This window comes from Stenella coeruleoalba, assembly GCF_951394435.1.
Source record: "Stenella coeruleoalba genome assembly, chromosome: 3".
Classification (NCBI taxonomy): domain Eukaryota; kingdom Metazoa; phylum Chordata; class Mammalia; order Artiodactyla; family Delphinidae; genus Stenella; species Stenella coeruleoalba.
The window spans coordinates 99,978,953-100,123,131 of NC_137148.1; the positions used below are offsets into that span (position 1 = coordinate 99,978,953).

General features: G+C 36.1%; 2 protein-coding genes and 1 long non-coding RNA gene across 4 annotated transcripts; 2 read left to right on the forward strand and 1 right to left on the reverse strand.

Annotated features, from left to right (window-relative positions):
• Window positions 1–8,728: 8,728 nt before the first annotated feature.
• On the forward strand, window positions 8,729–61,297 carry SRFBP1 (serum response factor binding protein 1). The gene is made up of 8 exons (XM_079917257.1): window positions 8,729–8,882; window positions 19,153–19,241; window positions 20,322–20,394; window positions 44,949–45,020; window positions 54,533–54,614; window positions 55,632–56,343; window positions 57,601–57,638; window positions 60,823–61,297. The coding sequence occupies exons 1-8, from the start codon at window positions 8,847–8,849 to the stop codon at window positions 61,005–61,007; spliced, it is 1,287 nt and encodes a 428-aa protein (XP_079773383.1). The 5' UTR covers window positions 8,729–8,846; the 3' UTR covers window positions 61,008–61,297.
• A 227-nt stretch (window positions 61,298–61,524) lies between these two features.
• Window positions 61,525–102,943, forward strand: LOC307183644. Its single transcript, XR_013827545.1, has 6 exons — window positions 61,525–62,876; window positions 71,717–71,867; window positions 86,467–86,560; window positions 88,940–89,054; window positions 101,599–101,714; window positions 102,856–102,943. It is a non-coding gene; the product is annotated as an uncharacterized lncRNA (long non-coding RNA).
• Window positions 89,048–104,409, reverse strand: LOX (lysyl oxidase). 2 transcript variants are annotated; one of them, XM_079916453.1, is made up of 7 exons: window positions 103,452–104,409; window positions 102,991–103,099; window positions 101,672–101,809; window positions 100,276–100,432; window positions 96,776–96,871; window positions 96,303–96,418; window positions 89,048–93,171 (listed from the first exon to the last, which is right to left on the reverse strand). In XM_079916453.1, exons 1-7 carry the CDS (start codon window positions 104,071–104,073, stop codon window positions 93,165–93,167), a joined length of 1,245 nt encoding a protein of 414 aa, XP_079772579.1. In that variant the 5' UTR covers window positions 104,074–104,409; the 3' UTR covers window positions 89,048–93,164. The 2 variants fall into 2 exon arrangements, with proteins under 2 accessions (XP_079772579.1, XP_079772580.1); XM_079916454.1 differs by lacking the exon at window positions 89,048–93,171 and having other exon boundaries at window positions 94,513–96,418.
• Between the last annotated feature and the right edge of the window lie 39,770 nt (window positions 104,410–144,179).

Consider the following 144,179-nt stretch of genomic DNA (forward strand, 5'->3'; position numbering starts at 1 on the left):
AAATTCAGTAAAGACTTTAAAAATGGTCCACATCAAAAAAAATTCTAGGGCTTCCCTGGTGGTGCAGTGGTTGAGAGTCCGGCTGCCGATGCAGGGGACACGGGTTCGAGCCCGTGTCCGGGAAGATCCCACATGCCGCGGAGCGGCTGGGCCTGTGAGCCATGGCCGCTGAGCCTGCGCGTCCGGAGCCTGTGCTCCGCAACGGGAGAGGCCACAACAGTGAGAGGTCCGCGTACCGGAAAAAAAAAAAAAAAAAATTCTACACAGACCAATCCCTGCACCCTCCCTCATTTCTTATACCCAGATCTGACCTCTCCCACAGCCTGGCCCTTGGTACTTCACTGCACTATAAAATGGATTGTTACAGACATGAACATAGATTAGCAGCTCTCAATCTCAGCACTAGTGACATTTGGGTTGGGTAATTCTTTGTTGAATCATTAGTGTTCATATGGCTAGGGTCAGGCATAAAAAGGTCTGGTATGAAATGCCACTACATAGGTAAACCTATCTGGCAAGATTTCTAGCTTGGACAATGATACATGTGGGGAGATGAAAGAGGAAAGGAGTCACTGGCTCAGCCAACACATTCAGGTGAGTCAATGCTGGCAAAGAAAAGAGGTGATATCTTGTACCCAAGGTCAGTTGAGTACCTGGGAGGTTACTGGTGACTCTGACCAGCAGATCTTCAGTGGGGTTTTAAAAGGGGATTCCAAAACTATGCAACAGCTAAAAACTGAAGAAGCAGAGACAGCACTTTCAAGAACCTTGAGTAAGAGTTGGGGAAAATAATGGAATTTCTTTTTTTAACCTTAATCCTTGCCAGAGAAAAGGCATTGAATTCCTTCAAGGAGAAGCTATACGACCTGCTAAATTTAACTCCCAAGCTACGTATTTTCTCTCTGTCTTGGTCTTGATGGACATGCAACCAGAAATATTTGCTATAAATTCCTTGCTCTTGATGGTATGTTCAATTAAAAATGTTTTCTCTGAACTGGCTTTTACACCATTCACTTCATTCTATCTCGAATTTCCATCTTTATGTTTAAATATAACTGCAGCAAAATTCCCTTTAAATATTACTCATTTACAAATCTGAAAATTCCCAGGTATTTTAAAACCCACCTCTTCCAGTCTATTATGATTCATGAAGTTTGGTTTTTGCCTCAAAAGATTTTGCTTCACTTTTCAAAAATTTCAGTAACTTAAGAGAGCATCCTTTTTCAGAGGTATGTGCAGGGGAGATATATTTAAGAAATTTAAAAGGTTTTAATTTCTACGTCTTTCTAACAATGTTTTTGGAAACTTTAAATAAGAGTATATAAAAAAACTTTTAGATGCTTTACTTTATTTATGAAATAGAGTGCCTTTTATTACCTTGCTTTTATTTAACTAATTTCTTCTGCTGAGGAATTTTCTCCCTATTCTACAGCTGCCTATTGAAGTACCACCCTTCTTTCAAAATAGAACTCAAAACCCACCTCCTCTAGGAAGCCTTCTAATCAAATTGCTCTCACTTCCCTGTAATATTCTTTCTCTGGCACTTAATATATTGAGTTGGCCTTGGTGTTAGAATTATTAAAGTTATTACTCTGTGAGTCTATGGTGAACGTGGACAAGGACAATGTCTTAATCATTTTTCAAAATCTCCTACTGAAGCTAGCACCATGCTTTGCAAAACAGATGGTCAAAAATGTTGATTTAAGTGAATCAAAGCCAATCACTTTATTGAAAATGAATCCGAATTGGGCTTTAATAATGTTTTCTGAACTTAGCTTTAAAATATTATAGGCTTTGTTGCATAATCTTGAGTCTATCTTGGGATAATTGGAAAATAATTTAAAAAAATAAATCATATATATGTTAAGATTTATAGTTTATAAAGTGCCTTAGCTCATTAATTGCTGAAAAAATCAATAAATAATTAGGTGAATGGGAAAGAATAGTGGTCTTAAATTATTAATGTAATTTACACATTCATATCATAGAGTTGTTGTAAAACTGCCACCAGTGATTTTATGTCAAGATACTTGGATTGCCCTCTTATTACCTCTGTGACCTCAGGCATATTTGTTATTCGTAAGACATGCATCCTTCATATGTACCATGCCTATCTCCCAAAGTTACTGTCAAGATAAAATTAGACAATGGAAAATAATAGCAGATTAAATTATTGAGAGGTAAATATTCAAGAACTCTACATTGTGTTTTCATTTTACCATTCCCATTTTTATAAAAAAAAAAGAAGTCTTGTCACAGAGAGTTAATATAATTTGCCCAAGGGCACATAGTTATTAAAAGATAGAATTAGAATTTGATATCCATCTGATTCCAGAGCCAAAGCTCTAGGCCAAAATGCTAAATTGCTAAGTGTCGGCTCCATTCCTTCAGATTTTATAAAACTTGACTATGTAATATTAACTAGCTATTTCAAAATTTTTAAGATCTAAAATTCCTACAGTAGAAACTTTTCTTTAAATTTCCTAGAGATATAAAGTAACAAATCTAACCAAAACACTCCATAAACATTGACATGAAATTTAGGCAAAAAATAATCTGTTAGAAGATTGATTTAGGAAACATATTAGCCTAGTAAGTTGCCAACTACTTGTCTCCTATACAGTAACTAGTTACACCCTTCGGTACGTTTTATATATATAAAACTTTGAATCTTACATAAATCCATTAGTAGCTCAATTAGAGGGTTTATTATTGTTTAGGAATTCACTTCAAGTCAAAAATTGAAACCTGAGAAGTTAATCTTAGACATTAAAAATATAAAGTCTGTACACTGATGTGTATAAAATTGATGACTAATAAGAACCTGCTGTATAAAAAAATAAAAAGATAAAATTCAAAAAAAAAAACTAATACTAAACTTTCTTTGGGTTATTTGTATGGAAATATGTTAATATAAATGTTTCAGACATTACATGAAATTCCTAAAAATCTTATATGTTCTGGTGTAATAAGTCATAATTCTAGTTATTACTTTAAAATGTATATCTCAGAAATAACTAAATTTCCTTGTCAATTGCATTATTATGAACTTTCATCAAATCTTTAACCGTGGTCATTTTCAAGTCTTTTGTCATTTACAGAGAGTTCTGGGTGTACTCTGATGCTTTTGCAAAAATGTTCCTATAAAAGGGCTTCATTTTCAAGGAATTCATGGAAAAGACTCTGACAAGTACTGGTTTCTGGTTTCTGACTATACTGCTGAACTGAATGAATAAGCATTTTCAGAACTCTAATGGAAAACTGATGAATTCATAAAGTGCTAACAAAAGATCAAGATGAAAAAAAAATTAATTACATGGGACTGAGTGAACTGATGAGGATGATTATAATTTTTGTGACTTTCTGTTTGAATAAAAAATATATATATAAAGTCTGATAGATCCATCTATTTTCCTTCTAATTCAAAAACGCTATCGTAAGCCATTCATTCAGATTGATTTCTTTAAGATGCCAAGTTTCAACTGTAATGTGAAATGTGGAGAAGACTGCCATCCAGGGGATAGAGGATTGAAAATGCAGAGCCAATGTATGGACACCAAGTAGGGAAAGGGGTGGGGTGGGGGGTGGGGGGCAGGCGGGGAGTGATGAATTGGGAGATTGGGACTGACATATATACAATAATATGTATAAAATGGATAACTAATAAGAACCTGCTGTATAAAAATATAAAATTCAAAAAAGTATATATATAATTTAAAAAAAAATGCAGAGCCAGAATAACGGAGAAACTTAATGCAGTGGTTGTAAGCTGGGATTGAAACAGTTGTGTTGGAATCTGTTGTGAGGTGAATTACTAATAATAGCTCAAGTACTAAAGATTGTAAATGATATGCTGAAAAAATGATAGGTTTGCCAATAATAATTTCTCTTTACCACTTATTCAAGTAAGAGAAAGGTGTAACATTTGTGTTTTTAAACCCCATAGCTTTTTTTTAAAAAGAAAAGAACATTTTATTGTGGTAAAATTGACATACAAAAAGGTGTAAATAATTAATATTTTTAACTTGATGACTTTGGAGATAAGCATACACCATGAAACCATCACCACAATCTGTGCCATTAGCATATCCATCACCTCCAAAAGTTTCTTCCTGCCCCCTCTATCATTATTTGTGTGATGATAAAAACACTTAAATGCTTTTAAGATTTGTCCTCTCAGCAAAATTTTAAGTATACAATAAAGTATGGTTAACTGAGAACTATGCTGTACAGTAAATCCACAGCACTTACTTACTTTGTATAACTAAAACTTTGTGCCTTTTGACTAATAACTTTCCCATTTTCCCCTCCCTCGGGCCTCTGACAACCACCATTCTATTCTTTGCTTCTATGAGTTTGACAGCTTTTGATTCCTGATATAGGTGGTATCATGTAGCATTTGTCTGTCTGTGTCTGGCTTATTTCACTTAACATAATGTCCTTCAGGTTCATTCATGTAGTTACAAATGGCAGAATTTCCTTCTTTTTAAAAGTTGAATAACAATCTATTGTTTGTGTATAACACATTTTCTTTATCCAGTCATCCACAGATGAACATTTAGATTGCTTCCATGTCTTGGATACTGTGAATGCTGCTGCAGTGGGCTCAGTTACCAGGTGATCCTATCATTCCATATTCCCACAAATGATGCTTGAGAGTTCCAGTTGTTCCACATCGTCACTAGCACTTGTTATGATCACTTTTTAACTATTCTATTAGGTGTGTAATTGTATCATATTGTGGTTTTAACTTGCTTTTCCCTGATGATGTTGAACATACTTTCATGTGCTTATTTGCTATCTACATATCTTTTTTTTAATATACCATTTTAGCCATTTTAAACTATTTATTTATTTATTTATATTTGGCTGCATTGGGTCTTCATTGCTGCATGCAGGCTATCTCTAGTTGCGGTGAGCAGGGGCTACTCTTTGTTGTGGTACACGGGCTTCTCATTGCAGTGGCTCCTCTTGTTGTGGAGCACAGGCTCTAGGTGTGCGGGTTTCAGTAGTTGTGGCATGCAGGCTCCGTAGTTGTGGCTCACAGGCTCTAGAGTGCAGGCTCAGTAGTTGTGGTGCACGGACTTAGTTGCTCCACGGTATGTGGGATCTTCCTGGACCAGAGCTCGAACCCTTGTCCCCTGCATTGGCAGGCAGATTCTTAACCATTGCACCACCAGGGAAGTCCCACATATCTTTTAAAGTGTATTTTCTGTCTGGATCTTTTGGCCACTTATTTTATTGGGTTCTTTTTATCCTTATTGAGTTTGGAGAGTTCTTTACATATTCTAGATAAAAGTCCTTTATAAAATATGTTAGTTGCAAAATTTTCTTCTACATGTAGAGCTTATCTTTTTACTATCTTAACAGTGCATTTTGAAGAGAAGTTTTAATGTTGATTCAGTCCAGTTTATCAGTGCATTTTTATATGGATTCTGCATTTGTTCTGATATCCAAGAAATCTTTGCCTAACCCTAGGTCACAACGTCTTTGTCCTATCTTTTATTCTAGAAGTTTTACAGTTTTGTGCTTTACATTTAGGTGTATAATACATTTTAAGCTTTTTGTTTTGTATTTGGTGTGAGATGTGGGTCAAAGTTAGTTAATTTTTTATATGAGTATCCAATTGTTTCAGTACAATTTTTGAAGAGGCTACCTTTCCTCCACTGAATTATCTTTACAACTTTGTTGAAAATCAGTTGTCCATATATGCATGGGTCTATTCCTCAATTCTATTCTGAATGCTAACCATCCATGAGTTTAGTTGTAATCTAGAAATGTGTGATTATAATTTTTGAAAGTGCAAAATGATAGAAATGTCAGTCATCAGGCATGTTAGTCAGTCATCAGGCATGTTAGAATATTACTTTTGAGGTAATTTCCTTTTTTCAAAGAACGTGGGTGTTATAGACTGAATTGTGTCTCCATATATTGAAACTCTAATCCCCAATATAATGAGGTTTGGAGATAAAGTCTTTAGGGAGTCAATTAAGGTGAAACAAGGTCATAAGGGTGGAGCCCTAATACAATAGGATTGGCATCCTTATAAGAAGAGGGAAAGACATCAGAGAAGGCTCTTCCGGCTATGCACATTGGAAAGGCCATGTGAGGACACAGCAAGAAGGCTGTTTCTGCAAGCCAGGAAGAGAACTCTCAGGAGAAACAACCATGATAGCACCTTGATCTTGGACTTCTGGCCTCCAGAACTGTATGAAAATAAATTTCTGTTGTTTAAGCCACCCATTCTGTGGTATTTTGTTGTAGCCTGAGTAGACAAGTACAGTGGGATTTGAGAAAGTCTTAAGAAGTTTGAATTTGGAAAACTTGAGTCCCTATTGTATATGCTTGCGAATCCTTACTTCCACTAAATGTAACACTGCAATAAAGAGGAAAAAGATCTTATACCAGTTGCTTTTAATGATAGTAGTTTTGTTGTTTCATATCTCTGACAGCATTTAAATGATCCAGGACCAGCCCTTCAGGAATAAAAGGGGCAGGTGTTGCTTTCTAGAGAAACTTGTAGCCTGATGAACACAAATGCATTATTATTCCTAGAGGACATGTGTATAGCTTAATGAAAGCAGATTAGTTAGTAGAATCATCCCTGTAAAGAATCAAAATGATTTTTGAGGTTGTAACATCAAAAGACAGAGATGGATTGATATTTAAGTGATATATCAGGTACAATGAAAAACTACGAGTCACTTTAAAAATGAATATCTAAAGTTGCTGAGAGCTTATCATGTAAAAGAGTAGACAGTACATAAGAAATTTCAAATTAAAGCAGAATATTGTAAATAATATAAGAATGAACTGCTGATGAGAAAAATTAACTTCTGTTGGGGGCTATGAAGACCATTCTTAAAAAAGGATGTATAGAATGTGAACCTGTCTTGAAAAGTAGCACTTGAGAAAGCCGATCTGGCAGAGGGAGCATCATAAGCAAAGGAGAGAGCTTCTGCTAAGAAAAGGTAGAAAACAAATGCTGAGCCTGAAGAGACTGTGCTGGCTAGAGAAAGGAGATGTTGGAGAACAAGAGGAGTGGTGAAGAGAAAACATTACAGAGACTTTAAGAGCTATAGACAAACTTCATATTAATACATTTTTGAAGCATTATGGAATCATACTAACACCTTTCTCCTAAATTAGAAGACACATTTTCCATAAAGCTCTACATTTATCTTTAAAACAATCTTTCCTGAGTATTTATGTATGAAGTGCCTACTAGCCACCTGGGGTGAAAAACCCCTGCACTCCAGGAGATCCGTTTTAATGAGGAGAAGTAGCTGAATAAGGAGACAATTAAAATTCAGCGTATGATTTATGAATGCAAAAACTACCTTTATGCAACGCTAGTCAAACAGGAAGTCACGCATTAATCCAATTCTGCCCAAATCACACACTGAAGAATACCAATCCAAACACAAGACTGAGTTATTGTAAATTGAGTACAGAATCAGGAGTCAAGAGCATTGGCCCTGCACAGGACTGTCTTCCTGGACAGAAGCTCAGAAGTGGGCCTGGCTTAAATTTACTTTCCACACAGTCTTGAAATACTTAATAAGTTTATCTGTGAATTTGAGTTTTGTAAGTGAAATCCAGTGGGACAATGAAACATATGTCAACGGTTTAGTCTCAGGTCAAGTGTGGTCTTACCTGCTACATACTTCCATTTGGGTTCTCTGGCTTCCTACTTCCCTGTCTCTGCCCAGCAACTACTGCCATCTTGGTCCAGTACAGGCACTCCTCCCTGAGTCCTCAAGCATGGGTCCCAGGCACCTGTGAAGATGTGCACTAGCCCCATGGCATCCCTGTGCTTGAGGGAGCATCACACTAAATACCAAATAGAAAGCACATGACAGGTCAAAAGACACCACGGAAGAAAAGAAGAAACTTTTTCCTACTTTTTGAATGGGGGGGGTCCTGCATTTTCATTTTGCACTGGGCCCCTTAGATTATGTAACCAGCCCTGGAATCCTGTAGCAGTGGTCGGCTCCAGCTGGGCAACTCTTGACAAGACACTTGGCCCCTCGAAAGTTAGTTTCCAAACCTGTAAAATAAGAATAATATTTCCTATCTCATTGGATTTGACTATTTTGGAGATAATTCACGCAAAGTGTTTGTCCCAGCACTTGACCCATTTTAAAGCTCTATACTACCAGGTGTTAACTATTAATATGTTATTTAACTCTGACTCAGTCCCTCATGTGTCCTCTACACGCAGCCTAATACTTCAAAACAGCCAATCTCACAGGCAGCATGAAATGTGCATCCTGGTTCTGTTTTATAAGCTCATTATATCTTCTTACAGTGTGCAGAAAAATATGTCCATGCTTGAGCTATAAAGTGAGGCCGGTAAAAAAGCTGAATCTAACAGATGTGTTTGTTAGAAGCGCAAAAATCTTCACAAACGCTAGGTAAAAATTCGGAGCAAAACTGGTCGCTCAAGTGATCATTTCATAAAGGCTTTCACTCCCATTGAGACACGAAAAACAAGGTCCTTACACAGCTGGACCCACTCTGCGAACGAATATAAGAAAATTAGCATCTTGAAAAACTTCTAAACAAGGCAACGGCTTCTGGAGCGCCCTCTTTGCCACCGGCCCCTACCTAGTTTCCATAGGAACGCGCAAATCAGACGGGGAGCACCCCACGCAGGAAGTTGTTATTCGTCACTTCCGTCCTTCGCCTCAGAGTCGGTGTACCTTTTACTCGCGCTTCGGCTGAAGCAGTCGGCGGATGAATTTTGGGCCAACGAGGCCGCCGTTGGAGGGGCGTGGCAACGCACCCGCTTTCCGGCCGATGCAGTTCACGTGCGGGCAGCCGGGGAACTTCTTAGAGCTACCATGGACCAGCCGGGGACTTTGAACCTCAATAATGAGGTGAGCACCGGGGTCTAGAAACCTGTGGGACTGACCTTTAGGGCCCTCAGAACAGCTTTGCTGCGTCATTTTGAGGGGCCTGGGCGAGGCGGGAGTCAGGTGAGTTTTCCGGAACTCAGAGACTGACAACCGTAACTCCCCACCCCCACCCTCCTACCCCCTGGTTTCTAGGTGAAGTGTCTCTGGCCCTCAGTCCTCATGAGTTTTTATTTGTGGTACTTTGGGAAGATCATTTAATCTCTTTATTCAGTGTCCATCTGTAAAACGAAGCTCATGATAGTACCTTTCCCAACAAGGCTGGAGTGAGAATTAAATTAACTGGAGTATGTAGTGTTTGCACAGTGCCTGACAGTAAACTCTCAGTATATATTTCCTGCCTTTTGTTGACTGCAGAAAATGAAAGGGAGAGATTGAGAGCTGTAGCTTTTCCTAAGAAATTGTTCATCTTGAATGAGACCATATCATTTATAAGGATGTACGCTCGCTCAGTACCTCATTTCTTCTTTCCGCTACTGTCCTATTTCTGTGCTTCCATTTACAGCAAAACACTTGCTGTCCACAAGTTTTCATCTCTCCTTTTCTCTTAAATCCAGTCTCATCAGACGTTTGCCCTCATCACCTCCACCATTACATGTCACCAGGTTACCATTTCTGTCATTTTCTCCTTTCTAGTTTCTGCTTCTATTCAAGGAAGTCATAGTCATCAAAGACTTAAAGTAAGCTGGAAAAGCGGGAATCAAATGAGGACCTCACAACTACAGCAAAGGAAATTATTCGCCATTTTTATTCAGTGGATATATGAGTTTGCTGTGAGCAAGCCACTGTTCATATTACACAGTTCTGTAAGCAACCTGTTCTGAGGTAGGAAAGGTTAAGCACCGTTCATCAATGATACAGGATGCTCACAGAAAAAAGTTACGTAGTGCAGAAAAGTTTCCAAAGAGGGCAAGATGAAATGAGTATACTTGTTCTTGGTCTTTAAGGGTCCTACACAGGATTGCATTCAGGAATTCAATGATGGAGAAAGAAGGTGTTCTAACCAGAGGGACCAGTATAAGTGAGGAAAGAATGGGAGTGGGAATCCCCTTGGATTGTATAGTAGTAGATAACTCTCTACTGATGAGAACTTTTGGGATAAAGTAGGAAATAAAGCTGAAATGTATTATTGCCTTATTACCAGGTTAGTAAGTCTGGGTTTCGCTTGACAGTGGAGAACAGGGTATACCGAAGAGGAGAACTCTTGAAGGTGTTTATATTGATAAACATATGTTAAGCTTGTGCTAGTTACAGAAAGCATTTGGTGGTTTATTTTTCCATTAGATTCCCTAGGAGGTATAAAAGATCTTAATCGGAGTGATGTCCTTGGAAATTCACTGGAAATACTAGTGAACTTCCTGTTCAATTTCGAAATTACTGTGAAAGGAGTGGTGACAGTCATTTACCCCACTCTTCACTTAAGGCTCTTTCTTTTTCCACTTAGTTTCCAGGCCTCTTCAAAACAGTTAAAATTTGGCCTTTAGGAAGTCTTCACTAATTCACCGCAGTCTGGGCTAGGTGTCTATTCTTTATACAACCAGGATGCTTTCTACTCTGAAAACACTTGTTTACCTGTTTCTCTCTTTTGGTGTGTATGTCTGTCACCTGCAACATATGTGGTCTGTAACTGTTTGCTGGATGATTGAATGAACTTATCCAATTAGGAAGTTTGTACATCCCACACTGAAGTAAACCTTACATGTTCTAATATGAAGGTAGAAAAAAAAGGATAGAAGAAAGTGGAGATGGTGGAAGAAAAGTGTTATAATTTAAAATTAATGGGAGAAACACTACTAAGGGAAAAACAGTTGTTTACATAAAAATTGAAAAACAAAGGGGGAAAAACGGGACAACCAATTAGAAAAAAAATCCAGCAAATATGACAGATAAATGGCTAATGTATTACTGTAAAATAGCTCATGGAACTTAAGAAAAGTCATCTCATAGAAAATTGGTAAAAGAAATGAATTAAAACTTCTTCATGGAAGAAATATATATGAAAAAGAGTTTAAATTCACTGTTATCTTTCTATCTTTCCATTACTTTTCCATCATCACCCCATCTTAGTCCAAGTTATATCTCCCAGCAGAACTACTTTCCTAGCCTCCCAGCTACTTTGACTTGTTTTCTCATCTCATCTTTCTAGTATAGCTGGAGTGCTCTCTTCAAAACAAATCTAATCATGTGTTTCCTTGCTTAGAACTGATTTGGTGGCTTCCTGTTGCTTTTTGGTCAAGACCAATCTACACAAAGCCAGTCTCCACTGTTATACCACTACCCTCACCGCCCTCAGGCTGTGTACTTCAGCCACACTGGCTTTCCTCCACTATCTAGCATAGCCTTCTCCAGATCTTTTGCACTTGCTGTTCCTTTTACCCACAGCTCCTTTTCCTCTCAGTACATTTTATACTTCTACTTAGTCACTTTCTCAGGGAAATGCTTCTTGACTTTCATTTACTCCTTTTGTAAGCTTTTGTAGCACTATTTATTTCTTTTTAGCATGTGTAAGAATTGCTTAATGTGTGGGGCATGTGAATGTGAGAGAGATTTCTTATGCCCTCAACCTGACTAAATTTTCGCTCACCATCATATCCTCAGTGCCTGTCTGTTAAATGAGAAACTTGAGGCATCATTTTTATGATCCTTAATAACTTAAATTAGGTCTCCTTAACTGAGATTCAGGAATGAATTTCAGGGATCGTATAACTGCCTGAAATTATGTGTAATTTGTTGTATTTAGCCTGTCTCTGGGGGAGGGCGAAATATTTCATAGGTTTTATCACATTTGCAAAAATTTGTAAATCTCTGGTATTATCTTTGGAATATTGGTACTCATATCTGTGATTAATTTGATTGGAATCCTTTGTCCATAATTTTTAATTATAGTCTTTTCTTTTAAAAAGTTATGTGGCCAGCTAATTTACAGTATATTTAATTTCCCAAAATGTCTTTTGTGAAGATAAAAGCCAGCTTGCAGACACAACTATTATATTATGCTAACTTTCAATGTCTTCAGCTCTAATTCTGTTTTTTTAAATAATTTTCCAGGGCTAAAGGCTGACATTTATAACACACTTCCTGGCTCTAGGTTCTTAAAATACATGTATTCTTCTGAAATAATGTAAAATTCTACCTTTACTTTTTTTTAAAAATAAAGTATTACTTTTTACTTTATCTTATGATTATTTATTGCATATTTTATCTTCATAAGCACTCATGTGGACTTTGAAGAGAGAATATTTAATTGATTTATTATAGCAGCTTCCCTAATGTTTAACATAGTACCTTGTGTATAATAAGTACCATATACTTGCTGGGCAGGTAAAAGTATGGCTAACTCAACTTGAATCACCTAATGTTAAGATGAGGGGGAGAAATCTGCTAAATGAAGACTTTTTTCTCCCTTTCCATTAGAACCAGAGAAGGGATGCACAATTGAAAACAACAGTAAGCATTTAATGAGTAAAGAATTTGGAAAACTAGAGCTGGGTTTCCTTCAGTCATTTGTTTCTTTAGGCAGCAGTGATATATAAAATCAGAATTAGGAGGTGAAACATTCTAATCTGGTACTCTAATTCCACAGTAGGGCCAAAGGCTTCTGTATGAAACTGACATTATTTTATTCTTGATAGCAAATTATTAAGAAGCTCATTAGAAAATCGCTTTCCATGTCCTGCAAGATAGTAAAGGTAGAAACTAAAATGCCAGAGAACAAAATGATTTGCCTTTACTTATTTGTAAAAGATAAGAATGTCAAGAATTGTGTTTGTACGTGCTTCTGAAGTTGCAAAACTCCAGTTTCATAATTAAATATGTGGTACTTTTTAATAATTCTTTACTGAAGTAGTAAACTAGGGTCCATCCTTCAGAAGAGAACCATTTTCTGTTTGGTTGTTAAACAATTCTGGGAAGTTTTGCTAGGTGGCAGCATATGCTCAAGTTGTAGATAATCACCAAGCACTCTAGAATTTTAAAATTGTTGCTCATCAGAAATAAAAAGTATAATTCAGTAGTAAATTATCATCCAAATGGCCAAATTAGAAGTCCTCTGTATAAACCTGTAATTAATATTGTTAACTATGAAATAGTTCAAACATATGGAAAATGATAAAACAAATGTCCTTATAATCTGTTTTCTGTATTTAGCAAGTGTCAATATTTTGCCATATTGTAAGGCTTAATTCCACCCAGCTTCTTTTCCACCTTAGAAGTATTACTCATTCAGTGTGTTTTCTCATATGTATTTTTTATAATTTTCATATTCATACCCAGTGTATAGTATTGTGTTGTATATTTTTACACTTTGCATGTGTGGTATCATACTGGATAAATGCAGTATCATATGTATAATTCAAAAAGTTATTTTTTTCACCCAACAGTGTTTATCCATAATACATGCAGATTTCCTGCATTGATCTAAAATGGTACATTGCTTATGCTTTATTTATATGCAATATTTTATCTCTTATGCAACATTTTGTAAAAATGCTGCATTGAATAGTCTTGTGCATAGCCTTTTGCTATAGCTGGAGGTATGTCTTCTGGACAGATTTCTAGAAGTAGAATTTTTGTTAGGTGTTGCCAGAGTTTCCTCCAGAAGGAGTATACCAATTTGCATTCCTACCAGCAATGTATGAGAGTGCCTGTTTCCTCACAGTCTCACAAACAGAATGTGTTGTCATATTGTTTTGTATTTGCCAGTCTGACAGGTGGGTAATGAATAAGCAGAAGTTTTAATATATTCTAAGAAACAGAGATACACTCCGATTTTTCTTAGCACTGCAGGCTTCTCTAGAGCAACTAGCTCTTAGAATAATTGTTTTCTAATAACCATGGGTTTTTGTTATAAGTTAATTCATATGTGTAGCAAAGTTAGTACATTACCAAAAGAGGTTGGCTAATTGACTGGCTAGCAGATAGCCAACTACGACTCATTTCAAGGTAACATTTACGTTTACTTTTGTCTGTGAACCAAAGTTTGCTCTGAGCTTTGTAGATCAGAAACTTGCTATTGTTGTCACTCCAAAAGTATTCTCAAAAAAGTATTCTCTCAAAAGCAAATTCATATCAACCATAAACTTTTAAGAGACCATATACATAACAAAACTAGTTTATTGAGAAATATATCTAATGTGGCTACTAATGCTCACATTGTAAAACACATTCTTTTCCTGTCTACTGATCCACAGGAGCTACTTGAAGTACAGAGCCACAAAAAGGGTTTCAGGTGCATGATTCAGTGTTGGGCTGTGATACATCTGTCCCCATAATTGAGTTATTCCAGTACAAATTGGAGTTCCCAGGTCTTTGAGCTGGGGAACCTTTCTTTGGAATCTTCTTGATTCAGACACTGCCAGCTTTTGCTCTTTGTGGTTCCCTTTCCTGTGTTTTAAGTTGATTCTTGCCCATATGTTCACATGTTCTTTTCCCAGTCAGGTATATTAGCTTTTTATTTATTTATGATTGTATTTTTGTATTGTCTACCTAAGAGTTGATCCAGGTTGCATTACTGTGTTCAGATTTCGCCAGGTTAACTGAGGGCATCTCTATGCCTAGGTTTTAGGCGACACCTCATTTTCAGTGCATGTATTTTGTGTGGGTGTGGATGTGTGTGTCTTACCTCTTTTTCTTGTCCTCTTATAGATTATTAAATGCATTCTTTTGCAGCTTGGAAGCACTCAGCTTGGACTTATCAGTCTTGCTAATGATGACCTACAGAGTTTTGTCCTTCTATTTTTGACTTCAAACTCTTCCCTTCCACTTCTTTTTCATTTTGTCTCTTCTCTTTCAGCACATTTCATTATTCTGCCTGTTTTGTCCTTGCTTACTTTATTTCTCTTTCCTTCTTTTCCTCCTGAACAATATTATACTCTTTTCACATTTCTAACAATGACAGTTCTATTTGCTTTTGGTTGAAGAATTCACCAAAGCATGTTGCCCTTAAGCAGTACATTGGCCTTCTGGCAATACTGAGTGTTTTAGGCCTATTTGTTGACATCTGGGTTATCTGTCAACCAGCTTCATAATTCCTGGGTAACAAATGAATTGGCAACCTTTTAAATCCTAACTAAAAGGCTACTGGTAGCTGTTTGTCAGTTTTACAAAAATAAATTTAAATGCTTGGAGAAAGCTAGGTGTTTGGGGCAGGCAGTGTGAGGAAATAATAGTTTCATTTTTACATGAAGTGAGTATACTTATTTTTTTAGTATATTAAGCTTAACAAATACTGGAAAAGTTAATAAGCTAGAAAAGCATTTTTTGGCATTGGCATGAAACTAAATACATGAAGCATTCCCTTTGCTTTTCAGAATTCCCTTATGCAGTAATGACAAACATAGTACTTCTTAAATTGGAATTTTAAAATTGGAGTCTAGCTTTCCCAAGATTGAAATGTAACTGAGGACCAGTTCTGCCCACTGCAATTTATTAATCAAGTTTGGTTAAGAGCAGTTAGCAAATAGTATATAATCATGTCATGCACCTACAGGTTACAGCAATTAGAAATATTTGTTACTATATTTTAATGCATAATTTATTACTTGCTATTTATTTTATGAATGACTTAACTTTCAAAAAATGTATCATAACCCCCTATTATGCCGCTTATGAAATGTAGCAATTCATTTTTCCACTTAAACCTTGTCTAAATGGCTTTTGTTTATGCAAGTATGGTTTTTTTCCTAAGTAGATCTAACTTTGAAACAAATTTCAAAGAGGTTAACATATCTAGTGGAAATCTGATTACTCTACATTCTGTTATTATATTACTCTTTTGAAACAGTGAATGAACAAGTGAGTATTGCTCCCTTTCTGGTCATTTGCTTAACAAATATTTATTGAACACACTTATTGTATGCCATCTACTATGCTGGGTGTTAAGATGCAATGTTGAATAAAACCAGATATTTGACCTTCGTGGAGTTTATAACCTAGTGGGAGAAAGACACATTAAGCATAATCAGATTAAAAGTAAAATATTAAACTTAAAATAAGTGTCATGATAATTCTAGAAGCACTTTTTGACCCCTGAGGGAGGCCAGGAGACACTTTATTGAGAAATGACAGTTGGGCCAAAATCAGAAAGATAAGATGTTAAGCTAACATGGAGAGAAAGCAGTCCTATCAGAGAAAACAGCAGGTGTAAAGATTTGGTGGTAGTTATAAGCATGGTGAGGATGGAGTAAAAGATGGCCCATGTGGCCATTCTAAGAGCAATTGGATCTAAGTGTTAAAAAATGTATTCTGATTGAGTTGTGGGTACCTGATTGGAGAAGGGCAGGAATGGATATTGAGAAAACAGTTGCCAGTAACTCAGCCAAGAGAGCCAAGAAGTCAAGATAGAAGAAAAATGGTACAATTTGAGAGGTAATTAGGAAATAAAATTATCAGGACTTGATAATAGATTCATTGTGAGGGATATAGAAAAGAAAGCTACCTATAATGAGCCTAGGTTTATAACTGAAAGGATTGTTCTATTCCCTTAAATATGAAACACCAAAAAAGGGATCCAGTTTGGAGTGAAGAACGTGGGTTCAGGTGTGAGTTGGAGGTGATTTTTTAAGCATACTTGAAATGTCAAGTAGGTAGTTACACATTTAGGTCTGGAGCTAAAGTGGAGATCTCATGTAAAGGTAGGAATTTTCAAGTCATCTTTGTTTAGGTGGCAAATTAAAACTGTATACACACATAAGATCACTTAGGGCTAAAAAGTATATCTTGAAAAGAAGAGCTGGCCTAATCAGTTCAAGACTGATTAGAGGTGGATGTGCCTTCATAGAAGACCAAAGTGAAGTAGCTAGAGAAAAAGCAGGAAAACCAGGATAGTATTCTGTTACGGAAACCAAAAGGAGAGTATTTCAAGAAGGAGAAAGTGTTCAACAGTATCAAATGCTGCTGAGACTTCAAGCAAAATGAAGTCTGAAAAATTCTTGTTGGATTCAGGGACTTGTAGACATCATTGGTGACTTCTAGAAATCATTTTGACAACTTTTAGTAGACTGATGGGAATTTTTATGTGGCATGCAGATAAGGAGATGGTGAGTTTGAACATCTCCAAAAGCTTGACTCTGGGGCAGTTGAGAGAGGGTGCTTCTAGTGAACTTTGTACTGAGATGTTTTGTTTGTCTTTTCTTTAATGAAAATGACTCAAACATGATTAAAGATTAGTGGAAAACATCCATTTAAGAGATTGACAATGCTAGAGTAAATGGATAGTTTGTAGTAAGGGTTATAGGAAGGCAGAAGAGGATGGGATCCAAAATACAGTTAAAAGATTAACCTCAGAAAAGTTCAGGGATATTTCTTATATTGTAACTTTATTAATAGAGGAGGATGGGTGATGCAAGTAAATTTACATTCATAGTAGTAGAAAGACGATGTTTCCCATCTGATGTTTATTTTCTCCATGAAATTGAAAAAGAGAGAAGAGAAAGGTTAGATGTTTTAGGAAAGCAGACACAGATTTAAAATAGTCATTATAAAGTGAATTGACCAAAATATATATGTATAATAGGATTGCTAGGAAGTGTAAGGACCCATTTGAGGTTAGTTATGATGAATATCTAGTAGATAGAATGCCTCAGATATTTCCTGGCTCTTGGGGTACTGTGATAAAAGAACTCAGAATGTTGTTTTTATCCAGGGTTCACTAGAGGGATTGCTAACCAGAGGGATGAGTTTAAGGTATTGGCAAGTGTTGATTATGTACCTAAACTGGATAAGAGAAGGAAAATTAAAAAGAAAAGGACTAATCATTTGAGAGAATGTATAGGGGTCAGTGAACTAGTGGTTCCAGTAAACTCGAAGACCATTATGGTGGGTGGGGTTGAACAAGCAAGCTGAAAGAAGTTGTGATCTCAGTGCAGAGTATTTGAATTGATGGTTTTAGAAATGGAATAGTTATGAGCAATGACTAGAACTACGTGTGACCATGGAAGTGGGTGGCTATGATAGAATAGATTAGGTCATTAGAAAGGAGGAAGTCAAGAAGTGAGGATATAATATTGGGGTGGGTTATTCAAGTAGACACCTACATCACCCAGAATAATGGCAAAACTTAGGGTGGAGAGAAATTGTAAGTTGGTTGCCAATATTGTCAATGATAAGGGGGTGAAAGATATTAATGAAGGGTAAGAGGTAACAGCTAAATACAAGAGCCTTGTAAAAACAGAATGATGGTGATACTGTTATTTTGGCAAGAGGAATTTGAGGATTATGTGTGCTAAGCACTCTTGCCAGGCACAGAAAGCATGTAAATATTGCAAGGCCCCTACCCTTCAGGAGATTTTAGACAGTAGAAAAAGACAGCCTCATGAGCAGTTAGTGACAGTACAGTGGTAGGTGCTACCTACAGGTATAGTGGGAACTCCAAGGATGGAATGGTTATCTAACTGAAGAAGTCATTGAAGGTTTCACCGGAGCGGTTATCTCTGAACTGAATTTCATGTAGTTCCTGAAGTGGAGGAGGGGTGAAGGATATTACAGGAGGAATTATAAGATGTATGCCTCGTAACAGTGATAGATAAAAGGTAAACTCAATAGCATCCCATTGCACTAAGTACTATTATAACATGTGGTTCTTTATCATTGGAATATTTGTATCTCTTGGCCAGTAATTCTGTTTTTTTGTTCTTAGACCTCAGCATTGTTCTGTAATGGGGCGATTTAAAGTGTGTGTGTGTGTGTGTGTGTGCGCGCGCACCTGCGTGTGTGCCCTTGTGTTTTTTGAGTTATGCTTGAAATAATTTGTTACTGAATATAAATAAAAGGGGTGTGCTAAAAACAAGTAAAATAAAGTCACTTTCATGCATTTGCTTTTGTTAATACAAATGCCTATTCAGTAAATTAAATTCCTACAATTACGGGTGAAGCTTTGTTTTAAACCACAAGGATTCAAAGATAAATGTGGTGGTCTCTGATGTCAGGGAGCTCACAATTTATTATGTTCCAAGCCCAACAAGATATAAGTGTAATTTAAAATACTAGCCACTGGGAATGCTGTGATTTTTTTTTTTTTAATAAGTTGTTTCTCCTAAATCCTCAGACGCATATTTAGAATGTTGATTTCTTATTCCTTCACTGTTTATGGAAGAAGTTTGATTTCATCAAACTATGAGTATAGTTAAATAAAGCTTTGATTAAAGTGGTAGACTTATTCTATAATATTGATACTCAAAATAAGGTATGTTTCTTCTTGAATTAAGAATCTCTCTAATTTTGGCTTTATTCCTTGAAGGTTGTGAAGATGAGAAAAGAAGTGAAGAGAATCCGAGTTTTGGTTATCCGAAAACTTGTCAGGAGTGTTGGCAGACTGAAGTCAAAAAAGTTAGTCATTTAAAGTCATGTTCCTATGACTAATAAAATGTCAAAAGTTGTCTTTATTCAGTATTTACAAACTTTGAGGGTAGGACCTAGAGGAGTAATTAAATGTCTTACTCATACAGCACTTTGTTTTATATGTAGATGGGATCTGAGTGAGAGAAAATGTGCTCTGTCAGCATGTCCTTACATAGTTTGGACCATATTCAATTAAAATATATGATAAATTCTGTTTTCTCAAAACTCTTCTTGTGGCTTTTTCAGAGTGAAAATCCTTTGGGGTTATTCATGTATTTTATGTTATTAGTAGTTATTTTTTTAAGATGTTGATATAGTTTAACAAATCAAGTGATACCTTTAATCAGTTATAAAGATTTCATATCAGCTTATTCCTTGAATTGATAATTAATTTGAAATCTTTAGGACCTTTTGGAAGTGTTTATCAAAACATTGTGTTCCATTTAATTTTTTTGAAAAAATAATGTTTTGTATTTTTGGTATCACTAGTATTAGAGAAAAAGTATGTTATTTATAGTTCTTATGCTTTAAGCATGAGTACTTACAAAGTCTTCAAATGTGTTTTGTTTCTGATTAATTTCTTGTTTTTTCTTTTGTAAATGTTTCATAAGATAGCCGTTCTCTCTGATATAATCGTGTATTTAACATCTTTATGTATTTATTTAATTCCAGAGAACAGTTTTCATTTAATAAAATTATATCCAACCTTGTAGCTTATGAAACTTAACTGTAGCTTATAAAACTTACATGAAATACAATGTGCTATTAATCAATTGATTAGAAAGTATTATTTGGCTTTCCCATTAAGGAATTAGAAGGCAAACTGTCTATCAGTGGTAATAGTCATAATATAATACCTGGACAGTGCTTATTTTTGCCAAAAGCTTGGGTTTGTTGATGGAATTGGGGTATGTGTCGGATGCGGGAGAGGGCAGTGCAGGATAACAGAATGTTTGTTACTTAGAGAGTTATTAAGCTCTTCTAAAAGAAATGGAGAGACTTTTCATTATGATACTAGTCTAAAATAAATGGTTTTTCTGGCCACATATTATAATGTGTCTTTTGCAGGGGTACCGAAGATGCACTGTTGAAAAACCAAAGACGAGCACAACGATTGCTCGAAGAAATTCATGCCATGAAGGTAAGAAATTGTGTGGATGTGTATATATGTGTGTTTCCATGTCTCCTGTCAGCCTGCATTCTGTGTGTGTTTGGTGTTACTTATTTGAATATAATTGTGAGTTGACGGAGACTTATTTGTGTGGGTCTGTTTGGTGAAGAATGTAGCATGTTTAGAAAATTGTAATATGTTTGTTTGCATTATTCTATGTTTTTTACTGAAGTTCTTAAAGTACTAGACTAATTTGAGTCAAAACTATGCCAAACTAAACTCATCTATGTTTAATAATGCTTCATACCTAAGATTTTTATTTTTACTGTAACTTTAGGCATGAAGTCTAAGTTAAGATCAAATCTAAGTTAAGTTCATGCTGTTTGGTAATGTGGATGGTGATATTGGTGGCTGACATCATGCTTTGCCTATTGCCAACTCAATAAATTTTTGTGTGGTGGTGTCAGCATTTTATTCAGCTCTGTAGTAACTTGAAATAAAATTAGTATTGGACCAAAATGATCCATATTTTTGTTTTATTTCAGCCAAACTCTTCACTAGCATAATTTTTAGGTCTTCTCTCTGTTCTTACTTTGTGGAAACTTTCATTTACCAAATGACATACTATTAAATGTCTGGGAGACTGTTTTATTGCAGTACTGAAAAACAACATTTGGTACCAGCAATTACCTTAATTGCAGGGTCATTTTGCATGTATGTTTGACTATTACATTTTGGTAGAACTTCTAAGTTTTGAGATAGATAAAAGAGCAAGAGAAATCTCTAACAATATTTTAATTGAGTTAGATTATCAAAGCTTCTCACAATTTTTTCCTTTTGAAGGATGATAAAGTGTCCTATAAGACAGAGTTATCATAGTTAATCTGAATAGAAACCGATGTAGGACATGATTCTTTGGTGTGAGGTATGGTTTTTGTGGGGGATTTTAAAGTTTATTTTCACAGGACTGTAAAATTCATGGAATCCATTTGATATCTCATAAGTTTTAATACCCTTGTTGTCCAGTCATTCATTCAAAATACTCTGTATTTGACTCTTAATTATTATTTGTATCACTTTGTATTACACATCATTTAGACTTTTTCTTTTTTTTCCATAAAATTCCTGTGAGAAATAAAATATTTAGAGATTTTTGTTTTTGAGGATAACACTAAGGTAGGAAGTTATGGTTTATGCCGTTGTTTTTCACTTTCTCTTAACCAAGCTCCTTACTAAATTACATTCCTTACCTAAATTTTTCCCTGTAATTTCTTCTGAATAGTCATTTTTGTAGTCCTAAATTATTCAGAGGCTTTGAGCTACCATATAATTGCTGATTTTATTTTACCATGGAAAGGATGGCTTATAATATAATAAGCCTATGTACAGTATATCAGGAGTTTGGGAAGAAAAGGTATTCATTAATCTTTAAAATACTTCCCTTCCATAACTCTCAATAATGAATTTAATTTAGTTAATTAGAAAGAAAAGTTGTCCTATTTTATCTATATGTGAAACTTATTTTCTGTAATTCTTAAACCTAATCAGCAGTAGAAAATCAGACTCAGTGATAATTAAAGTTCATAGGTTTACAAGATTACTATGTCATGATCATTGTTTTTGTTTGTTTTGTTTCTGTTTTTCCTTGTGTTTATAAAAGACCACTATGGAACTGTTGCCTCATATAAAGCTAAAATTCCTAGCCTGGTATAGTCCTTGAATTCATAAAATTAATAGTATATATATTCCTTGAGTTATTGTCAGTGGTTAGCGTGGTTTATTTGGATACTCTGCCTTCAACTCCTTTTGTAATGGTATTTAAAAACTGGATTAAATCTAAGTATAAAAACCAGAAAAAGAGTAAGTCTATATGTTTGCTTTCCTTACATGTCAAATTTCATTCTTCATCCATGGTTCTTTTACAAAATTGGTCTACTTTTCTAAAAGAAGCAAGTACATAAAGCACTTTTTTAAATTGAAAGGTCATTTGTAATTTCTTAAGGGAGTGTTTATTGTGTACATGGGAGTATCAAAGAAATAGTCACAAAACAGAAAGCTCACAGTCTCAATTAAATTTGGAGAAAAACCTCTTCTTACTCATTTTTCCAAATGAATTTTTTCCTTGGCTTATATACCATTACATTTTTAGTCTTGTTCATGACATACTGTCCTATACTTGCTTTATATGATAATAGGGTATTTTGTTGCAAGAAGACTTCCTTAAGAAGAAAACCTGATATATTTTTAGAAATGGGAGTTTGTTTTTTCTGGCCAAGGGAAAAAAAATGGCCCGATCTTTATGATACTATAAAATGAAAGATTCCAGTTTTATAGACTGTAATGTATAAATACGAAAGAAATCTTTGCTACCTTTTCTAATAGTATTCACACTTTTAACTTTGATACTAGTATATACCCTGCCTTTTGAAACAGTTCCTTTTTCTTTGGATATTAAAGTAGCTTATTGACTTTTACAGATCCCTAAGTTATTTAGCTAGAGAAAGAGATGGTAAAATTAAAGCATACAGTGAAATTAATCAAAATGTCCAAGAAATCTTTTTCTCAACAATAAAGGTAATATAACTAGCTTTTATTATTTACTACGTGCCAGGCACTATATTGTATGTTTTATATTCACTATCTCATGAAATAGATATTATTATCCCTATCTTACAGAATAGGAAACTGAGGCTTAGAGAAGTTCAGCAGCTTGTTCAAAGTCAAATGGTTGTTAGGTGGTGAACTAACTGTAACTAATTATAAAGCTGATACTGTTAGCTATTTCACGGTGCTGCTTCATTAAGATGAGAACTTCTGAAATATATCTAGTCTCTACTTTCTTAAAGATTGGATTAAGTAATATAATAAGCGTGAAACTTGCCCACTAGGAAAAAAAGGCCCAAAGATGTGTAACAAGTTTTCAGATTCTTTAATTCCTTACAGCTAAATATACCCAGTTACCTCTTTTTTGTTTTTTTTTACTTTGTCCTCTCTGAGGCCATTAATTTTCCTTATGCTGAATATTCCTATGCAGTGATAAGTTGTATATCATGTGAGATCTTGCTCTGCCTGCTACCTTTTACTTCTCTATTTTAAACCTCTTTCACCTTTTGTTGCATTTTTTTTTTCTATTTTTACATCTTCTACTCTCTATTATTAAAAGCATCCTTTGAGCTTTATCAGCTGTTAGGATTGCGTTATCTCATGCTCCATCATGGCCTGTTTCTAAATGGTTGTCATTAGTGGATCACAGATAGGAAAATGGTGTAGATTATGATCTTTAGAAGCATTATATAAAATAAAGTAAAGTAATACATTATCAAAATAATATAACTACAGTTGACCCTTGAACACATGGGGTTTGGGGCTCTGACCCTCTGTACAGTTGAAAATCTGGGTAATAGTTGGGTATAAATTAGTGTGGGACCTCAGTATCTGTGGTTCTGCATCTGCAGATTCAACCAACCTTGGATTGTGTAGTACTATTGTATTTACTCTTGAAAAAAATCCTCGTGTATGTGGACTCATGCAGTTCAAACCCATTTTGTTCAAGGGTCGACTCTATATCATATCATTTGAACTTCACAACTCTAAAGTAGGCAAAGTCTTAACTTAAAGGACATATTTAGACGTGTTCTAGACTGCACACACCCCTTGGTTGCATGTTTGTCATATATAGTCATATATTAATTAGAATTTTATGGTATTTCAGGTTATATATGCTTTTCAAAAATTTATTGAGATTTTTCTCTGTAATTTCACATACTATGATTTTGTTAAGTTTTTTCCATTATGAATGCTTAAAAAGAAATTTGCCACAGGGTAAAAGATGCCTTATTTGTCCTGAAAGTATACTGTGTTAATTATTTGTGTCAAATTAACATTTAATTCACTTATTCTACTAAAGTAATAGTATTAATACTATTGTTATTCTAAGATTGTAATTATTTTTGATAGTTTCATCTTTTATTTGTAAGCCAATCCAAAGAATCATATCATCAACTCAGACTCATATATTAGAGATCTTACCTAGAATCCAGCTTTACTAATAGTTTCAAAGATAGATGCAATCAGAAGGCATAGGTGAACATAGGAGAGATTTAGGACTCTCCATGATTCCATAGGTCCTTCCTTTCTGCATCAGACATGTATTTTCTGGCACAGAGTAGATGAGATCTTTAAATGAGGAAGTTTAGGTATTACCTAATAGCAGTGAGCATTTAGATTTTGAAACTTATGCATTCTGTACCCCAAGGTTGTGTAGCTTACATGATATTCTCCAATGTGCTATCCCTCATAAATTCATAGATTCCGGGTTAGTTTACTGTAAGCATCCTTAACAACAGGACATCCCACTGAGAGCATTCATTAGCTAAGGACTTTCCTCCTAACAAAAATCATTAGCATAATTACCAGGAGAACCAGTTATCAGCATATTAACAAGTAGATTAAACTCCATCACCTACTTCTCCCTCAGTTTCTTCCTGGTAAGGGACATGAATAGATCCCAAGACAGCTGTTTTAGTTCTTCCCCTCTCTGATTTATAATAGTATGCCTTTTGGCATTTTTTCCTTTTGTTTGTATTTCCCTCTAACTTTTTGGAATATATTTCAAACCTATAGAAAAATTGTAATGTTACAGTACAGTAATAATACATTGTATTACATACATGTTTGTCCCTTTACTGGTAATGGTGAGTTCCAGTTACTTGGTTTAGATGTTGTCTGCCAGATTCCTCCCTTTTAAAGTTACCTTTTTCTGTTTGCATTTGTTAAGTAATCTGTGAGATGATAACTTTGAGACTATGTGAATATCCTGTGGTCTTTTCACCCAGTGACTGATGTTCTTTGCCTCAATCAGTTAACAGTTTTTTATTGTTTCTGTTTCTCTGCTGGGATTTTTTATTTCTCTGATAAGATTTTAATCCATTGAGAGGAATTTTTTTTTTTAATATCATGGAGGATAGTGATAATAGCCATTTGTGCTTGTGGAGAAGAAAAGATATTTCTTTTTCTTGGTTCTTCATCTGCTGGGTAATTTTGTTTGTTTTTTTGTTTGGGGCCATGCCGCGCAGCATGCGGGATCTTAATTATTCCTCAACCAGAGATCAAACCTGTGCCCCCTGCACTGGAAACACTGAATCCTAACCACTGGACTGCCAGGGAATTGCCATATGCTGGGTAATTTTGAATTGTGCTCTGGACATTATGAAGATTAAGCAGAGATTCTGTGTTTGGTTATTTTTCTCCAGTGAGTGGTGGCTTTATCAGTTAACTTTTGGAATAGGCTTTAATTTCAAACAGTGTTTCTTGGACACCACCTCTAGCCTCAGTTCAGATCTTTTGCCTTTTAGTGAGATGCTTTGGATCTGTTCCTTGGATGAGTTATTTAAGTTTAGGGATTCCTTGTGTGGTTCTTTCCCTGCTGGGTTTCCCCTGCTCTCTAAGTGGATAATGTACCCAGGCTTCACTGTTCCATGTGTTCCTCAGCCACTGCTCCTGAACCATGCAGACTGCAGTTAGTCTTAGGTTGCACTCTGAAGAGATGATGTCTTATTTATATAGCTTCCCATCTTTACCCTAGTTTGTTTAGACTCTACATCAGAGCCTGTCTTCTTTCATTTACTCTGCTTTACCTTCAGGTAGGTTTTTTTGTACTGTGTCCAGGTTTCATGTTTTGCTTTATTTTGTTTTTTGGAGGAAGGGTTAATCATATTATCTGTTAGTACCTTAGTCTGTTATACCCAGAAATGGAAGTAGCGAAAGTTAAAAGTAATTGTAAATAGCTGAAAAAGAGGACTGAGCACCCACGACACTGACACTGTAAATTTAGGTCTTAGAGAGATGGAATAAGTAAAAGAGACTGAGAAAGTGTAGGCAGACAAAGAGAACCAAGAGAGTATGGTATCTAGGAAACCAACTGAAGAGACTATTTCAAGAGAACAGAGTGATGAATTAGGTGTTTATGTTGATATTGTTGTTCTTGTTTTCAAAATTAGCAATATTATTTTTAAAGTGTAAGCTCATTTATTAGATCCTAATTATTGATGAATTTTTCAAGTTGTTGTTCTTCTGTGGTCTAGAATACTTTGCAGAACTGTGCTGATAGAATTAGAAAGGGTTTTGTTCTTGCTCATGTGATCCTAAGCATGCCTTCTCTCCTCCTTCCCCTTCCCTGTCCTATTTCTTTCTGTTAAAGTATATTTAAATCTCAAAAGTCTGAAATTGTTTCCACATTCATATTTTCTTCCTTTCGTCTGAAACCTAAAAGCTGCAAACACTGTTCCAAGTATGGAAGAGGCATAATGTTTCTCTTTCTTGTTTGCTTCCCCATACTCATTGAGCATACCCACATTATGGTCTTTTATAGCTTCAAGATCAGCACTATATAACCTATAATTCTCTTTTATATATCTGTACTTTTAATTTAGAGTATTTTTCTCTAATGCATTATAGAAATCAAGTAATAAAGAATTTCTTTAAACCTTTAGGGTAACTTTAAAGACCCTCAATAAAAATTTTCAACTTAGGGTAGTATGTTTTGTTTGTTGGTTTTAATGTTAATTATCAGAAACAGAAGAATGAATAGGCTCTCCATTTTATAGCCAGCTTAGCCGGTGCTCTAAGAGCAGTTAACTTCTAATTCAGTTTTCTTTAAGGGAGAACTTTTATTGCCTCTGAAGGCAAAGCAAGATGCCCTGATTTAATATCCTTCTGTACTCAACTTGTGACATTTGAAATGATAAACAGGAAATCATAGTGGTGTTTGAAAAGGGCAAGGGGTCAGTATATACCGCTCTCTTCACACTCACGCAACAGTGTTTAGAAACAGATCATCACATTGGAATTCTAGTTTGCTTTCCTGGCATGTGGTTTCTGCAGCTTTAAGCCAGTATTTTGAATAGCTCATAATCCTAAAATCCTTAGCAGTGTTGCATTTTTAATGTGTAGGGGTCACAATTTTCATTGTAAGCTGTGTTGATATAAAGATGTTATATCAAGTCTATGGTGACCTTAAAATATTTTTGTCTTTTAAATAAGAGCAGTGGTAGCAAATAAAAGTGGTATCCATTCTCTGCTTTTTAACCTTATTGTTTCTATTTGAAAACAAAGGAAAAGGTACAGGTCCTTGTTGGTAAAAGTGATGAAGTGCTCTTACCATTTACAGAGTCATTATATACATTTAATTTTAAAATAAAAAACTGACTTTGGAATTGCTTCAGTCCAGATAAGCCTAGTTCAAAGGCTACTGAGTGTGTAAACAGGATTTAGGGGTAAGAAGGAAGGAGTATCACATGAGCCTTTTTTCCAAAATTTTTTTTTCTTATTTCTGTTTGTTTTGATTTGATTTTTTAAGTTTTGTAATTTTGGAAATTTGAACTTACAATCTTGGCAGGACATTCCTACTAACTGTGAAAGTATCCAAAGCCCTTTTCAACTTTTAATTTTAAAAAATTTGGACAACTAATACTACTATCCTAATTCCAATATGGAATAATGTGGTGATTAAGAAAAGGGGCAAATATTACAACATATTTTGTTGGAAACACACAGTGGGAGACAAAGGGCCCCAAAGAAAAGCAGCAATAAGAATAGTAAATAACTTTTTTTAAATGGGATTTTCTTTTTATTCAACTGCGATATCACCTGAATTTTGGGTTAAATGGAGATAGATTATTTTTAAACATTTACACTCCTTAATTTGAACATATGTTTTATGTTGTTAGATTTCTGTTGTAATGGAAACTCTGTATTCTTTATGTTTTATGTTATGAACATAAACATTCTATATGTTAGAATAACTCATGTTAGTGTTTTGCTACTCAGTTAGTATTTTGTGACGAGAAAAACTCAGTAAATGTTCTGTTTTTTTTCTTGGCTGTGAAGAATTTTATTTTTTTCTCTACCTGCCACTAAATTATATAAACTATGTAGTCTTCTAAGAAATAAAAATAATCCCAAGGGTAGTGATTGCTCCAATTAAAAGTGCTTTTTTAGCAATTTACATTGAAAATGTGTAGTTCTTTTATTCTCCCCTTCTATAAGAACTAAACCCTTTACAAGGCATATTAATTTTATGTATGGGTGAGGTAGGGAGAGAAATTCTCACTTTTTTAATTCTTGATTTTTGTTGAAACTCAGTATATTAAAGTAGAACTTATGAGTTTTGGTGGTAGTCAATCAGTAACTACAGTTATTCTTCTGTTCATCACAATCTAAGATAGCCTCCTAGTTTATTAATGATCATATATCTTCTAAGACTCATAAAATTTGCAACCAAAAATGAAAAATGTACAAATAAAAAGATGATTAAGAATTTACAGTACAGCTATTATAAATCATATCATATACTCAGGTTAGTTAAATACGTTTTAAATTAGAACCTATTATGTATGTAGATTAATAGGTTTCTGCTGTCAGGGAACATACTGTTCTGTGGGAAACAAGTGTATGAGTCTCTGTATGATATATACCATACCGTGTTACAATCAAAGATTTGTAGGAACCTAGAGAAGGGATCAATTTATTTCATTACTTACAGAATTTAGGGAGGATCTTACAGAATGTGTGGCACTGAGTTGGAACTTGAAGAATAAGTATGATTCTGTTTTAGAAAAGGTAGTCTAGGTAAATAGAGCACAAGAACAGAGCATATAGGTCTGCAAGTACATTGTGTGATTTGGAAGGGCTGCTTAGGACTCTTTGGCTATAATAGTATTCATTTAGCACATTGAACTGTAATTATTTCTTTATATGACTTTTTTACGGATAGAATATTTCTGTCTCCAGTGCTTAGTGCACTAATTGACATAAAACACATTCAGCAAGTATTTCATTAATGAATTAATGTTGTGGCTGGAATATAGATTGAGAGGAAGAACAAATAGCTGAAGATAGTGGCTAGATGGAAGATGTGATTACAACTGAAAGCCTTTTGGGAAATGTGGGTAATCAAAGGTTTTTGAATAATCATATGTGTTTTCTAGAAAGAGAAATTTGGAGGAGAGTGGAAGATTGATTAAAAGGAAACAAGATTGGAGGTGAGATCCCTGATTAGAAAGCAATTACTGGCTTAATTTTTTCATTCATTAAGGAGACATTTATCAAGGTTATCTTTATGGAAGCTAATATGCTATGTGATTCATTGATCCTGCTCTGCAAAAATCATATACTATCAGAGAAAGGAGCTGGTATGCACAGTTTTAAAAACTGGGTAAGTTATGCTAGGGTCTTTGAAAATCTTAAAAGAGCAAAAGGTTGCTTCTAACTAGTAATTAGGGAAGGTTTCTTGGAAAAGTTTAATAAAAAATTTTAATTTTTAAAATTTAAATTTTACTGATTTATCAAATTGATATGATTTCCTTGATAGTATTTAATTGAATCCCAATTATATAGCAAGGATACTGTGTCATGTAACAACTTTACTTCCCAGACTTAAATATTATTTATAGCACTAGGAAGCTCAATTTCAGATATAAGAACACTGCTCATAAATAACTTAATAATAATTTTAGTTTTTATTGAGCACCTACTCTATGTCATGTTCTTTGCTGTAGCCTGCATATATGATCTCTAATCTTCATAGTGGCTCTTCATGGTTCCTAATTAACACCGTTTTACTGAAGTGGAAACTGGGGATTTAAGCGTTAATTGCCTTCCTCAGAGTTGCACTACTAGAGCATGGCAAAGCCAGGATTCAGTCCAAATCTATCTGAATCAATAACCCATGTTCTTAACACTCTACTAACCTAACCTCTCTTAAGAATTAAGTGCAAAGCAATTATACCCCAATAAAGATGTTAAAAAAAAAAAAAAGAATTAAGTGCATAATTTTATCAAGAATAATTAGGTATGATCAGTGTGCTTTTGCATTGTGCTTTTAATGATCACTATTAATTGAAAAGTGAAAACAATAGTGAAATAATATATCATCATTGCCCCTTTTGGAAAAAAATAGGATTTATTATTAATTTGATATAATTGGAATAGTTGGGCCTCCCTAAAGATACAGTGTCTTGTTATCCATAAAGGATTTTGTGTGTGCATTTAACATTTAGAAATAACATCTGGAAGCTAAATACCAAAATAATCAATTCCCTTGGGACTGTGCATTGGTAACTGATTATATTTCAAAACATTTTTTTTCCTTACTCAGTTTGGCACTATATTTTAAAAACATTTGAATGTAACATTCTAGAATTACTTGCTGCAGGTTCTTTAAATTATTAACACACAGAAATATATTTAAGAAATAAATATGTATTTTATTATCATATATGCCCTTGAAAAAGATTACTGAAAACTTGAAGGTTCTAGAGAAAATACTTTGAAGGAATTAGAACTTATAATAACAAATAGTTTGACTTTCTTGAGACTTTGAATGATTGTTCCTTATTCTTTCAGTTAAAGACTGCTCTCTTTTAACACATACCTATACCCTTTAGAGTACCTCCCTATATCTTAGTCATAATTCTAAAATTAAAGGGAAAATCTGCCTCAGTCACCCAATACAATTTTCCTAAGGCCTTTTGATGCACTTCACCATTTCTTCTTCACCATTACACTCTTGGGGGGAAAATGTGCTGTGAGTTTATGTAATTGTTCATTAAATTTGAGATTTTGTTTCTTTTTTTTTGTTTCCTTAACTCTTTGTGGTTCGGTAAGGAAACCTAAACTTGCATTGGGTATGTATATTTAAAAAATTCAGGAGTAAAAAGGTGAATATAATATATTCATACCAAGTTGTAATTTTGTCATTTTTTTGATATACTAAATAATAAAAAATAATACCTATATATATCTCACCTTTTCTAATTATTCTTATTCTTAACATTTTATTCTAAATAAAGTGGTTTTAAGTATTTTATTTACTCCCTATAAATTTGCCACGAAATAATGCCCTTTTAAACAAATGTTTGGATTCCACTTCAAAATGGTTAACTTTTATCCCCAAAGCCAGCCATTTTGTTAGAAGAGAATCTCTAGAATGATGAAAGAATCTGTCCACTCTGACTTATTCCTTAGAGTGCAGAAGTGTTCTATGTAGAATCTTTGGGCTGATATAATTGCTCTGTCTCATTTTCTCTGCCTGCCTCTTTGAACATGACAGAAGTGGGTCATTTTATGTGCCAAGAACAGTTTAGATCAGGGGAGGGGAGGATAAAAATGTTTTGTTCGGGCTTCCCTGGTGGCGCACCGCAAAAAAAAAAAAAAAAATTTTCTGTTTTCTAAAAGTATTTCTGTTGTGAGAGATAGGAGTATATCGTGACAAGGTGGCTTTGGAGCTTCATTTGACCAAATTATTTGACGACATTTATGCTTACTTAATATCTATTTTTAAGTGAAATGCAAATCTTTGGACTATTGAATTATGCAAGTTGTTTTTAGCACACTGAAATGGTAATTATTTTTGTGTCAGTAATTATTTTCATATCTTGATGAAAATAATTTATAGTTAAAAGATGAATTCCGTTTAGTTTTTAGAATATGAAGATTTAACTTTAAACGTGAAAGTCAAGTTGGAAGTAAAATGAGACTGTATAGTAGTCCCTTGTCTGTAGGCATGCCAAGACCCTCAGTGGGTGCATAAAATGGCAGATAGTACTCAATCCTATAAGTACTATGTTTTATCCTAAAAGTAAATACCTGTGATAAAGTTTAATTTATAAATTAGGCACAATAAGAGATTAATAATAAAATGGAACAATTTTAACAATATACTGTAATAAAAGTTATGTGAATGTGGTCTCTCTGTTTAATCAACCCCTTTAACTCTGCCAAAAATGTGGCAGAGGTTTCGTCATTGGCAAATGCAGCTTTTCCAGTAATTTTTATATCTTTCAGTCCAAACCTATTACTGAATCTGTGTAGTCATCCCTTACTTGCAGTAAAGCTAATGTCACTTGTTTCAGTGGATCCCTGGCTGCAGTCTTCCTATAGGCTCAGTGCTTTCTGGTGCAGCACATGGCCGTCAGTTGGAACATGTTTTGTGTTCATGTCTTCCATCCACAGATTTAATGCCTTTTTTAACTGAGCACTTATCCGTGATTTTTGCAGTTTGAGGTGCAGCAGCAAAACTAGCCTGAATTTCTTTTTCTTCTTCACCATTTCATGGATTGAAGATTTGTTCTTACTGTGAATCTTAGCACCCTCAGCTTAGGATTTTTTTCTTACTAAGTCGAGAACTTCCACCTTTTCACTTAAAGAAAGCACTTTATCGCTTCTTTTTGGCATAATCGAATAGCCAGTGTCACTACTCCGAGGCTCTGTGATACCTCAACAGTCAATTTGGTAGGAGATGGCTTCTGAGTGACTAACGGGCAAGAAACCTGGACAAAGGGATGATTGATGTACCAGGCAGGACAGGTCAAAATGGCACAAGATTTCATCGCACTACCCAGAACAGTGGTGCACAATTTAAAACTTATGAATTGTTTATTTCTGGAATTTTTTATTTTCGATCTGCTGTTTACCATGGGTAACTGAAACCACAGAAAGCAAAACTGCAGATAAGGGGAGACTACTGTACTATTTGTTGATATTTAGTAATTCTTTTAACTGGCTGCCAGCAAAAACCTGACACTGGTAAAATTTCCTATTATATCATCCTCATAATCAGCAACCTAAGTTAGCTTTTCCTGTTGTCTACCAGACCAGTTCTGATTCCTTGTGGGTATTAAAAGCTTTTTTTATCAGTTGGCCTCTCTCTTCCTGACCATTTCTGTCTACATGTTTCAATCAATATTATATCCCCTCCACATACTTTGTGCATTCCTGTTGTTAAGTTTCTGTAGCTTTATCTGATAACAAGGCAGAATTCACCGCCTCGTACATGCTCTTAACAAAACCAGAGCGAATCATTTTCACAGCCTTCACCATCCTCTGAAACAGTGATTTTGTTGGGGGAGGCAGAGGATAAATGGTCGAAGATGCATGCCTGGGGACATACATCATAATGAATGGGATGTTTGTGCGATTTGAGAAAGGTCCCGCAGTGATTCTGGGTATCGTTTTATTTTTCCCGCCATTGAGAGCGACAGCACTGAGGAGAAATTGCCTTGCTACTTCATCTTCATATGTATAGTACTTGGGTGATCAGTTTTTAACAGTCTATTGCAGTGCTTGCTCCTTTGTGTTATGTCAGGTCATTTGCATGTTATTTTGAAAATTATACTCTTTCTGGTTATTTGTATTTTTAAACAATGCCTGATATTCTGCACAATAGAAGACTCTCAGTAACATATTTCAAATATTAATGTGCACATCTATTATAAATAGATATTTAAAGAGGTTATAGCAAAGTACCATTAAATTTTTCTAATCAAAATGAAGATAAATCTCTATCAAAGTTGTTTGGTAATTTTTTTGTTTCTTTTTCTTATACTCCATCTAATACTAATGCTAGAGACTTTATTATTAGTTCATTTTTAATTTCAGGTTTAAGAATTTGAGTTTCAAATAGTGAGTTTTTTGAACTAAAATCAACAGTATGTTGATAACTTTTAAGATGAGGAAGGGTATAATTACAACAGCAAAGAAGAATAAAGCCATTTGTGTTATTTCCTGAAATTTTTAACAAGTTGGGTTGATATTGTTTTCGTACCATTAACTAATTGTGTGTCATTGAGTCTGTTTCTTCACTTTAAAACTGGAAATAATTCATGTCTGACTTCTTTGCTGTGGGGATTAAATAAAATATGCAATATCAGTGTTCCTAGTATAGTACTCTTTTAATAAACTTTTAAGATTTTGAATCTCTGTAGTCTTTCACTCCATATAAATAGCATAGATGAAATATTATTCAAGATAGCCATTGCCTTCAATACCATTTTTTTTAAGGTAGGCCAAAACTATTCAATGACAGAGTTCTTGAACAGAGATCTTTTGGAGATGTACTATACCACACAGTCCATCATCATTGTCCGTGTTGCATTGTGAATTTAGACCAGTGTTGAAATCATCCTTATTATTTTAGTTTGTACTGTAGGATACAAAAAATGAAAGTTTTACCTGATATTGTTTAGTTCTGTACTTTGCCGGAAAAGTTTGCACATTTTTATAATGTCATTTCAGAACCATCCTCATGTCCAAAGTACTTTATTTCAGCTCAGCAAAAATATACTAGGTCTGTACTTCGTATGCCAAATACTGTGCTAGTTTATAGATATATAGAAATTAATATGGTGTTTGCCCTTGAGAAGCTTATAGTCTAATGAGAGACATGGACATGTAAACAGTTTCACTACAGTGTACAGAACACTGATAGATGTATTGGAGGAGCACCACTTAGTACTGCTTTGAGGATTCAAGGAAAACTTCCTGTAGCATGAAGCTGAGTCTTAAAAAGTGACTGACTGTAACAAGGTAAGAATGGAGACTTAAATTTATATCGCTTTATCGTGTTTGTTTTATAAAGGAAATACTTGCAGGATCAAGAGATACAAAGTTTTTAGATTATTTTACTAGTTTACCTAAATGAAGTTATGTGTTAGGTGTGATAGCAATTTAGATTCACATATCAACCTGGTCAAATAATAAACTTGGATGAAAGACATAGTTATTAAATGTACTCTCTTGTAGTTCATTCAGCTCCTGAACAGGAGCAGTGTTTACTGGCAGGTCTGATTTATGCTATACCCAATACTGAGATAACTGAGATACTCAGTTTAACAATTTATAATGTCTAACAAGTAAAAATAACTTCAGTATCTATTCTGTTAACAAGTATTTTTGAACATTTACCAAATGACATGTTCTTTTTAGGCACTTATGATACACCTGAGGGGGGAAAAATAGAATTTCCTGGTCTTTTGTAATTTATTTTTCTGGGGGATTGGGGAAGATGACATAATAAATAAGCTACTTATGTATTATGTTAGTGGATGATATACTGTGGAAAAAATAGAGCAGGGTACGAAGGGTTAGGAGAGATGATATGAAGTAGTTTGATATATAAGTCTGGAGTGCAGAAGAGAGGTTTCAGCTGGAAAGAGACTTCTGGGAGTTGTTGACATGTATGTGATCTTTAAAGTCATGAAACTGGATGAAATCACTAAATCTTAGATAATAGTGAAGAGAAGAATACCAAGGACAGAATCTTGGTCTACTGTTAAGGTATTTAGTTAGAGGAAGAGCTAGCAAAGAAAGCTAAGAAAGAACAACCAATACCATGGGTCCTGTAAGTCAAATAAAGAAAGTATATCAAGGAAAAAGGAGCAGTTAACTTACTGAAAGTTGGTAATAGGCCAAGGAAGGTAAGAGTCAGATGCTGCGGATATGTCGAGTAAGAGGAGCACTGAGGTCTGCTCATTAGATTTAGCAACGTGAAGATTGGTCAGTTTAACAGGAATAGCATTGGTGGGGTAAAAGCCTGCTTGAAGTGGCTGTAAGAGAAAATAAAGAGAAATCTGGAGGTAGCAAGAATTGTCAAGTGTTATAATTAGGGTGACCATATGACTAGATTTCCTTGGTGTTCTGGTAATCATCACTTGTCCCAGCATTATTTTTAAAAGAGCCTCATTTCACTCTCAAATGGGTCCTGGTTTGAACAACAAATGATATGGTCAGTGTGGTTATAATTTGCTGTCATTACTCTGTTGGACACCCAAATTTGACCAGTAGTATCCTTTCTAAGCCAGCTTTTATGACTTTTTGAGAGAACTCAATTAGTTCTTCCTTTTCTGGCATAGCAAAATTTTGCAGGGATTATACTTTTTCTGCCTCAGATCCATAATCAGCCATTTCTCTAAGAAGCCTTGTTTCATTTTAGTGACATTCAGAAACCAAGAATTGAATAGATCTTGATTGGGGAGAAAGGGAGTGAGAAAGGTAGGTGACCAGTTAGAGAAAGGCATTTCACGATAAAATTTTTAAAAGCAGATGGCCAACCAAAGATACTGAGGTGGGACAATAGGAAATTTATTCAGGGAATTCTGTGTAAAACTGAATGAATGGCATATGAGACTCCTAGAAAAAGTGTATTATGTAATATTAGAAAGAGGCATTGAGACCAGGTAATGAAAGACCAGACTTAAGTTCTTTGGCTTCATTCTGTATTCAAGACAGTGACAAAATGGGCCTTGGAGTTAACTGGTTCTGGAAGCAGGAAACCCAGTTATGCTATTATAATCCACACAATCGATAATGAAGTTCTGAGCCTGTGGGTAGGATAACGGTAATCCAAAGGAGGGAACAATTTTAAATTCAACAGACACTACAGTAGAGAAAGTGGAAAGGGGGATTGGAGCATAACAGAAGCATGCCGAAGAGGCCCACAGTGTCAGATGACTCTGAGCTGTCTAACCTGAGTAGCAGAGGCTGGAGATGCCATTAATTACCATAGATAACACAGGAATAGGTGAAGGAGGAAGACAAAGATATTTTATTTGGAAAAATCCCTTGGCAATATGATGACAGAGTATAACCTTATTGAAGTTACATCTGGTACTGTATTTAGGAGACAGTAGAACAATATTTAGGAAATAAGGTTTTTGTTGTCACTGAAGGGTAACCATAATGAGATTCCCATCTGTGGAAAAGCATGAATTTGGATGTCAATAGGTCTCTCACGAGTTATTTCAGTTTCTTTATTTCAGAGAAGTGCATTTCTTGCCTCATTTCCAATTAGGCAAGAAAAACCTCCAAGAATCCAGACTTTTCTTGGCACCTTGTAATTCCCTGGTATTGGGATTAACCCCTCATAATCTAAATATCATGTTCCAATTTTAATCACATTTTGGAAACTACAAACATGTTTTATATTTTACTGCGTTAAAAGCCCAATCTTAGAGCCAGTTGGAATTAATGTCAGCTTGATTAGTGCCTCCAAGTTACTTTTTGTCTTTACCCAGTGTCCCTCCCCACTGCCTGATATAGAATAGTTTGGTTGCCAACATACTTTCCCCACTCAGCCAGAGACAACATTACACTGGTTATATAGTCATGAGTCAGTATATTCATTTGTTCAAACGAAAGCCTTTGGAGAGAAGGAGACAGCCAAATATTCAAAATTGGGATTAACTAATTTCAATTAAATTTGCTCTTGAATATAAGCAAAGCAATAGCATCTGGCACAGTGTGAAATAAAGGAACTGAGATATATTCTGATGGATCTGGTTATTAGTGAATGGCTATCTTTAATGCAGGAAACTTGAGCAATGTTAGTTTAACGTGAAGAAGAAGGAATTTCTACTTTATCACCACTGACAGCAGGTTATGGCAAAAAGCAAACTGTGGGGATTCTAGTTTGAGCCCTATTGTAATACCTTGAATGAGTCTCTTAAACTTTATTAGGTTATCATTTTCTCTTCTTTAAAGTTGAGTGGTTGAGGGTCCCCAAGGTTAAGTGATTAAATAGAAGGATTCACAGGGCTCAAGGAAAAAAAAAAAACTTCTATACTCAGAGCAACAGTTTATTTCTGTTCAAGGATACAGATTAAAATCGGCAAAAGGAAAAGGCACATGGGGGGAAGTCCAGGAGAAATCAAGCATAAGCTTGTAGATGCCCTCTCCCAGTATAGTCGCATGGACACACTCCTAGCAGTGATGTGTGACAATACTTGCAGAGTGTTGCCTACCAGGGAAGCTCAGTTGAGCTTTGGTGTCAGGGTTTTTTTCGGGAGCCAGTCACATAGCCATGAATCACCTGCGTGACTCACCATAACTACTTAGACTCCAGCTCCCCAGAGTAGAGACATGATCACCATAAATCACATTGTTAGGGTAAACTGCCTCATCAACTTGGTAAGCCTGTGGCCCAAGGGCTCAGAACTTATTTCCTGGCCAAAGGCCAGTCCTGAAGATAGGCCTTCTCAGGACTGTGCAGAGTTTGAGCAGCCCAGGCCTGCTGAGTTAACCCTTTCCTACACAGGTATAGAATTATGTGAGAGCTGAAGTCCCCTATAATTCTGATCTTTATGAATGGATTAGTAACTCATAGCGTATATATTGTAAAGAAGTTAATGCTTTATTTCATCTTTGAGATGGATTGGATAGTTATAAATTTGAAACCTTAAATAAAAGAAACGAGTTATACTGATGCTAGAAATAAAGCTGGATTAAATGTCTAAAATAAAAGAATGTATGTCTTATGCAAGTCAACACGGAGCCCTGCCTCACTGATGAATAAGCTTGCAAGTGGGAAGATGAAGATTTTCAGACTTGAGTTATTTTAAGGAAATCTAAGGGAAAAAAACTACTTAAGCTCAGTTTCAGAGCATTTGTTAGCATTAGCATTTGATTGGTGGCAAATTAGTTATTTTTAATTCCCCTTTGATGATAAATTTAAACATCTATTTTTATGAAAAATCTTTGCAGCATTTTTGTAAAGTAGCTCAAGTTTTACTTGTCCAGTTTAATGTGTCTCTCTTACACTCATTTTAAAGTTGTTTAGTGCAGTATTCCATATTTAGCATTTGTTACATAACTCAGGTATCTTCATTTTCCCATTGTTTTTTCTTGATCCATGGTTTTCTAATTGAGAATGGTTTTGTGTTTTTACTTTTGTCATTTTACTTTCTGTCAAACTTTAAAAGTGTTTAAAATTTTCTTTTTTAAGTTGAAATCTAGGTAGGTATTTTTTTCCAAAGTCCGTAACGTATGACTTTGGTATAAAATTTGCAAATTACCATATGGAATAATGCATCTTATTCTGCATTTGAAATTGCAGAATTATTTGAAATGGTCAAATTCAATTTAAAGTACAGAAAACTCTAAAATTTAACAGAAATATTTTATCTGAAAAAAGGCACTGGAATTAGTTTCGTATAAAAGAAAGCCAAGTGTTCCTGTCTTAACCCTATATACTAGGAATGGCATAGTGTAAAATTATCATATAATCACTGAACTTGTGTCTTTTCTTTCACATTTTTATTGGTATTTTCTTAACCATGTTTAAGTCTACCTTTCTGCATTGAGTATGTTTAATGTCTTTGGAATAGGAACAGAGCTGCTGTGTAAAAATGTCTTTTGCTGGGTCTAGAAATGGATCTTAGTTTTCCAGTTCGTAATGAAATCTTTTCTCAGAAAGAGCAGTCTTGTCTTTTATGGCACCTGCCTGGCTTGTTAGCTAATGCAGTTTCCCAGCCATTCACAATATAATATCTACGTTTCAGTGAGTTCTTAAGTAGTATTTGGCCGTCTCCCACTATGAATAAAAATTATGGTAATGTAGAATACTTTTGAGCAGTAAGTCTTCTGTTTTGCAACACTCTAGTAGTCCTAGCTATTTTTTCTAGTATTTTATCTCTTCATCTTTGCTTTTCTAAAGAAAAAACCCACATTGGCAACTAAAAATTCTTTGGAAATTCTGAATTTGACTTTCTATTGGTAAGAGACTTTACTGACCTCTCACTAAGAAACAGGCATTTAAAATTTTTTCACTCTGGTCCATTTCTGTTGAACAGATGTATTGATATCATTATACTAGGATCAAATAGTCAAAGGTGGATAAGAGACCATTCTCACCCTTGAAGAACTTACACTCTGGGCTCTTCATTCCATTTTCCCATAAAGAAAGTGAAAGATTAAGCTTAGTATAAGCATAAATTATTCTCTGACTGTTTTATGTAGTTCCTCAGACCTTTTGACCAGATGGCTTACTACCTAACCATGTTCAAGCTAGCTTAAGCAGAAGTGTTCCCAACAAGCTGGTTCCAACTACTTCCTCTTCTGAGTAGTTAGCCAGAAACCTGGCATTGTTGCAACTCTTTCATGTCCAAGCCTCTAAATACCATTTGTCTTTTAGGGTTCTCTACGTTTTACCTAAATGAGGGCTTTTTGGAGTTTTATCCACAAAGCTTGCAATCTTATGTGCTTTTCAAACTCTTGTGGGAAGCCATTCATTTATAACGAAGAGAGTAGATGTATTGTCAGGTAAGGTACCACAGCCGCAAATCCAGTAAAACATCCATCATCCAAGGCATTCTTTGAAAACTGTGAATTACTTCAGATCTTTAAAAAAAAATAAATTCCCACTATCCCCTGCAGTTTATATTACTGATCTATTAGACCCTAGTGAATTTTGCTGTAGCAACCGGCTTTCATAATCAGTTTGAAGGGTAATTTATTCTTAAAATATGAGTAAATGAAATTTTGTGGCTAAATAATAACCTATCATGAGAACTACTAAGTCCAATCCAAGAATAATGAGAATAGTTGTTTAAGACTTCTTCCTTTAAATGTGTATTAGATATTCTGAGTCAGAATGTATATAAATTTAGAATTTGGAGCAATTAAGAGATGATTTGAAAGTCCTGGCAGTTTACCATGAACTTGTCAAGTAGACTGCATAGCAGACTCTTAGAAGGATTGAGAAAGGCTGTGGGTTAAATTTCGTCTTACATGCTGAAGGGAATACTAACATTTGAGGTGCTGTCTATCCATTTGGAATAACACATCAAAGAGTCTTATTCTGAAAGGCAGTTCCTGATCTCTTCTGAATAAAAGTGTAGGGAGGGAAGAATAACTTCATAATATATATTTTATTGCAATTTTTGCATTGTCTGATAAACTGCTTGATTTATTAAATTCCTCAGTGTCTAATTAGGATAGTTCTGAACCAAAATTCTAGTTATGGCACAGCATTCCTGTCCATACAGTTTTGTTATTTAAGCACCATTTAAAAATTTTATATGAACTATGTCATAGGAGATAGCATTCCCTTTTAATGACACATATGTTTATATTTAAAATTAAGGTAAAAATGAATTGACCCAAAATACTGTAGTATGAGTGGGGTGATAAGGAAAGTTTAAGCCATCCAAATGCATCTAGATTTTACTTTTATGGTTTTAAGGTAAGTATCTAATTCTGGGCATTATTTATGGTATATGGTGCTTGTTCAAATAGTATGGTGTAATGAATTATTTTATAATATGAAGATTGGTGGGAGATAAAACATATGTATATTAGTTTTCTAGTGCTGTTGTAACAAGTTAACACAAATTTAGCAGCTAAAAACAACACAGATTTATTATCTTACAGTTCTGGGAGTCAGAAGTTTTAAACCAAGATGTCGACAGAATTGTATCCCTTGTGGAGACTCTTTCAGGTTTTAGAGGTCACCTGTGTTCGTTGACTCATGGCCCCTTCCTCCGTCTTCAAGGCCAACAGCACAGCATCTTTAGTTCTCAGTACCTCAGTATCTCTCCCTTTTTCTCCTCTTGCTCTAACTCATACCCTTCTGCTTCCCTCTTAGGAGGAGCCTTGTGGTTACGTTAGGCCCACTCTGGGTAATCCAGGATCCCCATTTTAGGATCCTTAACTTAAATACATAATAAAGTCTCTTTGGCCATGTAAGGTAACTTATTCACAGGCTCTGAGCATGAGGACAAAGTTTATGTGTTATTCTTTCTCCTGTGCCCCCACATTTCTTTTAATTCTAGCTCTGCAGATACGTACTCACCATCAGTTCTTTTACCAAAATTATCTCTTGCTGGCTGAACTCCTCCTCTAGAAGATTCCTCTGGACAAACACGTGTACTGTATTTCCTGAAGTTTTGCAAGTTCAAAACTAATTTTTCTAGACCTGATTCTTTAGAGCTATTTGACTGTAAAATTCTTGGCTTACACTTGCTTATACTGAAAATGCTGCTCCATACTTATTTTTATTTTGTTCTTGATATCTGACACCAGCTCAGTTTTTTCACCCTTATAACTAAATTGATCTTTTTGGCCACGAGCGCTGAAGATTTTTTTCCTTTGTCTTTAATAGTTTTACCAGAATAGGGTTTCATTATTGATTGTTCCAGGTCTCTTTAAGCTAGGTACATAGTAAACCCTTTTGTTAAATTCTTTGGTTGTTTTTTTCCAGAAAGTTGTTTTAGGACTATAGTTTTAAGTACTGGCTTTTGTCTATTGTTTTTCTCCTTCAGAGACTCCAATTACATGTATGTGGGATTATCCTTTGCCATTTTCTTTCTGTCCTTTTTCTTTATCTTTTTTTCATTTTCTTGTCTTTCTTCAATGTTTTCTTGCCTTTCTTCAGTGTTCCTTATTGAATTTTTCTTTAAATCTGTTCTCTCTTTCTGAGATAGGTTTTCTTTTCTTGCATTTTATTTCCTAAGCTTTATCAACTGTTGATGCACTTCTGTGTTTTACCTGTTTCTCTTCTACAGTGTTTTAATTTCTCATTTTGCAAGTTTTTTTGTTATAGGCCCCAACTACTTGTTTGAGGCTCCCTAATGAAGTTTGCAGGGTTATGTTACAGTTGTCTTTTTGATGTTTAGTTTTTAGAGAATCAGATAAAATATTTTGATTTACGTTTTCTTTTTTCTTCTTAAATTAATTTTATATGAATTTGACTTTTTTTTCTTTTCTGAACTGTAGACGTTTCTTATACAGGGCCCACCTTATGTCAGTATGGCAAAGTGACATTTTTTTAGCGGATAAAGAGAAGGAGGACTTGGTTTACATGTATTTTCTTTTGTCTCTGTAGGGTCCTTAATTTCTCTTTCTTTCCTTTACCTACACTGTTATCCCTAAAGGGAAGTGCACGACCCCTATTTATCTAATTCTCCTCAAAGCAGTGCTTCTTGAGGCTGTCGCCTTCAAAATCACTCACTTTCAAGCCCGCCCTTCTCTGTAGTGCTGTGAATTACCAAGTCTGAGACTTGTGTTCAACGCTTTGACCTTTTGTAGTACTTTTTGCTTTCTTGTGGAGCTTTTTGTCTGTCATTAATGCATGTCCTTCACTCCACTCTCTTCTTTTCCTCCTAGTGTCTTAGTCTTTCATTCTCTGGCTCTGTAAATTCATAAGCTTATAGCAGCAGTGAGAGCTGTTGAATTTGGTGTTAGTTTCTCTGCTTATAGGTATTTATCTACTAATAATGCTGAGGGCACGGTTCATGTTTGGTTTTATTTGTACTCCTTGTTGAATTTATTGTTTTGGAGGGAATATGTGGGTGGGTTGAGATTTAGGTAGTATCATCATTACCATCTGCACTTAAGTTCATTTTAGCAATAAAATTTAACCAATTCACTCTTTAGGCTGATTTTTGTCTTACAGAGTAAAGAAAGGTGCTTATAGCCAGTCATTGACAAACGTGGAGCAAGTCTTAAAATCTGGATTTTTAACTATAATTTAAATAGCTTTATTAACTTGAAACTGCTTAAGGGAGGCCATCTCCTAAATTAACTCATCAAACTTAAAGACATTTTCAGCCAAAATATGTCACATAATGAATTTTTTTATATATACACACATATACAATTTTAAAATGAGTCCATCATTTATGTACTTTTTATATGGATTTGTTTCACGTACACATTTTTCACATTTATATTAGTGTACACAAAATGAAATTGAGTTTTTACTCTCAGAAACAGTGCTTTCTGATCTTTTTGACATTGGATCATCATTATCAATATTTGATATTTTTTTCCCATTCTACTCTTCTTCCAAAACTCCAATATAGCTCTTTAATATAGAATCTGTGGTAATTTTTCAGAAGGAGTTACACAAACCAGTATGTACAAGGATAGTCATCACATTCTTATTTATAAAAAGATCAAAACTCAGAAAATGTATTAATGTCCAGTAACAAGAATTTGATTAAATAAATAAGAGCAAAAAAACCGAAAATAGACATTTGCCCTGTTATTAAATAAAGCTAGTTTACAAAATACTATGGTCCTGTATAATTTAAATATCATTTTCATTTAATGTTTGCAGTTTTGTCACATCACATATCCACCTTACTGTCACTCAGTGTTGTTTTAAAATCAACTGATTTTTCTATTTAGCTTTCTTCTAGACAATAATAAAAAAGTTCATTTTTTATGCGTATTAGAATAACTTGATAACTATTAATGTAGAAAAATTGCATTTTCATATGATCTAAAGTCATCCTTCATTCCCTTAGTGGAATGCATATCAAACTTAAATTCTTTTAAAGAAGCTTGTAGAAGGATGTATAATAAAATTATAACCATGTAAACATTACTGGTAATTTTACTTATTTTTCTTTCTGTTTTTCTGTGTTTTTTAACTTTCTAAAATAAATGTGGATTAATTCCTTCCATAATAGAAAAGTGTTTTGTGGGTTAGATTTTTTTTTTTTTTTTTCGGTACACGGGCCTCTCAGTGTTGTGGCCTCTCCCGGTACGGAGCAGAGGCTCCGGACGTGCAGGCTCAGCGGCCATGGCTCACGGGCCCAGCCACTCCACGGCATGTGGGATCTTCCCAGACCGGGACACGAACCCGTGTCCCCTGCATCGGCAGGCGGACTCTCAACCACCGCGCCACCAGGGAAGCCCAGATTTGCCGTGGAGCAGCTGGGCCCGTGAGCCATGGCCGCTGAGCCTGCGCGTCTGGAGCCTCTGCTCCGCACCGGGAGAGGCCACAACGCTGAGAGGCCCGCGTACCGAAAAATATATATATATATATAAGTGTTTCTCTGTAAATCTCTACATTTCTTTTTAAATTGATAGAATTGCCAATGTCCTGAAATGTCATTAAAATAAGTAGTAGTTTCTTTAAATAATGGATTTCTTAAAAGCACAACATGGGAAGGAATTTCTCATATAATAATGACAGTTTAAAATAAGGCTCATAACTAAAATTAGTTTGTTTTATTCTTTTACAGGAGTTGAAACCTGATATAGTAACTAAATCTGCTCTTGGTGATGATATCAACTTTGAAAAAATCTGCAAAAAGGTACTTCTGCCAGGCGTTGTATTTCTTTTAGGAAAAGTTCCTTATTTGTATTGTTGACCTACTTTTTTCCTTTCACTTTTTTCCTTGAAGAGAAAACTTACCAAAAGCCAGTTACTAAAAAATCAATCAATCAGTCAATCAGTCACCTGCCAGTTACTATTAGTGTACAATGATTTTTCCCCATTTGAGCTCTACTACTGCCACCAAAAATTATTTTTATGGTAACTTATGAATTTTGCTTTGCTGTGATACCACACCCTCAAGGACCTTAAAGGTATGTTGAAGTTAATGTGGCATTTGTGTGTTAGATAGCAGTTAGTCTGTTAATCTTACAAATTAGAATAAAGACTCTTTATTTTTATTCTTTCTAAATAGTTTTTATGAATATTTTATTTAATCCCTGCATTTACCCTATGAAAATTATTTTTACCCCCTTTTTGTAAGTAAGGAAACTGAAGCTCAGAAAGAATAAAGTGAGCTAATTAAGGGTATGCCACTCTTAGGGTGCACAGTTAGGACTTTTACCCAGATCTTCTGCTCCTTGCATTTGCATCACTTGCTTCATCCTTAGTATTTCCTCTTTTTTATTTCTACCCACTTTGCTAAAGGCTATGTGACAGTTCCACCAGAGAACAGATTTTTGGATTAATTAATTTTTATAACTCTATTACATTTCTTTTTTTACTTTTATTTACATTTGCTCTAATCTGTATTATTTCTTCCTCTTGAATTTGTGCTTACTTTGCTCTTTCTCTAGTTTCTTAACGTGGAAGCTTAAATTACTGATTTAGACCTTTCTTTTTTCCTAATATAAGCATTTAATGCTATAAATATCCCTCTAAGCACTGCTTTAGCTACATCTTATAAATATGATATATTTTATTTTCTTTGAGTTTAAAATGTTTTAAATTTCCCTTGAAATTTCACCTTTAACCTATGGTTTAATTAGAAGTACGTTGTTTAATTTCTGAACAATTGGGGGTTTCCAGGTATCTTTTCATTAGTTTTCTTTATGATCCATATGCATACTCTTTATGATTTTTATTCTTTTAACTTTATTATTTGTCTAGAGTATGGCTTATCTTGGTGAATATTTCATGTGCACCTGAAAACAATATTATTATTTTGGGATCAGTGTCCTATAAATGTTATTTAGGTCCAACTGATTGATGGTGTTGTTCAGGTGATTTACATCTTTACTGACTTTCTACCTACTTGTTTTATTGTTGACTAAGAGACGTGTGTTGGAATCTCCAACTGTAAATGTCAATTTTCCTATTCCAGCCTTAAGGAAAAAAATACTCTGATTCTACATTTATGTACACTAGCACTCACCTCTCTGCAATTCACTGATTTTAGCCATGTTAAATTTTAAAGCATTTTATTGTAAGAAGGCCAGAACATGAAAGTTTTTGTATGTTTCAGGGGAGGGAAGATGTGTTGTCACAGTCCTTGTCAGGAAGGCAACACCAAAGTCATGAGCATAATTTTACAAACAGCTTCCTTATTTTACACTAACATGATTTTACAGTAAATATTCTTATTTTATAGCATTCATTCATAGAGAGGAAAAAATTTTAGTTCTGGTATAGTTTTTAACTTGTGTCTTGGTCTGTCTATATTTCTGACAAAATAATGATGTTAAATACAATAGTGGTAGTTGTATAAAAATATGGTAGAACATATTTGTTTTCTCTTGAGAGTTTAAAAAAATAATAATTTAAGGTTTTTATCAGAAAAAATTTTTTGAATTTTCTGGTTGCTGCATTCTAAAATTATTTCAATAATATTTAATTTGTGATGAGAATAAAAAGCAATTTATTTTTAGTTGGCTAATACTATGTTTCCATTTAAATTTCAACACTAAAACTTGACAATATTATTTAATTTTAACTTGAAATATCCAAAATAAAATATCCTTTGTCTTTTTTTTTTTTTTTAACTTTTCAGTCAGATTTTTTTCACTTTGGAAGGTTACTATTAGTTGATGTGTGTGTAATATTTGTAGCATCAGGTTTTTTTAGGGTATCTTCTTTCATTTACAACCCTTTGTTAAACCTTCCATTGTGTAAAATGTCATCCTAAAAATGGGGAAATGTGTCTATATTCGCTTATCCATTTTTATTTTGTAATAGTAAATTCATTTGCATATTACTATATTTGTAGTCATGAGATTTATAATATTCACATAGAAAGTTTAGGATCTAACTGAAATATTGTCAAGCAAAACCTGATTGCATTTCTGCCCTTTTGGTATCTTCCTCCAAACAGAAGGAAGGAAAGGGAGGTGGAGAAGGAGAAAAGGAAAACAGTTCTGTTTCATCAGAGTTCTTGATGGAACCCTTGAGGATTTAGAGCCAAGGGAAATTGCCTTGCTTAAAATGATTTCAGATTCCTCCCAAGCTATTTGATTTCAACTACTTTGCTACTGTTTTATGTCATTTGTGGTATTCTTTGATTGGATTCATGTTCTGTATCAAAATATGTTTATAAATTAAACCTCTGGAATAAAAATGAGGCAAGTAGCAGTGTCATGGGGAGAAGACTGATTAGTTTGCCATAGGAAGGGTGGTTAGTGAAAGATGACCAAAGAGGAAATAAGGCTATTATATAGAGCTCTGTACATTTGAAGCTGTCTGACCATCAGAATAGAGCAGAACAAACTAATTTGTGTAACTTCTTAGAGCTTGCACAGTTCTTCCATATACATTGTTACCTCAATTGATCTTACAACAATGATCTCATATGGAAAACATTCATGTGTGCACATGCATGTGTGTACATGTGTGTGTAGTAATACTAGTAGTGTCTTCATTTTCCAAATTTAGAAAGGGGTTAGAAAGATTAAGTAGCCAGTTAATATTTGTACGAGAGTTTTAAAGCTAGAGAGTTTGGGGACTAGAACTGTGACATTTCCAGACAATTATTGCCAGAATTTCAAGGGCTTCTCAATTCAAAACATCTGTTATATGCAGAGCAATCAGCTAAGCACTATGGAAAAAAGGAAGGAAATAGAACACAGTTATATTAAACAGCTACAGGATGAGAGGAAGCAAATTAATATTTGTTAACATCTACCAGTTGCCTGACTTGTTAGATGCTTTATACACGTTAGCTTTCTCAGGGAAGATGATGATAATCTCATTTAACAGATGAGACAACGGGCCCAGAAAGGTAAAATATACCGATGGTCAGTCAGTAGGAAATGTCAGATCCAAGTTCTAAACCCAGGTCTCTGCCTACAAAATGAAAGTTTAGGACAAAAGGATGGAATAAGTTCCATATGTGTAAGACTGCATTTTGGAAATCATGGTGTTGTAGGGATTTTAAGAGTTCATTGAATACAGAAAAGTCTCCCATTCTCTTATAAATGTGGACTCTAAGCCATATTTTGCTTTGTTTGCCACAGTTCTTCTGATCCAGCTGAATAGACTGTTTCTTATTATATCTCTAAATGTTTTTAATAAATACAAATATGAATGTGTTGGTTTATATCATTAGGTAAAACCTGGAATTGAATTTAAGTCCAGTTAATGATAAAAGTATCTTACTAGCATTCTACCTGTACTAGTTCATTTAGCGTCAGTTTGTTTTAAGGCAACATTTCAAAGGAATGAACATGGTGTGTAAGAGAGCTTTTTCATTTTTAGACCCTTATTTATATTTACATGTACATTCTCAAAATTCTTTTCAAAATTGAACACCAAATACTTTGTGTTCACAGTAAATACCCATATGCCAAAATAAAATGTGTCCATTAAAAAGTGAGGTGTTTTCCTTTTTTAATTTAATTTATTTGAAATGGAAGAAACTGGAGGTGTATGAAAACCACAGTTTCCTGAGAATTTTCCAAGGCAAACACTGTGTCAACTTCAAGTAATGAAAGCTGTGGTTTCCTTCATATCCCCCAGTATTGTGAAGATTGTTTCATGCATGTGTAAAAACTATTTGTTAATAGCGATTACTTAGCCTTTTAAGCTTCAAAATAATTTTATTTAAATTTAAGAAGTATGGCTGTATTTGAATTCTTTTATAAACCTCCACATTTTCAGTCTCTCCTATGAAGTTTATCACATTCTACCTTGGGTTAGTTATTTGTGCCTTTGTTGTAACCTTTTAAATTAGTGCAAGATCATGAACCTCAAAAGATGGTGTTTGTGTCCTTATGTGTAAGACTGTGCCTTCACATAATGCATATTTATGTAAATATAAATATCTGTAAATATAAAGAGGGAGAAACTAAGTGAGGAAGGAAGATGGACAGGAAAGAAGTAAGGAAGGATAAAGAATTTTTTTACGCTGGCCTCTCATTGCTGTGGCCTCTCCCGTTGCGGAGCACAGGCTCCGGACGTGCAGGCTCAGCGGCCATGACTCACGGGCCCAGCCGCTCCATGGCATGAGGGATCTTCCCGGACCGGGGCACGAACCCATGTCCCCTGCATCGGCAGGCGGACTCTCAACCACTGTGCCACCAGGGAAGCCCAAGGATAAAGAATTTGAAGTCCCTCATGATAGGGACTGTTGTACTGACTCTTGTGAGTTCCTACACTTAAGCTCAGTGGCTTAAGCAAAATGTAGACATCTCGCATTGCAGCAGAGACCCAAAACACTGCCAACGGTAAAAACCTGAGCCCTCTTGATTAACAAGCCTCTTTTCTTATGTTTATATTTAATTTCTTTACAAAAAGATTTGAGGGAGGCTTGGAGTTGGGTCACAAAATGAGGGAAAGTTATCTTGAATAGTTTAGAAGAAAACTTGTTGAGAATACTAGACTGAATTCAGAAACCTGACTTTGAATTCTAGCTTGTTCCTAACTGGCTAAGTGGTCTTGAAATCAAGTCAATACTGTTAGTCTAATTGTTAGATAAAATCTTTGGTCTATATTCCCTTTACCTCTAACCTCTTGTTAAAATTTGAACTTAAAAAATTAAATGAATGATTTCTAATTGCTTTCTTAAGAATAAAATTAAAGAAAGGTTTAAAGTGTTAAATTTGACAAATTTTTATTAGAGAAATTTAAACATTTATTTAAATGATTGCTGTAATTTATAAAATTTGGTATTTTTAACTAAAACTTTTTCCAAATCAAACATTTTAAGAACTACAGGCATACCTCAGAGATAACGGGGGCTCAATTTCAGACCACCTCAGTAAATCAAATAACCGCAATAAAGCAAGTGACAAATTTTTGGTTTCTCAGTGCATATAAAAGTTATGTTTACACTGTACTGTAGACTATTAAGTGTGCAATAGCATTATGTCTAAAAAAATATACGTACCTTAATTTAAAAATACTTCATTGCCAAGAAGTGCTAACCATCATGAGTCTTCAGCAAGTTGTATTCTTTTTGCTGCTGGAGGGTTTTGCCTTGAAGTTGATGGCTGCTGACTGATCAGGGTGGTGGTTGCTGAAGTTTGGGTGGCTGTGGTGATTTCTTAAAATAAGACAACAGTGAAGTGTGCTGCATCGATTGCCTCTTCCTTTCAGAAACAATTTCTCTGTAGCAGGCAGTGCTGTTTGATAGCATTTTACCCCCAATAGAACTTCTTTCAAAATTGGTGTCAGTCCTCTCAAACACTGCTGCTGTTTTATCAACTAAGTTTATATAATATTCTAAGTCCTTTGTGGTCATTTCAGCAGTCTTCACAGCATCTGCACCAGGAGTAGATTCCATCTCAGGAACCACTTTCTTTGCTCATCCATAAGAAGCAATCCCCATATATTCAACTTTTATCATGAGATTGCAACAATTCAGTCACATCTTCACTTCCAATTCTAGTTCTCTTGGTGGTTTCACCACATCTGCAGTTACTTCCTTCACTGAAGTCTTGAACCTCTCAAAGTCATTCATGAGGGTTAGAATCAACTTCTTCCAAACTCCTGTTACTGCTGCTATTTTGACCTTTTCCCATGAATCATGAATGTTTTTAATGGCATGTAGAATGGTGAATCCTTTCCAGAAGGTTTTCAACTTACTTTGCCTAGTTCCATAGGAGGAATCGCTAGCTATGGCAACTATAGCCTTATGAAGTGTATTTCTTAAAGAAGACTTGAAAGGTGAAACGACTCTTCGATCCATGGGGCTGCAGAATGTGTGTTGTGATAGGAGGCATGAGAACAACATGAATCTCGTCATACCCCTCCATCAGAGCCCTGATGACCAGGTGCATTGTCAATGAGCAGTAATATTTTGAAAGGAATCTTTTTCTCTGAGCAGTAAGTCTCAACAATGAGCTTAAAATATTCAATTCATTAAGCCCTGTAATAAACAGATGGGCTGTCTCCAGACTTTACTGTTCCATTTAGAGAGCCTGGGCAGAGTAGATTTAGCATAATTCTCAAGGGCCCTAGGATTTTCGGAGTGGTAAATGAACACTGGTTTTAGCTTCAGTCACCAGCTGCGTTGGCTTCTAACAAGAGTTGTCAGCCTGTCCTTTGAAAACAGGCATTAACTTCTCCTTTCTAGCTATAAAAGGCATCTTCTTCCGAAAAAGGCTGTTTCTACGTTGAAAATCTGTTGTTTAGTGTGGCCACCTGCATTGTTTATCTTAGCCAAATCTTCTGGATAATATGCTACAGCTTCTACATCAGCACTTGCTTCTTTACCTTGCACTTTGATGTTGTGGAGACAGCTTCTGTCCTTAAACCTCATGAACCAAACTCTGCTAACTTTCTTTCTGCAGCTTCCTCACCTCTCTCAGCCTTCAAAGAGCTGAAGAGAGTTAGGGTCTTGCTCTGGATTAGGTTTTGGTTTAAGGAAATGTTGTGGCTTGGTTTAATCTTCTATCTAGACCACTAAAGCTTTCTGTGTTATCAGCAGTGAGGCTGTTTTGCTTTCTAATCATTTGTGTGTTCACTGGAGTAGCCCTTTTAGTTTCCTTCAAGAACTTTTCCTTTGCATTTACATCTTGGCTAACTGTCTGGGGCAAAAGGCCTAGCATTCAGCCTGTCTTGGCTTTCAGCATACCTTCCCCACTAAGCTTAGTCCTTTCTAGCTTTTGATTTAAAGTTAGAGACATGTGACTCTTCCATTCACATGAATACTTACAGGCCATTGTAGGGTTATTAACTGGCCTAATTTCAATATTGTTTTGTCTCAGGGAATAGGAAGGCCCAAAGAGAGAGAGAGACAGGGGAACATCTCAGTGTTCAGTGGAGCAGTCAGAACATCAGTTGTTTGTTTTCTTATATTAGCATGGTTTTTGGCATCCCAAACAATTACAGTAGTAACATCAAAGATCAGTGGTCACAGATTGCCATAACAAATATAATAATAATGAAAAAGTTGAAATATTGCAGGAATTACCAAAATGTGATACAGAGACACAAAGTGAGCAAATGCTATTGGAAGAATGGTGCCAATAGACTTGATAGACACAGGGTTGCTACAAACGTTCATTTTGTAAAAAAAACATAATATCTGTGAAGTGCAATAAAACAAAGCACAATAAAACAAGGTATGCATGTACATGTATAACATCTTTTATTCGTCTTAAAGAATGAAAATTTAAACCCTGAGTATTTATAAAGCATATTACTAATGTGTATGTCATTAACAGTTTTTCCATTTGCACTGTTTTTTCCCCATTAGAATATTTTTTCTACTCCCCAAATCATGAGCTACTCAGATTTGCAAGTCAGTAACAGACCATCAAGAACAGATATGAATTAATTAAATACAGCTAGCAAATAATTAATTAATTAATTATATCTGCAATGACCTTGTTTCCAAGTAGGATCACATTCTCAGTTTCTGGTTGGATATAAAATTCGGGGAGGATACCATGTGACCCAGGACAGAAGGTAATTAGGCAGCAAGTCATCCTGGCACAGGATTTGCACCAGGTCTAATTTAAAGGAGTTGTTCTCTGAGGGACTCTACCTAGCTAAGTTCTCCAAACAATAGATTTCAAACTGTTATCATCTTGCTTTTACTTAGGTACTCATAAGTGTTTATTACTGGGAAGGAAAAGGCCTTATTGGGCTGTTAACAATGAAGGGTAAAGATGTTTAAAGCTGATAACTCTACTTTCACACGCTAGTAAAATTTTTACTTGCTTCATGGAATATTTATTGAATGCCAACTATTATCAGTTATTGTCCTAGGCACTAGGTCTACAGGAATGTGGAAGACATAAGTCCCTGCCTCACAGATATGAAAATATCTGCACTGGCGTGCTGTGTTGAGTGATGTGAAGTAAATAGTGATGGAAAGTGTTGTAGTTCAGATAACATTTGAGCAGAGACCTGAATACAATGAGATGATCAGCCCGTGTGTATTTGGGAGTAGAGTATTCCAAGTAGAGAAGAGCTTGCAAAGGAAGAGCCTAAGCATCAGAAGGCAGTAAAGCTTTAAAAAGAACAGATAGGGAAATAGCATGATCTGGTTTTGTTTAAAAGCTTGCTGTGACTGCTATATGGAAATTGACTGTGAGAGAATAAGAGGCAATGGAGAATGACCAGGTGTGAGCTTATTACATTGGTCCAGGTGAGAGGTATTGGTGATTTGGTCAAAGGTAGTAAGTAAAAATGGTGTAAGTGACTGGTTCTGGATAGATTTTGCAGATGAAACCACAGGATTTGCTGAAGGATTTATTGTGAGCTGTGAAGAAAGGAGAAATGTAATGGAAGAATCATTTGAGTTTTAGGCCTGAGCAACCAGAAAAATTAAAATTACCTACAATAAGATGGGAAAGACTATAGCAGAAGTAGGTTTAAGAAGAAAGTCACAGCATTCTCTTTTAACATGTCAAGTAGGTGGTTGGATATGTGAGTCTGGAACTCAAGTTAGAGCTTGAGGTAGAAATTTGGAAGTTTTCAGCCTACAGGTGATATTTAAAGCAGTTAGTCTGAATTATGAATTTTCTAAATGTATAAATACTAATGTACGTATGTGTATATATATATGTGTGTATATATATATATATATATATATATGTATATAGTCCCATTCAGTCATCATCAAACATCTATAAAGTGTTGGCTATAAGCCAGGCACTGGTGGAAGGTTGTGAGAATACAGTAATGTACTAGTCATTCCAAATAAAAATATATAGCATTTGATAATTTTTAGGTCTCTAGTAAATGGAACTTCAAGCATTATAGTAGTCATGGATTATATCACCCAGCTTAGTACTAATATGTTACTTGATTCTTTCATATTATTTTAGTCTTCTTAACTAGATCTTTTAAGCTCTTTGAATACAGGAGCTATATTACTTTTTTTTTTAATATCACACACGATGCCTACCACAATTCTGGGAAGATATTAAGTACCCAAAGAATATTTATTCATTGATTACATGATAATTTTAACTGTTAAGAACAGTAGTATTTTTGTCACTGTGTTATCTTTAGCATGGATTACAGGTGAGTTGTCTAAGTAGAATATTAACAGATTCCTGTTCCCTAACTCTTAACTTTTAAAAATTACAATGGATTGCATTTTATTCACTTCTTAGTAGTGTTACATAGTTTTTATTCGCATGTGCTTGTTATTTCAATTTGCAGCCTGATTCTACTGCAACTGAAAGAGCAGTTGCCAGACTAGCAGTGCACCCTCTTCTGAAGAAAAAAATAGATGTGCTAAAAGGTATGAATTAAATGACTTTTAAGCCGTTTATGGTACATGACTTGAATAAACAGCCATTCATTTATTTACTTTTAGGGTGCTTTTCTCCTTTTGAGGATCTTTTATATTATAAATGTCTCTTTCAAATATTTCCAAATGTGGGAAGCTACCTGAAAATATGGAAGTTATCTGATGTCTGAAAAAATTTTTTATTTTTTCTAAATTCCTATTTCCTAAATTTCTAAAATATATATTCATGATAATATTGAATACAATTGATTTTCTAAATATTGGTATAATTCATATTATTACTTACGATGTTGCCACTTAGTCACATAATTTCTATTTATGTATGTACATTTTAAAATGTATTGAAAGGGGCTTCCCTGGTGGCGCAGTGGTTGAGAGTCCACCTGCCGATGCAGGGGACACGGGTTCGTGCCCCGGTCCGGGAGGATCCCACATGCCGCGGAGCGGCCGGGCCCGTGGGCCATGGCCGCTGAACCTGCGCGTCTGGAGCCTGTGCTCCGCCACGGGAGAGGCCACAACAGTGAGAGGCCCGCGTACCACGAAAAAAATATATTAAAAGAATTAAATGTTTCTGTCACAGATTAGAAGATACTTATTTTTATGTCTGAAAGCACAATTTATGGTATTTACAATTGTATTAATACATTATTATTACAGAAATTAAAGTTGTCATTTTAGTCTTTTTATTTGTATTTAGTGAAGTTTTTACTGTTCTTCTTAACATCCATACATGAAGGAATAAATTTTCTTTTAATTTTAGATATTTAAAATGGATACCTCTGAGCATTTTGTATATGTTTGGTTTTGTAAAAGTCAATAGATTTTTTTGTAAATTCATACCCATTATATATATGTAATGTAAATTCCAATCATTCTCTTAAGTATTTCCAAATAATTTAAGAAATACTGTACTAAAACAGTAACGTTTTGTAATACTGTACTAAAACAGTAACGTTTTGTATTATTTGTTTCAATGCTGAAACAAGTCATATCCTGTTTCTCTTGCAGCTGCTGTCAAAGCCTTTAAAGATGCAAGACAAAATGTTGTTGAAGTTAAGTCATCAAAGAATGCTTCAGAAGAAAATCATTCCAAGGACACTATGTGTTCAAATGACGATGCCAGTAAGTTACAGCATGAAGGAACTATTATCAGTGAGCAAGAAGAGAAAGAAGCCAAAATATTGGCAAAGAAACCAATAAATAATTCAAAAGAAAAAATAGCCAAGATGGAGCATGGACCCAAAACAGTGGACATTCCAAATTCTCTATCAAAGCCTTCTGAAAAAGATTCTGCAGTCCCCTCTGAACCCCAGAAGACACCTACTGACCGCAAAATGAAAACATTTAGTCAAACCAAAAAAGAGAAAGAGTCCAGTAGCTCACTTGGTGTTAACAGTGATGGAGAAGAATTACATGAAGAAGAGAAGGAATATTTTGATGATAGCACAGAAGAAAGGTTTTACCAACAGTCTTCCATGTCTGAGGATAGTGATAGTGGTGATGACTTCTTCATTGGGAAAGTCAAACGGACACGGAAGAAGGAAAGTAGTTGTCATTTTTCAGTTAAGGAACAAAACCCCCCCAAAAAATTGTTGCCTGAAGAAGATATACTTGAAACCCATCAGGATATGAGAAGTGATAAAAACAAGCCACGTACAGAAGCAAGGAAGTTTGAATCAGTGTTTTTCCATTCTTTATCTGGATCTAAAAGCTCTGGAAGGTAAGGGTATTTTTTCATCCTGAAAGAATTATTAGTTCTTAATTTTTCGAAAGATATGAAATAACCACACATCCTAACATTGAGATACTATCTCACATACATAATTCTAGTTTGTACAATACATCCTGTGTTTAGACTTGGCCCTCTCCAACTTTATGTTGGATAATATATACAAATACACATATGATAATGCTACATTTTTCCAACCTCATCAGAAAATGAGACAATATAGATAAATTTGTCTAATTTAATTGTCTAGCTAATTTAAGTTTATTCCTTTGATTATCAAAGTTTTGAAACTTTGAGTTAGCTTTTGGTGAAAACTTTTGAAAATTTCTTACATATCTCACTTTTTAAACAGAACTTTCTGAAAAGAATGTGTTTTTTCTTTTTTTTCTCTTGTTGACCCAGGGCATTATTGTAAAACTCAATTGTTTTATGTTTTTCTGTTTCAGTAGATAAGGCTGCTTGCCCTAACACTGAGTTTCTCCAGACTGCTTTATATTTGGTGATGCTGTCATCCTTATCCCTTCTGTTAATCACTACTTTTCACAGCTGTTTTGTTATAAATCAATAAGTTTAATTTCATTTGTAATTCTAATCTGGTAGGGAATATCTTCACATTATAGAATAAAAATCATGAATAGCTATTTTCTTCAGTAAACTTTTTCTATAATTTATAGGTCAGGCATAATTTTTAGTAGAATAGAAAAATGTGATGTTGAAATTTTCCAAAAAAGTCAGAGTATGGAAAAGACACACAAACCATCTTTGGAGCCTTGAAAATTATTACATTATTTCATATATCTCCCAACTGTGCCTAAAAAAGCTACAGTTTTTCCCTCACTTGAAAATTAAGCACCACTATCCCTTCCCTCTCCCAAAAAAATGTTAATCTTAGTTATATGTGATTGTTATATGTGACTCATTCCCCCTGTAAGATTTTTGAAATTCTTTGTCTAGATAGTTCTCAAAGGTACAAGGTAACCAAGACAGGATATTTTATGGCCAGAAATCCCTATACAGGTCGTGAGAGGAAAATTCCTACATTTTTCTATAGTAATATTGGGGTCTAACAAACCTTTGATGTAGCTAAAACATGGGGTTTTCATAATTTTTTTATTCATTTCTGGGGGGGTAAAGGAGTATGATAGTTTTATTTAATGAGTTTTATCAACATTTTTATTATGTTATCTTCTTAAAGTCAGAGGATTTGTTTATCTTTTAAATGTCCTAATGGTGTTTTTCTTCTTTTAGAAATTACAGAGAACAGGCTCCAAGAAGCAAAACCCCAGGTATGTATTAATGACTGCCTGACTTCCATATGCAGTTGAGCAATGCTTTGCCAAAGAGGAAAGATGAAAAATTCTGGTTGCTTAGTAGCCTGAATCAATTATGTACCCACAGAAATGGAAATAGAGCATCTTATAATTATCAGAATAATTTTTAAATTTAATTTTTTTTTTTACCCTCTATGTCCTGCCAATAGGAAATATGTTAGATAAAAGTTATCAGGAAATATTGGGTCTATTTAATTTATCTTGAACTAATCAACATATTCTTTAAGTAAATTGCTATGTAAGTTCCATCTTAGTCAACGCCATGCCATTAAACATTCAGTAATAAGTATGTTACTTCCAGGGTTAAGAGTGAAACCAGATTTTCAGATTAATTTGTAACAAATCAATTTAATATATTTGGGTGGTCTGACTTCTCTACATAATCCCAAACTCTCAAACTGATTTAAAATAATAAAAATTTATTTCTTACATTACAGTCTACTATGAATCAGCACAGGGGCTGTGTTTCACATAGTCATTCAAGGATCAGGCTCCTTCCATCTTTTGCCTCCTTTCTACTCCTGTTCCCAGGTATTCTCCATTTGACCAACAAAAGGGAATAGAGTACATGGGGAATTTTATAAGAAGTTTTCATGGGCCAGGCCTGAAAGTGTTAAGGATCAGTTCTGCTCACATTTCATTAGCCAGAATTTAGTTACATGACCCCATCCTAGGCAAAAGGGAGCTAAGAAATGCAGTCTAACTATGCGGCTAGGTGGAAAAAGAAAGTGGAATTTCTTGAACACATAACTGTCTGCTGCTGACCATCCTTTTGATCATCAGATGGTAATTTCACTGGTAATTTTCTCTGGTAATTTCTCAACACACAGAGCACACTATGTGCTTCCTTCCTGAGAAAGCCAACCCAAAGTCCCATCCAGTCATTGTATCCAATTGAAAGCCTAGAATCCCTGAGTAATGATGCAGTGCTTTCCATCAGATCTCATGATGTGACTGCTCAAAATTTGGTGACCTGTGCACCAAAAAGACAGACTGCCTGCCCACAACTCAGACCGGATATTTAGTGGTAGAGCAGGAACAAGGTAACCACAATAAAAACTCTCAGTCAGTTTAGGGAAACATGGGAGGTGTGCAACATGTCTACTACCTGAGCAAAGATTGTGAAGAATCTATGAGGAATTTTCTTATCTACTGTTCTCCATGGTCTCTGACTGTGTTCTTGGGAGGGTCTTTGTTCCGTGGCCACAGCTGAAGTAGACAGTTAGTATGATCTTCTTGGGAGTTGCCCCAAGTGATTAGTAAAAATATATGATCGTGAAGATGGTTTTAAGTCTTAACAGTCAGGTTTTTTCCAGCCTAGGTTTGTGATTTCTTTCACAATAAAAATTCCCTCCAAAACTTCCTGGATTTCTGACCTCTTTATTTCCAGTCAGTCCATCAATGAGCTAGCCACCACACCAAAAATTCTTTCCTAGAGCTATTTTTCAAACTTGCCTTATTTATGTTAGTGGGTCGTTCCCCACCCCCTCCCTCCGCCAATCACTGTCCCAATCATTCAGTGTCTGTTGCATTCAGATTCTCAGGTTTGGTTGAGACTGCCATACCTTTACTCTTATCTCTGCTCCAGAGCTAAATCTCTTTGGACCTTTACTGCTTAAAATCTTTCTCAGTGTTATCTCTTACTGTTAGGAGTCCAAAGGCTTTTCTAAACCTTAAGGTCCCAGATATCTGAACCCTCTCTTCCCTTTTGATTCTGCTTGTGAGCTGGCTGGTTCTTTCCTGAACTTTTCTCTTTTTTTGTGTAATACTTTGCCAAAGAGCCATCGGTACACTAATCTTTTTATTCTTTCCAGCCACTTACCCTTGTGCTGCAATTCCATAGGCATGTAGCCTACTTCCCAAGTTTTCACTGGCAACAGTTTTATCTTTTCCTTAACATATACATAGGATGCTCACTTTTCAGCCTCAGGTATCCGTTTCCTTACTACCCTCCACTGAACTGCAAAGCCCATGCCAAATTTTTATGTTATTTTAATGGCTGTATTAAAATACTAGGTTTGACAAATACATGGCCTTATATTCACAAATACAGAATAACTAGAAATTTAAGACACTCCCACATTTTCCCGATGAGGAAACCCAAGTAAAACATGTTTTTGTTTTTAGTTTATAAATTTATAATACTTAATTTATTCATTTGTTTGCTCATGCAAATATGCTTTACATAATTATGTAAAATATATATCAGTTTATAAATAGTGCCTTATTCAAATGTTAGTTTACATGAAACAGTTTCATTTAACATTTAAATTCATCACTCTTTATCACTAGAGGCATTCTTTGAGTATTATAGATTTCTAGAGCACATGTGATTTGTACAAGTATGGGACATTTTGAATCTGTGTGCAGTGATGTTTTGGAAATGTTATCCCAACTGTACACTTGCTTGTATAACATTATGACATTTGCTTTTTTAAGATCTTTAAAAGGCTTCTGACAATGATGGCTAACTTGCAGTGGAGAAATTATACACCCCTAGGACTGATTAATAAATCTGTATTAAATTTTTTGCCTCTCTTTTTCTTTCTGATTCTATAAATATGCATTGATTCAGTCTTTTCAGGCTAGCAAGTCTCCCAGTACTTTGTTCAAAATAATATAATTGAAGTTTCTCATAATAAAAGAGGTTGTAAGGACTAGAATACAAGTTGCCACCCTCATATCTGGTGGATAACTTTATGGTTAAAAAAGAACTTAGTCTTAAAAAAAAAAAAAAAAAAAAAAAAGAACTTAGTCTTAAATTTGAGCAGATACGGCAGTTTACCTTGCAATCATAACTTTTTGTTCAATAACAAGGGAGTGGAATCAGTTAACAGCCCTTTAAAAAGCTCACCCATCAACACTGTTGGATTCAATATTTTAGTTAAAACATGTGAATTTTCTGGCTACATTGCTCCACACACAGGTGTCATATGATAATGAATCATATTCCTTTAAAAATACAAAATGTCCTTCCTTTTTAAATTTTTTTGCCTTATATGTTGTCTGGACTGAGGTATTCCATTTAAGTAAAACTAAATTTCTTCCTTAAACACTGATTTGAGAAGATAAAATGTATTTGTTTTCTATGCTATTTATGTATAGACTTAGTTTTCATTAATTTTGCTTTCTCCTCCAGATTTTCAGCAAATTGAACCTCAGATCAATAATCAGTTTAATAAGAGTGCACGAAGAGGACCTGAAAATACAAAACAGAAATCACAGCTGCCTCTTCATCCTTCATGGGAAGCAAGCCGGAGGCGAAAAGAACAGCAATCCAAAATTGCTGTGTTTCAGGGGAAAAAAATTACCTTTGAGGATTGATTAGTACTATTTTTTTGTGAACTTCTCTATCAAAAATTTGTTTTTCTTTTTTTAACCTTTTTTTTTTAACCAGCCCATTATTTAAATATGTATTTGAATAAGTCTCTTTGAATGGGTTATAGAAATGAGTTTGGTTTTGACTTTTTTTTTAAGTGTGTTCAAGTTATGTTTAAGCTTCCACAAATAAAGTGCATACTTAAATTAATTTTAAATATGTCAAGACTATTCCCTCTATAAAAGAATATTGAGATATTGGCTGTCCCAGATTTTCTCATTTGTGCTAATCATGAAGTATATTTCACTAGTTTAGCTCTGTTTCTTTACTTTTAAAATAATAATGGAAAAATATGAGGAAACTGTAGCTATCTAAAATAGATGATTTTTGCTGAAAATTGCTCTTAGCCAAACTAAGGTGGTAACTTTTATTATGGGTATACAAATAATAAGTTATATAAGTAAATATTAACTTTTGTTATAGTTTTAATTATTTGTAATTTTTTAGTTTTTAACTGTTTTAAAACAGGTTCCCAGGAAAATTTTGGATTTCTGAATTATGCTTCACTTAGTTGAACAACATTCATGTTTAAATGTAGCAACACAACCAAAAATGCATTTTGTATTTTACTGCATATAAAATTTCTGTCAAATCAAGAATGTGTAATATCTTGACCATGTGTTCTTATTTTTTTTTCAGGCAGGGCTTTATTGGGGTCCCTGCAGCAGCGGGGGCAGTGAGAACCAACAACAGATTCCCTTGCTTGCTCTCTCCCATGTGTTCTTATAGAAACAGTTTTTGAGGAATCATAGATTGGAATTTGTAAGAACAAATTCTGAAGGAAATGTGATTGAAGGACGATTTGTACTGATAGCTGAGCAGAGGTTATGAGATAACTCACTGAAGAAGGGACTGTTTTATACTTCATAGTACTGTTATTTAAAAGGAAAACAGGATTTTAAAAATCCTTCAAATATTTCACTTTTTGCTGCTCTGAGAAATTAAGGTTCTTGGTTAACTAAGTAACACTAACTAAATTCTGTTTTCTATGCATTAGTGCTGTTAATGACAGAAAAAAACCTTCTGGTTAACAGGAATTCAGAAGCTCTGGAAAGTCATTTTTATCTTTTTCAAGAGTTTAAGAATTTAGATAACTAGAGCAATAGAATTCAAGAGATCATAGAGAAAGAAAATTATTTTTGCTGTATTAAATGCAAAATTTGTTTTTTTCTCCTTTTTTAAATTTTTATTTTTACATAATTCCAATTATGTCAAATTGAAATTAATTTCAATTGAAATTTTAATTATAAAGAATTACTACAGGAAAAGTTAAAAAATAATGTCTCTATCCCTACCCAGATTTAGCCAAACTGTGAGGTTGAGAGCACTGTCTGTCAGCCCAAGACATCTAACCCCAACTTCAAGGAATTACGGTTTGCCTACAAAGTTAGAAGAAAGAACCCATACAAGACCACTCTCAACTTCTGACACCTGCTGCAGGTTTGGAGATTGCAGGGGAGGGTTCGCCAAATACACTCAGGTTCAAAAATTTGCTTGCAGAACTCACTGAAACCTATTATATTCCCAGTTATAGTTTATTACAGGGAAAGGGTACAAATTATAACCAGCCAAAGGAAGAGGATGCTTAGGGCAAAGTCTGTGAGGGTTCTAAAAGCAAAGTTTCTATTGTCCTCAGGTTGCATTACCATCGTGGCATCAATATGCACAGAGTATTGGCAATCAGAGAAACTCACTTGAGCTTTAGTGTCCTGAATTTTTATTGTGGCTTCGATATGAAGACATGATCAGTTGACTGCCAGCGTGATTGTTGCAGATGGATTAAGAATACCGAAGTCCCCATCCTAAATTACATGGTAGGTGTTTTTTAGTGCAGCCAGCTCCTGCCCTAAACAAAGACACTTCTATCAGGTATGACATAGAGTGTATCCACGAAGCTGAAGCCAAAGGCACTTTCTCTCTTTGGGCAAGGCCAGGTCCTTTACTACACAATATCCTTCACCCAAATTTCCCAAATATTAACATTTTCCTGTATTTACTTTATCCTTGCCTGTCATCCTCCCTTCTCTCCTCTCCTTTTTTCCTTCCTTTTCCCCTTTCTCTTCTTCCTTTTATCTTTCTTCCTTTCTCTCTTGTCTCTTTTCTTCACTTCATCCCTCTCTCCCTCTCTACCTACTCTCTACCTCTCACCCTTTTATCATTTCCATCTTTTTCTCTCTCCCCTTTATATTCTCTCTTTAAAAACAACTCTCTACCTCTCACCCTTTTATCATTTCCATCTTTGTTCTCTCTCCCCTTTATATTCTCTTTAAAAACAAAGTCATTCTCTATTCTTTTGTATTACCACACTCCAATTATCAAATATTCAGATTTTGCCAATTTCCCAGGGTCTTTTTACAGCAACAGAAAGTGCAACATCATGCCTTACATACAGTTGTCACATTACATTCACTTGTCATCTCTCTTTGGTTGAGAACAGTACCTCAGTCAGAGGATTTCATGACATTGACATTTTTCAAAAGTACAGATCTATTTTGCAGTGTCCCTTTATTTGGGTTTGTCTAATATTTCCATTATCAAATTCAAGCTCTGCACTTTTGGCAGGAGTGTTAGAGAAGGAATGTTGTATTTGTCCTAGTGCATCATATCTGGAGTTAGGTGACGATGTTGATATGGCTGGCCCACTACTGGTAGTATTAACTTTGCTTACTTGTTTCAAGTGGTATCTATAAGGTTTCTCCACTGCAAAGTTACTGTTTTTCTGTTTATAATTAATAATTATCTTGTGAGGAGATACTTTGAGACTATGTTTAATTCTGTCCTGAAACTTTCATGCACCAGTTTTAACATTCATTCATAATTCTCACCTGAAACAACTATTGCTATAGTAACTGTAAATGATGATTTTTTTTTATTTCATCTTTTTTCTACACTTTTTAGATGGCTTTTTAGAATAAGGAAGAGTCTTCCATTTTCTCCTGTTTATTGAGTTTTTAAATGTATTTCAGTATTATCTCATGGAGACCTCTTTTTTCTACTTTTCTATTTATTTTTTATTAATAAGGTATCTTTTATTACTTCATTTTATCTATTATTGGCTTATGAAGTTTACTGTAGTGTACATGTTTAATTTATCACAGTGTGACCTCGGGTAGTATTTATACCACTTTACATATGGTCCAAGTACCTTACTACAGTACACTTCAGTTTTTCCCCCAGCTTTTGTGCTATTGTTTATATACTTTTTGCTTCTACATTTAACCGTATAGTACATTGTTATTGATTTTGCTGTAATATTCCACTTGTCTTTGTATCATGTCCATGTTTTTCTCTGCTTCCTGGAACATACAGAACATTCATAGCTGTTTTAATGATCTTGTCTGGAGCAGTTCCCAACTTGGGACAGTTTTTACCCACAAAGTATATTTGGCAATGTCTAGAGATATTTTCAATGTCACAGCTGGGGAGAAGGATGTTGCATCTAGTGGATATAGGCCAGAGATGCTGCTCAATATTCTACAATATATACAACAAAGAATTCTCGTGCCCAGAATTTCAGTAGTACTAAGGTTGTGAAATCTTGGTCTAGGACTCATTTGGCACCACTACTGAGGCATTACAATTCTAAGAACTCTGCCTAATTCTTTGTTAGGAAGTTTTTCTGTTGTGTCTGGTGAGAACACAAACTGTACCTGGACCTGTGTTAGCTCCTAGGATGTTTCCACTAACTCTTTTCTAGTGACTTTTTCCCCCTGGCCTTGTTAGATTCTTTATATACATTGCACAGATCAGTATAATACAGTTAACTTGAGGGGACCATTGTACAGAGCACTTTTACCTCTTCTGTGCATCTCCTTCTCTATTTTTTTTTTTTTTTTTTTTTGTGGTACATGGGCCTCTCACTGCCGTGGCCTCTCCCGTTGCAGAACACAGGCTCCGGACGCGCAGCCTCAGCGGCCATGGCTCACGGGCCCAGCTGCTCTGCGGCATGTGGGATCTTCCCGGACCAGGGCACGAACCCGCGTCCCCTGCATTGGCAGGCGGACTCTCAACCACTGCGCCACCATGGAAGCCCTCCCCTCTATTATTTTACCTCACAAATTCTAGTCACATTAACCTATCTAAACTTTGAACTGTCTCTTCAGAAAGGCCATTGGGCTATTTTGGATTTCCTTCCCCCTGCACTGTAATTTGGAAACTCCTCGAACAGTGAACTGGTGTACTTATAGCACTCAACTCATTTGAGTTCTTTCTCTCAGGTATTAATATCCTGTACTGCTTTTTGTCCCTTGTCTGAAACCTTTGTTTCATCCACTTTGTCCAGTTTTCTAGTTGTTTAATATAGAAGAACAAATCTAATCCCTGTTATCTTATAGTGATGGGAAATACAAGTTCTTTATTTTCATGCTCAAATTATCCTTAATTTGGTTAGTGGAAGCCCCCTCAAGCTGTCTCCTCTGTCCTTTTGGCATGTAAATCCTTTCTGTAATAGTGAGGAAGGTGGTTTCTTACTTTCCACAATATATTTACTTATTTTCTCAACCCCAGAGTACGCAGAAGTTACCTTCAGAGTTGCTGACTGATGCCTTTGCAAAATACAAGTCTACTAACCAAACTTTAATTTATGTTTAGAGTTCTTTTTTCTTTAGCCTGAGGGCATATGGTCTCAAAACTAAGTTTGCAAGTTACCTGGGATAATGTCAGCAAAAATGGCTGAGTAAGAACATCCAGAAATTCTTTTTCTCCATTAAAAACAATGAGAAAACTGTCCATATTGTCAGAATCAGTGTTTTCAGAACTGTGGAATTAACCAAAAGTTTACAGCAATCCAGGGAATGTTATTTATTAAAAATGGCTGAATCTTGGTAAGAACAGTATCTTTGTGACATGCTAACTTGTCCTATTTTCATCCCCCACTCCCCAAATCCATGGTGTCTTGAAAATCAACAACCCACAGTAATGATGAAAACCTGCAGCCTGGCAGACACTGGAGGGGCCAGAACAGGGTTGGAGCTTATTCAAAGACACATTCCCCGAGAATTATCACTATTTGGCCAGTATGGTAGTTCACTGGAAGACCCCATGGCAATTCTGTCTTTATCTAACTTGACTAAGAGCTTTCCCAGTGTGAAAAGCATTTTTCCTCAGATCACTTTTGGAAATCAATTAGAGGCAATTGTTAACATCACAGCTGCCTGAGGCAGTGAATAACAGTTGGGGAAAACAAGAAGTTAATCAAATTAAAAGGAAATCTGGAAAATTCAGTATCTTTAGGGAATTTGATAAGTTTTGACAAATTTCCTGGAATTAAGGAAAAGTCACATGAATGACAGGGCTATGTGCATGTTCAGGAAAGTGCCGAGAAGGCCCTAAACTCTCACTTCTGGTTGACTTTGGGGGCTCTGCATAAGCAGGAAGTGAAGGCTGATGTGGAATTGTCAACTTCCTGGCCAAGTGTTGAAGCTGTACCCCAACACACATACAGACTCTCAGCAAAATGAGAGAAGTATCAATTGCAAGCATTAAGGAAATCTTTGTCCAGTTATTAGTGTACCACTAAGCTAATGAAGCAGAGACTTTAGTAGCCATATACAGCAAAGAATACAGACTTCACAAAAATAGTTCAAAAAAGTCACTAGACAACAACAAAAAATAGCAACAACAACAAGCCCTGAGGAGAAGAGAATATCTGATTTTGGAGTTGCAACATTATATTATTTAAAATGTCTAGTTTTCAACAGAATGTTGTAAGACATACACAGAAATAAATTGTGGCTCATATACAGGGTGGGGAAGCAATCAATAGAAACTGTCCCAAGCAGGTCCAAAGTTTGGATATATTTGACAAAAACTTTAAATAAGCTATTTTAAATGTGTTCAAAGAACAAAAGGAAGCCATATCTAAAAAACTAAGAGAAAGTTTGAGAACAGTGTCTCATCAAATCGAGAATATCAGTAATGAGATAAAAATTATAAAGAAGAAAGAAAAAGAAGTTTAGGAGTTGAAAAGTACATTACTGTGAAACAAAACTTTCAACAGATGGGTTCAACAGTACATTTGAGCAGACAGAAGAAAGATTGGGTAAACCTAACAATTGATCAATTGAGATTATCCAGTTAGAGGGAAAAAAAATAACGAAAATTTCAAAGACTTGTGGGGATACCATCAAATGTACCAACATAGGCATAATGGGAGTCTCATATGACCCCATATTTCCAATCATAGCTGTATACCTGCAAGACAATTGAAAACTTGTTAAAAAAAAACCTGAATATGAATTTCATAGGAGCATTATTCATAATAGGTAAAAAGAAGAAAGAACCCAAATATCCATCAACTGATGACTAGATAAATAAAAGTGGTATGTACATGCAATGGAATATTATTCAGCCATAAAAAGGAATGAAGTATTGATACATATTGTGATATGGATGAACTTTGAAAACATCATGCTAAGAAAGAAGCCAAACACAAAACAGGGTTCCATTTATATGAAATGTCTAGAATATGTAAATCCATTGAGATCAAAAGCAGGTTAGTGATTGCTGAGGGCTGGGGGAAGGAGGAATAGTGAATAACTGCTAATGGCTGTGGCATTTCTTTTAGGATTGAATGTGTTCTGGAATTGGATTGTAGTTTGGTTGCACAACTTTGTGAATACAAAAATCCACTGAATTGTGCACTTCATAAGGATGCACATTATTGTATGTGAATTGTATCTCAGTTTTTTAAATAATAATAATAAAAAGTTACCTGGATTAGTGTTTCTTTTTTTTTCCCCTCTCCTTCCATATAGTACTTCATTTGAAATGCATTTTAATTCATATGTTTATGATGATATTTAATTTGAAGCATTTTTTTCTCCATCCTTGGTAATTTGATTTATTTTTTCTTTATGTATGTGAAACGTTAACATTGTTCCATATGTTAGAGCAGCACAAAACAGTATACTCAGAGAAGTGGCAACTCTGCCCTTCCAATTGTTTCTTTCCTTTCCACCCCAATCCCACCCACCCCATGTAGATAGTCAATCTCATTTGTCCTTGGTGTATTCTTCCTGTGTTGCTATTTGCACAGATTAACAAACATGTATATATTCTTATTTCCCCTTCTTTCTTACATAAAAATTGACATTTCCTAGATACTTTTATGATCTTTGCTTTCTTCATTTAAAAATGTATTCTGAAAATCACTACAAATCTGTCAAGAGAGATCTTTCTTGTTTAAACTAAAACGAATGAATATAACAAAACAGAAATAGATACAGATAAAGAGAACAAACTAGTACTTACCAGAAGGGAGAGGCTTGAGGGGAGGGAATTAAGAGGTACAAACTACTAGGTATAAAAAAGTTATAGGATGTAATATACAGCATAAGGAATATAGCCAATTTTATAACTTTATATGGAGTATAATCTATAAAAATATCAATTCACTATGTTGTACACCTGAAACTAATGTTGTAAGTCAACTGTGCTTCAATTAAAAACAAAAAAAATGTATGAGAGGGACTGCACCCGCTATTGCTGGCTTCGAAGATAGAGAAAAAGGATCACAAGCCAAGGAATGCAGGTGGCCTCTAGAAGCCTTCAGTTTACATCCAGTAAGAAAACAGGTATCTCAAGCCTACCCCTTCAAGAAACTGAATTCTGCCAACAACCTGAACAATCCACAAAAAGGATCCTCCCAGAGAGCCTCTAGAGAGGAGCACAGCCCTGCTGACACCCCGATTTTAGCCCAGTGAGACCTGTGTCAGAACTACATGGGTCTAAACTATTAGATAATAAATTTTTGTTGTTTAAGCCATTACAGAATATAAATAAATAAAAAATGACATTGTACCTCATTGCATAGGTCTATCAATTTATTCAACCACTCATCTATGTAGGAGCCTATAGATTATTTTTCATATTTTACAGCTACAAACAGTGTTTCAAACAAAATATGAACCAGCGGTATGTATTTTCATATTGTTGGAGGTATGCCGTTGGGGTCAGTTCCTAGAGGTAACACTGTTATGTCAGAAGGTAAATATATGTAGTTAAAAATTGCCAGATTTTTTTTCCATCTGCATTCCCTTCCAATTTTTAATTGCATTAATTTAACTTCATTGGAACGTACAACATGTAACATTGAACATTATTATATAACATTATTCTACCCTTATCCCCACCTTAGTTTTAGCCTTAGATTTGCAGTTAAGTATATTAAAGCTAAATTGCTGAAGTTTTCTCAGTTATGTTTTGTTTGGATGAAGTTCATTTTCTAGTACATTCCTCAAAAAAGGACTCATGGAAGGAATTATTTGAGCTCTTGATATTTAAATATTTTTTCTGTAGTTTTCATACTTTAAAATTTTTTCTGTGGTTTTCATACTTAAACATTATGACTGGATCTTGATATTGTGGCTTTCTGAACAGAGATCCTGCCCCTCTTCCTTGTGGCAGCTAAACTTTCATTGCATCCGTGGTGAATCTTGTTTGAGAGAGTTTCTTGCTCCTTCCCAAGTTAGGAGATCTAGGTGAAGGATAGCTTCTTGACCTTTCCCAGGGATACAGAGTTGTTTTTGTTTTTTGTTTTCCCTTTTACACTTCCAAGCCACAGTGAGTCTTTATACCTGTGTCCTGGCTAATTGTTTGATGACCTTACCCTGGCTTAAGGCTTTTTTCTTAGTAGGGAAGAAGGATCCCAGTGGGTATTTGTGTCCTTCCTGTAACAGTAACCTCCTCTTTCAGGCCTGCACCATCAAGGAAAGTTTTCTCTTATCTTTGTTCTGTCCGCCATCTTTCACCTGAGTGCCCAGTGTAGGCCCATGGAACTCCCATACCCTTTTGAGTACTTGACATCCCTAAATAATTCTACTATATTTTCCTCTAGTACTTGTATAGGTTTATGTTTACCTTTAGGCCTTAATCTTTCTGGAATTTACCCCAGTTGGCAAACTGCTTAATCAAACCAGTTAGTTACAATGAATCTGCATTTCTCAGCCTCTCCTGAAGTTAGGTCGGGATCATGTGACAAGAATTACTTATTGGAATATGGGTGAAAATTATGTAAACCACTTCCAGGTCTGGCCCATGAAATCCTCTTCTCTCCTCCACCATTCTTTTGTCCCTCAGCTGGGTGTCAATTCCCAGGGAGACAGTAGAGGACCCTGTTTTCAAGATGAAGAAAGAACCATCAATGTGGGAACGTCAATAACTGTGAAAACCATAGTTATCCACCTTTTCCTCCACTTAAGCCAACTGGACTTAAGTTATCATCAAACAAGCATCTATTGTGTAAAACCACTGAGAATTTGGGCTTTTTGTTTGTTGATAGTACAAGGTATTACTCTGATGCAGAAATTGTTGCTAGAAGAAGGATGCTACTGTAACAAAAATCCAAAATTCTTGGCATTGGTCCACCATACAGTCAAGATGGAAACTGATATCCAGGGCTATAAAACTGGAGATTTCTGCATGCAGTAACAAAACAATTTTTTAAATGGTCATTTACAATTACTTGGAAGGTGGACCACATGCTTACTGACATAGTACGGAGAGAGGCTGAAGAATGTTGGTAGTGAATGTTGATTGTTACTATCTGCATTTATCAAGGTGATACAAAAAACAAGAAATGGATGTAGCAAAAACTTGTTAGTTTGAAAGCAGGAAAAAAAAAAAAGTAAAAGGATGGAAAAGCCATGGCTTCTAGCCCCAAATAATAAGAGATTATGGACAAATGCCCACTAAGACTTTTGGCTCCACACAGTTCTAAGTAAGGATGTGGCATTTCCTCCTAAACATGATGACTTTAAGCTATGTTGGCAAGTGAGGGAAAAAATAAGGCAGGCGTGAGAATTATATTTAGGAAAGAACTATGGGGGTACTGTCAGCATATGTGACTGAATAGATACCTTTCCCTCAAAAACAGTAGTGTGCTTTTTTGTAATGCTGAAGAAATTGCAGACTGGATTTCAATAGCCTTCAAATGTTCTATTACTAGTATTTTAGGGCTCCCAAACTTGCTCAGGAAAGAGATGGGTTGCAAAACCTGTGAAGGCCCCCAGTGAGGGCAAGATCCCCGTCATTTGTATCAAATGCAATAATGGACCAAAAAGGTAGATCCAGAGCTTTTAAGAATATTGAATAAGTAGTTCCTTCCAGACAGAAAAACTGAAATCAGGAAAATGTCCCGCTGCCAGATAAGAGGGACCTCAAAACACCTGCCAGAAGGAAGTCATAACTGCTGTAGACCATCGCCTTCCGTGTGTCTCCCATGTTCCCTTTACCAGATGGCAGTTTTTATTACAAATGTCCTGTCCATGCTTCACCATGATAAATTGGGCCTGCTGGCAGTAGAGAGATTTCTATAACATCTGTTGCTGGTGCAAGTGTCACTGGAACCTCAAGTGTCCATATCCAGAACTGGTGGAAAGAACCGTGCATTATTCAGAGATCCTGGACATTGAGCTGTTTGTAATAACTGGATGGAATTTTGGCTTGTCTCACTTAGGGAAGGAGGGAATGTGCTCTATGTGATAGGGCACCTGGTAACCAGAAGGACATACTATGTTAGAAATTGGCTAAAAAGACTTAATCTATTTCTTCTTTTACTTTGGTAACCGAATATGGGTAAAAGTGATTACATGATTTTCACATGCCACACAGAACTTTCCAGGCAATCTCCACATTTCTTTTCTTTGTTTTCCAGCTAGATGTTTTCCAGCTAGATGTTAACATCTTGGGCAACCTTGCAAGACAGATTTTGAAGATGGTGAAATTTCTGTCAGCCAGGGTTCCTGCGTGGTGGCATGGAACAGATCCCCACAACCCTACCAAGCCACCTGTTGAACTTCACATGAGTAAGAAATAAGTATTTGGTTATGTCACTGAGATTTAGGGTGTTATCTGTTACTGCAGCTAAGAATTATTCTAATAAGTGTATGATATGTTGTTGGGATCTAACTCTTCTAATTTTTCTGAAATGAATATGGTTTTAATGCTATTTTTGAGTAGTTGGGTCGTCCCTTCTCTACTGATTTGAAATGTCACCATATAAGCACAGCATTGTTCCTAGGCTCTCTTTCTTTTCTGCTTATCTGTTTCTCTGATCAGATATTACATTTTAAATTATTATAGCTTTGTATTTTCCTTAGATACCCAGTAGCCCTGTTTACTCATAATTGTTCTTCTCAGAATTTTCTTGGCAAGTCTTTTGTCTTTTCTTTAGAAACAAATTTTAAGATCAGCGTCTAAGTTTTATTTTAAAAAATTGTCTTGGGATATTAATTTTGATTACTCTTAGAATATTTTTGTAACCTGGGAGGTATTTGTGTTTCAAACATGTTCTTATTGTTGTTCTCTAGTTGTATAAAATGATGTGTCTGCTTCCATGGATGGGCCTAAAATATAGAACTGTAGAAGAAATGATATAAACAGGAGCAAGTTCAGTAGTCTAAGTATGACATCATCGTGCAGAAATTAAGTAGCCTTAAGTTGAATACTGGAATGTTGTTTGTACTTTGAACATGTGTTTCTCCTCAAGGGGAAACTTGTTTTGAAAGAAAGTCATTCTCCATGCTGTTTTCAGGGTATAATTGAAAGGATGTTTTTCAGTAAAGACAGCCAAAACTTAGAGGGTCAATGAATGGAGGAGGATTATTTGTGTTTATTTTTAAACTAAACATGGTATGAATATTCAGTGTTTAGCTTAGCTCTCTCTATTATGGACGGGAGTTCATAGTCTTCACATATACCAACAACAACCAATTTAACTCAGGTCTAAAATAGGTGTGAACTAGTTCTGATTTTGTTTTTGTTTTGTTTTTAAATCATAGGTACCACCTGTGATAAAGGAGAGGTTTGCAAGCCCTATCAAATTTTTAAGGCCTGTAATGCTATAATTGCCTTATCAATGCTTAGAATTTTCTTACTTTAGTGAGTTCTATAATTGCATTACTAATGCTTAGAATTTTCTTACTTTAGTGCTTGAATTTATCATCTCCGCTTTGATATCTGCAAGTCTCCCTCCCTCAGTTTTGCAGGTCTCTGTTCAAATGTCAGCTTATTAGGGAGAGCTTCTCTGATTTCCATTAGAAACCTACTGATTATTCCTTCCTCTTTGCTTGGTTTTTCTTCTCTGACATTCATAGAAGTGCATGGTAGTGCTCAGTTAAATATTTGCTTTTAAAATACATATTCTATAAATATTTGAATAAATATTATTATTGAATAACTAATCATGGATATATACAAGTTTTTTCAGCATACCAATGACTCATATAGTTGAATACCTGAAGCTGCCAGTTAGGAGGCTATTAGAATAATACAGGTAAGAGATAGAATGGCTTGGACTTGAATGGTAGCAGTGGACAATGAGAATGGGAGAGAAGGTAATGTTTGATTATAGAGGAGAAAGTAGGAATTAATGCTGGAGAAAAAGTATGAGAATAACTGAAATAAGAAACAGTATGATTACTAGGCAGCATTAGAAGCTCATTTGAAGTTTACTGTAATTAATTTAAAATGAGAACAATTAACACAGCCATTTGTATTTTCATTTTCTATGACCTATTTTTTGACCATATTTATTTGGGGTTCTTAGTCTTTTTGCTACTGGTTTGTAGGAGTTCTTCATATTTTACTGAAATAAGCCCTGTGCCTACCATGATTTGCAAAGAATTTCCATTTTGTCATTTGTCTTTTGACTTTGATTTTTTTTTCCAAATAAGGTATTTGATTTTGTTCATGTTATAAATGATATCTAATTTTTAACCTCCTGACTGGTTATTGTTGGTATATATGAAGGCTAAAACTTTCTCAGCTACCTTACAAAACTCTCACTGTTTTTTTAATAGTTACTCCACTGTTTTTCCTCCATCTTCCCAGGTTCAGAATTATACCTTCTTCAGATAATGATCATTTTACTTGCTCCTAATTTTTGTAACTCTATTTCTCTTACCTAAGTAGAATGGCTAGTACCTCCAATACAACATAAAATAATAACACTGAAAGTGGACCTCTTTGTCTATTCCTGACATTAATGGAAATGCTTTTAGTGCTTTCACTTAAGCATGAAGTTGACTTTTAGATTTAGAAAGATATGTTTTATGAAGTTATGATCTTTTCCTCTTATTAAAACATACTTTTTTAAAATCAAGAATGGATATTGAGTTTTAACACATACCTTTTAAGCATTTTTGAAAATTGCTGTGTGATTTTTCTCTTTTGTTCTTTAAAGATTTAGTGGAATAATTCTAAAAAAAACATTTCTGCCTAGTGTATTTCTCTATTTTTTCTATATTAATTTATCTATTTAGATTTTCACCTGAACTCAATTTTGTATTTTTCTTAAAAAGTAACTTTTTTAGGAATTACCTGGTGGTCCAGTGGTTACGACTCGATGCTGTCACTGCAGGGCCCCGGCTTTGATCTCTGTCTGGGGAACTAAGATCTGCAAACCACACAGTGTGGCCCAAAAAAAAAAAAAGTAACCATTTCATCCATGATATATATTTTATTTGCAGAGCTAAACAGTGTAATCTCTTGATTTTTAAAATTACCTCTACAAATTTGGGCGAGTTCAGTTTTTTGTTTTATTTTGTGTATTTATGTTTTATACATTTTTTCTAGATTACTTAGTTAATGGTTTACCTAAATAAGGTATTCAGTTTTTTCTTTGTGTGGTCTTTTAGCCGTATACCAAAGGTTCTGATACATTGTGATTTCTAAGCTACTGGTTTTCTCTTTTCCTACCTTTTTCCAATTGCATTTCAGATGTTTTTCCTATTTTCCTTCTCTGCTATTTTGGAATTTCTTTTGGTAATTACCCTTTAAAATTTAAAGTGAATATTTTTAAAAATTAAAGTTAACCTCAGTAACTCTACCAGCCTACTAAACAATACATAAGCTTCCTAACTCTTTGATCACTTTTTTATCTTGCATGCATTTGTGTCAAAAATTTCAGTTCTGCCTTTTAACTTTATCTCCAAATTAGACATTATCATTATCATTATTGCTTTATACAGTTAATGTTTATATAGATTTACTCACATGTTTACCAGTTTCTTTGTTGACCAATTTTTTTTTTTTTTTTGTCTTTGACCTTTCTGGTATCATTTTCCTGCTTTCGTAGGTACACATTTTTCAACATTGTGTAGTGAAGATCGGTTAGTGGTAAGCCCTCTTAGTTTTTGTCTATTAGAATAATGTCTTTATTTCAGTCTCATTCTCAACTGACATTCTAGTAGGGTAACTAATCTTGGTTAATAATTATTTTCTTCATTAGTATGAAAATATCTCACTGTTTTCTGACTTTGTTTCTATTGAGAAGTCAGCTGTCAGTTACATTGTCATTCTTTCTAGGCAACTTTTGTGTGTGTCAATGATTCTTTTATAATATGAAATATTTGAATTTTTTTAATAGAGGCTATCTTTATCATTGTAATCGTATATATACACAGACATACTTAATATTCTATTGCTTTAGAACATGGGTCATCAAACACTTTCTGTAACAAGTGGGAGAGTAAATATTCTAGGCCTTGCAGCCCATAAGGTCTCTGGTGGCCACTTGACTCTGGTGTTGTAGCACAAAAGCAGCCATAGATAATATGTGAACAAATGGATGTGGCTGTATTTCACTAAACTGTATCTACAAAAACAGGTGATGTATTTGATTTAGCCAGTTGTCCATATTTGTTGACTTGCTTTAGACAGTATATTCTGAACAATGATTAAATTAAATTGTTCTTCTTCCTATCAGCATTCTTTCCTCCATCACTATTAGTCAGTGATATTATCTTTCTTAGGGTTTATCTTTATACGAATAAATCTAAGAATAGGTGGATGGATATATTTATCTGCTTTCAATTACATATTTTGACCCAGCTATAAAAATATGAAAAAGTAGCAAATTTTTCTTTGCTTTTTCTTCCCTTCTCACTGTTTGTTATTTATACCATTTCTACATTATGAAGGTTTATAGAATTTACATTCTGTTCTATCACCCTAATCTTTGTTGGTCACTTGACTTGTTGAAGGTCACACAGCCAGTAAGTGGTGAAGCTAAGATGTGAACTGAATCGCCTGTGTTGTTAACAACTACATCATGCTGCTGTATTTTTTGGAAGGTTGGATAATCTTGGTACTACAATTAACAAAGATTATATTATGGGGAGTGGGAGGAGCTGAATCATTTATAAATGTGAATGGGAAAATGTCAAATAATACTGCAAACCAACTTCTCTATATTTTTTAGTGTTGTTCAGTATTACCATGGTTAATTAAATGATAGGAACTGAATTTGACCAAATGCATCATTCCAGTAAGACCAATAAAAAATCTTTTTTCATCCCGTTAAAACACCAAGAGATTCATTAATCTGTCAATTTCTAAACAAAGCACTTAAAAAATCTAGGAGTAGAAGTTTAATTTCTTAATGTGAAAATGGGTATCTTAGACTAATAGCCAGTATTGCATTTAATGGAGAAATATTGGAATTTAGAAACATAACAAGGATGGCTGTCATTATACTATTATTACAATTTCACTTCACATTGGTTTGGAAAGTTGAAGCCAGTGTAGTTAGAAATAAAAGAAATACGATAGGTATAACTAACAGGAAAAGAAGAAATAAGATTAACACTGGTTCTACCTCTGCCTCATTTATAGTGGAATTTCCCATTCATTTTATTCCAATTTTATTGCAGTTACAGTAAGGGTGTTTTTTGTTTGTTTTTTCTCATCTTCATGTAAGGTTATCCAAGTTCCCTCACCCCTTTCTCCAGGAGGACCCACAAGTATTCAGGACTGTTGAATGACAGGTTACCTGTAGGTAAAAAATCAGAGAAACTTTCATTCTGCTCCCCCAAACTCTGAAAGTTCTAATCCTTCCTCTTTCTAACCATCTTCCTCAGCAGGTTGAATTCCCACTCTACCTTTTTCTTTTTCCAGTTCCAGTTTTATTTGTTCTTTTGAATCCAGAGAAAACAGCCCTACAAGTATGCCTATAAGAACGATCTGGAGATTGGTTCAAGATGGAGTAGAAGGACGTGCACTCACTCCCTCTTACGAGAACACTGGAATCACAACTAACTGCTGAACAGTCATTGACAGGAAGACGCTGGAACTCACCAAAAAAGATACCCCACATCCAAAGACAAAGGAAAAGCCACAATGAGATGGTTGCACAAGGAGAGGTGCAATCACAATAAAATTAAATCCCATAATCGCTGGGTAGGTGACTCACAAACAGGAGAACAGTTATACCACAGAAGTCCACCAACTGGAGTGAAGATTCTGAGCCCCATGTCAGGCTTCCCAACCTGGGGGTCCAGCAACAGGAGGAGAAATTCCCAGAGAATCAGACTTTGAAGGCTAGTGGGAATTGACTGCAGGACTTTGACAGGACTGGAGGAGACAGAGACTCCACTCTTGGAGGGCACACACAAAGTAGTGTATGCATCAGGACCCAGGGGGAAGGAGCAGTGACCTCATAGGAGACTGAACCAGACCTGCCTGCTAGTGTTGGAGGGTCTCCTGCAGAGGCAGGGGGTGTCTTTGGCTCACTGCGGGGACAAAGACACTGGCAGCAGAAGTTCTGGGACGTACTCCTTGGTGTGAGCCCTTCCAAAGACCACCATTAGCCCCACCAAAGAGCTGGGTAGTCTCCAGTGCTGGGTCACCTCAGGCCACACAACCAACAAGGAGGGAACTCAGCCCCACCCATCAGCAGATAAGTGGATTAAAGTCTTACTGAGCTCTGCCCACCAGAGCAACACCCAGCTCTACCCACCACCAGTCTCTCCCATCAGGAAGCTCCCACAAGCCTCTTAGGTAGCCTCATCCACCAGAGGGCAGACAGCAGAAGCAAGAAGAATGACAATCCTGCAGTGTATGGAATGAAAACCACATTCACAGAAAGACAGACAAAATGAAAAGGCAGAGGACTATGTGCCAGATGAAGGAACAAGATAAAATCCCAGAAAAAAAACTAAATGAAGTGGAATTGGCAACCTTCTAGAAAAAGAATTCAGAATAATGATAGTGAAGATGATCCAGGACCTCGGAAAAAGAATGGAGTAAAGATCGAGAAGATGCAAGAAATGTTTAACAAAGATCTAGAAGAATTAAAGAACAAAGAACTAGAAGAATTAAAGAACAAACAAACAGAGATGAGCAATACAATAACTGAAATGAAAAATACACTAGAAGGAATCAATAGCAGAATATATGAGGCAAAAGAATGGATATAAGTAACCTGGAAGACAGAATGGTGGAATTCACTGCCATGGAACAGAATAAAGAAAAAAGAATAAAAAGAAACAAAGACAGCCTAAGAGATCTCTGAGACAACATTAAACGCACCAATATTCTCATTATAGGGGTCCCAGAAGAAGAGAGAAAGAAAAGATCCGAGAAAATATTTGAAGACATTATAGTCAAAAACTTCCCTAACATGGGAAAGGAAATAGCCACCCAAGTCCAGGAAGTTCAGAGAGTCCCAGGCAGGACAAACGCAAGGAGAAACATGCCAAGACACATAGTACACAAAAATTAAAAACAAAGAAAAATTATTAAAAGCAACAAAGGAAAAATGACAAAGAACATACAAGGGAACTCCTGTAAAGTTAACAGCTGATTTCTCAGCAGAAACTCTACAACCCAGAAGGGAGTGGCATGATATACTTAAAGTGATGAAAGGGAAGAACCTACAACCAAGATTACTCTACCCAGCAAGGATCTCATTCAGATTCGACAGAGAAATCAAAAGCTTTACAGAGAAGCAAAAGCTAAGAGAATTCAGCACCACCAAATAAGCTCCACAACAAATGCTAAACGAACTTCTCTAAGTGGGAAACACAAGAGAAGAAAAGGACCTACAAAAACAAACCCAAAACAATTAAGAAAATGGTAATAGGAACATACATATTGATAATTACCTTAAATGTGAATGGATTAAATGCTCCAACCAAAAGACACAGGCTTGCTGAATGGATACAAAAACAACATACCACTTATATGCTGTTTACAAGAGAACCACTTCAGACCTGGGGACACATGCAGACTGAAAATTAGGGGATGGAAAAAGATATTCCATGCAAATGGAAATCAAAAGAAAGCTGGAGTAGCAATACTCATATCAGATAGCATAGACTTTGAAATAAAGAATGTTATAAGAGACAAGGAAGGACACTACATAATGATCAAGGGATCAATCCAAGAAGATATAACAATTATAAACATATATGCACCCAACGTAGGAGCACCTCAATACGTAAGGCAACTGCTAACAGCTGGAAAAGAGGACATCAACAGTACCACAATAATAGTGGGGGACGTTAACACCTCACTTACACCAATGGACAGATCATCCAGATGAAAATTAATAAGGAAACACAAGCTTTAAATGATACAATAGACCAGATTTAATTGATATTTATAGGACCTTCTATCTGCAAACAGCAGATTACACCTTCTTCTCAAGTGCACACAGAACATTCTCCAAGATACATCACATCTTGGGTCACAAATCAAGCCTCGGTAAGTTTAAGAAAAGTGAAGTTGTATCAAGCGTCTTTTCTGACCACAACGCTGTGAGATTAGAAATCAGTTGCAGGAAAAAAAACTGTAAAAAACACGAACACATGGAGGCTAAACAATATGCTACAAAATAACCAAGAGATCACTGAAGAAATCAAAGAGGAAATCAAAAAATACATAGAGACAAATAACAAAGAAAACACAGCAATCCAAAACTTATGGGATGTAGCAAAAGCAGTTCTAAGAGGGAAGATTATAGCAATACAATCCTACCTCAAGAAACAAGAAAAATCTCAAGTAAACAATCTAACCTTACAGCTAAAGGAACTAGAGAAAGAAGAACAAAGAAAACCCAAAGTTAGTAGCAGGAAAGAAATCATACAGATCAGAGCAGAAATAAATGAAATACAAACAAAGAAAACAGTAGCAAAGATCGATAAAACTAAAAGCTGGTTCTTTAAGGAGATAAACAAAATTGGTAAATCTTAAGCCAGATTCATCAAGAAAAAGAGGGAGAGGACTCAATAAAATTAGAAATAAAAAAGGAGAAGTTACAAAGGACACTGCAGATATACAAAGCATCATAAGAGACTACTACAAGCAACTCAATGCCAATAAAATGGACAACCTGGAAGAATTCGACAAATTCTTAGGTATAATCTTCCAAGACTGAATCACGAAGAAATAGAAAATATGAACAGACCACTCACAGGCACTGAAATTGAAACTGTGATTAAAAATCTTCCAACAACCAAAAGTCCAGTACCAGATGGTTTCACAGGTGAATTCTATCAAACATTTAGAGAAGAGCTAACACCTATCCTTCTCAAACACCTCCAAAAAATTGCAGAGGAAGGAACACTCCCAAACTCATTCTACGAGGCCACCATCACCCTGACACCAAAACCAGACAGAGATGCTACAAAAAAAGAAAATTACAGGCCAATATCACTGATGAATATAGATGCAAAAATCCTCAACAAAATACTAGCAAACAGAATCCAACAAAACATTAAAAGGATCATACACTATAATAAAGTGGGATTTATCCCAGTGATGTAAGGATTCTTCAATATATGTAAATCAATCAATGTGATAGATCATATTAGCAAATTGAAGAATAAAAACCATATGATCATCTCAACAGATGCAGAAAAAGCTTTTGACAAAATTCAACATCCATTTATGATAAAAACTCTCCAGAAAGTGGGTATAGAGGGAATCTACCTCAACATAATAAAGACCATATATGGCAAACCCACAGCAAACATCATTCTCAGTGGTGAAAAACTGAAAGCACTTCCTCTAAGATCAGGAACAAGACAAGGATGTCCACTCTCACCACTATTATTCAACATAGCTTTGGAAGTCCTAGCCATGGCAGTCAGAGAAGAAAAAGAAATAAAAGGAATCCAAATTGGAAAAGAAGAAGTAAAACTGTCACTGTCTGCAGATGACATGATACTATACATAGAGAATCCTAAAGATGCTACCAGAAAACTACTAGAGCTAATCAATGAATTCGGTAAAGTTGCACTATACAAAATCAATGCACAGAAATCTCTTGCATTCCTATACACTAACAATGACAGATCAGAAAGAGATATTAAGGAAACAATCCCATTCACCATTGCAACAAAAAGAATAAAATACCTAGGAATAAACCTAGCTAAGGAGGTAAAATACCTGTACTCAGAAAACTATAAGACACTGATGAAATAAATCAAAGATGACACAAACAGATGGAGAGATATACCATGTTCTTGGCTTGGAAGAATCAATATTGTGAAAGTGACTATACTACCCAAAGCAATCTACAGATTCAATGCAACCCCTATCAAATTACCAATGACATTTTTTACAGAACTAGAACAGAAAATCTTATGGAGACACAAAAGACCCCAAATAGCCAAAGCAGTCTTGAGGGAAAAAAATAGAGCTGGAGGAATCAGACTCTCTGACTTCAGACTATACTACAAAGCTACAGTACTCAAGACAATATGGTATTGGCACAAAAACAAAAATGTAGATCAATGGAACAGGATAGAAAGCCCAGAGATAAACTCATGCACCTTTGGTCAACTAATCTATGACAAAGGAGGCAAGGATATACAATCGAGAAGACAGTCTCTTCAATAAACAGTGCTGGAAAACTGGACAGCTTTATGTAAAAGAATGAAATTAGAACACTCCCTAATACCATGCACAAAAATAAACTCAAAATGGATTAAAGACCTAAATGTAAGACCGGACACTATTAAACTCTTAGAGGGAAACATAGGAAGAACACTCTTTGATGTAAATCACAGCAAAATCTTTTTTGACCCACCTCCTACAGTAATGGAAATAAAAACAAAAATAAACAAATGGGACCTAATGAAATTTTAAAGCTTTTGCACAGCAAAGGAAACTATAAACAAGACGAAAAGACAACTCTCAGAATGGAAGAAAATATTTACAAACGAATCAACAAAGGATTGATCTCCAAAATATTTAAACAGCTCATGCAGCTCAATATTAAAAAAGCAAACAACCTAATCAAAAAATGGGCAGAAGATCTAAATAGACATTTCTCCAAGGAAGACATACAGATGGCCAAGAGGCACATGAAGAGCTGCTCAACATCACTAATTATTAGAGAAATGCAGATCAAAACTACAATGAGGTATCACCTCACACCAGTTAGAATGGGCATCATTAGAAAACCTAGAAACAACAAATGCTGGAGAGGGTGTGGAGAAAAGAGAACCCTCTTGCACTGTTGGTGGGAATGTAAATTGATACAGCCACTATGGAGAACAGTATGGACGTTCCTTAAAAAACTAACAGCAGGGGCTTCCCTGGTGGTGCAGTGGTTGAGAGTCTGCCTGCCGATGCAGAGGACACGGGTTCGTGCCCCGGTCCGGGAGGATCCCACATGCCGTGGAGCGGCTGGGCCCGTGAGCCATGGCCACTGAGCCTGTGCGTCCGGAGCCTGTGCTCCGCAACGGGAGAGGCCGCAACAGTGAGAGGCCCGTGTACCGCAAAAAAAAGAAAAAAAAAAAAAAAAAACAGCAGAATTACCATATGACCTAGTAATCCCACTACTGGGCATATACCCAGAGAAAACCATAATTAAAAAAGGCACATGCACCCCAGTGTTCATTGCAGCACTATTTACAATAGCCAGGTCATGGAAACAATGTAAATGCCCATCAACAAACGAATGGATAAAGAAGAAGTGGTACATATATACAATGGAATATTACTCGGCCATTAAAAGGAACGTAATTGGGTCATTTGTAGAGACATGGATGGACCTAGAGACTGTCATGCAGAGTGAAGTAAGTCAGAAAGAGAAAAACAAATATTGTATATTAGCGCATATATGTGGAATCTAGAAAAATGGTACCAATGAACTGGTTTGCAAGTCAGAAATAGAGACACAGATGTAGAGGACAAACGTATAGGTACCATGGGGGGAAAACAGGGGGAGGAGGGTGGTGTGATGAACTGGGAGATTTGGATTGACGTATATACACTAATATGTATAAAATAGATAATCAGAACCTGCTGTATAAATAAATAAATAAAATTCAGGAAACAAAAGCCTTTGAGTGACTTTGCTGATTTTCAGAAGTGTTTTGTGTGTGTTTTATGGGGGAAAGAGAAGGAACTCTTAAATAAATCTCTGTAATTCATAAAAAAATAAATAAGAAAAGAACTCATCTGACACTTCAGGGGTAAGTTTTTTTTGAATCTTTGTTCCTAAGTGAATATGAACTGGGAGTAGAGAAATGATCAATTGAGGGTAAGTGAGAAAGAAAAGAGGGTAAGAAATACCCTGAAAACAACAAAATAAATACTAAGACCTAGCCCTGCTGTATTTGCAAATAGTAGTCTATACATAGTATTTAGGGTTCTTTGTCAAGTGCCCAGTAAATAGTAGCTATTAGTTCTTGAGAAACTCATCTGGCTGCCAGTTAATCCTTTATAACCATTATCAATCTTTTAGTCACTTTGCTGATAATTAAAATTTTAGGGAGAAAGTCTCCTTTAATTCATCGAGCTTGGGACCTGGAGCTGTGTCCTGCTTGGTGTAGGATACCGTGATTAACAATGCAATGTGGGAGAAGTATTCCCCCAAAAGGAAATCAGGGTGCTAATTTCTTTTAAATAGTGGGAAGACATGGTGTTAGCCGAGAAAGAGTAGCTGTCCACTACAAGTCTAGTAAGAGAGCGTGAATATATATGAATCTATAAAAAACAAAAAAAACCACCTTAAGAGAGAAGTGAAGTCCCTCTGTGTACCCCAGGAAGTACTTAACTCTGGGGAGACAAGAGGGGTAAGGAGAATAGTCAGTTGTCTAGTTTGGCCAGAGGAGACAATGCACAAAAGTAGTAGATATGAAACCAATAAAGTGAAGAATTAGGGTGAGATAAAGGTAGGCCTTGAATGTCATTTAAAGTTCTTGAAATTTAGTTTACAGGAAATTGAGAAACCAAATTTAAAATTGAAAAATCTGAGGAAGGAGAAAGCTATGTACTTGTGTAGAGATTTGAAGCAAGTAATATAACCTCCTTGCCAAGTGTCCTTAGCTTTTGTGTATTTCCAGTAACTATCCTCTTTGAAAATGTTCTAGGTCAAAGTTTTCCCATGATATTTCAAGTCAACAGATCACTTGTGTAAGGTTAAAATTACCTTTGACAATAAGGGGAGAAAAATATACACGCACATGAGAAAAACAGCTCCAAAAACAACGTTTTGGCCTTTCTTGTGAAAGAGCACAGCACCTTAAATGTCTTTTATAAGGTTCCAAAACTATCTCAAATTACTAAAAGAAAAAAAAAAAATCAGTTATCAAGTTTCATGTTAAATGTTATTTAATTTAATAAAGTGCATTAATGAAAGAAACAAGTAGTTCAATTCAAATGAAAAAGCATATGTAGCATTATGGAGTACTCACTGTTCTTTTTTTAAGAAAATCACTTATTTTGACCTAGATGAGAAGGAAATCCAAAAAAGAGGGGATATGTGTGTGTGTGTGTGTGTGTATATATATATATATATATATATCTCATTCACTTTGCTGTACAGTATAAACTAACACAATATTGTAAAGCAACTGTACTCCAATAAAAATTTTTTAAAAAGAAGGAATAAGTAAAAAAAAAAAAGTTAAAAAAATTTTAAAATCACCTATTTTGAAAATTTGATAATGGATCTAGCAATGATCAATAATGGCTGCTAAAATGAGTAGGTGAAAATCTGATGGGGACTTCTATATTGGATGGATCAGACTGACAACACTGAACCCACTAGTCATTCTTAACATCACCAAAAGATAGATGGTAGAGACATCCTGGGCTTCATCATATGATGCAGTTATGAATAACACACCACCACGTATCATGTCTTCTTGCTCCCCCAAATCACCTAACCTACATCTGGTCAAGCCTCTAGATTTGACTTTTCATAGGAAATACAAGGAACAGAAGAATGTATTAAGTGACACCACCAGGACACAGTCTGGAAAATCTAGGATGTGGAAAATTCTATGAGACAGTAGGTATTCTATAAAAATACCTATTTTTTCACACACATTAAGAGCAAGATAAAGAATGATAAAAAGGAAATATATATATATTTTAAAGAGACTAAAACACATAATAACCAAGCCAATGTGTGGTCCTTGTTTGCTCCTCAATCAAACAAATCAACTTAAAAGGAAAAAAATTATGAGACAGTTGGTGAAATTTGAATGCTAACTAGATATCTGATGATATTAAGGAACTGTTACCTTAGTAATTACTGCAGGGAAATGAAAATTATTTACTGATGATAACCAACTTAAAGGATTTCAGTGGAACCAGGATGGAAGTATTGATTTTGAGTGAAAATCTAAAATACTCTGATAGGGCAAAGTCTAACTCTTAGATTTTTTTCTAAGTACATTCAAATGAGACCAATGTTTGAGGTTAAAGCACTGTTATTGGCCTCTTGTTGATCATTAAGAGAGGAACCCCTGTTGCTAAATTGTGAAATCTTGTACATGATGAGAGAGAAAAGGAGAATGTCATTTTTTTCCATGTCTCTCATACTCAAAAGTATTCCTTTTAGAAAATTGGGGAGAAGGGGGGCAGGAAATAAGGCTATGTGTGCCTAGCTCCTGATAAACCTTCTCAAACTCTGAAAGAGTAACAGAATAACTCCCTGCGGACGAAAAGGCAACTCTGGTCAGCCTAGGCCTTGGAGAATATCTTGGCTTTGTAGGTCACTTTCCAGAGAGCTAGTTGCCTAAATTAGTGAAGAAGTTGCACCATGTATGTTTTCCATCCCATTCCTCTGACCTCATCCTCATCTGCAAAGCAAATTTAACCCAGTTGCTGATGCTCTTGGACTCAGGTTCAGAAACATCTGGGATGAGTTGTCATACCTGTGCACCACTCCTGCCTCACCCCAGCATCAATCCCATGTAAATTTTTCTATACTGTGGATTTAAAAGAATGGTGAAAACACTAAGATAATATTGGGAGAGGGATGGGTATAGCTGACTACTTATTACTCTCACCCAAGCCTCTCATTACAGCTGCAGTTATTCCAGAACACTAATATTTTGCTGTGCTTTTCTCTGAGGTTTTCATTCCCCACTTTACCTGCCATTGAATTATACCTACTCTACAGGGACTGTAAATGTGTTAGAAGCATAATGCAACTAACAGAACTAAAGAAGACAACGTTCCCTCTCTAAGATACCCCTTCCAGATGGAGTCTCTCACTGATGGTCAAAGACAACCAACAGGGTAGAGGGATAGTAGACGGGTCAGTGAGAATGGGTAGCATTTGGAGGATCAAAATCTTAAAAGAATGGCTCTTTTTCTTACTTGTTTTCCTTTTCCTCTTTGGATGGATTTTTTTTTCTTTTTTGCAACTTCAAGGTGACTGGTTGAATAAAAAGGAACTAGGATTCTTCTCGCACGTGTAAAGATGAGCTTCCCTCCTGAAATGCCCTACTAAAGATGTCATGAAATGGTGAGTGAGAGTGAACACGGTGTTCAGACTTGCCAATAGGGGAGGTGAATAATCTTGAAAGGGAGAGCAAGATGGCATTACTTCTTTCTGGGTGAATAGTCAGCCCTTAGATACAGAGAATATGGGGTTCTCTTAACAGAAATGAGGTGGGTGAGTATTTTGGAAGGAAACGTTATGAGTTGAATTTTATAGATATTGATTTTATTAGTCTTTTTGCTGGACATAAATTGAGTGACTTGCTGGCTCCCAGTAATCTTTTCATTGACAATACCCATCATAACTCACCCCCTTCCTCTGGAGTTACCATTGTCCATGCCCCACCTTCCCCTCATACCCACACATGAAGCCAAAAATGCAGTCACTTGCTTTGGATGGGAGTAGCCATCCTCTTCCTTGACTCTGTCTCCTTGACTTTGGTGATTTAATAGGGTAAAGAACTTGACTCAGTTGGACCTGTCATAGTATCCACAATGACTGGAACGGACATTGGCACATGACCCAGACTGAGCCTATGAAATGCCTTCCCTTAGAATTTTCACACTTGAGTAACAGGCTAATGCCATTTTCTTTCCAATCAACAAGCTATGTTGGTGTGTACCCAGGTCTGCAGGCAATAAGGTTTCCATCCTTATTGAGAAACTAAATTAAGAGAATGAAGTTGACACACAAACAGAGAAAAGGTAGCAAGAATGTGGTCTTGATAGTATTTGATTTCCGGGTTCCATCTGCTCCTGAGGCAAACCCTAACTTGCCCCTCCTCTGTTTGGTTACATAAGCCTAAAAATTCCTCTTTGGAGTAATCAAGTTTAAAATATATTCCTGTTACCAGAAACCAAAGAGCCCTAAAACAAAAGTGAAGTGATCACAACTATCAGATTGTTTATATATCCATGAATCTTAGCCCCAGCATCAACCCAACTATAGATTGTTATAAGTTTTTTTCCTAAAACCATCTCACTGAAAAACTGTCGTTGTAATAATTGAAAATGGTTGATTCTCATGGTTTGCTGTATGACAATGGTATAATTCACTAGTTTGCAAATGACTGGTTGGCAATATTGGCTCCAAAATTTTCAGGCTCCAAATGTATGCATTAGTTCAGTAAAGATATGTGAATAAACATCCAGCATTATTGATTCATTTTTAAAAGGAGTTATCTCTTAAAAGCTTCTATCATTGCATTTGTCCCTAGTCCCTATTATGTACAGTTGTGTCATGAACTCTGGCTTGACTTGGTATTTAAAGGAATTAGGAACTGGAAATACTGTATTTCTAACATCAGCAAAGACATGTTCTTGGTCATTGTATTGATGGTTCACCTTGTGGTTTGCGGCTGTTTTTTCTCTCTCCAAAGTTGGTGCCTATTATCAACAGTTTAAACAGCAAATTATTGCAAACTGTAAATACATGCATATGGCCTTCCAAGTCATTCATTAGCAGTTTTGTTTTTCCCTGCCCACTGTGAGAAGTACTAAGATTTAATTGAAATTTATTTAAGCTATGCTATTATGTATAACATAATAATTTCAGTTATACAAAATGAATGAGCCATGAAGAAAATGACTGGTTCATCCTGAATGTTATAAACAATATGTAGGAGAGGAGAGATTTTAATTAGGGGTATATAAAGCTTTCAAGTTACCTAACAAATAAGAAAGATCTCTGTTTCCTTCTGAAAGAGAACATGATTTAGAAGCTGAAATAATCGTTTCCTTTGAAAGGACCCTATTTAACCATGCAGTTTTTTGGAAGCAAGGCAGGCAGTAAATTGGTGGGTTTCAGGTATTCCTATGTCCTATAGTGCAAATGCTACCTCAATCATACTTTAAGTAATTTGTAAATGATCTTATTTTTATGAATTGATAATTACTTAATATGTCATATTCCAGAGTTTTCCAAGAAGACAAAAAAGTTTAACAGGATAACAAGTGCTATTTAAAAAAAAAAAAAGAAGACTTGTGGCAAAATAAATTTGAGAAACACTGGCTAACAAACTGGTTTCTTTCCTGCAGGGCTTCTCAGAATCTTTAACATGGTAATATGTATTGTGAATCGCCACCATAAAGATAACATTTCCCATAGTTATTTTACTGTGGGGTTCTTTTTGAGTAGAGTATTTGTGAAACTAGAATTCCTTAATACATGCTTTAAGTGATTTATTCAACCTATGTGTTAATTACCTACTAATATGTGGCAAGGATTAGAAATATTAATAAATGAGTAACTTAAGGCAGTCAAAGTTTCTGATAGAAGGGAAAACCTGCCTTTCCCTATCTTTGGTTAGTGAGCTAATAATAATGAACAGTGCCTGAAACAGTCAACACTGATGAGAGAAAGGTAAACATCTTTTACACTAATAACATATTTTGCCTTGAGCAGGTGAGGAAAGCAGGAAATTGGTGGTTTCCAGTGTCACTAATGTCCTGCTAATGTCAAATCTGAAAATTGCCAGACACAAGCCTACGTCTACTTTGCCTGCAAAAGCTCCTTAAAGGTGAATTGTTCGTGGGTTAATTTTTCAAATTGTCCTCCCAAAACACTTGCCCACAGTTTGGGGCCTGTTTGTCCTCTCAGGTTACCAGCTTCCAGGCTAATCTGGTACACGTTTAAATAAGGATTAGTAAGATAGCAATATTTTTCTTCATATAAATAATTTGTATCTAGAGCTGGATGTGTCCCCTGGGTGTATATATGCTCTTGTATATTTCTAAGAAATGCTAATCAAAACAGAGAGTGGTTATTCTTACAATGCTTGCCCTGCATCCTTGGAAGTGGTCGGTAATGATGACAAACATTAGAATCTGTTCATGTATGATAGTTTCTTTTTAAAACGTCAGCTAGATTTTTATCCATCACAGACAAGTTTCAAGTCATGTGAGCTTGTTAAATAATTTGTTAATACAAAAGGCAATTAAGCAAAACCACCAACCATACACATGGCTTTAAGATCTTAATCTAAAGTGAAATTCATATCATTTATTTATATGTAATAATAAATGACCACTCTAGACACTTGAAATCATTTATTCAAGGCATTTTTACATAATCTTGCAATCATAGTGTAGGCATATAATAAAAGAATGTGAGAGTGTAAAGAAGAATATAAAGCCAGTGTCTGGGCATTTAAAATAAGAGCTCTTCAAAAAAGTTAAAAATGTTTTACAACTAGAATTCCTGAAAAATTTGGGAGAAACTAAAACTTCATTAAAAACATTACAATACCAAATCACATGTTACTCAGTTCATAGCAAGCAGTTATATATTAAATGTTTATATCCTGTGAGCTAAGACAACACATTTTACATTCAAGTTGAAATAATTCAGCACCATTTTGGCTAGAAGGTTAAATGAAATGCTTTAAGTGTTCAAAAGTGGCCCAGGACTTTTGGTAGCTGGGAATGAAATATGGCTATTGATTGAATATATTGATTGTGAATATGAATTCTAAACATAAAAAATATAGAAAAGGGTAATTTTTATTTATCAGTTATACTGTTAACTATCAAAACAAGCTATTTTTAAAACAAAATATCTTCTGACCATAAATTCAATATTTTAACAAATTTGGTAAAGATAAATTCTTAGTACCATGATAATTTTAGTGAACTGCATTTCCTCTACAATCTAAGTATGGGGAACGTTTATGAGTGTGATTATCTCCTATGAGGTCAAGGAGAAAAAAAATTGTTCATTATTAAAAATAATGCCTAGTGAATAATTAGATGATAGCAATTGTGAATAAAGTCATTATGTAAAAATATAAAGATTTCCTGGAAATAGGCAAGTTATGTGTTTGTATGTTATGGTACTGTTGCGAGACTGAATCCTAGCCTCAAAGGTCAAGACATCTTTAATACAGACTGTGGTCTGAATAATTATGAGGCCACTAATATGGCATGTGGAAGACTCACTAAGTTATCTTTCCATTTAGCCAACTTTTTCACAGTTCTTATTAGTTTAAAAACCAGTCTCTTTTCAGTACTCAACATTCTTTGTATCATTTCTACTTCCTATTTAAAAGATTTTTTATTTAGAGTTTGGTAAGACTGGATTATATTTTTTATTTTATTAATGGATAAATTTTACCAGCTAATCATTATCTGTGAGTCTTGGTGGTTATTCAGAGAAGAGATTACTTGAGGTTCAAAAATATTGAGTGTTAAATCAATACTTGTGAGTTATGTGGGAGTGTTTAGGGGTGGGGAGGAATATTTATATAAGGAATAAGTGAGAATCTTTAGCCTCTTAATTGAAACTGTTTTTTTCTAAAATCAACGAAATAGTATGTGTTACATTTAAAAGGCAGACACTTCAGGGGTTGGAAACATAGTTTTAACTATTAGTAACACATACATGCATATATCTATTCATTTTTAACATTTTCTTTAATAAACTATGGTCATGAAAAACAATAGTGCTTAAAACAGAAATTCTTTTAGACATGTACTTATGATGTTAAAAATGAAATAAGCTGAACCTCATGGGTTATAATGACATTTCAAATACTTATTGAGGTTAGGGATAATCATTTTCATATCCCAATGCCTAGCATGTGAGTGCCTAGTGTATATTAGGCCTTTAAATGATGATGGATGTACAGATAGATGGAAGGCCCATGGAATGATAGTAAATACATCTTCTCATATGTATCCAAAGGCCATGATATTAGCTAGTTTTTAGTGTAGGGGTAAGAATCTTAATGAAATGACAGGTCTTAAATCTGTAGATGCCAGTCTGGCTCAGTATTAATACTGACAGTAGTTTTTGTTTTTTAAAAAGCAAGTATATTAAAATATCTCTATTAGAAAAGATTACAATTTAAAAGGATCATTCTACAGTCTTAAAACTAAAAGCAATTTAAGGCAAAGAGGTACATCAAAGAAGCTATCCCATAGCTCAGACACTAGCTCAGTGGAAGTTCTGGGTCTCTATCAAGCTGTCTGTATTGTCTCTTGGTAAGTGTGTGCCCTGGCAGATGAGGATCATGTGGCCCACTCTATCTACCCTTGATTACTGTCCATCTCTAGCCCCTCTTGCCTTGCTAGGCACTCGTTGAGTGCAGAACGGTTACTTGTAGCTGGTGTTGACATTACAGCTCTATGACATATAATACAGGGATGCCAACTCACTTTTAAATTCTACCTAATGTGTGCTGGCACTGGAAATACCTTGCTTGAGATTTTAATACTGGTTAAGGGAGGAAAATTTCTGCTTAAGCACCACTAACTTAAATGTGTAATTTGATTTCTTTCTGTACCTTTTGAATCTCAGAAAAATAGAAATTCTCCAAATTCTGTTGTGGCACATGGTTTCACAGTTTAAAATAAAATCACAGCTGTCTCATGCAACACAGTCCTTGGTTTTGCAGAAAGTTGTTGTTTCTTTCCTTATTGACCAACATCTCAAGTATATAATGCTATGTGCTTTGCTAATTTGTATCATATTTCAGACACACACAAAAAAACATGTATGACTGATTCCTGGATGACCTAGGATAATGTTCTTGTATCCATATACATTGTCATTTATTCTGGATAATTTAAAATTTTTCAGTCTTATTCTTTTTAAAGCTGATCATTTAAAAAATGTAGAAAAGTTGAAAATCCTAAGGTGTTTTTCATTAATATTTCTAAGTATTTTAGAGACAGTTGTGGTTTGGGGTACTTGTTTGAATGATTTTCATGTAAGCAAGGAAATTTTTTTGGCTAATAGTTTAATATACTTAAATGCATACTATCTCTGGATGTATTACATCTATCATCAGAATGACTTCCCATTGACACAGTTGTCCTATGTATAGCAGTCCCCAGAACAGTAATTTTAAGAATGCCAATTAAAAGGTCTCTGCCTGTAGGAAAACTAAAGAATAGAGGGGAGCATCAACAAAGGTCAGACAGGAGTTGGGCAGCTCAATTACTTAATTAATTCCAAAACAAAAGCTGACTTAAGTCAGAATGAAATTTTACACTTGACAGAAAGAAAGGAGTTTATCTACTAATTTTAAAATGTAAACATAAATTTTATATAGGGTGTAACTATCTGAATACATATATTGCCATTTCTCTGCTATATAGTAATATTTCTTGACACCAATGGTAACGTGTTTGTTCCTTCCTCAGCACCAAATGTGTCCATATCTATTTAAACAGTAGGAGCCTCATTTCTAAAGTAATCTATTCTAGGACATATATAAGCCAGTTATTATTATGGTTCACTAAAGTTTCAGAACTTTAGAAAATTCTCAGTTTAAAATAATTTTGACTCATTCATTGAAATATTTTTTTTCGTTTTGCACTATAATTTCAGAAGGAGCATAAGAAATTTGGATTTCTTTGAAAGAGCCAAGTGTGCAATTACAGACTTGAAACACTGCGTTAATTCACAAAGTAATGTGAATGATAATATTAAAAATTTCCAAAATAATGCCGATTTAAATGTTCAAAATCCAGTTATGTGCTTTGTTACAAAACAGTCCAAACAAAAATTCCTTTGTTGTTTTCTGTTCTCTCTTTCAAAATACATGAATCCTACTGAAGTTAATCTATTTTTTCCCACTTCAGAACACCAGGTACTGATTTATCCATTGGAAGTTTTGGCTTGCTTTCTAATACCTAGATTAAGAAAACAAAATAAGACAAGTTATTAACCTGATAATACTCTGAATGAGTATAGTAGACAAGTTTAAAGTCACCTTTTTAAAATATGTGTCTGTGTATACAGATAGATGGATAGATAGATAGCAATTTCCCTCAACCAAAGGGATAGTCACCTTCTGAAATTATCCATTAATACATTATTTTAATACTGATTTGAAGAAAGTGACTATGTCAGTAGCAGAAAGTGTATGCCTGATACCTACAAACTTGATCTTTAGAGTTAAAAGAAACATCCTCTGAAACAATCAAGGCTAAAGCAGGATTTATAGGAACAGCAGCCCTGGCCCGGTGAGTTCACTCCTCGCAGCAAGTGTGGCATGTCCACTAAGAAGCAGGTTCATGACCTCTGCACTGTCCTGCATTAGTCCTTTCCCAGCATGGTTCTGGATGTAGAATGTTACATTAACAGTCCGAGACTGGGTCAAAGCCAATAAACCTAATATTGTATTTATACTGTGATCATAGATCCCCACATAAATGAAATAAGAATCACTTAGTCCAAATCATAAACCATCAGTTTCCAAATAGTCATTTCTATGAAAAAAGAACTTAATCATGGTATCTTAGAATTGAACTGGGCCACAGAGTTACCTGGTTCATACGTTGGATTTACAGTGAGGAAGATGAGGGAGATAGGACACATCAAAGGCAGACACTTTCTTACTGGGTGGTTTTTACACACCAATAGAATGCTCTCAAATATTTGATTAGCATGAAAAACAATCGGTGAACTAAGAGGTGATGTGTCTTTAAGAGTTAAAAAAAAGTACAATAACGTTACCAACGGAATCACACGCACTTGCTTACAGAGCCATGGACTGACCACATGGCTTTAGGCAAGATACACACCTTGCTCAAGAAACTTCAAAGACTCCCCGTGGCCACCAGGATGAAGTTCAAACATTTTAGCTTGCTCTTCAGTGCTCGCTTTGATCTGGTCCCAAATTTTCCATTCTTTTTGCCCATGAAACTTATGCCTTAGCCAGACTAGAAGACTTGCTTTTCCAAACATGCCCTGCAATTTCTTCTTGCCATGCAGTTGCAGGTGATGTTGACTCCTCCCAGCATGCCCTTCCTTAACTCTCTCCAGTGCAGTCCTCCTCAGCCCTCAAGGCCCAATTCAAATGCTGTCCTAAAGCCACTCCTGAATCTCAGCCAGAGAAAATTTCGCCTTCCTCTGAACTCTGATCCCTACCAAGGGAGGCGAAAGTGAAAGTCAAAATATAAGAGGTGAGCATCATTCTAAAGGTGAGGGTTTCTTTCGCAAGTCAAGGTTTCTGTACTTCTCCCATTATTTTCCACTCGTAGAGAAGTATGAGCTCGTTATTTTATTATAAATCACTACCTATGGGTCCTTTCATTTTTTCATCTGATCAATATTGCTCATTAAAATTTTACATCAACCACTCTTGCAATTTAGTCAGCGACAAGTGGCTAAAAAAAAGAGAAAGAAACTATGCTGGAACAAAATAACAAGTTTTATTTGTTCTAAATATCTAGCAATACCCAATTCAATGGATTCTACTGATGACAAGCAAGACACCTTCTATACAACAACAGAATCACCTCACCAGACCTTTTCCTCATGGGAGGGCAGCAGTTGTCCCTGAGAGTCACTTAGCTTATTGTAGCAGAGATCATCCTGTTTTGACTGCATTTTATTTTACCCCCCACCATGGAATTTTCATCTTGTATCAAAAATGAAAGTGCCAATGAATACATAATGAGTGAATAAATTAAGGAATTATAAAAATTAAGGGAAATTAATCCACTTATTTTAAATTATTTTACTTTAAGTTCCTCCTCTTCTGGGGATTTTCAGTTATACGGTGATCAGCTCCACACAATATGGGCCATAAACAGCCAGGTTTTCTGTATTTTGGGCATGTTCAGAAGAATATACTTGATAATCTTCTTTCAGTGCTACACCTTTGCTGTCATAGACTACATCTGTCTCTAATGCTATGATGACACTTAAAAAGCACAGGCTTTGCTTCTCTATGGAAATAAGGAAAAGGCTCCCCTCCAAGATGAATGTAGCCCAATGCACTTTAAGCTCCACCTTCCTCCTGGCTAGGATCCCCAGTAGTGGGCAAAATATGCACAACCAGATAGGTTTATCTGTACTTTGGAAAGCCCACCAACTACAGGTTCATCTGCAGCAACCACTTGGTTTGTGTAGCAGGGAGAAATTTCTATAAATTTTAAGTTTCTAGTGTAGCTCTGTTAGACACCTTTCTGCATGATCCATAGGCACTCTTACATCACAGCAAAGCTGACATGTGTTCAGTATCACTCTAATGGTGTTCTTGTGTTGGGAAGGTATCACTCCCAGGTGGCACATGTAGTTAGAATCTATAACCCAGCATCACTAGAGCAGGCAGTGCTTAAGGGGTCAAGGTGGGACAGAGAGACAAGAACGCAAAACTACCCTTTAATTACTCTCATCAAAGCACCACACCTGTAATATTTACATGCTGGGATTCCTTCTAAGATTTCATTCAAGGAAGGGTTTCAGGACTAGGAAAATTATGAAGGCACCTCCATACAAGCCTCCTTTTGCAGGGTATTTCCCTATTACTTGTGTTTGTAGAACTCAAATATGTGAAATCTTGATTTCTACAGAACAGGTGGTCTGACCTCTTCAGCTGCTTGCTTTAAGACAGTCACTTTCAAAGTGTACTTTGAAGAACTCTAGGAATTTCTTCAGGGCTCCTTCATGGACTATGGGGAAGAGGCGGGAAACCCAACTCTCTGGGCTCCCACAAGGTTATCCACACTGCATATTGCATATTTTACAGATTCAGCTGCCATAGACTTTGAGGGTAAACAATGTGCTCTGTGTCTTGTCTTAAAAGCTAAGTTTCAGGGTGATAAAAACCTGAGTACATCCCCTTCTCCATTCTCTAGCATTATCAAAAAAAGATCAGCTCTAATTATGTTATAGTACAGAAGCTACCGTTTTCTACCTTTGGTCTATTTTACAAGGAAGCTGCAGTAGTAGTGAAAACAAATGTGTATAATGCCTATCAATGAACTAAAACTCATTGTCAGGAGAATTACTTAGCTAGGCAAATAGGACTCACGGTGAAATTGTGCAGCCCGAGGCATATGCATGATGTCCTGTGTAGCGAATTTCACAGCGGACGACATTGTTGGTATAGTCTGACTCAGGAACCAGGTAGCTGGGGTTCACACTGACCTAGGCAACATAAACATCATCTGTGTTTCAGATTTTATTAGCAGTGTTTACTGGTTAATTTCTTCCTATTTTCACAGGGCTAGAACAGAGGCAATGTGCTCCAACTAAATCAAGCAGGGAGGGGGTGTAAGTTAGGCACATGGTTCAACTCTGGAGAAGTTATCGAAAGAGGCTGTATATTTTTCCCTAAGTTCTTTCAAATAAGAATTTTTAAAATATATCTAGGTTGGTTTAGAAGTACTTCTGGAAGATGTATAATTGCTTGAAGGACCGTGATTATTTAACATTGGAATCCAGAGAAGAGGCCCATGAGTTGCAACTGAAGTAAATTATGGGTACATATTCAAAGTTCTCTACCTTTAGAATATAGTTTCCAGGTTTTACATCTGTAATATCAATCCACTGGCAGTCTATGTCTGCATTATAGGTATCATAGCAGCCAGGACTCAGCCCCTGAAACAAATAAAATTCAAAAATTAAAAAGATGGTATATGGCTAGAATGTGCTAAAGAATATGCTTATTATTTGCAAATTAAATTTTAAGTTAGTACTTACAAGAGTTTGACATAAAACTATACTTATATTGCATCTCCTTTGAGAAGTATATATTACTCAGCCTTATAGCACCTCCAGCTAAAAAAAATACAGGACTAATATAAGTAGTAGTACATCTCGCTTCTTAAAATTGTCATAAATCACTAGTGATAAATACAATCTTAAGTGACAAAATAGGCCTCTACCAAAATTCTTGAATATTACCAGTTCAGGAATAAAGGCCATGTAATAATCAACTTGACTCAAATGTCTTGTCATCAGTGGAACTCTCCAATTTCTCTTCTTGGAAATTACCTTCCTATACTCTGAATATCCAAGATACTCTGTGTATAGATTTTATGGTATTTATCCTTCTCTCCTCTATATTAAAGTCATACTATATAAGAATATATCTAACTAGAGATTGTAAGCTCCCCAAGGGCAGAGTCATATTGCATTTTTGAATAGTTAACACTTATGAACTATGTATTATATGCCAGGATCAATTAAACATGTTAAATATATAAATTTAATTCTCACAACTACATGAGTCAGGAGGTAGTATTAACCCATTTTACAAATAAAGAAACTGAGGCACTATAAGGTCAAACAGCTCACACAAGAATATACAGCTAGTTAATGGCTGAGCTGGTTTTGAGTTTAGGCATTTGGGGTCCAGGGTCCCTGATTGTAACCACCACACTATGTTCTTTTTCACATCATCACTGAATATTTTGTTGTATTAAAGGGATGATTGCTACATCAACTCTACTTGCAAAGATAGTCACTTCAATAAGTAAATGAGTGCCTTCTACAGGCTGAGAAGAGAAAAACACCACTAAGATATGGTCCTGGCTCTCCAGAAAGTTATAGCCTGGTGAAATTTGCTCAAATTGGAGTCTATAGGTATATTCTTGATTCCACTAGTTCTTCATCAGACGTTTTAACTGTTGTATTTGCATTCTAATACTAATCAAAATGAATTAAAAAGTATAGGCTAGAATCATTTAAACTCAATACCACGATTTAATTTCAGCAACCACAATTGTTTGGTGCTTAAGATCACCTTGGTCACCAGAGAGATGGCAGAATCATCTAAAGCGTGTTCTACTAGTGCTGGTTTGCCTGTGGTTTGATTTGGGAAGAATGGGGGAGAACTGTGCTCTCATACAGCACACAGTAGTACAGATAGGCCAAACTCAAAGAGTACCTGTGCCACAGCAGTGAGAACCATTTTCCCACTTTGGTCCATACCAACTTGTGCTCATTCGTTAACCTTATGTTGAGTAGTCAATATATTATGAAGAATTTTCTGTTTCTGATTTCCAGCACATAATTCTGATTCTGGCACATAATATATATTCAGTAAGTGTTAGCTATTATTGTTGCTACTACTACTACTACTACTACTACTACTACTACCACCACCACCACCACCACCTTCATGGCACTGTAAGGGATTCACTGGATTAGATACCCATTTAAGACTGGTTTAAATAATGCTACAATGCTTATCTTACCTTTAAGTGAACAAAAGAACTTTAAAGAATGCTGAAATTGCCACTCTACCTTACTCAAGTGGCAGAATTTAAGTATAAGCTTTGATTATTTGAACTGGCAAACAAAAAAGGAGTTTTTCAGGGCAGTAAACAAACAGGCATTTCCTGTATTCACACTTTAAAAACTTTAAAAAAAATGTAGAACCTTAGCCAAGCCTATATAGATTAACGATTTGGTTTTAGCAAAACATAACTGTTTGTTACATAAATTAATGAGGTTAATGTAACTTTCTAGTTTCGTATATATTTAATATGTAAATTTGTTATCTAAGAACTTATATGAAAGTATAAATATAAAGAAGTCCTATCTAGTATTACTTTTGGATACATTTAAAAACTTTATAATACAACTAATCTAAGTCAATACTGGGACTTTGTGAGAATTTTTTTTTCCCTTTAAATGAAGCCCATGTTCAAGAAACACCAGCCTAGTGAAAAACACAAATACATTAGTCATTTGTAGTGTAAGACCTAGTGAATAATGGTTAAATAGGACACAAACGGAGGATAATTAACAAGAAAGCTACCTAGCTGATTCACTTCATTATAAACAGAAACGAACACACCATTGTAAAGCAATTATACTCCAATAAAGATATTAAAAAAAAAAAGGAAGCTACCACATAAAAAGAAGTAGGGTCACCCCCCACGGAACTGGGGAACTCACATGCTATAAATACCTATAGTCTTAGATTCAAATATTTCAGCAGTGAGCTGTCCAGAGTGCCTCTTTTTCTAAAGGAAGAAAATAAACTCCAGGTCCACTGCACAGGTGGGTGCTGTGGGACTTAGAGATCACTGAGTGAAAAGGGGACCTCTATATACACATATGTGTAATGTGTGGGTAGGTTACATCTCTTTTGCTTAAAGGGTAAGTCCTGCCCCAGGGCGAGAGGAATTGAACCCTTACCCCTCCAATTGCTATGACGTTCTAAGCTGAGGGAAAGAAGCAACGATAACATTTAGGTCACCAGAAAGCTTCCTGCCACAGCCCTGGAATTTGCTTCCCAATATGCCAGCTGCTGATCCTTTTGTGCCCTGAGTTCTGTACATTCACTACTTTCTGCCAAGATTTCCGCTGGAGTAAAATTATAATGTCCTTTTACAAATTAGGGTTTCTTATGGAAATACTGGCACAGCTTTTAAATGACACACATTTTCCCATTATAAGACATACAAACTGCTTAGGACAGCACTCTTTTTAAAAATCCATCCAAAGGACATCTGACATCAATTATACTGTAGGTTTAAATATATATGCATGGAGAAAGAAACTGTGTCCTCTGCTCTTCTTCATATGATTAAAAGAGACATTTTTAAAAGTACTTTTTAAGAAACTTATTTTCTGGCCTTTTGCTAATCCCAATCACCATTCTATTTTTAGTTTAATAGGTAGAGGGAGGAATAGTTTTGCAGGTGACAAAACAGATATCTTTTCTACAATTGCTTACCAATCAAGTTAAAGAATACAGAATGAGTGCAGAAACTGGAAACCATTAGGATTTTTTCAGATAATAAACTACTGCTTTTCACTGTAGAACATAACAGGTAGGCACATTGACTTTCTGTGATGATGAAATACTTTAAAAGTAATTTGGATCATCAAGCCATCCCTTTCCTTTTCCCAATAATTTACCATATGGACTAGATGACCCCCTAAATAAAATAGTTTTTTCTTTTAAAAAGATAGCCTGCAGGAAAGAAAATAGAAGACTGTTTTCTCTCTGAAGCCTGTGGGTTCTTGATTCCAGGTTGCCACCCTACCTGTGTGTGTGCAGTACATGCAAACCGCCTATGGTAGCCGTAGTCACAGGATGTGTCCTCAAGACAGAAACTTGCTTTGTGGCCTTCAGCCACTCTCCTCTGGGTGCTGGCATCAAGCAGGTCATAGTGGCTGAATTCATCCATGCTGTGGTAATGTCTAATGTCCCACACAACACAGAGACAGTGGTCAGTAACATACAGAGAAAGCAACGAGGATTCTAGATGACATCCCCACTGCTTCCTGCACTTGTTTTCACATCAAAATTGAGATCAAGTTGATCTTCTTAAAGGTAGATTCATGCTAGATTTTTTTTCCAGGACAAAAATCTATCAAAATTATAAGGCTTTAACTTTGCTACTAGGAAAAAAAGACCTACTTTGAGTATGTTGCTTTTCTATTTCACTCTGTTTTATATTTGAATATTAAATAGAGATAGATAGTAAATTATCTTTGTTTAAGTGAAACTTGCCATATGTTATCTAGTATATCTCCTTTGGCTGCCGCTACCGATGCTTCATTCCAAAATAGAAGAGCACTTGTCTCTTGGGAGGTTTCTGTGAAATTTTAAAAAAATGTGTTCTCACACATTTAAAATCCTTACTAAAATGCAAAGGAGAAATAAAGGCATGTTTTATCCACCATTATTATTTAACTAGTATAAACTTTTATTTAGAAATAATTCTATTTTATCAGCAAATTAGGTGCTCACATCTATTTTCCTCCTTTCATTAAAGTGAAGGTGCTGAGCTGTTCATCTTCTCACATAAGGAAAGAACAAGAAGAAATGGCTTGAACTATAGAAAGTTTAAGGGCACAAAACAGGATTTCCTGGCAGTAAACACCTAGGCAAGTTACCAAGTCAAACTATAGAATTACCTTATGTGAAAATATTTAAATTTAGGATAAAACAAGCAACTACCTTTTGCTTGGGTTTGATACAGGCCTTTTAAAAGATTGAGGTAGGCCCTTCTCAGTTCATGGAGTAAGTCATCTACATCTTTCTTTGAGAACAGTATCTGAATCCTTTTCATAATGTGTGATCTTTATTAAATGCTATGAAATGCTAACTAATTGTAGATGATCTTGACTGTAATAGGCTTTTTTAGAACTCTTACCTGTAGTATACTGGGATAAAATTCTAGTGAAGCTAATTGCTGTATCCTATCAACAGTTTTAATAAGCTGGGCTTAGAGTTTCCAGTTTAAAAGATAACAGGATATAGTAGTTGATGTATTATTTTAAAGATAGATTTCCTTGATTATGTCAAATCACACAGAGAAATTCTAAATGTAAATAACAGCAATTTTCTCTCTTTGTGTAAGAATTTGTCATATCAAGAATCACCTGTAAAATGAAAAAGCAACTCAAAAGTACCCAAGAGGCCTATCCACTTACTGGTGACAACTGTGCCATTCCCAGGAATATCTCGGTCGGCTTGGTAAGAAATCTGATGTCCCTTGGTTTTTCACTCTTTGGGGAAATCTTAGCAGCACCCTGTGATCATAATCTCTGACATCTGCCCTGTATGCTGAGCTGTGATTTTGAAAAAAGAAACATTATTATTTTCACAGAATATTAACTAAAGACAAAATTATAAGCAAAACCTTTCCATTTTATAATGGTCACTACCCTCTTCCCCCAACTAGGCTATCAGTTCCAAGAGACCAGGGCATTTTGCATACATTTTTTTCTTAAACAGTTAACTAAGATGTAAAGTGGGGAAGTAACTCTAATAAAAGAGTATTCCCAGATTAGATAAATAATTTAGTAACTATCTTTAAAACAACGGCATTACTGTAGTAATATAGGGAGTGCAATGGTGTGTGGTGCAAGACTCTAGAATGAAGATGATGAGCTTGGATTTCTTCTTTTAGCTGGACAGTTATAAAGGAAGTGGAAGAAATTTACAGAATAAATTTTTTCTTATTTATTTTGTGTGAATATATATATTTAAAAACTATTGATGACCTTATTTTACATTAAAAAAAATTTTTATGCATCTTATCAAATCATCTTTTGCTCCCTCTGCTGGTTTCCCAGCAGCAAACTCAGGGAATTCCATTCCCCAAATTGCTAAGATTTTATTTTAGGACTAATGCAAAAACAAAGCTCTTGCTCATGCTCTTATTCTGGCTGAAGTAATACCAAAATAACTAAGTTAATTGTGGCTTCAAATAAAAGAAGAAAACTATGACACCCAATAAGGGGTGCCGTACTGGCAAAGTGGCTTCCAAACTTTTAAAGGGGTATTAACAAGCTCTTCCATTACAGTATTTTTTCCACGTTATAGTTTAATAAAACCTTATTGGAAACAGTTGGCTCCAGAGTTTAAGGATCTTGGAAAAAGAATAGGAGACAGACACACACACACACACACACACACACACACACACACACACACCACACACACACACACACACACACACCACACACACACACACACACACACACACACACCACACACACACACACACACACACACACACACCAGGATAGGGTTTGTTTCATCTCCCTGACTTGTGCCACAGTTTGAAAGTCAGAACCCACAGAAATCTTCAAAATTTTAACTCTCCATCCAGGTCAGCATGCCCAGGAGAACACGTTCCACTTCCCAACTCCTCTCGGCACGGAACAAGAGTGGTCAGAACCAGGCACTTGGGCAGCACCCCCGGAACCAAGACGGAGGAGCTGGGCCGAGGAGATACAGCTGGTACCTGGCCAAGCAGTTTTCCTCCGCAGCGCATCTCAGGTTGTACATGGCCGTCTTCTGCACGTACGTGGACGCCTGGATGTAGTAGGGGTCGGGCACCAGGTCCGGAAGACCTAAACGTCAGCCAGGCGATAGGCAAAACAGTGAGACAACTCCGCGGCCCTCACCCTGGCTCCGGGTCCCTCCATGTCCCTTACTCCTCACCCTTCACCCAGCCGGACTGCGGTTGTAGGGCTGCGGCTAGCAGAAGAATGGGGACGCCGAGGGCTGCAAAGCAATGTGGAAAGAAAGCAGGAGGGGCCAGGCGCGCGGTTTGCAGCAGATTCCAGGGCTGCCTCTGCAGGAGCAGGGGGAGGGATGGGATCTGCATGGACTGAGGCCTGCCGCGCCCAGGCAGCCACGTCGGGGAGCCACAGAGTTGGGGAAAGGGTGCGCGGGTGTTTCCGGCGACTTGGGGGTGCTTACCATACTGGAAGTAGCCGGTGCCATATCCGGGCCGGTACCTGCTCCCAGGCCTGGGCCTTTCGTATGTGTCGTAGTAGTTGTAATAGGGGTTGTCGTCGGTGTACTTGTAGGGGTTGTACGGGTCGTCGCCCACCATGCCGTCCACGTCCACGCGGTTGGGCGGCCGCAGGTTACTGAGCGCCGGGAGCTCTCCTGGCGCCGTCTGGTTACCGGTGCGCGGGGCCCCAGACATTGAGTAGCCAGCTTGGAACCAGTGGCGGGCGGCGGGCCTGGGGCGGCCAGCTGCGGCTCCAGACGAGCCGGCCGTCCGCGCCCGCGCCGCCACCGTGCGGTTGTTGCGGAGCAGCAAGATTGGCGTGCGCAGCTGCGGGGCGGTGGCGTTGGCGGCGCCCGGGGCGGTGGCGCCCGGGTCTCGCCGGCGCTGTGGCTGGTACTGCGAGCCCAGGCTCAGCAAGCTGAACACCTGCCCGTTGTTCTCCCATTGGATCTTCTGGCGCCAGGCGCCCGGAGCCGCCGGCTGCTCGCGAGGCGGCTGCTGGTGGCCGGCGGCCGGCGGGGCGCAGCGCACGAGTGCGCAGAGCTGCAGCGGCCCGAGCAGGAGTGCGGTCCAGGCGTAGCGCATCGCTCCCTTTGCTGGATTGTCCCCGCTCCGGGAGGACGTAGCTCGGAGAAAAAAAAAAAAAGACGGGGCTCAAATCACGAGAGGGAGGGAGAAATCTTCAACTAGGGAGGCGGACTGGGCTCGCGTCTATCTCAGTCCCCACCAAGCAGTGCCAAGGATGGGCTGCAGACCCTCTCCAGTAAAGGCGGCTGCTGGGACGTGGCACTCGCCTCTCTCCTCTTTCTCAGTCCTTCTGGAAGGCGACGGGGAGCGGCGTGGCGGCCCCGGCGAACGGGCAGTGTCTGGAGTGAAGGAAGGAGGAGAGATTTTAAACTTTCTGGCACATTTGCAAAGTTACACAAGCCGTTCTGGCCCGGCCGCCCCTCCGCTATTTGTTCACGTAATGTGATTGGAAACGTGCAAGGCGGACAGCTCCTCGCCTCTGCCCCTCCCTCCCCTCCCCGTCTTGTCCTCCTCCCCCCAGACACGTTGCACAGGGAGCGTTAAGGGGAAAGAACAAAACGGAACACACATCCTGAGACACACTCTTAATCTGGGGCGAACATGCAGGAATTTCAAAAGACTCAGACAGGCAAAGCCAGCCAGGCCATGGGGCGACGCCAAAATATGCACGAAGAAAAATGCTATTAGGTCACCAGCCCTGCAGAGGCGGGAAGTCGGGAGGTGGGGAGGGTGCTGGGGGCGAGAGTCGGGGATGGGGGGAGGGGGGAGGGGGAAAGTGGGCGGAGGAACGATTGTGACTAACTTATCCATAAGGAGTTAACCAGACAAATTTCCACACTCCTCGCTTTTATGGGAAGCGCCTTCAGCAAATAAACCCCAAGATATCAAATTTTGTTTTTCTGTGTGTAGGTAATATGAGAAATGGGTTACAAATTTATTTCCTCCAGTGAATATTTTAATAACCAAAAGTAAAATTTTACAGGGAACAAAGCCAGCTAACGCTGAAGTGATGAATAAACCTGTCTCTTTCAAAATGCAGGCCTGAATTGTACTTTAAGTGGAAGTGAAGAACCATCTTTCATTTCCACAGTGTCTCTCAGGAAGTTTCAGTAAAGGGGGCTAGAGCAAGTCTGCCTTAGCACTCAGAAGGCAGTTTCAAATATGCATTTCATCTGATTTTTTTCTCTTTATATGTTTAATAAGGAGGTTTGACTTTGGATTAAAAAAAACTTAAATAACCATTTGTTAAATGTTGAAAAGTCAGTAAAGAATCCTTTGGTGTTTGATTGATCTTCCAAGCTAAACAAAGAGGTTGAGGAAGAAACAGCCTTGGGTTTCAGATTTTGGTAAAGAGAAGGGAATGGGAGTGGCCAGAGGAGAATGTGTAGGAGGCTGTGGGTAGGAGATAGGTAATGCTGACTAGAAAGGGATGCTTAATGGACGAGTTGTTCACATGCCACTCAGGGTTTGGGCAGTGCTGGAAGCATTTCAAAGAAAAATATTTAACGGCTTAATTTAAAACTACAGTCAGAACCAGGTTTTATTAACCTTTTAATTAGACTCATCATTGATTGGGCCATTGTCTAGATACACTTCAATATTCACCTATCACTGTTGGTCTCTGTCTCTTGATGATTAACCACCACATTTGGATTGTGTCGTGGACCTCTGCTGATTTGACTGCCCAACACACATTTCACTTGTTTTCTGGTCAGAACAACTGTATCTTCCTTTTGGAAACTTCCCCTACCCAGTTGCATGGTGGGACTGACTGAGCATTCGTGAGACTTCCCCCACTTCGAACGGTGGTCATTAGACTCAAGCATGGCTAATCAAACCATCTCCCTAGAGTTCAAATCTTGAGCAGAAGTACACAAAGGTCAGAAATGTTGGAGCCCGCTCTTCCCGCTAGTAAAGAAAGTTTCTGTGAGTTGTTGCTACACAGATTCCCCTTACGGTGTCTTAGGCCAGTACCTTCAAAGACCTGGTTCTTCAGCTTTTCCTTCCATTTTTCCACTGCATTCCTTTGTGGCTTAATGTGGTCAGAGTCAATTTCTGTTGTTTACCACTCAAGAACCCTAATTGACACTAAGGTGAGGGTTGGCTGGTTCTCTCACGTAATCAGATCTCATGATTCTGAATCCAAGGTGATGCGTTTGGCTTTTACTGAGTCAATTAAGATTTGCTCTGCTGTGTCCACACACCATCCTTGATCACAAATGGGTGTCAGGTGGAAGCTTGCCTATGGATTGCCAGATCTCTTACTTAAATATTGAAGATAAAAATTCAAGTGCAAATCCCATGGATGATGGCAGGTCAGCAGTGCTATCCCTCAGTATGAAGTTCAGAGACATCTCTAGCTATCATGTTACAGACTTGCAGCAGAACTTAAACTACTCAATTCCCCAAACGCACTAAGAGACGGAGTAAAAAGAAGAAGCAGGTGTATATAATTTGGATGGACGGGCCAAATTATAGGAGAATCAGGAAGGGAGAGAGTATAATTATCTCTCATCAGAAAAATGTTCTATATTCACCCATGAAGAGCTTGTTCGCCAGGAAAGAGAAGCCCACAACTGCTAGGGCTTGACCACACGTTGCTGAGGGAAGACCTCTGCTATGGAGTTCAGACTGTCAGAGTGGCAAACCCGAGTGTCCCTTAATGGGAGGGTAGAAAATTTTTCCTGGATCTTGGATAAAATACTCTTGCTTCCAATCCTGGTGTTTACATAAAAAAGCTGTGTATCTTTGGACAGCTGACTTACTTTCCCTGGCTCTTAGTTTTATGTAGGATTCAAGGATTAACTCAAATCCTTTCTAAAGTATTTTCCCTGTTTTAAAATCACTGATTTTTGTGAATAGCCAAGTAACTTCAGTTACTTTCAATTCATTCACTATAACGTTTCATTATGATTATTAATATTTAATTGAATAACTCCTTTAGTTGGACTTTAAAGCTTTGGATGTATTTTATGTGTGAGAGTGTGAAGACTGCCATTTTCCCTTTTTAAATATTTCCCTTCAGAAATTCAGTGTACATTTGTTTTACAAATATTTCTTGAATACAGTTATACTGTGAAGTGTAGTATACCGTAATGGTGATTTGCCCACCTGGGCAGTCAATGAATGTCAATTGATTAACTCATCAAAATTTATGGCTGAATGAAGTTCACCATTTTTTTCAAATTTGCTCCAACAGACTTAAAAATTTCTTGTCAGAATAAAATAACTAGAATAGTAATGTGTGCACTATTTATTTTCCTTTAAACACACAATACTACTTTAGGGGGGAAAACACATTACCCTTTGTTATACTTCCTCATGAGATGGTTAGTTGCTTTTCTTTCTCTTCCCCTTTCTCTAAATTCTCTCTGCTTTATGATTCAGCCAACTGAAAACAAACATGTGGCTAGCACATTGGGGACAATTGAAAGTGTTTGCAAACCCTGTGAGAGACAGTCTAGCCACACATTGTGCCTTCTGTTCAATGACAAAGCTATTATTCACAAAATTGGAGAAACTACAGTTCCTTCTACTCAACACTGAAATAATCATGAATCATGACAATAATAACTGCAGCTACATCAAGATTTTGCTTTTAGCTTTAGTAAGATCCATAGCTGATTCCACTTTGACTCTGAGATCTTCTTTTGTGGACAATTCTACAGTATATAGCATAAGAGGAAAAGAGATGGAATTATGCTATTTTTTCAAGGTTCTAGAATATCGATATCAAGAATTAAACTGCAGTGTCTGTCACATTGATTAAGAAGTGAAAGTTGTTGGGACTTCCCTGGTGGTGCAGTGGTTAAGAATCCACCTGCCAATGCATAGGACACAGGTTCAAGCCCTGGTCCAGGAAGATCCTACATGCCGTGAAGCAACTAAGCCCATGTGCCACCACTGAGCCTGCACGCTAGAGCCCGTGAGCCACAACTACTAAGCCCGCGTGCCACAACTACTGAAGCCCGCGTGCCTAGACCCCGTGCTCCACAACAAGAGAAGTCACCGCAATGAGAAGTCCACACACCGCAACGAAGAGTAGCCCCGCTCACTGCAACTAGAGAAATCCCACGCGCAGCAACAAAGACCCAACGCAGCCAAGAATAAATAAATAATTTTTTTTACATCTTTATTGGAGTATAATTGCTTTACAATGGTGTGTTAGTTTCTGCTTTATAACAAAGTGAATCAGTTATACATATACATATGTTCCCATATCTCTTCCCTCTTGCGTCTCCCTCCCTCCCACCCCTCTAGGTGGTCACAAAGCACCGAGCTGATCTCCCTGTGCTATGCGGCTGCTTCCCACTAGCTATCTGTTTTACATTTGGTAGTGTATATATGTCCATGCCACTCTCTCACTTTGTCACAGCTTACCATTCCGCCTCCCCGCATCCTCGAGTCCATTCTCTAGTAGGTCTGTGTCTTTATTCCTGTCTTACCCCTAGGTTCTTCATGACATTTTTTTTTTCTTAGATTCCGTATATATGTGTTAGCATACGGTATTTGTCTTTCTCTTTCTGACTTACTTCACTCTATATGACAGACTCTGGGTCCATCCACCTCACTACAAATAACTCAATTTTGTTTCATTATATGGCTGAGTAATATTCCATTGTATATATGTGCCACATCTTCTTTATCCATTCATCCGATGATGGACACTTAGGTTGCTTCCATCTCCTGTGAAAGTTTCTGTAAGAGTGTTCTGATATTTGTAAACTGTATTCATATATGTGGGATAATTCATATAAATGGAAAGTAGACTTACGCAGAAAGCCAGAACACTAATGCCTTGGTGGAAGGACTCTGAGTTGAGCACAGATTCTTTAGTTTGGGGTTCAGGAAGCTCATACAAATGTCGTTCATTGGTAGACTAATGTTCATACATGCTTTGGTGCCATGCAGTTTGAAAACATCACAGAGAATAAAATCAACAAAGAAAGTGGGAAGTTGGAGATGTGTAAGTGAGAAATGATTGAGAAAAAAGTAGGCATGATATCCAACACAAGGGAGATGAATTGAGAGGTGAATGAAAACACTAAGCACATTTTTGAAGGTAATTTAGAAAGGAGTACAGCGTGAACCAGAAGTCTTTGGACCAGAAATCTTCTTACTTAGGGTAAAATGGAGGAGAAGAGCAAGTTAGTTTTGAAGTTAACAATGTGCTTGTGATCCCTTGACCTCATTCTTATCTTCTGCCACATACCACTTCCAGGTACTCGCTCAAATATAAAAAGTAGACTGTTGGTACACACTTATCTCTGTGTCAAGCCTGAAATGAAAAAAAAACAAAACAAAACTGTAAACAAGCCAGATAGAAGAATTCCAGAAATAATGAATTTTAAAATATCTTGTTTGGTTACTTATCTCCTTGGGCCACCTAGGGAATGGAAAAGTGGAGCTTAACCCTAGGGAATGGAAAAGTATTTTTTTCTAGTGTCTTTAATGCATATTCATATGTGATTAAGTAAATATTGTTAGTCACTATAACAAAACGGGAAGATGAGAAGGGGTGAAGTTATGATAGGAGAATGAGTCTTTGAAATTCAGTTAATCAGAGTTCAAAGTAATTTGGTTACATTGACCACAGAAATAAGGGGTCAGCCTTATTTTTGGCAAAACTGCCTACAAATGAAGTCCAAGTGATTCGATTGGACGTGATGGACTGTCCATGACAAAGAATCCACTGTTCTTCATGCCATGAGTTGTACTAGGGTCATTCCTGTTTTTAATTGATACAATGAAGTGTGTCCTTTGGTCCGTGTCCTGCCTTATTTGCTGCTTCTCAGCTCTTCCTGGATTCAGCTTCACTGTCTCAGAACCCTAAAAGTTATTTAATACAACCTGGATATGATCCTCTGAGATGGTGGGATAGAGGTCAGGGGAACATTCATGCTTAACTAAGGTGTCCCCATCTACTTGTCACATGCTATGATTGCAGTCCACCATCAGATCGTCTTCCCTCTGCTTTAACTTAACCCAAAGTGCCCTGCCTTCATTTAGTATCCAGGAGGACTAAGACCACAGATTACTAACAACCTACTGCAAATTATATGGAGTTGTATTATTTTCTCTCTCTCCCGTAAGACAGTAGTTCTCAGAACATTTGAGGGTGTTACGGATGTTTGGAGTAAAGGCGGAGTGAAGAAAGATCTTGATGGGGCTCTGGAGGTGAAAACCTGTTTACTAATCGTTGCTCAAGATGAGCTTTGAGAATCATTGTTCTTTCTCTTTCTGTTATTAGAAAATTGCTTATTTCACCATCTCACTTCTTCTTGATTATATAGCACCTTAAGCAAAGAATCAGACTTTTATATCATGGCTCTTAAAGCTATGATATAGCTTTTAAAGCAGGTCCAGTTAGTTATATAGTTAGTACGTTGTTGTAAACACGGGTTTCTTTGGCTTCTATGTATTTTCTTTTCCTACTTTTCAGCTATTTCATGGATCACAGCCATCCCTTCCAGAAAGTGGCAGATAAAAAGAGAAAAATTGAAGCTCATAAAGTGTGTGGGAACTCTGTCTCCTATAGGTCACATAATGGCACTGAACAGTTTGACCACTATTCTGGGCTACTTATGGGAACAAGACAGGCTTTTCTGCCAGTGACATATCTCTTATACTTTATTCTCAACAGTCTATATAAGTTTTTGCAAATAAGTAATACAAGAGCCTATGATACAATGGCATATTTGGAAACATTAAATGAATTGATTAAATGAAAATATTAAATGAATATTAAGTGAAACTTGTAAATGAATGTATACAACCTCAAAATGATCCGTGACGAAGGAATCTCTCATGCCCAAAAAATGAGTTGAATACACAAGCCCTTTTCAAACTTGCTAAATGGATTCTCAGTAGAAGAAGGAAATAATAAGGAAATGAATAGTAATAAAAATAGCAACTTAATCACTCTCTTTAAAGGACACTACTGGTCCTCTCATTAACAATAAGCATTTCTATTTCTTGTCATTTGCAATGCTTCTGACACAGTGTAAAGTGCTTAAATGTATTACCTCATTTTATCCTCACAACAACCCTGTGAGCTGGTTATTAATACCTCCATTTTATGAATAGAAAACAGAGGCTTAGATAGATTAAGCAACACGCTCAGTTAAAAATGGACAAAACTAGATCTTGAACCTCAGGTTTATCCTGTTATAAACACTATATTACTCTTGCCACGTGAAGTAGAATAAAGGTAAGTAATAGTCTCTTTCATTTTCTTTCTTTGTTTTAATTATTGGAAAATTAGGCTTAGTGACTCACTGAAGGAGGTTGTGGCCAGGTCAATTAAATGACTAGCAATGACTGTTTACCTAGTGCCTAAGGGTAAATGGCTTTGGGATAACTGGTTGATGGAGACAGACAGTCCTTGGATAACTATTACCTCTACTATTTACTAACAGGGAGTTCTTGGGCGAATTAAGTGTTCTGAGACTCAGGTTTCTCAACCAAAAATAAAGATAATAAGACTTATCTTGTAGGAAGTGTTGTGAGGATGAAATATTTGTAAGTATATGGCAGAGAATCTAGCTTACATTAGGCAGTAAGTAGGTGATAACTGTTGTTAATGCTTGGTACTTGGACATTACAATTTAAAAGTCAACAAGACTATTTGTATATAAACAATTATGCAGAAAGGAGTTTCCTCTAAACATGAAAAAAGAGACATTATTTAATTTTTAAAGTGCCTGTTTTGTAACTTTGAGGCAAGAAGGTTCTTTAAAAAATAAGTCCGCTTTATTTAGCTATAATTTACGTAAAATAAGATGTGTAACTTGCAAGTACACAGTTTGATGAGTTTTAACAAATGCATATGTCTTTGTAATCAGCACCACAATCAGGATATAGACTATTTCCATCATTCCATGAATTCCCCATGAGCCCACCCCACCCCTGCCCCAGGAAACCACAGATCTGATTTTTTTTCACCTAGATTAGTTTTATCTGCTCTAGGACTTCATATAAGTAGGAATTATGCAGCAGCTATCATTTTGTGTCTGTTCTTTTGCTCAGCATGTCTAAGATTGATCCATGTTGTTGCTCAATCTGCAGTTCATTTATCTTTCATAATAAGTAATGTTTCATGCTATGAACATACCATAATTTGTTTATTTGCTTGTTTGTTTCCCAGACTGGAGCTATTATGAAGAAAGCTGCTATGAGTATTCATCTACAGGTTATTCAGTGGATGTATTTTTTATTTATTTTTGTAAATACTTAAGGGTAGAATTGCTGCATCTTTAGAGTTAGGTATGTGTTTACTTTTATAAGAAACTATCAAATCTTTTTATAAGTAGTTGTATTATTTTACATTCACACCAGCCGCATACAGAGATTCCGTTGTTCCACATTCTTGCCAACCCCTGATATTTCAGTCTTTTTCCATTTTAGCCATTGGGTGTGAAGTGGTATTTCATTGTTATTTTAATTTGCATTTCCTTAATGACTTATGATTTTAAGCATTACTTTCATGCGATACTTTTTTGTGTGCTATACATTTTTGAAATATATATTCAATTTTTTGCCCAATTTTTTTCTTATATTCTTATTAAGGTGTAAGAGTTTTTTATACATTCTGGAACAAAACTTACGTGAGACATATGTATTACAAATATTTTCTCCATCCATGGACTTACCTTTTCATTTTCTTAATGTCTTTTGAAGAACAGGAGTTTGTAATTTTGATAAAATCCAGATGATCAATTTATTTTCCTTTTGCATCCTAAGATATCTTTTTCTAACCCAAATTGACAAGATTTTCTTCCAGAAGTTTTATAATTTTAGCTTTATGTTTAGGCCTATGATCCATTTTAAAATACTTTTGGGTATAGTACAAGGCAGGCGTTGAGGTTTTCTTCATATGGCTATCCAGTTGATTCAGCAAAATTTGTTGAAAAGACTATTTCTCCAAGACACCCCTTTGCACATTTGTCAAAAGTCAGTTTGCCTCTATGTGCAGATCTATTTCTGGACTTCCTATTCTTTTTTACTAGCATGTTTATTCTCATGTCATTACCACACTGTCATGATTATCATAGCTTTATAGTAAGTCTTGCAATCAGATAGTGAAAGTCCTCCAAAAATATTTTGACTGTTTTTGGTTCTTTGCATTTCCATATACATTTTAGAAACAGCCTGACAATTTCTACCCAAAAAAATGCTGGAATTCTGATTGAAGCTTCATTGAATCTATATATCAGTTTGGGGACAATTTATACTTTAACAATATGAGTCTTCCAGTCCATGAACGTGGTATACACTCCACTTATTCAGGTCTTTAATTTCTTTCAGCAGTGTTTTGTAATGTTCAGTGTAGAAACTTTGCATCTCTTTTGTTAAATTTATAAGTATTTTATGTGTTTTGAGATTATTATAATGAAAATATTTAAACTTAATTTTCTTATTGTTTGTTGCTAGTTTATAGAAACACAAAAATTTTATACATTGACTTTATATCCTCTTTAAAACTTTGTTTTAGTTAAGATTTAAGGAGGAGAATAATAAGAGACTGTGAAAGAAACCTGATGGATGTAAATAAGAGAACAACAAAGAATGATTCTATATGATCACAAAGAATGATTGTATATGAACAATTTTAGAGGGTAGGTAATGAAAAAATAGTACCATATCTGCTAACTATTGCTATGTAACAAATCATCTCAAAACCTAGTGCCTTAAAATAATACACATAGTATTATTTCACAGTCCTTTGGGTCAGCTGAGTGGTTATTCTGTTTTTAGCTGCTCATACAGATACATTCAACTGTACCTTTGTCTCAGAAACATATCTGGTACATACTTTATTCTATCTGTGAATGAATCAATTTATTGGGGAAAACAATTGGGAAAACAACAAACATAAAAAAATCTATTGAAAAGAACATGAATAATTCATTTCACATACTCACAATATTGGAAATAATCAGATACTACCAAAAATATTCACCTACTAATTAATATAAAATATTAATACTTCTAAACTAATTATGGTGATTCATAAAAAATCATAATCAAAAATCAAAAAGAAAGTATAAAGTATTTTATTTACTTATTAAATAAATTTAACCCATCACAGAATCAATAAAAGAGTTGCATAAGAGGAATCAGGGTAGTATTTGTATATATGAAAGTTTGTTTAATCATGGATAGAAAGGAAATAATTTTTAAATTAATGTTAATAATGCATTTATATACATATATGTTTAGTCCAATACTTTTAATATATAATATAACATGTCCCAAACTGATTATTTTTCTGCAGCAAACTTTTTACTTTATTCTCCTCTCTCTTAGTAAGCATAACCCCAGCTGGCTAGTCCAGAAACCTGGGAGTCATCCCTCAGGTCACGCTGTCCTTTACCCCAACATCCAATCCATTTTAGAATTTGGTCCATTGGACCTCCTTTAACATTGCTGCTTTTCCCCATCTCCATTTCAAACACCCCTGACAAAGTCACCAATCATCTCTCAGGCAATAACTTCCTAGCCAATTTCCCCACATTCATTGACCCATGCCCACCCTCACATAGTCCATACTGTAGCTAGGGTGATTATTTTTACAAACACACATATGACGATGTCATTTCTGTCATCAAAACAATTTAGGAGAAGCTCACTTCCTTAGAGTGAAGTAGAAAATTCCTACTATGGCCTAATGGACTCTGCTCTTGCCAATTTATGTAGGTTCAATGCCGCCACCACCGCCACATCCCCACAGCCCCACCTCCTCTACACTGCTGCTGTTCATTGCAGTTTCCAGACCAAACTGTCATACGCTCTCCCATCAGAGTCTTTTTTGCACGAATCACTATTTCTTCTACTCTTTAGCTAGCCAACTTCATCGCATTCTTCAAGTCTCAGAGCAAATGTCATTTCTTTCTGGAGACTTTCTTTTCACCCCAAAACAAGGTCAACTTCTTTTTTGCACATACATAGTATACTGCACTTGTTTGTAAAACTAGCCTCACCTGTAATTATGTGCTCAATGCCCGTCTTCTCAATTGAGCTATAGTTTCCATAAGGATATAAACTTCATCCATATATATTCATCCAAGTTGCTTATTTCCATCTGCAGGAATGAGGACTTCCTTTATGTATTATATGTGGACTAAGTACAATATCTATTATCAATACATGTTAATAAGTAGTAATAATAAAAACACTTTGTCCTAACTTAGCATGGTTTCAACAAACATGTACTGCACTCCCAGAATCAATGTGCCAAATGAAAAGTCACTTCAACTGTCTCAGCATGGGAACTTAAGTAATTACTCACTTGGGAGAGAAACGGGCTTAATTTAACCAGAATAGCAGAGCGTCTGCTCCAGAGAGGTCTTGGGCTGAAGCAATTGGAACCTTAATCTCACCAAAATGACAAGGTTTTGGCTGAAGTGAATGGGGAATCTTGCCCAATACTTGACCACACCAAACTGGCTTTAGTCAGGCCCTCACATTTCATGTACCAACATCTACTTGTTTCTTAATTTAAAAAGGGTAAAGGTAACTTAATTGTAAACAATGCCGTTTTATAGTAGACTAAATAGTTTTAGAGTTATCCCATTTAAATTTTCATTTGTAAATTGAATAATTCATTTAACTGAGTATTCACATTTTCTTAGGACTCTGGTTATTTTATGAGCTGCCCTTTGTTGAGAATGGTGTTTGGGCATCTCAACAATGACTGCATGGTGAATTGTGAATGAGATGAGGAGAAGAAATAATTTAAGGTGATCTGACACTAAATTGCAAGGTTTATGAGGCAGAAAGCATGCATGAGCATTGAAACGGGGCTCTTAAAAATGCTGTGACTTGTTTTTGGAAGTAACAGGACCTCAGCTAAGAGCAGCTCCAGCTGCAATCCAAATGGTGATATTTTCATATGAGAAGGGCTAAATGATCATTTCGTGATCTTTCAAGCAAACCACAGAGGAAATTCACAAATTACTACAGCAGACTTTGCTTGTGTTGACACTTATGTACACAATCAAAGGGGCTTTTCTCTAAGTGTCTACATTAAAGCCTTGCTTTCACAAAAGAAAAATATCCCTTACAACTAGCTATAGGAACAAAGAATAAAGAAACAGAAGTTACTGTTTTATTTATCAATACATTTTTACTATGCTATAACTCTGTACTAATAATCAACTATATAAACAAGTGATTCATAAGAAAAATTGACACAGTTTACCCATTTCATTATGAGTAAATGGATATTATCAAGTTGATTATTTCTTGATTATTATCAAGTTGATTACATTTTTTGTATGTGATACTAAGGGACCACTAAATAAACTACTGCTATATCTGCTACAGTATATTTAATCATCTTTCACAAAAAGATATGTCTTTCATGATGGTACTCCAACTTAATTTCTGAGCAGCTCTGCCATAACACTTTGTAAGAGAATGGAGATATATCTTAAATATTCAATGTTTATTTCACATTGACTAGATATTGAGACTAAATGTGATGTCTGAAGAAATTTTTTTTAAAGAAAACTGGCGGTCGTAAGTATGTGCTCTCTATTTTGGCATTTTCCTTGGGGACTGAGTAAAGTTTCTAATTGCTTAATTACCTATTAGGATGACTGACCATTGTTTATTATTATTATTATTTTTTGTGGTACACGGGCCTCTCACCGTTGTGGCCTCTCCCGTTGCGGAGCACAGGTTCCAGACGCGCAGGCTCAGCGGCCATGGCTCACGGGCCCAGCCGCTCCGCAGCACGTGGGATCTTCCCGGACCAGGGCACGAACCCATATTCCCTGCATCGGCAGGCAGACTCTCAACCACTGCGCCACCAGGGAAGCCCCCAAGTTCTATCTGAGTTACAAGTTAGGGACTACTTTTGGTGATTTTGAGCCTAGTGCATAATAATTGCTAGAACTAAACACTTACCCTATGTCTTCCAAACTATTAACAGAATAGATATAAAGGAGGAAATGGTCTGAGAACAAGTGCCGATGGGTTTTAGAATAATACTAAAAGCCAATGAAATGCTGTGGAGATGTACTGAAGCAAAATGTCAATTTTGGGAACTGGATGCTCTAAAAATAGGACTAGATTTATGCAGCATTGTATTGGAGGTTATCTATGAGCTTGATTTATAATCTTTTCTCAACAGACTCTCAATTTCTCGAAATTTTTCTCAATTTTTGGTAATAACTCCTGAAAGGAAAAAAAAAAAAAGATTATAGCAGACATGTGCTTATAATGTCTCTACTCCTCTTCCAAATTCTTCATGTCCTCAGAACATGGCTTCCACTGAGAGATTTGAAATCAATTTCTGGATTTACTGATACAGGCTACTTGCTACTAGGAATTTGAGAAATTCATGGGAGGTGTCTCACCAGGAACCCAAGAAATGGAATTTTAGGTGTGGCTAGCAAATGACTTAAAACTGCTTTAGTAGACTTCCCTGGAGACAGAAAAATACTGTCTATAGGTCTAGTGGATTCAAAGCCACACAGTTTTTTCCTTTCTGTAGTGGACTTTCTCACTGCTCCAGAATGAGTGTATGGCAGGATGGAGTTTTTTGGAATTCATATGTCAAGTTCATAGCTATGAGTGGGTAAAAACTCTGCTTTTGCATTCCTACAGAAAACCACTAAAATGAGTCATCCTCTAGGGGGCAGTAGAGCATGATACAGGCTCAGAATTGTCTGGATCAAGTTCCTGAGGGAATGATTGATCATGAAGAACGATTAGTCTTAGACTTGAGAAAACCTTAAATAGGCTTTAACTTTATTATAGTGCCCCAGAATCCCCTCAAATTTTTGTGGCTAGTGAAGCTAAACAGTGCTGAGGTAGACCAATTGATGAATGCAGCTGCCCTGAAGGAGAATCACAGGTGAATGAACCTAAACCCCAAATCTGCAGAAGACTTGAAGAGGAAGGGATGGGGCAAGACTGACTGAGCCTCTTGAAGTGCGATGCTCTACAGTGAGACTTCTGACCCTGAGGAGCCCCTGTCTTGCCAAAGGAGTTCCAGTTTGGGGAGTGTCCCTCCTTATTTAACTCCAGTATGATTTTTCAGCTATCTAACTCCCGTCATTTTATAGTATTCAGGATGGCAAGAAATTTTTTCTAGGCGACTTATGATTTCTCAAAACTTTGGTTATTCAGCTTGGTCCCATACTGCCTCAGTTATGTTGGTACAGTTCATCTAATAGTCAATTGCCTGTGTAATAGAAAGAATTTTGTGAAATTACCTTCATCCTCATGTTATGAAAGCAAGGACCCCAGGAGGGTGGTTGGGCACTAAAATCCAAATGCTGATGCATTTCCTTTCCAATTTTCTAGGAGAAACTTAGACAGACACAGGTATGGTACACTTTCCAGAGTGCCTGATGGGAAGCCTGTCTGACCGAAGTGAAGAAGGAGAAAAGCATGTTGGAGTGTGATGAGTGGTAGTGGTGAGTTGTACAAACACATATGGCATTCTCCTCTGGGTCGTGGGTGCATAAATATCTGATGGGAGAAAGGGTAACAGAGAAATAGAATTACTTTGAAAGTATCCATAGCCTCCCTCACCACTTTGTTTTCTTCCAAGAAGAAAAAATTATTACTGATTGGGTCTCATTTTCTATGCAGAATTTTAGTGATAGGATAATTCTTATGAGAAAAGCAATCAAAGCACAGGGTGAGAGTAAATTTGACAGAGGGCTGCATGCAGCAGGGAAAGTCACTGTAGGCAGCTAGAGCTATTGGTAAGGGACTCATAGGAGGGTCCCTCCTCTGGAAGGAGGAAAATGAGAGAGAAAGGGTGGCAGTGGGAGAACCATATTAAGGGATGGAGTTGAATACTGAGAAGTGATGAGGAACAAGAAAACTATCCAAAAGAATAAAAAAGTTAAGTCATGTGGCTTGTATTAAAAACACTCCATCCGTTTTCAGGCATTTTTCCCCCACCAAGAGACTTCGCAAAGATTCCAATTGCTTTTATTTACTATTTGAGAATAGGCCATTTGGGGACAGGGATTCAATTATATTTAGGTTATAATTAAAAAGTATATTGACTTGGAATATCATTATATATTTATTAGCCTAAGTTACTTCTTTTAGCTCTTTCTTCACTTTATATTTTGATGATACACTTTCCTAAGTAGCAATAAATCTGAAAAATATTTTTAAAATCAACAACAACAAAAAAGTTCTAGCTGGGTATTACCAGGCTTCCTGCCAAGTACAGTAATTGTTACTTGTGGAATTTTCTTAGAATGGCCAAGGCATTTGACTCAATAACTATAACTCTGGAATGAGTATCTGGGTGGAGACATTAGTCTGTTGGAATGTTGGTGAGTTAGTTCAAGCACATATGCTGGAAGAAGAGATTTATCGATGGATTCACTCAGGAAATCCAAGAAATACATGGTCTATGTTTTCTTCAAATCAAACATGGAATTTCATTAACCTATGCTGTTGGTTCCCCTTTTCTCTTAACAGATTGTTTCCTTTTTTTTTCCTACTCTGCTTGCCTTTTGTGTTTTTTATACCATACTAATAATCCATTTATTAAATGATACTCTTTTTTGGATATATAAATACAAAGGCCACAGTTAGGTCATGTTAAGAAGGGTGGGTTCAATTATTTAAGAGCACACGTTGACTGGAAATAACCACAAAGTATGAGGAACTAGGGCAAATAGGAACCAGAGGACAACTACATCACTGCTCAGCCAAGCAACACAGAACGCTCAGTTCCCAGCCACGATGTCCAGATCTGGATTTTGACATTCTTCTTTCACTGAATTTGAGTTGAAACTGAATTTCCTTGTCGTTCTATCCAAGTTGGCGATGTGTGGAGCAAATTTATAGAAACTTAGAATGTAAATGTAAGCAAATAAATTGCAAATGGTACACCCTAAGTGCAACAGTTAATTCAAAAACATTCATCTGTGAATGGGCTGGTTTGTTTGCAAAGTATTAGTTAGGATGTGCCCAATGCAGAGAACAATTAAGGAACAGTTTTGAATTTTGAATGGTCTTTCATCGCTGCACATTTATTAGGTCCTGAAAGTGATTACACTACCTTTAGTTTCCTCCCCCTTTTTATTTAAATTTGTTGAACATATCTGTACACAATTCATTTTTGCTTTTAAACTTCCAGCCATTAACATAAACAATTAAATAGTATAAAGTTGTTCTCCTCTTTGATTTGTCCATATGTTAAAAACACTAAACCATGAGATGTGGTTGTGCAGATCTCATCTGAGAATTTGCAAATATGTGGCTCCATTTGCAATGGGCCTGCTGCTGTATAGGGATGTCCATGTGCCTCAGGGATCTCATCCATTGTTTTTCCCTTGCACATGTCACTTTAATATTCATTATTTTAGGAAATTACTGTACCTAATCAGCATATAATTTGCCTTTCTTGTCAATTAATGTAAATAAAAAGATCATCGTATTTTCTAAGAAACAGATAAAAAAGCTACTCACGGAGATAATATTCCTCTGTTATACCTATATAACAGGAAATGTTTCCCTACCCCTTGCACTGAGACATATGAAACTTTACCCCAGAATTTCTTTAGGTAAATTTAAACATTGTTTAAAGGGATGTTTATAGAACCTTTCAGTTCACAAATCCCTAGAAGTTAATTTGCTTTGCTTAGAATTCAGCCCTTGACCACATAGAGAAGGAAGTTCGAGAAGTAGTACAGTCCCAACTCACTGGAAGTCAGCGGGGGAAAAACATTGTGCTTAAGCCGATTTTAGACTCAGAATGTAGCTCATTAACATTTTGTAAATATGACACATCCAAGAACCACATTTATTACAAATCCAAGAATAAGTGAGGTCATCTGTTTCAAGCTTGTTAGAATTTTGCTTTGGGACTTTATGGGGGATGTGGCCCCTCTTGTGTGACTTCCTGAGCTGCAGGAGTGAGAAAGCTAAAATCTATACCTCTCAGAGTCTGCTGAAGCTAGGGCTGAAGGATTAGGTTCTGCAGTCAGATGGGATGCCCAAAATTTGAAACTTACTTAAGGCATAGGTTTCCCTTCTTCAGTTTCTGCTGATTTTGCTGGTAAGCATGATTGCGCAGGAATTAGGATTCCCTGCTTCACGTGAAGGCCCCTGGTCTATTCAGTAGCTTTGCAGGGCCCAGTTATAGTACAGAGCCTAGGAGGTGCAGAATGGTTCTAGAGCTAACAGCTACACCTTCCAGATCCCTGGATTGCACAGTTAAGGTAACTGGTCCCAGAGCAATAGTTCCAGGGACAGCTTCCAGATTTCCAGCTTCCCTAAATGTGGTCAAGTTAGCAGCTCCCTTAGTGGGCCAGAATCATTTTGAAATTATTTCTAGAGTCCAATTCTCCGTCTCTTTAAATGATTTTATAAGTATCTAATTCCCTGATTTAAATTACTTCTGGCTTGAAATAGAGTGTTTTCTGTTATCTGTGACTGAATTCTGATTGATAATAGTGTTTGAGGTAGTAGGTTAGGTATTTAACCTACTTGGGTTTGAAGGAAGTGAGGATTGACCTACCATTAAACGATGGAACAATAATAATCTGTGGAAGCTAGTGGTGAAATAGTTAAATTATTACCTGTATTCACCTGGCTTGAGGTGCCTAGAGGAAACATGACTTTGATAACTGAGTGATAAGGTGGCACAGTATGAAGACATGATGAGTAGGGGTGAACTGGCTGCTGCATACTGCGTTAGATTAAAAAGAGAAATGAAAAATTCAGGGCTTTAAATTATCCACTCAGTGTGGTTAGAGAACTAGGAAACTTTTAGCTTTAAAAAACTCTTCTTTCTTGTGGCTGTTGGTAGCCGGAAACCAGAGTCTGACCTACGGCTTGTTAAATTACAACATGGGTTGAATTCAAACACTTGCCAGATTTCTTACGTGAAAATGCATATCTTGGGAAAAAGTAAGATTCTGGAATTTGGAGAGGTGATCCTTGGAAGAATTTGGAAAATTCTGTTTACCCCAAAACTAAACCCATTGACCTTCCAATGACAGCAAATGTAGCCCCTTCTATCCTGTGTTCTAGTCTTTCCTTGCTTTAAAAAGCTGTGGTGACTTTTGTTGAAGTTGTCACCTAACCAGGGGATACTAATTTGCCTCATGTTCCATTCTACTTAAAGCAGTCCTTCTGGACCTGTAAGTAGAATCTGATCCCACAGGGACCCAGTTACAAAGCCACACATGAAAGGAAAATACGTTGCACTTCAAAACACTGCAAAATTTAGCCAAAAGAAGTAAAGAAATGTGCTGATTCTCACAAGATTTATAGATCTTACTGTGTACCTCATTGCACAGAAGCAGCCGGCCTCATAGAAGAATGAAATGGCTTATTGAAGACAGCAATTATGATGGTAGGTAGAAGTCAGCGCCTTGTGAATTGAGGTCCACAGAGAATGTGAAATCTTGTCTCAACCAGTGACCAATGTATATATGGGTCTGGGAAGAAAGAGGTGCAATTGGGAATATCACTGTTCACGGTATGCTGATGACAGTCTTCCCAAACTGTTGCTTCTACCTTACTATGACTAGGAATGCAAAGCCCTCATTGGCCAGGTCTAAGTTCCATGTCAACCCTCAGTATCAAGCATCGGGTCCACTCGAATGGTTTGAGAAGTGGGCAGATGGTAGTTCTCCAAAGGAATATCTGAATATGATTGCCAGAGGAAGGGAAGGGAATTCTGGGTAGCAAAACAACTGTCATGTCATCTAGGAAGCCATTGCCCCATGTATCCCTTATACCATCATAATGACTGAAAATCTACCACAAGCGAATAATTACTGTTGTTTAAAATTTGCCCTTTTAAAAATGGCAGGGACTTCCCTGGTGGCACAGCAGTGGTTAAGAATCTGCCTGCCAATGCAGGTGACACAGGTTCGGTCCCTGGTCCAGGAAGATCCCACATGCCGCAGAGCAACTAAGCCTGCATGCCACAACTACTGAGACTGCTCTAGAGCCCGCGAGCCACAACTACTGAAGCCCGCGTGCCTAGAGCCCGTGCTCCGCAACAAGAGAAGCCACCACGATGAGAAGCCTGCGCAGCGCAAAGAAAAGTAGCCCCTGCTGGCCGCAGCTAGAGAAAGCCCGCACGCAGCAGCTAAGACCCAACACAGCCAAAGTAATTAATTAATTAATTAATTAATTCTAGAAAAAGACAAAAAAAAAACGGCAAACACTTTCAACTTAGTGGATTATCCTCATTGTAAAGATGAGAGATTAAGTAATCTGTCTAGAGTGGTAGAAATGGGACTTCATACAAAGCTGTTTGACCACAAAGCCCCTACTCTTAAAGAAAACAAAGTAAGCAAATTACGCATATGCTATAAAATTTAAAAGGTGCAATTAAGGAATATATAGTAAAAAATAAATTTCCCTTTCACCCTGCCCCTCAGATACCAGTTTACCTGGAGTGTCTGTTACCAATTTCTTATTTAATCCCCTATGTATATGTACATACATATACAAGCATACACACACGAATATTTATCCTAAAAACACAAAAAGCACCATAAGATTATTTTATGCTTTTTAAAAAATATATCCATCTGACTGTCTTGGCGACAATTACATATTACTAAAGCAGTATGGCCTTGTTGATTTTGCTAATATCTACACAGTGTTTATTGTCTATATAGAGCTTTATTTGTGTAACTAGACTTATACATCTTTAAGTTCTTTCCAAGCTTTTGCTACTATTAAAAAATGCGGCAATGAATATCGTTGTACAGATAGCTTTTTGTTCATATTTAAATATATTTGCAGGATATAGTCCTAAAAAGAGACTTTTTGAATAAAAGGGTATGTGTGTTTTTAATTTGTTAGTCACTGCCAAATTGCCTTCCAAAAGGATGGTTTCAGTTTTTACTCCCATCAGCAGTATTTGAAAGCACCTATTTTCCTGTACTATCCTGCTCAACTCAGGGTACTATCAAACGTTTTGATCTTTATCAATCTGATAAATGGAAATGGTTATTTTTCTTATAGGTTTAATTTGCTTTTCTTTTACTATGGGTGATTTTGAACATCTTTTCTTAGGTCTAAAAGTAATTTGTATTTCCAGTCATGTTAAGTGTTTATATCCTTTATCTCTGGAGTTGTTAGTCCTTTCACTTTGATTTATGGTAGTTAACTGTAGATTAATGAAATAAGCTTTATTTTGCTCTGTTACCAAAATTACCCTCATTTGTTCACAGTACTGTTACTCTAGGCAGAATCTTATTTTCACTTCACTTATGGTTTCTATTGCTGTATTTTAAAATATGGTAGTCTTTTTGGTGTAAAGAGTGAGATTGGGATCCCATTTTCCTTTCCTTTCTAGATTAAAAAAAAACTTCCCATTCCTGCAACTATGCAATGTTGCTTTCTTGAGACGGTAACAGCTTAACAGTTCTGCTGCCTTGTGTCCCTCACAGTCTAGTAATTTATCAGTGCCTTTCAAGCTGCCTCCTCAGAGTTGAGCTTTATTTTCTCTTATTATTAATTTATTATTTCTATTGAGACATAAATGTTGATTTGACATGTTGTATAACTTAAACTTCCACGATGTCACGTGTCATTTGTATCCTGCCTAAAGTGTGAAGCTCAGCCAAGAGGCGAAGTCATTTCCAGTGTCACACAGGCGGCAAGTACAGAAGCTGGGGTTGGATCAGCTCTACCGTGCTGACTACAGAAAGGGTGAAGACTGGAGGTAGTGCTTGGCCGAAATCACAGGCCTCATAGGTGAGCAGGCGGGGATGGAAGGAGCACGTGAGGACAGAGGGAGTGCTGCCGATCAGGTGCCTGGGAGCCTGGGCTGGGTCCTCAGAGGGCACACCTCCCCACAGCCACCCCACCCCCGGGCAATCCCCGTATAGAGGACAGAGCTGGGGTGGGTCCAGCAGACAAAGTGTGGTGGATTCCTTCCCTTAAGGCACTGGGATAGTCATCTGAAGAGAACAGGTGGACTGACTGGTCAGAGGGAGTGCAAGTTCCCGCCATGCCCCCCAGCTAGGCAGCCCCTGGGCCAGCTCCCCGCTGAAAGAACAGGACTTGATCCAGGTCCACAAGGACGGAGGGAGACGTTTAAGGAAGGCTGGCCCCTGCCTCTGCTTAACAGACTAGCACTCTGACCGCACAGCAGCCCCATACACAGTCTTCAACACATGGATCAGGCTGGGGCCTCTGGCTACAACCCACGGGAGAGGGACAGAACCAGAGGCAGGGGTTAGTCTGAGATGGCTTGGAGCTCCCAGAAATCTATCTTCTGGGTATTTTCCCCAAGGCTCAGCTGGTCTTGAGCACTCCTGCCAAGGAATGGCTCAGGCAACCAGGAACCACGTGGAAAACCTTGTCTGTTGTTTTGATGCTGATGGCTCTCAGGAAGATGGCAGCTATTCAAAAGGATTGTACACACCTCTGAGATTTTATGTACCTGACCTTTTAAAAATAAGCCCTAGATTTTCTAAAGCGTGCTATATCACCTAGCTTGAACTTGGTAAAGTGTGTGAAACTGATTTAAAAAAATTGTGTGGGCCTCTGGGTGTAAGCACATGAATAGATTTCTAAGGGAATCTACTTAAACCTTCTGAAATCTGTATTTTTTCAGATAACTGTATATTGTTGTTTCAAGAAATTGACTATTAGATTATTAAGTATTATATCCAACAGCAAGATTTTTACCTTGGTTTAAAATGAAATACATAAGTAGACAAAGTGTCTTAATATTGATTGAAAACAAGATCTCTTAGAAAATGTATGTAGTACTGTGTCTCGGCCTAGTCATATAGGTATACTTTTTATAGTAAGAATTCATAGTACTTTCTGGATTCTTACCAGATGCAATAAAAAATTAATTCACTTTGTAATGCCTTTCTGCCCAAAATTGAAAAATAGAAAGTCAAGAAAGTAGTTACTGTTGCTATTAACAGAAAATGATATTTGTGTTTCAATTTGGTAAAATAATTTATGCTATTAAGAAGAAGTGAGGCATGGTGGAGGCAGCAAGGGTTAGGAGTCAGATACAGCTGGTACCAATTCTGCCTCTGCCACTAGTGGCTCTGTATTCAGGGACAGTTACTTAACATCTCTGAGCTCCCTTAGTTTTGTCTTTTGTAAATGGGGATAATAAAAACTATCTTAGAAGATAGTTGAGAGGGTGATGGCACAGAACAGTCGCTCAGTAATGTTACTGTTTATTATTATTAATGACGTGGAAAGTGAATTGTCAACCAAGAACAAAATGTACTTCCTTTGAATCAGAAAGAATTAGGTTCCCAAACTAAAGCTGGTTACAGTTACTAAATGTAAATTAAACCATTATCTCTTTGGATTATTGACATTTCTTTATATCTAATAGGACAGAAACAGTTCGGAATTTGTAGGTGACTTTATAACAAAAAATCAATGCCTCATGGGTGGAAATATTACTCCCAAATTTGGAAACATGAGGTGTCTACAAGCAAGTCTCTCAGCTACTCTCTGCCACAGTGTTATTCTTTCTAAAATACTTACGATGAGGAGCCACTTTCAGGCTAAAATTAAAAGACAAAATGGCTTTGTTTTGGAAAAACCGATTCATCGATATTTTTTTCCCATTGCTATAAAAAGTATTTGAAAATGAATCAAAACAAAGTGGTAAAAAATCTTGGTATGTATTTTTTCCTTGGATAATGAGGTACTCATTCAAGTCCTCTTGGAAAAGATTATTTTGTGCTCTGGTCAAGGTGGCCTACTTTCTTTTTGTGTTGAAAAGAAATAAAAATAGCTTCTGAAGTTATTTGAATTAGAAGTTATTTGTATTTTCCCAGGGAGAAAATTAGAAGTTATTAGAAGTTAGAAGTTTGAAATTAGAAGTTATTTGTATTTTCCCAGGGAGTGTTCACTTTGGGAAGAAAGAAAATTATACACCTGAAGAACATGGTTGGCCAATTTATTGTTGTTTGTCTATGGTAGACCTAAAAGGAAATACATAGAATTCAAGGGTTTTTTTTTTCCCTAGGAAATGCAGTGTCTCATTTTGTTTTATGATAGAATACTACTCTTTCCCTCATTTTAGTGTGTTCAAAGGTGAATTATTTGAGCTCACAATCTGAACCAAACCACATATACATATATATATATATATATATATATATATATATATATATGAAATGGAGGAAAGAGAGCATATCAGAAGTCTTTCCTTACAGGAAGGTTTCAATAAGTATGTTTTCCCTCTTCTGAGAGATTGCTCAAACACATTTTAATTCCTCTAAAGTGCTCATTTTGAGAAATTGTCTACAAAAATAAATTCTTCCCTCTGAATTTTTTTCATATTCATATGGTCTTGTTCCTGTGTTCTCTACGGAAAAATGAGTATCTCAGCCACCTGGGATATTATTATAGTTGAGGACTGTCATCAAGAGGAATGTGTAATTGCAATTATCCTTAGCTCCAAAGGAGTTTGCAATGGACACATAAAATAAATTGATTTGTACAAATGGTAGAGCCAAAGAGGAATCTTTAGAACCAGGTGTTGGCAGAATTATTTCATTCATTTGTGCTAAGTGCCCTCTCCTGGTCACTGTGAGTAACGTGCAGGAGCTTATTCTTTTTCTAGATCTGCTTTGCTATGAAACATGGTATGTGCAACTATACATGTACTCCATGCTGGGCTTCCTATATGAGGAAAGAAATCTGGAGAAAAGTGACTCTCAACCTTACAAGAGTTAGAGTCGTATTTCCCTCCCTCATCCTAGTACCTTTGACCATCAAGTTATATTTAATTAGCCTTGTATGGGAGGGTAATACTTTTGTTTGTTGACCAGCGTGCTCTTCTCTTTTCCTCATGACTTCACCATCGATCCAAGGGAATCCTGCATATGACCTGTTTGTACATGACAAGAGTGATGTGTGGAACAGGAAGCCAGCCTAGAACTTGAGCAGGTGAGGAAATGAACATCCTCCTCTTCTCCCATGCTCACTCATACAACAGCAGAATTTGTGTAAGCCCTAGGATCAACAGAACTCAGGAAAAGGGAGCATCCCAATGTGATTGAGTGTTAAACCTAAATATCTGTGAAATCACTGAATTTTACTTTAAGTTTTTGGCATCAGGCAGAATGGTGGGTGGTCTCAGAATGAGAAATTATGTGAAATTTATTACTGAAAAATTTTATCTTCTATACCTGTTTAAAAATTGTGATTGAACTAGGGATTCTTCTGCCTAATGACTTCAACAGAAAAACACAATTTTTGATCAGAGAGATTAGCATATCAGAGTTGGGAATGACTATATATGTCACCTAACCTAGTTTCTAGTCTAAGATATAATTAGACTTTCAATCTCTTCTGATAGAAGAGGTAAGGGTATTTCCCCAGACAAAGAATAGGCTTGCTTACTGTTTGTTAAAAAACCAGTAGATTCCTCAACGTCAGTGTACTTTAGCTGTGATGCATACCCACTGTGTGCATCAAATCCAAATCGATCTGAGCAAGTTGGTTCATGTTGATGGGACTTGGGGACAGGAGAACCCGTGTAAATATGCAGATACTCATACTCCTTGCTGTGCCATGAGTAATGGAGTTCTGTGTTCCTAATCAAAGTCTTGTGTCTTCAGCCAGAACCCATGAAACAGTAACAGGCTAATTTCTTACTCTGTAAGTAGAGCAAAGTCAAATCCCAGACCTGACAGTAGCCTCCCACCCAGCTGAAAATATTTTTTCACTGTAGCATTCTATAATGAATATTTTTACCTTCTTTACATGTTAGAAATGAGAGCTGTTCCAAAAGCTAATTCATTTATCTTATTCATCTATCCCACTGTGATAATAAACTATTTATAGAAATCAAATTTTAAAACACTCAGAATATGTTATTGGCAGAAAAGTAGACACATAAATCAATGGAACAGAACAGAGAGCCCAGAAATAAACCTACAAACTTAAGATGAATTTATCTACAACAAAGGAGGTAAGAATATACAATAGCGAAAAGACAGTCTTTTCAGTAAGTGCTGCTGGGAAAACTAGACAGCTACATGTAAAAGAATGAGATTAGAACATTTTCTCACACCATATACAAAAATAAATTCAAAATGGATTAAAGATATAAATGTAAGGCCAGAAACCATAAAACTCCTAGAAGAGAAAATAGGCAGAACACTCTTCGACATAAATCGAAGCAATATTTTTTTGCATCAGTCTCCTAAGGAAAAAGAAACAAAAGCAAAAATAAATAAATGGGACCTAATTAAACTTAAAATCTTTTGCACAGCAAAGGAAATCATTGACAAAATAAACAGACAACCTACTGAATGGGAGAAAATATTTGCCAATGATATGACTGGTAACGGGTTAATATCCAAAATATATAAACAATTTATACAACTCGATATCAAAAAATAAATAGCTCGATTAAAAATGGGCAGAAAACCTGAATAGACATTTTTCAGAAAAAAAACAGAAGAGTCTGTTTTTATACTCAAATCTGAGAAATGACATTTTGTTTTGTTTTGTTTTTGTTTTTGCGGTACGCGGGCCTCTCACTGTTGTGGCCTCTCCCGTTGCGGAGCACAGGCTCCGGACGCGCAGGCTCAGCAGCCATGGCTCACGGGCCCATCCGCTCCGTGGCATGTGGGATCTTCCCGGACCGGGGCACGAACCCGTGTCCCCTGCATCGGCAGGCGGACTCTCAACCACTGCGCCACCAGGGAAGCCTGAGAAATGACATTTTTGATCTAGGGAATATCTGTCTATTCCTCCTTCCATGGGGCAATAAAACTTTGGGTCTAGCCTTAATTGCTAAAGGACAATAGTGGAAGGTGGAAAACTGGATTACCGTGAGAAAAAAATACATTAAGTAGTATTTTAAAAATTCCTATTCTTCCCAGGTAAAGTATTACCTCCTGCCTTCTTTAAGCCCTATTGTTTCTATCTGGGTGCACACCTTCCCAAAGCCATTCCTTGTTCATATCCAAGGAATAGCAATCAAAGATCTCTGGGAAGCTGGGTTCCAGTGAACTAAAGGGAGATGGAAAAAATGAGTAATAAAAACACCAAAAAGTAGGATATATCCAATATCTGATACAGCCCATTGATTCTGAGAGAGATATGACTCACATAAGCCCTCTGGTTCGAAGACTGGGAAAACAGGGTCACATGTTTCCCTTTGATTCTCAGCTTGCCCCCCCCCACCCCAGTACCACACTAACCTCATGCATCTCTTTCAAGTGTCAAGCACAAAGTAGCTTTAATAATCTCTCCTTGGTCTCCTTTACCCATTAAAGCACAGATATAAAGAAAATAGTGCCACAGACAGGTGTTTCCTCATAAAATAAGACAGCCATTTCATTGAGTCTTTTCCAAAGAGAAACTGATAGAAGCACTAGTGAGCCAGTAGTCTCTCAACTACACAGACACCATGAAGCCAACAAGGTGATGAGGAACTTCCAGTTATACTGCTTAACATTGAGAGGACGGCTAATAAAAGAACGTAAAGGAAATTTTGTTTTCTTAGAACATTGGCTTAGGTGACTATATGTTTTATTTTCAAACTGGGAGATTTTTAATAGTGAAAGGGAGTATATTAATAATTAGCTCAAAACAATGGGCATTAACAAGGAATGTTCCAGTCAAACTAGAACATATGGTTATCCTAATAATAACACAGAAATTATGCTCTAAAAGGTGGTCAACACCAGCAAGAAAAAGGTTTCTTCATCTTATGGATGGTCTACTCTGAGGATGAGGAAACATGATGTCCCCTCTTAAGATGCCTAAAAATGCCTGTCACAGCTTCTGTAAGATGGAGCTGGAGGGAGTGCAGATTAGATATTGAAGAAGAGAAGATTAATGACTTCAAGACATAGCAATAGAAACAATCCGAAATAAAACACACAGAGAATAAAAACTTTAAAAATATATAAAGTGAGCATAAAGGAGCCATGAGCAATCTTCAGGCAGCCTAATATACACATAATTGAGTCCCTAAAGGAGGGAAGACAAAAAAAATTTTTTTGGAAGAGATAATACCTGAAAATTTTCAAATTTGGTGAGAATTATAAATCCACAGGTCCAAGGATTTCAAACCAAACCACAAAAAACATGACGAAAACCACATAATCATAATCAGAACCTAATTGTACCAAACCTATTATTAAAAAAAAAATTTTTTAAGAGCCAGAGGAAAAAAAGAAACCTTTTCTACCAAGGGATAAAGATAAGAATTACAATGCAAGTGAGAAGACAGTGGAATGTCTTTCAAGTACTGAAAGAAAGAAAAATTGGTCAATTTAGAATTCTACACCCAGTCAAAATAGTTTTTAAAAAATGAAGGCAAAATAAAGGCTTTCTAAAATGTACAAAAGCTGAAAGACTTCATCACAAACAGGCCTACATTACATAAAATTTTAAAGGAAGCGTCTCAGAAAGAAAATAACAGCAGTGGAAATATGGAATATACAAAAGAAGAGCACCAGAAAAATGCAAATATATATGGACAAATATACAAGATTTTTTCTTATTATTTGAATTTCTTTACAAGATAATGATAATTACTTTAAAAATAATATATGTGTAATAAAAATGTATGAAAACAATAGTATAAAGGCCCTAGTGGAAAAATGAAGTATATTATTTTAAGGTTATTAAATTATACACAAAGTGGTATAATATCAAACAGCATATGATCAACTCAACAGACAGAAAAATCGTTTGCAAGATTCAACATCCATTCCTAATTAAAAACAAACAAAAAAGCCCCCAAAACTTTAGCAGACCAGGTATAGAAGGAAACTTATTCAACCTGAGAAAGGGAATCTATTAAAAACAAAAACAAAAACTACAGCTAATATCTTAATGGTGAAATTCTGAATGTTTTCTTAAAGATCAGCAACAAGAAAAGGATGTCTGCTCTCACCATGTCTATTTACCTTTATACTAGAGGATCTAGCCAGTTCAATAAAGCAAGAAAGACAATGGCATCCAGTTTGGAAAGAAATAAACAAAACTGTATTCACAGACAACATGATTGTCTTTGCCGAAAATCTATTGGAATCCACAAAAAAGTTCATAGAGCTAATAAGTGAGTTTAACAAGGCTGTAGGATACTGAATCAATATACAAAAATCAACTGTATTTTTATGCTAGCAACAATCAGTCAGCAACTGAAAGTAAAAAACAATATCATTTCCAATATCCTTAGATAATATGAGATACTTAGAGATAAATCTGACAACATATATACAAGTCCCATTCACTGGAAACTATACAAGAGTATTGAGTGAAATTAAAGAAGACCTAAAGTAATGGACAGACATTGCTTGTTCATTGTTCAGAAGATGTTAAGACATTATTAAGATGTTAATTCTCCCCAATTGATCTATATGTTCAGCTCAATCTGAAAAAAAAAAAATCCCAGCAGGCTGTTTTGTAGAAATTGACAATCTGATTCTAAAATTCATATGGAAATGAAAAAAGACTTAATATAGCCACAACAATTTTGAAAAAATAGAACAAGTCAGGAGACCAAACACTACCTGATTTGAAGATTTATAATGCTACAGAAAGCAAGGCAATGTGGTATTGCTTTTAAGGTAGGCAAATTTATCAATGTAACAGAGTACAGAGTCCAGAAACAGACCCACAAGTATATGGTCAATTGATTTTCAATAATATGCAAAGGTAACTGAGTGAAGATAGGATGTCTTTTCCACAGCTATGTCTTTTCCAGCTATTTGCTGGAACAAATAGCTATTCATATGCAAACAAGTAAATTTCAACCCATATCTCACATCACATACAAAAATGAACTCAAATGTAGAATTTAAGACTATAAAATTTCCAGAAGAAAACACAGGAGAAAATTTTTTTATCTTGGTTTAGGCAGAGATCATAAATACAACACCAAAAGCAGGAACCCCCACACAAAAAAATGATAAATTGGACTCCATCAAAATTAAAACCTCTGAGAATTAAGACAAGTCAGAGATGGGGAAAACTATTAGTAAATCATATATCTGATAAAGGGCTTCTATGCAAATTATGTAACAAACTCTCAAAATTCAAAAATGGGTAAACAATCAAAAATTTTAAGTGGGAAAAATATTTTAACAGGCTCTTCACAAAAAAGACCTATGAATAGCAAATGAGCATCTGAACAGATGTCACTTAGTCATTAGGAAATGCAAGCAACACCACAAATACGAGATACAACTATACACCTATTAGAGTGGCTGGAATTAAAGGACTAATCATATCATGTGTTGGCAAGGATGTGGAGGATCTTTAACACTCATATATTGCTGTTGGCAATATAAAATGATACAACTGCTTTAGAAAGCAAGTTGGCAGTCTCTTAAGAAGTTAAATATGCACCTATCACAATCCAGCCTTTATACTTCTAGGCATTTACTCAAGAGAAATGAAAGTGTATGTCCATACAAAGACTTATAGACAAACATTCATAGCAGCTTTATTTGTGATAGTAAAAAACTGGAAACGACCCAAATATCTATGAAATGTGGGTAGATTAACAAAATTTGGTGTATCCATACAATGGAATACTACTCAGCAATAAAAGAACTGAGCTATTTATGAACACACAACATGGGTGAATCTCAAAATCATTATGTTGGGTGAAAGAAGCTAAATGCAAGAACATATGTTCTATATGATTCCATTTATATAAAATTCCAGAAAATGAAGGCTAATCTATAGTGTCAGAAGGTTAGCACTGGTTGTCTGGGGATGGTAGATTCAGGTTGAATGGGGGGCAGGAGGGAGGGATACAAAGGGGACAAGGAAACTTTTAGAAGTGATAACATGTTCACTATTTTGATTATGGTATTGATTTTCATGTGTATATATATATATATATATATATGTTTTGATGCACCATTATGATTTTAAAAATCAACAAAAATGTATTAAGGCCTATTAGGTACAACCTATCATACTAAGAATTATTCAGCAAACAAATAAATATAAAAAGCTATCTTTGCCATTAAAGAGTATGAAGGGTAGCTAGAAGAAAGTTTTAAATGAGAGAAATTAAATAGAATAAAAATTTTAAATAACTTTTATTACAAATGGAAGTGGTACCTCTCACAAGGCAGTACATGGTTAAGTGTCCAGTGAACCTTCCAGACAATGGTTGCCATGGGAAATCAGAGGTTCATCAAAATCTGGGCTACTTGGGGAAGATTTTCTTCAAAGAAGTACGACTGAAGTTTGGTCTTGGAGGGCTGTATAACATGCACCAAATGTTTGGCTAGACCTAAGAAACACACAATTGCTTTTAATAAATTGTTGGGCTGATGTTCTCTGTTCAGAGAGTCAATATGTTCAGGAATGCACTCTGCTAGTAAAAAGTCAGTCTCTTTAGATGATGCTGCTGACAACCCTGCCAGCAGGTCACCCTTCTCCCAAGCCAAATGCACAGTGTGACTGAAGTCTTAAGAGGTCTGTCAGAAATAGCCCACTTGTCGGAACTGGGATGTGTTTGTGGAACTGTGTGTTGAAGCACCTGTACCCACCCATGTCTGGATGTAGTTATTAGTCCTTCATTTTCCCAAGTGGTAAACTTGTTCACAGATGTTACTGGAGGGAAAGAAAATGTTCAGTGTTTACGCAGCAAATCTGCTCTGAAGAAACCATTCTGCTCAACTGAGGAAATGCCACAGTTATTTTGGTATTCCTTTAATTTTGGAAGTCTGCATTATTTGCAGGGCTGACCAAAAGACTTTTTTAAAAAGCCACAAATAAACATCAAATTCCTGTTTAATATGGTGGACGTTACCGGTTTTTGAAAAACAAAAAACAGTCAGTCACTCTTGCACCCAACCCCAAAAGCTAACGGACTTTCTGGTATTGATAACCCAGAAACCTCATGATATAAACCTTATTTTATTTCTGAGTTGGAACATCTACCTCAAAAAGTAGGCTCTGCAGGAAGGCCCTTTCTATTCTTAACGTTTCTGAAACTGGTAGCAAAGAGCAGACAGAGATAAAGCTAAGAGGAAAGTTTCCAAAGTTGATCTCTCATCAACAGCAAGGAATTCCCACCTCAAAAAAAATTATCTTTTTTTAACTTAAGCCTTTTCTCAGCTGAATAAATGGAGAGAAGTGCATTTGGGTTCTTTGTTTTATCCTTCTTATTGCCTAAGAAAATGTTTATTGTCTCTCAGGAAATAAAAACAAAGGAATGGTAATTTATAATTTTTTTCCCACATGTGTAATAACCTGTGTCATTTGGCAAACTGAAGTAATTCTAGGATCAGTTGGGATTGCCTATCCTTTGATTAGTTTAAATAAAACTTGAGGTAAGCCCCTCTCTGAAGGTTCTCACTTGGGGGTAGTTGAAGTAAGGGGAGGAGGGGGAATGTCTTCATTTTTTCCTGGTTTTCATCTTTCATCTTAAGCTCCTGCTTCTATTGAATTTCTAATCTCCACTTTTCATTTCACCTACAGTCTATGACACTGACTCATACTCCTCTAAATAATACTGCTGTGTGGGGGGGAGAATTTCCTGAAGATTTGGAACAAAGGGTATGGATAGGATGAGGTGAAGCACTTCACACTGCATATTAGCTGTGTTTGTAAAAATACTCCAGACATTTCTATAACCAACAGGCCCCCTTTTCTAATAAGGACCTTGCCTCTCCCACACTGCAGCCTTCATCCTCACCCTTCACATCTCCTTGCCACTTCTTTAGAGTTTTACTGGTCCCTCAAATCTAAGATTCCTATAGAGTAGTTCCTCTCTCAAACTTTCCCTAGATCAGCATTCTCCAACTGTGGTGATGGAAATGTTCTATAATCTGCTCTATACAATATGGTAGCCACATGTGCCTACTGAGCACTAGAAATGAATTAAATGTCACATTTAATTTTAATTAATTTACATTTACATTCAATAGCTACATGTGGCTATTATAATGGTTGTTGTATTGGATACCACAGCTCCCAACCATCCAACATTGACCAAGAGGCTACTCTTTCTGAACTGGACAGGCTTACTAAAGTGTGTTTCTCAACACAGATATTTAAAAACAGGAACAGTTATAAACCAGGAATATAAAAGACAGGAGTTTTTTTTTCTTTCCACTTGCTAAGTATCTAATATGGTCTGTGTTCATGTGCATGAAACCTAGCCATAAAAATACTGAAAAAGGGAAAAAACCCTCAATTTAAACCTTTAGTATTCTATTGCCCCAGCCTTGCTCTCTCAAATACATCCTTTTAAACATGCTTATATATTCATTTAATGCTAGTGTCCAAATGTAAATTAGTAAATCATGATTCTGTGTTGAAGTTCCTGACAAATAACTTCTTAGAGTAGCCAAACAATTTAATATATCTAAGTCATGGTTTTAAGATGTGTGATTTGTGTTTCTAATTTTTAGGATACACTCCAGTTACATATTTTTTTCTTTTGTCAGTTACATATTTTTTTCTTTTGTCAGTTACATATTTTTTTCTTTTGTCAGTTACATATTTTTTTCTTTTGTCAGTTACATCTAAGGAAGTTTGGCATGCTAAACAATGGAATCATGTGCTTGAGTCTCAGCTTAATAGTCTTTCCACTCAAAGAACTAAATATGCCTCTGTTAACATTGTGCATCTAATTGTTATTTCTTCTGGTATAAAGAATAAGCTCTGGAGCACTGCAATTCTTTTGAAGGAAATATTACTTATCCCAAGAGTGTAGATTTTGTTTTACAATATATATTTGCCTTCTACATTTCTTCCTTTAAAATGTTTATTGCAAATGTTAATTTTAAACAGATGGGTTTTGTTTTGTGATGGAGAGGATCGAGTGTGCATTTAATAGATGCTGTGAACATTTCTCTTTGCAAGTCCATTTACTTTTGGGCCAAGTCCTGACATGATTATTTCCTTGCTGCAACACTCCCTTGTTTAGCTATTTGCTTGTTCTACCTTTCCATTTCTTCTGCATTTCCTCCCTGCTTGGTAAGCAAGGCAGCTGCCTTCATTCTGTTGGACAAAAAGAGCTCTGCCAAAGAAACATTTGTTATCAAACTAGTAATTTATTTCATTTTCATTTGTCACGCTAAGTAAAATCTCTACTTTTATCCAGTCAATATTAGTTTCCATTATTAGCATCTTGTCTTTCAAACTTTGAATCATGATGGTTAGTCACTCTTATTTTGTCACCCATAATGTATATTAATTTGCTTTTAAAATCACAAACATCTTTATTACATACTTTAGTTATAAAAGTAACATAGTCACATGAATTAAAATATGAACCGAAGGAAAATATAGTGTATTTTCCCACAATCCACCACTTTAATGCAATCACTAATTTATTTATTTTCTCATGCATGTTTTCACGTAGCTATAATAATGATGTCCATACAATTTAGTGTCTTATTTTGTAATTATTTAACATTTTATCATAAGGCTTTTCCATGTTATGACATAGTCTCTTCAACCCTCTTTTTTATAATCATCATTTCAGTGACTATATATTATTCTATTCAGGGGCACACTATAATTTATTTAAATAATCCCCTATTGGTGACCATATGAAATACATCTGATATTTAAGTTTGATAAATGAGACTCTTAAGAGCATCTTTGTGCTTATAGCTTTTTACATATTTTGTTTAACTTAATGGGGGATTATTTATCTATTTATAGACTATCTATTAATTTGTCTAGATCTAAATCTAATAGAGTATATCTGTGTATATCTATTTATTATTGACTTCCTACGATAGTTAAAATTTGAAACCCTAGCATCAGGCAAGGGTACAGCCAATTAGTATATTAGGAAGAGATAATTTTTTACAATTTAAATATATTAATGAATTTATTCAAAATATCCTTTTTGAGCAGTATGTCAAGTACTATTCCTGACATACTAGGAAGGCAACAATGACCAAGGGAGACACCATCCCTGTCCAGATAAAGCTTTCCTTATTATGGATGGTGCACACTAGTCTACAGAAGACACAGTACTTTGATGGGGGACATAGATATCCTATAAAAACACATAGATGGGGCTCAACCTTCTAATTACAGAACCTTCTAGGGCTTCCTAGAAGAAGTAACTTTTAAATAAAGTGTAAAGAATAAAGAACTAGTCAGCAAAGATGTCAGGTGGGATAGGGAAAGAGGGTAATGCACTTCAGGCACCACTAATGGCATGCGAAAGCCCACAAAGCAAGGGAATGTGTGTGGTGAAAAAAAACAAAACAAAAAGAAAGCAGTGTGCCTGCAGAGGGGATCGTGTGTAGGAATATTTGAAGATTTCTTTTGCATTTTGCTTAACATTCATCAACAATCAGATTTAAACCTTGACGTATCTGTTGAGCAGATAATCCAAGCTTCCTTTCCAACAAAAGTCATCCTATCCTAATACCAAGCAAAGTATTAGAGGGCCAGTTAAACTGCACCCTTGCCAGCATCAGATGGTATCATCTAGGTTATTTTAATAGCAGGAGAATGAAAAAGATATTATTTATGTTTTAAGTATCGTTTCAAAATCTATGGAGTGAGTTGAGGGAAATCCTCAAGGGAAACTATTCAACAAGGTATCCCATAATTCTTTTCCTGAACACTGAAATTCCTATGGTTTCTCTCTCCTTTGGCTTCAAGTATTGAAAGCCCATGTTAATTTGTAAATTTGTTAGTGGAAAGGATCATGTATTCTATTCCTTTTGGCCATGAACACTTTATAATAAATTATCTTTTCATATTGATTAACAAAAGAGCTGTGTCCCTAAAGAATGTGTCACAGTAGAGTTAAATTTTGATTGTGAATATTTCAATAAAAACAGTTCCTAGTAAGGGTTTCTCTTTAGAAAAATGAAAACTTAAGTGTGGACCGTAGACTTGTAGAAGACTTGGAAAGCAGGAGTAGAGAGTGGAAAGAAGGTATTACCCCCAAACAATAATGAAATGGCTCCATATCATACCCTATTCACAAATTTTCCTCTTCTGAGCCCTGTCCACAATAGCCATTCAAGGGGAAACTGGAAAGTACTTTTGAAATGTAACTTCTTATAAACATCAGATGTGAGACCTTTTTTGTTACATGGCCAATTTTTCAATGTAATATAGACTAGAAGAATCATGGTTTCCTTTATACTCTTTGGCTATTAGGTCATACATTAGTAGGCACAACCTGTGTCGTAGGGAGTCATGAAGAGTTGAGCTAGGTGAGGAGGACAGTAATTAATGCAGTTGTTACCCCCAAAATTAGGTGGAGTAATTTAATTTTGATTTGGTTATAAAAATCATCATAACTAATATTCCCAGTCCTATCATATGACATTTGATAGTCACTGTTTAAGTAATCAAACAGTAATTCAGTGTTTAAGTACTGTGGCAGTCATTTTACTGTTAAATTCTGATTCTCCTCCTTCTGGGCATATGGTAGTTATCTTCATTCCCTGTCCTCCTTAAGGCTGTACTTGCTTTGGCTAATGGAATGGGAAGAAAAGTGATGTGTGCCTTTTTCAGATGGGAGCAATAGCTGGTGGAAGATGGAATCAAACAGGCTTGATTTGAACCATATCCATACAATAGCCATTGGGGAATGTGGAATTGTGAGAACTATTGAATGAAGAATGAACTTCTATAATCATAACAAGAAGAAAATGGACAATTACAAATCAGTCTTTTTCTAGCCACATGTCACCTGTTTTGTGGAAAAGCTAGTAACCCTCAACTTCTTCCAAAGTAGTCCTGAAAGTTCGAGGAGACCCTTCCTGTGCTCTGCAGCCAAATCTTTTGGCTGCAGTGTGCCATCTGTGATCTTCTCTTTTGCTCCAAATCTCTATGGCAATGGCAGTGAACAAAGTAGTCACTCTTTTAACAATGCACAGCCGAGGTGTTTCTACCACAATACAGCAATTGCTGAGCCAAGATGGCAGTGCCCTAAGCCAATGACAATGGCACCTAAACCAAATCTCTGACTGTTGCATTTAATACAAATGCCCCCTTACATTGTCATGTAAGCTTGTAGCATCAATATAGCAATGCCATATACGCTCAAAAATCTTATTTGTATTAGTTTTTATTCATTTTTAAAATTACAATCCTCTTTGTCTCTGAGCTCAAATATGAGATCACGGTGGCTAGACCACAGTTACAGACATAAATGGGGCTATTCTCAGAATCATCCTTGCCCTCTGTCCTGGCAATGAGTACCCCAAATAAACCAATGCATCTAAAAGATTCCCTCTCTTCAGATAATTTCTCTTCTGGGAGTCTCCATAGGCCCTTTTGCACATAATGATTTAATAGACGCAGTCTATCCATCCTCCACACTTGTCTTAGGGTGATCATTGGTTAGCCCCAAGTTGTGTACTCACCTACAAATACTTTTCAAGCTTGCTGAATTTCTTTGATCATATTAACAAGAATGTTGCGGATATAAGAAGATACTGAACTAGAATTGAATTAGAGTGAAATGGAGAAAAAGAAAATAATTACAGTACCCGGACACTTCCCATTCTCCTACTTTGCTGTTCTCAGTTGGTTGGTTTCCATCCCTCTTGATGCAAGATAGCTGACACAGCCCCATACCTACCTCCTTCTTCAATCCTATTCAAAGCAGGAAGCCGAGGGAAAGGACAGGAAGCAGCTTTCTCTTTGCACACCTCTGTCCAAATCAAGGGGGGAAATCCTTGCCAGAAGCCCTCTGACATCTTGCTACTCAAATTGTGGTCCTCAGACGACAGCATGGTCCATCGCCTAGGAACGTAAAATGCAGCATTCGAGGCCCTATCCTGATTACTGACTCAGATTCTGCATTTTAGCAAGATCCCCAGGTAATTTTCATACACAGTAAAGCTTGAGAAGTACTGCCCTTATAAACTTTTTCTAATGTCTTTTTAGCCAGAACTTGGTGACATAGCTATCCCCAGGTGGAAGGGAGGATGGGAAAGTAATCTTCCTTTTTTTAGCCTCTTTAGTGGGAAAGAGGAAAGAAAAAATGAGGCAGGGAATGACTGTTGGTGGAACAACTCCCAGGATCTGCCATAGTATTTCTCTGGAGAAAGGGTGGTGCAGAATGCCGTGCTCCCTGCTGTTCAGTGTTACCCACTGTGGCTCGCTGGGTTCATGTAACCTATGGAACCCTCCCAGAGAAGGAAGCACTGTCCTCATCAGTAGTATTTTTAACAGCAGGTTGAGACTTTACCTGTGTGATTTTGGAATGGTTTCTTGTTTTTATAATCTTGAGGTTTAAGAGTGCTGTCTAACCCAGGAGAATTCAAAGGAAAAATATTAAAGCTAGTAAAATTAAAGGGAAGGTGAAAATTATAAAATAGCAGGTTTCTCTTCTGCTCTGGTTGGTATGCAACATTTTTTCACTGAAAGCCACTAATAAAATTTATTTTCACGTACATTTTTTTTCCTTGCTGTGCATTAGTTTTCTGGCCTTATTGAAAATTTGTTAAGAAAGTTGTTTATAAATATGAAATAACTGGCTTAGATGTTTTTAGTTTAATTTTTAAATGAGAATTATGTTGTTTCAATGTTGAGCCATTAATAAGCTAAGCTTTCTTAAATATTTCATAGAGTAAAATTCTAACAGTTTTTCCAATCATACAAAGTAATAACACAAGGATAAAATGGCATATAGAAAAAATAATAATAAAGGAAAAATATGGGGGACCTTTCAATCATGGGACAAGGACCTTGTAAACTCCAATTTAAGCCAATTTTGGTTTGACCTCCTGGTGATTATGTGATGATTTATGTGTGGTAGTATAGAAATAACAGATGTCCTTTTTTGTCTCAAAATACCTCTACATATTTGTTTGAAGCCTCCTAAATCAGTGATCTTTCCCACTGGTTGTTTAAAGGACATTTTGAGAGTGGATTTGGGGCTACATTCCTATCCTTCCCAACCAAATCTTTATTTTGTTTAATTCTAGGGAAAATGTATGTTCCCAATGAACCCATCTTGCTATTACCTTACCTGTTTGATATGATAGAATAAATTGGGTGTAACTCCAGAGAAACAGAAATCTTTGCAGAAAAAAAACAAAAACAGAAGAATCTTCAACATAGAGATGGCTGTTTGATTTCGGAAATGCTGCAGACACACTCAAGAGCGTGTCTTTAAATCCAAAGTACAAATGAGTCAGTGGTCGTGTACAGATGAGCAAAGAGTTGGAGGGCAGGTCAGTCCTTACAACACTTGGCATGTTTTAGGTGCACATAGTTCTCATCAAGTTGGCTGAGAGGCCTCTACAGAGATCTCTTGGGAGACTGTGGTGCCCACTAAAACAACTGTGACTTTCAATAAAAATTTATGCCATGGATGCCAAAACAAACTTGTGAAAATTGTTCACTTTCAGGCAACCTGGACAAAATCCTTAGGAGGGCTGAAGTCACCATTTAAAAGGCTCCCTATAAGAGCCAAGAGAAATGTACCTTTGATTTATTCAAATACAGGTTCTAGTAAATGGCAAATCCGCAATCAGCCAAATTTGCATTTCATACCTGGAGTCTGGATTTGGCTCAACCTAAACAGTGAGTCTCCTTGGTCCTTGCTCTCTGAGCTGCTAAATGGAGATTTCAGGAATGTGGTCAAACTAGATCTTAAATTTAAAGACTTGGTGATTAATTGGAGGTTTGGGGGAGGTCTTGTTTTCATTCCTTCAGATAGACCATATTCATTGAACCAAATTGAAAATAATATTTTCAACAAAGTAAAAAAGCAAGTTCAATTATGAAACTCAGGAAATATATTTTTTCTTTTTTTTATTTGAATTTCAGATTCTCATCAAATGTGAGTTGTATTCAGTCTGCTTAGTAGTAAATCAGAATGTCACCAGTTGACCTTGGCAAAGTTACCTGGTAATGAGGATGAAAGGTGTATGGAACAATTTGTGTCTGAATCACCAAGTTTTCCTTCAACAGGACAAATGTGTCATCTGTTTTGTCATGGCTGGTCTTGAGCAATAGAACCTGTGGTGGCCATAGAGAGGAATGGGAAGGGCACCAACCTGCAGGTCAGAAGGTGATATTCACACGCAAGTATACTTCTGTAAATGCATAGACTTCCTGGAAGAATGCACAAGAAACTGGTAACAGAGGTTGCTGCTGCAGTAGGTCCTGAAGTGGGAACCTGGTGAGTCTAGGGTGGGAAAAAAATTTATTCTTTGTGTATGCCCTTTTTTCATTTTTAAACTCTTCTGCATGTCTCTCTCTCTCCCTCTCTCTCCCTCACTCCCTCTCTCTCTCTCTCTCTCTCTCTCTCTCTCTCTCTATATATATATATATATATATATATATATATCTCCCATTCAAGAAAATGAATAATGATATCAAAAGACAGAGTGAGAAAGAATACATGAGTATATATATATATATATATATATATATATATATATATATATATATGTATTTGACTCCACATTAAACTGGATGGATCATTTTCTCTCTCTAGACCTTAGAAACCTGTTTTCTAAAATGAAGTGGCCTAGAGTTTAGAGTAGAGAAATAGCTAATATTTGTTAAATCAGGGACTCCACAATTATAGAAAATAAAAATTTTCATCTGAGTCTGATGTTGGAGAGATACAACATATATAGTTAATAATAACAATATGAACCAAAAACCATATCTTACTAGCCATAAAGTTCAAAATTCATTGTTTGTATATTGAGCAGCTGCCCTGAGAAGGAACATTTGGAAAGTAAGAGGGGAAGAGACAAGTTGCTTTTTATTGGGTGGAAGCTGTGGTAGACAGGAGAGCAAGGTGGCTAGCAGCCCAAAGGACAATACAAAACAGAGCACATTCATGGGCAGAATGGCTTAAGACTCTGTGTCTAACTGGGGTCATCGCTTCACAAGAGCCTCTGCCCGTCTTTGCTTTATCTGGGAACAAACTTGGGTGTGGCTGCCTTTGACCAGCCCAGTTGACCTTGTCTTAGCAGTTTCCTGTAACTGGGCTCTGTCCTCATACCTCAGTGTATGCACTTGCCCACAGTTCAGACATCTCCTAACTTTATTCTCACCCACTCTAATTCCATTATAGCTTTCACTGGGGAAGACAGCTCAGTTCTCTGTCCTTGCACTTTCTCTAGCTGGCTTTTGAGTTGCAGAAGTGATTTCACCCTTAGTCACGTAAGACTGAATGTCTGCCGCCTAGTTTGGAGCAGATAATGTGGAAAAGAGACTAAGCTTCAAAGCCCATCAGGCAGGGCCTACATTCAGATTTCAAA

What these genes read in the sequence shown, in the direction of transcription:
- SRFBP1 (XM_079917257.1), top strand. Translation starts at nt 8,847, where the DNA reads ATGGACCAGCCGGGGACTTTGAACCTCAATAATGAG. An exon ending in AAGAAATTCATGCCATGAAG is followed by an intron (nt 20,395 to 44,948) that starts GTAAGAAATTGT and finishes ATTCTTTTACAG; the next exon opens with GAGTTGAAACCTGATATAGT. An exon ending in AAAAATAGATGTGCTAAAAG is followed by an intron (nt 54,615 to 55,631) that starts GTATGAATTAAA and finishes TTTCTCTTGCAG; the next exon opens with CTGCTGTCAAAGCCTTTAAA.
- LOX (XM_079916453.1), bottom strand. Translation starts at nt 104,073, where the DNA reads ATGCGCTACGCCTGGACCGCACTCCTGCTCGGGCCGCTGCAGCTCTGC. An exon ending in GAATGGCACAGTTGTCACCA is followed by an intron (nt 100,433 to 101,671) that starts GTAAGTGGATAG and finishes GTGGGACATTAG; the next exon opens with ACATTACCACAGCATGGATG. An exon ending in CTGGAAACTATATTCTAAAG is followed by an intron (nt 96,419 to 96,775) that starts GTAGAGAACTTT and finishes TATGTTGCCTAG; the next exon opens with GTCAGTGTGAACCCCAGCTA.